This window comes from Lampetra fluviatilis, chromosome 2 (genome assembly GCF_964198595.1).
Source record: "Lampetra fluviatilis chromosome 2, kcLamFluv1.1, whole genome shotgun sequence".
Lineage (NCBI taxonomy): Eukaryota > Metazoa > Chordata > Hyperoartia > Petromyzontiformes > Petromyzontidae > Lampetra > Lampetra fluviatilis.
The window spans coordinates 34,708,704-34,852,882 of record NC_136276.1 but is presented as its reverse complement, the minus strand read 5'-3'; the positions used below and the strand labels follow the sequence as shown (position 1 = coordinate 34,852,882).

General features: G+C 48.9%; 2 protein-coding genes and 1 long non-coding RNA gene across 3 annotated transcripts in view; 1 reads left to right on the top strand and 2 right to left on the bottom strand.

The window, feature by feature from the left end:
- The window catches only part of LOC144946263 (delta-type opioid receptor-like), a 21,209-nt gene extending 15,523 nt beyond the window's left edge, over positions 1 to 5,686 (bottom strand). The window contains exons 1-2 of the mRNA XM_078875160.1: positions 4,968 to 5,686; positions 972 to 1,255 (exon numbers count right to left, since the gene is read on the bottom strand). Of these exons, the coding sequence (XP_078731286.1) occupies positions 972 to 1,234 (263 nt within the window). The 5' untranslated portion in view covers positions 1,235 to 1,255; positions 4,968 to 5,686. The remainder of the gene's footprint in view (positions 1 to 971; positions 1,256 to 4,967) is intronic.
- A 20,177-nt stretch (positions 5,687 to 25,863) lies between these two features.
- LOC144938544 (uncharacterized) lies at positions 25,864 to 34,553 on the top strand. Its single transcript, XR_013637855.1, has 3 exons — positions 25,864 to 25,974; positions 33,381 to 33,484; positions 34,362 to 34,553. It is a non-coding gene; the product is annotated as an uncharacterized LOC144938544 (long non-coding RNA).
- Positions 34,554 to 35,684: 1,131 nt separating this feature from the next.
- LOC144938537 (V-type proton ATPase subunit H-like) lies at positions 35,685 to 139,843 on the bottom strand. The gene is made up of 15 exons (XM_078866455.1): positions 139,633 to 139,843; positions 136,199 to 136,312; positions 126,687 to 126,786; positions 123,518 to 123,607; positions 122,152 to 122,265; positions 112,542 to 112,646; positions 108,345 to 108,395; positions 102,195 to 102,292; positions 97,739 to 97,931; positions 74,090 to 74,158; positions 72,278 to 72,387; positions 70,168 to 70,293; positions 62,083 to 62,184; positions 47,685 to 47,798; positions 35,685 to 35,884 (listed from the first exon to the last, which is right to left on the bottom strand). Exons 2-15 carry the CDS (start codon positions 136,294 to 136,296, stop codon positions 35,827 to 35,829), a joined length of 1,428 nt encoding a protein of 475 aa, XP_078722581.1. The 5' UTR covers positions 136,297 to 136,312; positions 139,633 to 139,843; the 3' UTR covers positions 35,685 to 35,826.
- Positions 139,844 to 144,179: the final 4,336 nt, after the last annotated feature.

Sequence of the window (144,179 nt, the reverse complement as noted above, 5' to 3'; positions counted from 1 at the left end):
ATGTCGTGGGGTGTCTCCGTACCAACATCCAGCGCCCGGGGATTCATGTTGTTTTCTCAATATAGAGCTGAGCCCCAGACAGCTCCGGCTGGTTGTCGGACACCCATCACACCCACTAGGTAGCAAGTAGGTAGGTTTTCAGTTTCAGTTTCATTTATTTGGTATAGCCCTGTGAGCCATTCGGCTCTTGAATCGGGTGCAACGGCAACAAACACAAAACAAAAACATGAACAAGAAAACATCTTAAAGTGAATATGTGACAACAGAAAAATCCAAGAAAAGACAGCAAAATATTGCAGAAAAAGCACCGTACACCATCGCTGCGTGCAAAAATCCCAGTGGGATTCAAGTCAAACAACAACAACAACCACAAGACAACTTAGATTAAGGCCGTCAGTCTAACTCCATACTACAACAAACAAACATGGCCAAACCAAAAAAAGTTTGCGAAATCACAAAGATAAAGCCATAAGCAATGTAACAGTGATCATAGGAACTGTGACCGAATTTTCACAATAAACTACATAAATAACATGTACCACCAAACCCTGCAGCCATAGCTGGCTGCATGAGTCACTCCACAACAGCAGGTAAGTATCTTTTTGGTTCTTTCGGTAAAGTCACGTAGAAAGGAAATAATAAAATAATACAAATAAAACATAATAAAATACATTTCTCACGACGTTTCGGGCACAACGCGTGTTTGAATGGACACTGTCTTTCCGACAGACCTGTTCTTCACCTGAGGACGGCTGCTTGCATTGTGGCCGAAACGTCGTGAGAATTGTATTTTATTATGTTTTATTTTTATTAGTTTATTATTTCCCTTCTACGCGACTTTACCGAAAGAACCAAGAAGATGAATCCCTGCAGTCACGAAAGCTTTAAATCGAAATTTAGCAGGTAAGCAAACAAGGCAGTAGGAGTTCGGTAGGTGCAGAGAGGTCGGGACTGCGGGCGGCGCTCCTTACCGCAGGATGACGAACATCACGAGCAGGTTACCCGACACGCCGAGCACGCACACGATCGAGTAGACGGTCGTGATGATGATGGGCATGGCGGAGAGCGGTTGCTGGATGGAGCTCGCGTTGGTCACGGAGAGGTTGAGGCCGATCCTCTCGGCCAGCCACACCGCGGCGTCCACGCAGCCCTGGCTGGCGTTGTTGTTGTTGTTGTTGCCGCCGAGGTGGACCGGGGAGTCATCGTCCATGGGCTGAACCTTGAACACCTCCATGGTCTCGCCCTAACACGCGTCCTAGAACACGTCGGGGTAAGGTAAAGGTACAGCCCCTGCAATCGCTCGCTCACACCACTGCTGGCGGCGTGGTCCCCAGCTCGAGAGAGTTCGAGGAGGGGAAATCCCCTCTGGGCGGGGGGGGCGTATTTTGACTAACTCTGCTGGCCACACATCTTGGGAGGGCCCACACTTTGCCCCACCGTACGCGTGAGCTGCCGATCGAGTCGCGGTTTATATTTATATATGCTGCTGCGAGGACGGATGGGGTGGGTGTGGGCGGGGTGGGGAGGGCTTTAAGAAATGTGCCCATTGTGTAAAATGCCGCACCGGGAGATAGAATCCAACCGGCGACGTTTGCAATTGCAAGTCTTCTTTTTTGGGGGTGGGGGGGGGGGTCTCTGACCCGGACAGACCCCGGCTGAAATTAAGCGCCCTGGGTCATAAATGACAAAGCACGAGTCCTTCAAGGAGACGTTTTCATTCGTCAATCTGCCAACTGCTCGTTTGGCTCGCTCACAAATGCAAACTTCCTAGGCACGCTGAACATGCGATGCGTTCTTGAAGTCGCCTCTTACTTTGACAAAACGTGCGCACGGAAGATGCCATCAAATTCGCACTCACGACGTGGAGCCAAACGCGAGGTCGTTCCCCCGCCTCCTCCTCCTCACCACCACCACGTGAACGTGTGCGGGCGTGGCTTTGTCATTTTATAGGGGTGGCTGAAAGTGCACGTAGCCTGGCACGAGCGCCTTGGCGACGTCACCGCCGCTTCGTGGCGAATGGAGGTTGTTGTTGTCGTAGTGCGAGCGTAGGTGTGGCTTGGCCGTCGGAGGTGCTCGCGAACAGCACTTGCTCCTACAGTCTGCTAAGGCGAAACGGGGGGCATCTTTATAGGTGTGGCTATGTGCGTGCAGGTGCGACTACGTGCGTGTTCCATTCCCACTCACGGCCAACACCAGCGACGCCGATCTGAACCGGTCCTGGGCCTCCCCTAGGTCGACTCAGCCTTAATTGAGTACCTGGTGCGGTGCGTAAACATCGCCACTGGTGAGACAACGGCGGCCGAGCGTGGTGCTGGCCACCCACCCCCTCGTGTTCCGTGCCGGTCTTCATCGGAGCTACTCGTTAGCAGCACTTGCCCCAACAGCTTGTTAAGGCTATACGCGGGATCTTTGTCTGTGTACCTGTGTTAGTACGTGTTGAAGGTCTTTGGAGGCATATCTCTACGTGCAAGGTGTGCCTTTAAATCAGTGTCGGCTCGCGGCGCCGATTTGTCCAGGCAAATTATGTCCCCTCGGGATTTCCAGTCTCAGGTGATAACGCGTGCGGATGCAGGCCTCGTTGATAAGACAGAGGCATCGTGTGATGGAGGTGGTGGTGGTGGTCGTTATGCCCCTCGTGCTGGGTCGGGCGGGGGGGGCTGTGTGCGTCTGTCTGCTGACGATGAAGCCACTTGCTCAGTGCATTCCAGTTTAGCTGTGGGTCTTCCTTGCGTTGCGCCTATGAGTGGGGAGCGGTAGTGTAGCGGTTAGCGCGCTTCGCCGAGAACCCGACGACCCGAGTTCGATTCCTGCTCACGGCCAACACCGGTGACGATTATCTGAACCGGTCCCTGGGCCTCCCCTAGGTCGACTCAGCCTCAAATGGATACCTTCTGCGATGTGTAAACATTACCACGAGGGGCCGGGTGTGGGGCTGGCTATGGGGGATCTTTGTCTTTATTTATGAATACATAGGTCTACGAGGATGTATGCGAGTCTATGGGTCTCTATGTTAATCTATGGGTCTCTATGTTATTATCTGGGTCTCTGTGTTAGTCTATGGGTACCTGTCTTAGTCGATGTGTCTCTGTGAATCTATGAGTAGCTGTGTTAGTCTATGGGTCTCTGTGTTAGTCTATGGGTCTCTGTGAATCTATGAGTAGCTGTGTTAGTCTATGGGTCTCTGTGTTAGTCTATGGGTATCTGTGTTAGTACAGTATATGGGTCTCTGTGAATATGTGGGTATCTATGTTAGTCTACGGGTCTCTGTGTTAGTCTATGGGTCTCTGTGAATCTATAGGTCTCTGTGTTAGTCTGTGGGTCTCTGTGTTAGTATATGGGTATCTGTGTCAGTATATGGGTATCTGTGAATCTGTGGGTATCTGTGTTAGTCTATGGGTCTCTGTGAATCTGTGGATACCTGTGTTAGTCTATGGGTCTCTGTGTTAGTCTGTGGGTCTCTGTGTTAGTCTATGGGCAGCTGTGTAAGTCTATAGGTCTCTGTGTGAATCTATGGGTCTCTGTGTTAGTCTGTGGGTCTCTGTGTTAGTATATGGGTATTTGTGTTAGTCTATGGGTCTCTGTGTTAGTCTATGGGTCTCTGTGTTAGTCTATGGGTATTTGTGAATATATGGGTCTCTGTGTTAGTCTGTGGGTTTCTGTGTTACTCTATGGATAATATGTGAATCTATGGGTCTCTGTGTTAGTCTATGGGTCTCTGTGAATCTATGGGTCTCTGTGTTAGTCTGTGCGTCTCTGTGTTAGTCTATGGGTCCCTGTGTTAGTCTATGGGTATCTGTGTTAGTCTCTGGATATCTGTGTTAGTCTGTAGGTCTCTTTGTTAGTATATGGGTCTCTGTGTTAGTCTATGGGTCTCTGTGTTAGTCTATGGGTCTCTGTGTTAGTCTCTGGGTCTCTGAGAAAACTATGCCACACATTCGAGTTGCAGTATCTTGATGAGCCCAGAAGCTGTTGCCGCGTCATCGACTCGAGCTACGCACCGCCGACTGCTGCACGGCATCTGCTGTCCGCACATGTATGTGCAGCGACGCCTGCACGAATGAGTTCACGTGTTGTCGCAGTTGTGTGTGTGCGTGCGTGCAGCGGTGAGTGTATCCGCGCGTGCGACAGAGTGCAACGGCGAGTCTAAGCCGTACGTGCAGCAGTGCGTGTATGGGGTTGTGCAGCGGTGTGCGCAACAGATGGTGCATTTGTGTGCAGCAGTGAGTGTAAGCTACGTTCAGCAGTGAGCGCATCTGGACGTGCAGCAGTGTGTCTGATTGTGCAGCAGCGAGTGCATATAGGCGTGCAGCAAGTGGGTGCAACAGTTGGTGCATCTGTGTGTTGTTCGACAGTATTTGTAAGCGCTACAGTGAGTGTAACTTACCTGCAGCAGTGAGTGTGTATGCGAGTGCATCAGTGCCTGTGTCTGAGTATGCGACACGGTGCAGCAGTATCTGTGGGAGCAGTAGTGCGCTCTCGTGCCCATGGGGATGTGTGTCAGTGTATGAGTGCAGCGGTTTGCGCGCCGCGCTACGAACCTGGCTACGCGGGTTTCATTCCCGCTCACGGCCAACACCATTGACGATTATCTGAACTGGGCCTCCCCTAGAGCGACTCAGCCTCAAATGAGTACCTGGTGTGATGTGTAAACATCGCCACGAGGGAGACAAAGTCGGCCGAGCGCGGTGTTGGCCACCCACTCCCTCGTGTGCCGTGCCAGCCTTCATAGGTGCTACTCCCTAAGAGCGCTTGCCCCAACAGTTTGTTAAGGCTATACCGGGGAACTTTGTCTTTGTGCGCAGCAGCAGTCAGCAGTGGTGCGTGTACTCGTGGGCGCCCAGGTAAGTGAATCTGTTCGTGCACCTCTGTGTGCAGCAGCAGCAGCAGCGAGTGAGTGTACGCGCGCGCGCACACACGCGCAGACGCACGGACGCAGCGTTCCTCATCTCCCCGGGAGGAGCACCCACCTCGATCGCTTCGCGCCGTGTCCTCTCCGCTGCTTGCAGCTCCGCGTCCACCGCCCGCCTCCCCCTCGCCCTGCAGATCGCGCCTGAGCGGCACCGACGCGCGCGCGCACGTGCCGTCTGCCGTGCTCGTCAATTCATGAGTACGACGATTGACTATTTACTACTGCAGCTGCTGCTGATGATGCTGCTGTGGCGTCAGCTACTCTCTTGCTCGACGATCGAGCAGAGAGTCGTTGAGAGGAGAGATCGGCGGTGGCGCCGTTCGGTGAGAAGCGAGCAGAGGCGAACGTCTCGATAACAACAAAAACAACAACAACATTAAGGCGACTCCACCGAAACCCGGTGCCGCGGTTTCAACCGAGAAATCCTTCGCTTTGACAGTTCGACTCGAGGACACGGTCCCTAAACGGCGCAGCGGTGTTCGCGTGTAGATAGCCCCCCTTTTCTCGCGCCCGACGAAGAAAGAAGGCGAGGGATGGCGGGATTGGGGGTACTATATGGGAGGCAGCGGGTCTCCCCTCTCCGTCCCTCCCTCCCTCTCTCCCCTCCTCCCTCCCCCACCCCCCATCGCTCTTCATTGGAAGCGCCCGCGCCGCGCAAAGAGCTCAACAACCAAAGACAAAGGTTCCCCCGTGTGGCCCTGGGGCAAGGGTGCTGTTCGCGAGCACCACCTATGAAGGCCGGCACGGCGCACGAGATGGTAGGGGTGGCCAACACCACGGTATCGACCGCCTTTGTCTCCCCAGTGCTAATGTTTACACTCCCATAACAGGTTCTCATATAAAGCTGAGTCGACCTAGGGGAGGCGGGAGGTCCGGGACTGGCTCAAATATTCTCTACAATTTTGGTCGTACGTGGGAATAAAACTCGAGTCGCTGAGTTGGTAACGGAGTGCGCTCACCACTGCGCCACCGCTCCCCACCACCACCCTCCCCACTCGCCCATCACGTGATTGACACCTGCACGACAGCGTGCCCTTAAATTAACGTCGTTAATTATTATTATTAGTCTTGCAGTCAGCGTTAATGCGAATTCGCTTCTCATATTAACGTGTGTACGAGTGTGCGTGCGTGACGACGCCCCACGTGCTAGCCGCATTCGGGGCCGCTGCTACTGCTGCTGCTGCACTGTGTTCTAGGTCGACTCAGCCTTGAAAGAGTACCTGTTGCGGTGTGTAAACATCGCCACTTAGGGAGACAAAGGCGGCCGGACGGGGTTCTGGTCACCCCCTCCACCACGTGTGCCGTGCCGCCTTCATAGGTGCTACTCGCTAACAGCTCTTGCCTCAATAGTCTGTTTAAGGCTATACGGAGGGTCTTTGTATTTGTGTGGTGTGGATGTGTGTGTGTAGTGTAACAGCCCCGGCTGGTGGACATACAGGCGCCGGTGAGGGCGTGCGAGGGGTGTAGGCGGAGGGAGGAGCTAGGGAAAGGCTCACGGAAGACCCCATCTGGAGGCCCCTAGAACCTTCTAGCGGGTTCGAGAAGGGAGCCGCGGGGGAAGGACAACCAACTAGAGACCCATTTCTAAAGACATTTCTCAAAGAAATGGGTCTCGATAGGAATATAAGTCTACGAACCTCCACGTAAGTTTATATCTTAAACTACCAACCACACGGGACTGCACGTGTGTCCCTGGGTGTCTATGTCCGTGGGTGTCTATGTGCAAAGCATGTGTCCGTGGTGTCGATGGGTGTATATGTGTCCGTGTGCGTTTGGTTCGTTTCAGCCGGAGTGGCCTCCGTTCCATGCGCTCCACGTCTTAATCGCGCGCAAGAAGGGCGACATTAATTATGATGAGGCGATAATCGCCGAGCTTAATGCACACAGCAAAGACAAAGATGCCCCGTATAGCCTTAACAGACTGTTAGGGCAAGTGCTGTTTGCGAGCACCTATGAAGGTCAGAACAACACACGAAGCGGGTTGGGTAGCCAGCGCCACGCCCGACCGCCTGGTACTCATTTGAGTCTGAGTAGACCTAGGGGATGGCCCAGGACCGGTTCATATATTCGTCATCCGATGTTCGCCGTGGACGGGACTCGAACTGGGCAGCGCAGCGCTAACCGAGACGTTGCTCTGCAACCGCTCACGATGAGCATTCTGCGGAGACAATTGTCCATTGGTGACTGGGTGGCCTGCCGCATGCCGATATGACGGGGCCATGCGGGCAGCCAGAGGGCTTCAACCATTACCGCGTCGTCGTCGTCGTCAGCAGCGCTAACGCGCCGCTTGCGTATTCACGCACGGCTCTGCCCGTGCGGTCGAATTATTCTCGCACATGTGGACGTGCCTGCAAGGTTAGTCAATTTCGATTTAAAGCTTTCGTGATGGCAGGGATTAATCTTCTTGGTTCTTTCGGTAAAGTCACGTAGAAGGGAGATAATGAAATAATAAAAATAAAACATAATAAAATAAGACATTATTTTATAATATATTACTTTATTATGTTTTATAAAATAATTAAAAAACATAATAAAATAATACATTATTTTATTATGTTTAATTTTTAATTATTTTATTATCTCCCTTCTACGTGACTTTACCGAAAGAACCAAGAAGAGGAAACACATCATTATTCCCGCGACATGAAATGCGCCATATAGCAGGGCACCTTATTTGCACAGCCATTTATTTACATATAATCGGATGTGCACGCGTACGCTAAATCCTGGTTTACATTTGTGCATGCGTGGTGTGTTTGTGAAGGGTGTTTAAATCAGAGGTACAGGCGCAGCGCTGAAATGTTTCTCACGCCACTGCTCGCGGAAGGGCTTCCAGGAGAGGGCGCTCTAGAGAGCAGCCGTCTGTCCCGCTGTACCGCGTTGGCCAGACGTCTCGCATGTGACAATAGCGGTGAGACGTCACACCGTGTCTGTGTGTGTGTGGTTTGGTAGCGCGGTGGTTTGCGAGCTGCGCCACGAACCCCGGCTAACCAGGTTCGATTCCCACTCACGGCCGACACCAGTGACGATTATGAGTATCTGGCGCGGTGTATAAAGATCGTCACTGGGGAGACAAAGGCAGGTGGTGCTGGCCACCCGACTTCTGTTCTGCCGTGCCGGCCTTCATAGGTGCTGCTACTCGCTAACGGCGCTTACCACAACAGCCTGTTAATGGGGGTCTTTGTATATGGGGGCAGCTTTGGCACAATGGTTAGCGCACTGTCCTATGACGCTGGCGACCTGGATCTTTTCCCCAGCCGTATCTAAGATCATTGGCGAGTGATAATTGAGTATCTCTATCGGTCCTGGGCCTCCCATTGGGAGACAAAGGCAGTCAAAAGTGGTTATAGCCACACGACCTCGGTCACGTGCTGAGCTGGCCTTAATAGGTGCTCGTTCACAGCGTGTGTCCCAGTAGCCTATAAACGGCTATACGGGGATCTTAGTCCTTTGCGAAGTATGTGAAGTCCCTCTACACGTTGAATTTAATTTGCCACAGCTATGAAAGGGTACTTACAATGTCCCATTAGCCCACGCAAATACCAATTTGGTTTTCTTAATGACTGTGTTGCCAAGCTGACGTGATGAAGGATGGCAACACTTCACATGCAGTGTTCTGGCTGATCACTAATGATATCTGCTCGGCGACGCAAGCGCCAACGAATGGCTCTGAGCAAGCGTCACCAACTGGGAGCATCGGAACATCGCGCGGCTAACTCCGACCCTGACGGACAATCGTGGGACCTGCGGTCTCAATTCTCGTAAGCATAAACCGCAGAGTAAGTCCATTGCCACCATTCGCTGACCGCATTCCACAGATGCTACTAGTGTCTATGCGAGTGTATGTTTTACGGTATGTATGCTGAACTTCTTTCGCGCCGTACGTAGCCAACGCAAAAAAAGTTAACAAATGGGTCTCTCTGTGTAAGTATATGAACCTCCACGCGAGTCGAAATCTTAAACGACAACCCACAGCATAACGGCCACTATGCCCGCTTCGATCATTCAGCATCACATATGCTCAACGTGAACATAAATGACGTCACGCGATTTTGGACGATTTTTGATCCCCCCCCCCCCCCTCCTAGTCACACGGCGTCACAAAAAGTCAGATTCCCCCCCCCTAAAATATGACGTCACAAAGCTCTGCCCCCCCCCCCAAATAAAACATGCTTCAAATCGCTTTCAACTATTGTCATTGTGGTGCGTATTTAATGTGGCGCTGCGCTCTGATATTGTAGGAGAAAACATTTACTAAAAAGTATATTTAATTAAGTAGAGCGTGTTGTCTACATTTATTTAAAGTTGCGAATTTTGATGTGACGTCACATTTCTCAAACCACTCCCCCCCCCCATTCGTCACACATCGTCACAAATGTCTGACCCCCCCCCCCAGGTGCGTGACGTCATTTATGGACGGCCCCTAAGAACGTTGCTGATCAACTCCCCACCGCACAAAAGAGAAAACCAAGATAGAAGTTGATGTCATCTGCTGTGAATCGTTAATTGAATGCAAATCTGGGCACGGCAGAGTAAACTGTTGATGGTTGCCTGGAAGTGGAGACGGCATGGGCGATATGGGTGCGTGTCCCTGTGATGTCAGGTTTGAAATGCTATATGTTTTGCATCATCTGGAAGGACTTCAAAAGTGTAAGGAGAAAAAAAAACTAAACATCGAAATCATAAATGTGGATAAAATCGATCCTAGAGATAGCAGAGATAGCAAATAAATGTATTTTCATTGCGCCCTGCCCCAAAGAACAGACCTTTCGGTACGCATGGGAACTGTCACCAAGCTCAATGTAGTTGCTATTTACTTTATTATTTACCAGTGCCAAGCCCCCTGACCTCTAAGCTCTTATTTAGAGACAACGTGGCCACACACGGTCGTGGCTTTTATCGTCATCACAGTGGGGAATTACAGTGGCAGCCAAAACTAATCTAAACGCACACATCTCAATGTGGAGCGCAAAACCGGAGGACCCAGAGAAAAGGGCACGCGACCACAAACATACAAAGAGAGAACACGCGGCCTCCGAATCTACAAGAGACATCGCAGGGGTAGAGATCGAACCCACGTCCCCCTGCGTACCAGGAAAGGAACATTTTATTTCCACCAGGGGCGCCTCATTAATCGTTACGAATAATCTCGAAATAATAATAATGATCCAGATTATTGGCGAAGCCATGATGCAACGAAAGAAAACAGAAGAGGCTTTGAGAACATGACCACAGGAGAGCCGGCTGCTGTTACTGATCACTGTGACAAATGCGGTTATAAAGCATGACGACAACAACAACAACAAAACCTGTGTTCAAAATAAGCCCGAAGGGATGATGGCAGGTCAAGAATAATGACGGAGTGGCAGCCGAGAACGAATGGAACGTGTCCGAGGAGACGTCATAGAAAACGAGGGAAGCCTTTTTTGCTCAGCAGTGAGAAGTTAGAGGCCTCACAACAGCGACGTCAACAGCAGCAGGCAGCAGCAGCAGGCAGCAGCAGCAGCAGGCAGCAGCAGGCAGCAGCAGCAGCAGGCAGCAGCAGGCAACAGCAGCAGCAGCAGGCAGCAGCAGGCAGCAGCAGGCAGCAGCAGGCAACAGCAGGCAGCAGCAGGCAATAGCAGGCAGCAGGCAGCAGCAGGCAGCAGCAGGCAGCAGCAGGCAGCAGGCAGCAGCAGGCAGCAGCAGCAGCAGGCAGCAGCAGGCAGCAGCAGCAGGCAGCAGCAGCAGCAGGCAGCAGCAGGCAGCAGCAGCAGCAGGCAGCAGCAGCAGCAGCAGCAGGCAGCAGCAGCAGCAGGCAGCAGCAGGCAGCAGCAGGCAGCAGCAGCAGGCAGCAGCAGGCAGCAGCAGCAGGCAGCAGCAGCAGCAGGCAGCAGCAGGCAGCAGCAGCAGGCAGCAGCAGGCAGCAGCAGGCAGCAGCAGCAGGCAGCAGCAGGCAGCAGCAGCAGGCAGCAGCAGGCAGCAGCAGGCAGCAGCAGCAGGCAGCAGCAGGCAGCAGCAGCAGCAGGCAGCAGCAGGCAGCAGCAGCAGCAGGCAGCAGCAGGCAGCAGCAGCAGCAGCAGGCAGCAGCAGGCAGCAGCAGCAGGCAGCAGCAGGCAGCAGCAGGCAGCAGCAGCAGGCAGCAGCAGGCAGCAGCAGCAGGCAGCAGCAGGCAGCAGCAGGCAGCAGCAGCAGGCAGCAGCAGGCAGCAGCAGCAGCAGGCAGCAGCAGGCAGCAGCAGCAGCAGGCAGCAGCAGGCAGCAGCAGCAGCAGGCAGCAGCAGGCAGCAGCAGGCAGCAGCAGGCAGCAGCAGCAGCAGGCAGCAGCAGCAGGCAGCAGCAGGCAGCAGCAGGCAGCAGCAGGCAGCAGGCAGCAGGCAGCAGGCAGCAGCAGCAGGCAACAGCAGCAGGCAGCAGGCAGCAGCAGGCAGCAGCAGGCAGCAGCAGGCAGCAGCAGCAGGCAACAGCAGCAGGCAGCAGCAGGCAGCAGCAGCAGGCAGCAGCAGGCAGCAGCAGCAGGCAGCAGCAGGCAGCAGCAGGCAACAGCAGCAGCAGCAGGCAGCAGCAGGCAGCAGCAGCAGGCAGCAGCAGGCAGCAGCAGGCAGCAGCAGCAGGCAACAGCAGGCAGCAGCAGCAGGCAACAGCAGCAGGCAGCAGCAGGCAGCAGCAGCAGGCAGCAGCAGGCAGCAGCAGGCAGCAGCAGCAGGCAGCAGCAGGCAGCAGCAGCAGGCAACAGCAGCAGGCAGCAGCAGGCAGCAGCAGCAGGCAGCAGCAGGCAGCAGCAGGCAGCAGGCAGCAGCAGGCAGCAGCAGGCAACAGCAGCAGCAGCAGGCAGCAGCAGCAGGCAGCAGCAGGCAGCAGCAGGCAGCAGGCAGCAGCAGCAGGCAGCAGGCAGCAGGCAGCAGCAGCAGCAGGCAGCAGCAGGCAGCAGCAGGCAGCAGCAGCAGGCAGCAGCAGGCAGCAGCAGCAGGCAGCAGCAGGCAGCAGCAGCAGCAGGCAGCAGCATCAGGCAGCAGCAGGCAGCAGGCCACGCCAGGGTACGAATGATGGAGCAAAAAACAGAGGTGGCTCTTTGTGGAATGTGCATCCCCATGACAAGGCCGGGAACATTTCTCCGTAGCCTCCCGAGCATCGAACAATGTACAAATAAAAGCACAGGATTCAACAACAATTTGTCCTTGTGCTGTTACCAAAAAAATGACGTTTTTTTTTATATCGTACCGGGGAACAAACGCGCTTTGTATTCTGTATGGACAGCACGGGGACAACGTGTGTTTTTAACATATTCTGATCGCTCCTTTACAATTTCACTACCACTGTTATTGCTTTAAACTCATTAAAATGCTCACGAATCAACGCGTGCTGTCTCCCCGGTCTGTATTTTCTTTTCAATTGCCACCAAAACATGAACTGATAGGTAATTTCTCGATGTCCTGGTATCATCCGAAATTAGACAACAGCGTCTAGACACTGTTGATGGTCTACAGCGGGACTGAGAATCAAACCCCCACACACTGACCAAGCCGATTACACCCATCAATACGTTTTCGTGAAGAGCAGGGGTGACTGCGTGTCGCAAGCAGTGCGCACAATAACGTACTGGTCAATGACACAGCTGGCATTATAATGCACGCTTCGCCGTTAAAATGAGACGTTGACACGCCGTGTTTTGCAAGAGAGAGAAAAATGGCACGCTCCTTCGGATGCGTCGGGTAAGGTTCCCCCGTGCCTCTTGCGACGACTCAGCTGCTGTGCGTTTGAACACGCGACGGTGTCTGTTTGATAGTGCGCAGAGAGGATTCTAGTCGGAGTTGATGTGAGTACCAGGCGCTGGTTGGTACGAGTTTAGTGCCAGGCGCTGGTTGATGTGAGTGCCAGGCGCTGGTGAGTCTGCGCGTCTGTAACATAGACGCGCTGTGGAGGCGAGGGTGAGGGTGGACCACACCCGTTTGTGAAACTCCCTCCTCACCCGTGGGCCTCGAGGTCACCATCTCCCATCTTACCAGGCTCTGGCAGTACAGCAAGTGGTCTGATGTCAATTCGTATGCGGATTAAGTGTTACCTGCCCCCCCCCACCCACCCACCCCCTTGCACGTATGGGCGTTCTCCAGTTATCGTGTTTTCTCCCACGTATAACAACAAAAAACTCATTGATGGAGTTTGGCAAAGACATTCGAATATAGGACTACAGAGCTCGGGTAATTGTTAGTAGCGTCGGCGCTGGCTGCCTTCACAAGTGCTTGTCTGCGGTTTTCCCGCGCCTCCGTGCCACATTTGCGTCGAGTGCGGTTCGCAGGCTAATCCTGTTCGTGTCGAGGTGCATCATTATCATCATTAACTGGTAAGGCCCTCTGACTAATGTAGCTCTTTTTCAGAAGCGACCTGGCCACAAATGATGGCTCAACAAAGTGGCTTATATCGTGTGGAAATGTATAGCAGTCAAACGCTCTAAACGCACGTTGATACTAAATGCAGAGGGAAAACCCGGAGGGCCCGGAGAAAAATCCACGCTACCTCTGCCAGAGCGAGAGAGAGAGAGACACGGAAAGTCCAAATATACAGCAGGCGTCAGGGTTGGGCTCGAACCCACGACCTCCTGGACACCAGGCGAAGTTGTTAACATCTCCTAGCCACCGTGATGATGATGAGAGAGAGAGAGACACGCAAACTCCAAATATACAGCAGCAGCAGGCGTCAGGGTTGGGCTCGAACCCACGGCCTCCTGTGTACCAGGCGGGGTCGTCTCACAGTGGAGCCCACGAACGCGATCCATTCGCCCCACGGCCTCCTGTGTACCAGGCGGGGTCGTCTCACAGTGGAGCCTACGAACGCGATCCATTCGCCCCACGACCTCATGTGTACCAGGCGGGGTCGTCTCACAGTGGAGCCCGCGAACGCGATCCATTCGCCCCACGACCTCATGTGTACCAGGCGGGGTCGTCTCACAGTGGAGCCCACGAACGCGATCCATTCGCCCCACGGCCTCCTGTGTACCAGGCGGGGTCGTCTCACAGTGGAGCCCACGAACGCGATCCATTCGCCCCACGGCCGCGTGTCAGCGAGCAGGAGAACCCGCCGTGCTCCGTGCCAGTGTTGAAATGCGGGGAACATCGCAAGCGGCTCTCTCCCTCTCTCGCTCTCTCGCTCGCTCGCTCACTCTCAGCCCGCTTTGAACATTGTCTCACGTGCTGATCGACGGTTGGCAGGGACAGATTTGATTCAGGCGCTTCCGTGTGCAGGGAAACTCGGAGGGAATTCAACGTTGTGATGATGCCACAGTGGGCCCGTGGTATGTGGATGGACGTGTATTTTTGGAACGTAAACATCCCGCGTTGGGAGTTCCTTTAAAAGAGAATGCACTGCCGTGTGTAAAGTACCCTGCAATATGACCCTCGAAGGAGAGTTAAGGCAAAGAGTGGAGACAATGTCGTGGGAATGGAGGCGCAGCGTTTAGCACGTTGCATTGTGAGTTCGATTCGCGGCCACGACTCACATCAGTGGCGAATGATATCTGATCTGTTCCGCAGTCGTTTTGCGAGAAAAACGCATTGGTGAGCGCTGTAACAGAACGATTTTAATCCGCAACAGAATGAATGATAAATTATGTTCATGTCCAGGGCAGCTAATGGTCGTGATTGGGCGAGCTAACCAACAAAAATGCCACAATGGGCTTTTTCACATCCACAAGTCGTGTGCGAGGAGTCATCATACCGATTTCTATTTTTAAAAATCGCCTCTGATCGATCACTGCTTGAATGTGTGTCTATGTGATCGAGCAGTGATCGAGCTTTGGATTCGTGCTGCTGCTGCTGCTGCTGAAAAGTCGGTATCGTTTCTGACGATTCCCCGTTCCGGTACAGTGGCTTATTTGGGCAATAATAACGCGTGGTCAAAATACTGTAACCGTCAAGTCCCAATCCCTCCATATACGGGCCTCAAAATGAAAGTCATAATGTATCATTCGACCGAGCCGTGCAACACACTAGGGGAGGTGATACAGATTGTCAACAGACTTGGCCGCTGGTGGCATCAACATCGAAGAGATCTTTATCCGGCAGAGAATTGGAAACATCATCATCATCATCATCAGCCGCGCTAGCTGACATATGTTGTTGCGCAACAGCTTGGGGAGATAGAATCTAACAATATTTTTCTCCTTGGTCTGTTTTCTGACAAGCATGTATGCGTGTGGTTGGTTCATGCCCAATATCATGCCCAGGTTGCTGTCACTGACACCCTATCTGGACGGTGTTAGTTTAGAGGATGTCACCCTCCCTGGGCAATCGCCTGTCCCCCACGGTTCTGACGATGTGATGGGATTGGGAAAGTCCATAAGGGTGCGAAGGTGCACACACACAGCCTCTCGCGATATCGCCGTTAGATTTTTGCATAAATAGTAGTGACTAATCCCATATCTGCATTTTGCATAAATATGCTAAATTCCTCTGTTGATATGCAAATTCATTTGTCAAGGCGCCCTTCCTCCTCTAACCCAGCTTAAATATACGCTGCCAAGCTTGGTGGTGTTCATTCAGACGCTGTCTTTCCGACAGACCTGTTCTTCACCTGAGGACGGCTGCTTGCGTTGTGGACGAAATGTCGTGAGAATTGTATTTTATTATGTTTTATTTTTATTATTTTATTATTTCCCTTCTACGTGACTTCACCGAAAAAACCAAGAAGACATAAATATTTGCTTTATCGCAATTAACGTTGCTATCAAACGACTTCAACTGGGCATGATATGCATCTGAATGGCGTCTTAATTTATCGTTACTTGTAGGAGAGAGTAATGAATAATTTTCCGCATGAGAAACTGTTATGTACTTTTTAAAAAAATGAAACAATATAACCTTGCATCGCCCTTTTTTCTAATTTACAGCCCTTCGTCAACCTTCTGCTGATTGAAGGCCTTCCCATTCCGTGTAAGTCATTGGGGGTTGTTTGACCATACTTCACCACGCGGGTTAGTGCGTGTTGGTGAAGGTGGAGTACGCTACAGGACCGGTTCAGACGTCACTCGCCGGTCACTGCTCCCCATCGACAAAATCGATGTTGATGCCACTGCACACAGACCACCGCCACTGCACCACCCCGATATATTCATGAATTTATTTGCCCTTTTTCCCTTTCAATTCTGCATATACCTCGCTGGTCTCGTCCAGGAGCATAAACCATCATCACGCCAACTTTGCTCATCCTCACAGCAGCGGCTCTTGGCTGGCCATCGAACAAAGGCGCGCTTTCAGATGCGCTTGTGTGGCCGTCTGGAACGCTCTTCCTTCCGATATTCCAAAGCCACTGGAGCTATACACTTCTTGATCTTGAAAACCAATTTATTTAGAACTGATTTTTGCGTCTAGTGTGTTGTCCCTTTCCCCCCGCACCTCCGATTCGCAAGCTTGACTACGTACGGTGCAAAATAAGTTCAACATACACACATACAAATTTACGAACCAATACACATCGTCATTCATGTATATAAATTGTTATGACCGGCTCTCTGTAAAAACATTTATCAGTTCGTTTAAGACGTGTCTTGCTCAATGTTGTATTTTTTAACAAGCTATGTAATTACAAAAAGGTGGGGAAGGAGGGGGAGGAGACGGGTGGGAGCGGAGGAGGATGGCGGGGGGAGTCGGGGAGGGGGGCAACCCACGGTGGGTTCGGACATCTGCCTACATCGTGACGTCATCTTCACCGGGGGCGGGGGGGGCTCTTAAAGGTGCCCTCCACATTGATGGAGATCCCTTTAAGAGTGAGGTCTAGCGGTACCACCTGTCCCAGACTCGGGGGAATTGGTGTGCGCTTGGCTGGCAAGAGTTGATTTGTGCCAAGGTCTGGTGAGCGGCGTTGCGTTGAACTCTATTTCAGGAGACTGCACAGTGTTGATGGACCCTGGTACCGGCTGAGAAATGCGCCTTTGAACAAAGTGGTTCGGTCCGTTGGAAAAGGTGGCGACCCTAGTTATGGGCCCAGGGTTGGCTTTCCACCACGACCATGATGAATTCTCAGTGGCTGACCTCGAGGCAATTAAATAAAGAATTGGAAATAGCTACGCTGGTGTGAGGATCAGATGAGGAATGAAGATGCGACGACAAAGACTGACTATGAGCACGGCGTACTGAGAAGGCTGATGAAGAATTGATTGAGGAAGGTGGCATATGCGGGACATCGCTTCAGAGGGTCACAGCTGCAGTGGAATAAATGGGGCCGCAAGGCCCCGGATCGCCGTGGTGGGAGTGAACATTTTAACCCGACTGCGTTCCGATAGGAATCAAGGATTCATTTTTTTTACTCATAGATAGACCCCTAGGCTAACACACAGACCTGCTCAGAGACCCACAGACACGCACAGGGACTCACAGACACGCACAGATACCCACATACGCGCACACAGACCCACAGACATGACCAGAGACTCACAGACACGCACAAGGGACCCACAAACACACACAGATATCCACAGACACGCACAGATACCCACAAACACACACAGAGATCCACAGACAGACACAGAGACCCACATACACACATATATACCCACACACACAATAAATATCAGTGTACGGTCCAGATCTAGTGCACAGCTGGAGACACAGAGAATGTGATTTCTGCAGGGAATACAGACGGGAAGGTGGGAGAAGAAGGAAACGGATCTGTTGGTGGGACAGTTTGCGGTAGATGGACGATGAAGTCCGTGGAATATTGAAGCGTCTCTCATGGACATCAACCGTCAGTTGCGAGGATGATGCGAGATAGACATGCAGTAGATATACCTCTCATTCTGCTACAAATTGGCCCCGTGTAAGCATAGGGAATTTCAGAACAGCAGGGCTTGGAAATATCCTCTGACTCTTGACTACGGGGGATATCTGAGGCTCTGATCTGTGACTGTAAGCCCCGGAGACTGAGAAAATGGCAATTCAAATCAGCATCTCGTACCAGGGATAGAGAAATTGATTTCTTTGTGTGGCCTTCAGAGAGATTGGTAACTGGCAGCTCTCCTGTGATCGTGATAATGGGGCTGGAAGAAGTTGCTTCATGACAATGACGCGTGTTACCAATGATGATTATGATTACTTGCCACACTGGTTCGAGTTGAGGTTTACTTGACAAGTCGAGATGATCGAGATACCACGGGATGTCTCATTTGCAAGCGTGACCTCGGTCAACAAAATGGGAAAAACTCAACAGAGCAACGAAGCAAAAAATACAATTAGAGCAAAGAATTATGATGGTAATGATGACGATGAATTGAGATGCACAAACGAGTCGTGGTATCCATAAAAGAGGCTTTTTTGGTCGCGAAAATACTGGTCGTGAGAAGCCTGCGTGTTAAACTGAGGAGTGATACGTGATGATGCTATCCCAACGATGATAGCGTGTGCCTGCGAGATGTTGCGATAATCACACGCATCGGCAGTGTCACTCACAGTGGCACTCACACATCGGCAGTGTCACTCACAGTGTCACTCACACATCGGCAGTGGCACTCACAGTGACACTCACACATCGCCAGTGTCACTCACACATCGCCAGTGTCACTCACGCATCGGCAGTGTCACTCACACATCGGCAGTGTCACTCACGCATCGGCAGTGCCACTCACACATCGGCAGTGTCACTCACGCATCGGCAGTGTCACTCACACATCGCCAGTGTCACTCACACATCGGCAGTGTCACTCACGCATCGGCAGTGTCACTCACACATCGCCAGTGTCACTCACAGTGTCACTCACACATCGCCAGTGTCACTCACACATCGGCAGTGTCACTCACAGTGTCACTCACACATCGGCAGTGTCACTCACAGTGTCACTCACACATCGGCAGTGTCACTCACAGTGTCACTCACACATCGCCAGTGTCACTCACAGTGTCACTCACACATCGCCAGTGTCACTCACACATCGGCAGTGTCACTCACAGTGTCACTCACACATCGGCAGTGTCACTCACAGTGACACTCACACATCGGCAGTGTCACTCACAGTGTCACTCACACATCGCCAGTGTCACTCACACATCGCCAGTGTCACTCACAGTGGCACTCACACATCGCCAGTGTCACTCACACATCGGCAGTGTGACTCACAGTGTCACTCACACATCGGCAGTGTCACTCACAGTGTCACTCACACATCGGCAGTGTCACTCACGCATCGGCAGTGTCACTCACACATCGGCAGTGTCACTCACAGTGTCACTCACACATCGCCAGTGTCACTCACGCATCGGCAGTGTCACTCACAGTGTCACTCACACATCGCCAGTGACACTCACACATCGGCAGTGTCACTCACACATCGCCAGTGTCACTCACGCATCGGCAGTGTCACTCACAGTGTCACTCACACATCGCCAGTGACACTCACGCATCGGCAGTGTCACTCACACATCGGCAGTGACACTCACAGTGGCACTCACACATCGGCAGTGTCACTCACACATCGCCAGTGTCACTCACAGTGGCACTCACACATCGGCAGTGTCACTCACACATCGGCAGTGTCACTCACAGTGTCACTCACACATCGCCAGTGACACTCACACATCGGCAGTGTCACTCACAGTGGCACTCACACATCGCCAGTGTCACTCACACATCGCCAGTGTCACTCACAGTGTCACTCACACATCGGCAGTGTCACTCACACATCGCCAGTGTCACTCACAGTGTCACTCACACATCGCGAGTGTCACTCACACATCGGCAGTGTCACTCACAGTGTCACTCACACATCGGCAGTGGCACTCACACATCGCCAGTGTCACTCACAGTGGCACTCACACATCGGCAGTGTCACTCACACATCGGCAGTGACACTCACAGTGTCACTCACACATCGGCAGTGTCACTCACACATCGCCAGTGTCACTCACAGTGTCACTCACACATCGCCAGTGTCACTCACACATCGGCAGTGTCACTCACAGTGTCACTCACACATCGGCAGTGGCACTCACACATCGCCAGTGTCACTCACAGTGGCACTCACACATCGGCAGTGTCACTCACACATCGGCAGTGACACTCACAGTGGCACTCACACATCGGCAGTGGCACTCACACATCGCCAGTGTCACTCACAGTGGCACTCACACATCGCCAGTGGCACTCACACATCGGCAGTGTCACTCACAGTGGCACTCACACATCGCCAGTGTCACTCACACATCGGCAGTGTCACTCACGCATCGTATATTTGTGAATTGCGCAACGCTGAATCGACTGCATTGATCAGTGTGATATCATTTGCGTACGGTAATCGAGCAGTGAATATCAAGAAATGCCATTCCATCCCCCACCTTTCAATACGGTAGCCACGTACGTTTTACGTTGCCCTAGTTTATCATAAGGGGCACGATCCAGCGCATTGTAATGTTATTTTTAAAAAAAATGCAGATTGAAGCGGTCCTTTTTTTTCTGCACAGTTAAGGGCCGCTGTAATGGAAATGATCTTGGCTTATCAAGTCCCCGCTGATAATTGCAAAGAGGCTGCAAGAGCACTTTAATTTCTCACATGTCGAGCCGCCGTAACCACGATGTGAGCTGCCTGGCTTCGTACCTTTTCGTAACATCGTGGGAGAAATGTGCAACATGTAATGCGTAGGTTTTCACGCTTGTGCCGTATTGCCTCTCGATTGTGTGTTCACGACGTTTTGCATACGCAGTGCGACTTGCACATCGTGTGGATATTAATATATACACACAGTGGTCAAATTGGAAATGTAGAAGTCCCGGTATGAAACCTATTTATCCTGCAGCTCACGTTAACTTATGCTTCCCTGGTGCGGCTATTTTACACGGGAGATTCGTGGTGCTGCGTGAGCACAGCAGGAACAACAACAGCAATAATAATAATAACAACAACAAAGACCAAAACATCGACATTGCTGGAGAACGAAAACTGCGTCCTTCAGGAGAGAGACCGGAAGGGGGGGGGGGGAAACACATGTATTTAGAGAAGATACACCGGTTAAAGGGATCACATTGTTCGCTCGTGAAAGTAAGTGGGCTTGAGCAAGGACACTCGAATCGACGGACGGTGACTCAGCGCTGCCGTGCGCCTGGAAATCTGCGCGCCTCTCTGGATGAGGTTTGGGCCCACGGCGCCTGCGACGGCCTTCAGGCACCACAGCCGCGTCGCCGAGTTGCGTGGAGATCTGCCAACACGTCATTTTACTCCCCCCGCGCTCATCGTGGCGGGTAAATAAATATCGTTCCATGGGTTTCCTTTTCCTAAATCGTAACATCTGTTGAAGCCACCAAATCTGTCATCTTCTCACCCGCCCTTTTGCACACTGCAATTTTTTTACGCGTTTTTTTTCCAAAATACAATTGATATTATCAGATCCTCGTCATCTGCCTCCGGCGTAGTTACACGACCGGGGAGACCTTTAACAACGTTCACTGAAACTACGCCTGCGTGCCAGTGTTTCCATTCTCTGTGTCCGTACGTTACGCGCATTTTCACCAATTCCTTTCAGTCTGGTTTTGTGCCGTCTGCTTTAAAAAAAATGCAGCTAATCGCTCTGCTCGTTCAGCTGCAGCGGTCCGACGAGATGGGACACATTTAGAGCAATTTGACAAATGTAGGATAATTTGGTCGGATAAAATCATAACAGGACCAACATTCCCCCTGCCTGGCGAATATCTACCAAACTCCCCCCCCCCTCGGCAAATCGAGATGCTCGTTATTCCTGTGGAGTAATTTTCACAGCAGCGGAACTTCGTGTGACTTTTTGTCGTACGTGCAAATGAATAATGTTGCAAACACAGTCATCGCAACCGAACTTGCCGGTGTCGGCTGCTTGCGCTCTCGTGCCCCCTGCACAACGCGGGGAATTGTCCGACGCGTGATTCAAGCTCCGTCCGATACATCGTAAAATTAGGGAGGGAGGGGGGGGGGGGCCGCGGGGAACAACCAAAAATAGTTGCGGCCGTGTTCTCCTGATTTAAAGGCGCACATTTCCCCCCGTATGTCTTGGTGGTGACGCTCAAAGATCCTCACGGATAGCTCCAAGAACCCATTGCTGTCTCCCGTTCAATACTAACCAGAGGCAAGCGTGCGCATGAGCTGATCTCATCCCTCTAAGTACTATTTGCGATTTGTCGATCAAGGGTTTCACAGTCATCAACATCTTTTTTTTTTGGCCTTCGTGCTTCCGATGTTTGGAGAGACACCCGCCTTAATTCTTGGTGTTCCAAAATTGTAGTGTTTTATTGGGCATCTTCATCGATTTTTCATACCTCCTCTGAGTTTCTCGTGGATTTTTGATAACTTTTCCCCTCCCACCCCCTATCGTCATCTTCATCATCAACAGCCATGGTCAACCCACTGCTGGATGAAGGTCTTCCTAAGGTTGCCACCATCTAACACGATCCCACTCAAATACATGTCGGGGGGGGGGGGGGGGGATGTGCAATGCACAACAGGGGGCCTCATGTTAGTAATTAAATTATCTTTTGGGATTTTTTTTTTTTGGGACAAAACTATCAATCACTGTGCTCCAATGCTTTATTAATGCTCGTGGCTGGAAATTAGAGCAACAATACATTTTCAGCCTTAATGGTCATGTTTAAAATATACATATGTATTGTTATATTGACACAATAAGGGGATGTATTTAGCTTCACTGATGAGCAGCGGAAAAATATTTTTTACTATTAACAAATTGTCAGCAACAAATATAATACCGGAAAAAAAACATGCACCGAAACACATTCTGTTGTCTCCTTTGATTCGCACGCTCAACAACTAATATCATCATCAGCCATGGTCAACGCACGGCTGGATAAAGTCTTTCCTGAGCCGCCACCGCCTCAGACGACCTCACAATGGTTATAATCCACCCAGCACACACACGAACCTCATCGTCTCGTTCTGGACCACAGTATACCACTCTCATGCTTTGATAATTGACATTATTCAGAAAATGTTTTTTTCAAGGGGGGGGGGAGGATTATTGCTAATTTACCACAGATTACAAGCTAAACAAATAGGTGAGCCTTGTTGATGAATAATATTATTCTTTTGTGAGCAATGTCACACGGTACGGTAATTCATAAATATAGGCATTAAATATTACAGTGAACTAAATTAGAGGCCAGCCAATTTATTTAAATCTGACAAAAACAATGGTTTGGAAGGCAACATTACTTTTAGGCATATCAATACATTATCTCTGTCAATAATTAATAACGCTTTGGTGGAATTCCGTGATGAATGTTTATGTTAATCTGCCCTCAAAGACAATAGGGGTCTCTGCGCATAACCATGACAGATGTCCGTACCGTTGGGGATACCATTTATTTAGCGGTGTAGTGTTTAAAGCCGTCACAAGCGAACCTATACAACTGACAGCATTAACCTTCCTGTAGACATCAGTGGCGTGTGATAGCCAGACACGCGAAGCCTCGTGACCTTTATTCACCCACGGCTGGAGGGAGCTCTACGGGTTATTTTGGCCTACTCTTCCTTAGATTGCCTCAGGAAAGAGGTGGGCGTACCACACAATTCACCCCACCACACGTCACCGCGAGATGTGGTGCACCCATTGCACGCTGCTGGCTTGAACTGCCAACCTCTGGGATTGCAAGTCTAGCATCTCTTCTTTTACCAGTGTGCTCACTCACGATCATGCATTGCGCATCCTCATTACATTGGACGAGTCACTCGGTCGCAAACGGTAACCATCTCCAAGGTATGAACGCATAAAACATGCACATTTATTTTGGGCTGAGCAAATAGCGCAGCTCTCCGACGTGCTTTGGGTTGTACTGCGCGTTGCTCGGCATGCTGTCTCTCCACGTGCAGTTGTTCTTCAGTGTCTGGGAGCGAAACGTCGGACATTGTGCCGAACAACATGCAGAAGATCGTGTAAACACACCGGAAAGCTGTACTTTGCAAACCGTGAAAACAAAGTGCAAACGTCGGATCGGTGCTTAATTTAATCCGCAATAGTCCTGAACGCGATAATGATCATTCATTTGATATTGCCACATCCACCGAGCTTTGTTTGAGTCCTACACCTGTTCATAGGATTTTAGGAATGTGGGGCACCGTTAGATATGATCATGGATAGGCGTATCTTGTAGTCGGCTGCTCGTGCATCATGATCATAATCCCTACTCCAAGCCAGCACAGCAGGCGTTAACGACAATATTGAGTGATGAATTAAGTCTTGAGTGGGAAGTATCTTATTTCAAGTAAGCACGATATGATATTTCAACAAATTTAATGCAGCGCTTTGGAGGAAAATGGGGAAGGAAATTTTTTATTAAAATTGACATCTCTGAGCCGAACAAAGTGGCCCATGAATGATGTGGCCCTGGATGTGTGTTTGGCAAACGTACGGCGTGGAAGAAGTTCAACATATAGACATACGAGGAGTCGGTTTAATCACACAGCATTTGCCTGGATTCGAAGCTGCGACCTCGGTAGTGCCAGTAAACACAACGAGCACTTCTAAAGACGTGAGTTTTCCTCTAATGTGGTGAGTTGATGGTTTCAACCCAGTCGTACCGTTAAATTAGGTTCTGCACTTACTTTGGTTAAATCTCACCTCTGAGAATTAAAATATAGTTTTGACTGCTCTCCAATGTAGAGTGGGTGGGAAAGTGCTGCCCTCTGCTGTGTGAGCCAGAGGTCACTCTATGTGATATCCACTTCAGTGGCCCATTCTCGAACACGAAAGGTCGCGCTGCTCTGCGAGATATCCGAATTGGACATTTCATCTCATGCCGTGACGCCAAAAGCGCAATTGGGATACAATTGTGGTAAAATGATAGCAAATATATACAGTAAAACCTTGGATTGCGAGCATAAATCGTTCCGGAAACGTGTTTGTAATCCAAAGCACTCGTATATCAAAGCACTCGTATATCAGTTGTGATCACGTGACGCTCAGCAGACAAAGTATATACGTACTACTCGTATTGCAAGACCTCGGTCGTTTATCAAATTAATATTTATTTAAAAAATTTGCTCGTCTTGCAAAACACTCGCAGACCAAGTTACTCGTAATCCAAGGTTTTACTGTATTTGTAAGTCGCATTTCACTGAGCTTGATTGCAAATGTAAAGAAGGGGTACCTGAGATGCTGGGTCCCATGAGCAGAATGACATCACAGAAGCGCGTGTTACTGTAACCTTCAGGGATCACAGCGGCCGTAGCCACTGCTGTAGAGTTTGACCTTTGATATATTTGTGTATTTTTAGAAGGGTAGGACGGGAGCTTCCGAGTGGCGTGCGGGAAGGCCGAGTTGGCGGAGGCTAAGATTGGAGGTGGGGGGGTTAATAGTAGCAGCTGAGTGGCGCTGGAGGTGATGGCCGGAGAGGGAACGCTATCGCTCAGGGACCCGGTGGCCTCACCGGTGCGTCGGCCGTGATGGCGAACGCCGCGCGACACCCTCCCTCTAGGGTGGGCAGAATCTCTCTGGTGGTGGAGCCCCTCGCGACAAACAAAACACCACACAGATCCACCCTCGCCACCCTCGCCACCCTGGTGGGTGATGGCAGCACGGAGGGCCTTGACGCCGACCCCCCGTAGAGGTTGTTGTCTCCAAAGCGGCGCCTGCCGACGGCCCCGTTGATTTGTGGGAATATCCAATTGTACGTCACGTTTTTGTGTGCGCGCGTGTGGTTTTTGTTGTTGTTGTTGTTCTAGGGTATGAAGCTTTTCAACATCGACGATTGTATGGGGGGGGGGGCACTGACGCTGCGTCATGGATAGTAGCCTAGTCGCCGTGTCCATCTCCCGGCGTGGCAGACGATGGTGCACGTTTCAAGTTACATTTATTAGGAATAGCCCTGTGAGCCATGCGGCTCTTGAGTCTTTTAAATCTCTCCCCCCTCCCACCGCACGCCCCCTCCCCCCCCCGCACCCCCCCCCCCTCCCGCCTCTGTCCACCCAGCGGTGTCGCGCGGCTTCACCGCGACCACTTCTTTGAGGACGTCTGGCCCGGCGTGAAACAGTTTGCCGACTTAGCTGGAGCTCCCTCGCGTGGGAAGTCACCCAGAGCAGTGGCGTGGACGCGCATTTCTCGTGCTGATCCTTCACCTATTTCAGCGCGACACGTGAGAAAAGTGAAGTCCACTGATCGGCCACTGTTAACATCAGCGCCGAGTGATGATATGAAACAGTTGTGCATCACGCCGCAGTTAACTCGGAAATACAAGGACATCTTTTTGCTGTGTGTAAACATCAGTACTCCGCCACCGTGCCGAGATGTTAACTACCGCGCAGGAGGTCGTGGGTTCTCCCCGTGGTCGCGTGGGGTTTTCCCCGGCTCGTCCGGGTTTTCCCTCCCCATTTAGAAACACGCGTTTAGAGTATTTTGCTGCTACACATATCCAAATGATTATAAGCCACTTCGTTGAGCTATCATTTTGGGCCAGGTCGCTTCTGAAAAAGAGCTATACAGCTCAGTGGACCTTACCTGGACGAATAAAAATTAACCCGTAAAAACAAAGTTTTTCACTATAAATCCTTTGTATGCGTGGCATCGGTTTTATTTTATTATTCATTTCTGTTTTTCTTGAGTAAGAGTTTCAGTTTTATCACATTGGTATTTTAAATTAAATATGAAAAAAAAAATCATAAAAAGTGGAAAATTTTGGATTTTTTTTCACGAAAATAAATTATCACGCACAACGAGTCTGTGTGCAAAATGTCAGCTCGATTGGATCACGGGAAGTGGGTTAAAAAACGACCGAAAGATTTGCACGGTCACAAGCAAGCAAGCAAGTGAACTCGCTAACACCAGTGGCGAGCGGTATCTGAAATAGTCCTAGGCCTCTTCCTCACCAACGCTCACTGACCAGCGTGGTGAAGTATGGTCAAACAACCCCCGAGACTGACATGGTGGTGTTGTGAGGTATACATTTTGCCCAGCAGTGGATTGACAAAGGCCCTGTAAAATTGCAATTTTAATTTCTATTCCACGATATAAAGTATTCTGCCTATATATATGCTATATATATATTGCTTTTTCTTCTTGTCCGATTGGACAAGTAAAACTTGGGATAACTTTTTGTACACCAAAAGCGCACGCACATTCAAAATTGACTCGTGAGTGCTCTTTGGTGGAATGGAAAGGAAACGACGGTGGATCGGAGCCCACCGAAGGCTCGAATGTCAAAGGCTGCAAAGGCGCAAAGGGGAACTGGGAAATGCGCTGCAAATACGAGCTGTTTTCCAGCGTCTCGCGTGCCGGTCATCGTGACGTGCCGATGGTGTTTCATCTCCCGTCGAAGCTCTCCTGCACGTACGACGGAACGTCGGACATCGTGCCGGACGACGCGTGGCGCCACCCGCGGACGTACGGTGGCGGACGCCGACCCCTACGCGGTCGCACTGCGGGCCAATTGTTTGTACGCTTGCACAAAAAATAATATTCCCTGGGCTAAAATATGCGGATAGATTAGCGTACTTAATGAACAGGCTATAAATGATGATAAATGTGTAGGCGTTGATAACCGAAATTAAACAGATAAATATTGGGTTATTGTTTATAGTATGATATTAATTAGTGTCACACGTATATCTTGTGATACTGAGTTGGTAGTTGTACATGGGCACGAATAACACAACCTCAACACGTTTAACAACAACACCGCCTGGCAAGGAGACCGGAACGCATCTAGCGAAGAGACGGAACGATGGAATCCGTTTTTGGTGCAGGTGCTCGGTGGATATTTTGCATCGCAAGGTGATTAAAGGTGACGACGGATTGGCGAAGCCTTCATGCAGCAGTGGATTGACCACGGCTGCTACTGCTGCTGTTTACGATGATTATGATTATGATAATCACGATGATTAATCACATTTTTTTTGTATTATAGGCGGCGTTTCGAGCAGTTGCTGTTTTATGTTTCATCTTAGGGCAATGTGGCTGACGAATGTGCGCTGAGACTTTGTAACGCGCAAGATCAACATGCAGCTGCAAGATTTAGCAGAGGCACAGAGGAGCTCTGCAATTCTGAATCTATCTTCAAAAAAATAAATGATGAAAGGGCGGTCGCCCATTGTGTACGGCCCCGTGAGTCTGACACGTGTTTTTGATTTTAGACAGGACGCGAATTGAACAAATCTTGAGTGGCGGTTGCGTTTACAAACGAAATGAACACAAACATGCTTAACCCGAATTTGTTTCATGCATCCAGACACTTGGAGCTCCACACGTGGTGCACGAACTCGTCACGTGGCAAATCGTGACGAGTAAAGGCGCAGGCCTGCAATTACGTTCACGCTTCCCGTCCTCGCGGCAGAAAGATCTTCACTTCGATTGAGCTCTGGAGAGGGCCCTCTGGTGGAGGGTATTTTGGCCTCCCCTTGCACGCTGGCCCAGAAGAAGTGGCAGCAACCACACTTCATCACACCACACGTGACCCGCCGATTTACTTGTGGTGAACACAGATTGCTGTGCCGCGCCGACGAGATGTTAATTACCTCGCCTGGTATGCAGGAGGTCGTGGGTTCGATCCCAACCCTGATTCGAAATGTGGAGGGAAAAACCGGAGAGCCCGGAGAAAAATACACACGGCAACGGGGAGAGAGACAAGCAAACTCCAAATATATAGCAGCAGGCGTCAGAGTTGGTGTCGAAGCCATGACCTCCTGTATACCAGGCGAGGTAGTTAACATCTCGCCACCGTGGCGCCCATTATTTCATCACCATTCAATTGTCAGCCACTGCCTCAATTGTCACTCCAGGTTGATGTATTCTGACAAGAAGAGTATTTTTTGTTTTCAAACTCTCAAAAAGTTGAACATTGTGATATTAATTTTTTTTCACACAGTTGCTAAGCACAGGCTCAAAGGCCCCAAGACGTCATACGGCCATGAACACAAAGCGCAATACGATGTCACACGTTTCTTGAATTGAGCAAGGGCATCATTTCAAGAGCTTTGCATGTTCGAAATTGCACATATCCAATGTTATGCATGCAGAGAAATTCACAGTCCAGCAAGGTAAGCGGGCTTGGGCAGGAAAGAGAGCCACAAGGGATGAGGGCCAACGGGTGAGATAGTCGACAGAATTACAGCTCAAGGAGGGAATTTCCCCGAGAGAATAATCCCTGTGTGTACAGAGCAATGAGATCAGCTCAGAAAGGCCTTGATCCAGTAGTGGATAGACTAATGACAATGATGAAGTATGCAGATAAGAAGTACGGTGAAGGCACTTTCAAACTTTAATATACAAAATATTACAACCACTTTTTAGTAATTTGCACCCATTGTTTTGACACATTTAGGTGACACTTACTCACTTCAGTTGAGCATCAACGGCTTAATAGTTCCTCCGTGGAAGAATTCTCAGTTCTGTGTCCTCTCCTGCGCCGTCACTCATCCGTAGGCATCCGCCTCGCCAGCGTGGTGGTGGTGGTGGCACGGGCGAGGCGACGTGGGACAAAACGCGACAGCGGGGAAATGCCTCGGGGAGAACGGGGAGAGGCGACTCCTCCGGGAATGGGGGGAAAGGTCATATTCCATTGATCCATCCTGTCGATCGTCGCTTTGATGCCTCGCCCGCTCGCGTTGGGTTTAAATGAAGTCACACTTATTGTTTTCACCCCGATGTAATCTTTCAGTAACAAGGCTTGTGCGCCTTGAAGGCGTGAGCGTTTCTTCTCCATCACGTTCCAACGACGAACGGCCACAGTCCAGTCGCCACACACACACAAATAAAATACCTCAAGCAGTGTATTCAGCGAGCGATAACGGCCGTGTCAAATAACACCCAACAGTTGCTGCGACGAAACACCTCGACTCTCGTTCGCCACTGATGTTCGCGGTGCGTGAGTGCAAATTCTAACCGAGGGCGAGGGCGGGATTCACTTCGGAATCCACCAACTTGATTCACAACCGGGACATCGATCAGTGGCCGCTACTCAATTCATTATCCGCGCAAAGGAAGACATCTTTAGCAGGATAATGCAGCGTGAGCCTCACCACGTGCTGCGGTGTCCCCCTCGTGGATAAGTGCTTTGTGTATAACGCAAGTGTCAACACGTGCGTCGTTTGTTCGTGTGTGACGTCCCTCCCTCAAACGCAGCCGACCAGGTGTTGTGGTTTTAACCTGCTGTGAAAGAAAGAGCTTCATAGCTCATCGGATTCATCCAGATACAGATTGTGATTGTGATGGAGGGCGAACCGCTCGCAATCGGAAGGTCGCGAGTTCAAATTCTGCTTGCGAGTTGGCTCGGTCATTCATGATGTCCAGGGTCGATAAAATCGGAATTACTTTGTTGGAAGTCAAGAGTGGTTGTCCTATTGTGTGGCCCCTTGCTATCGGACTTTGAAATTCCCACCACTGATTCAGGGCTGTAAACAGGGGATGAGCACCGCCTCGACACTCACTAGGGCGAGAAATCTCTGAATTTGTTTTATGTCCCTTCACCGTTCCACCATAACAATGGCAGGAGCCGTGGCTTTGTCCCCCTCTCGCCTCTTCTTTCTTCATTCTATGGATGACGAAAGCATAATTTAGTTGTTTTTTGGGTCATCTTGCCTTTACGCAATGAGCACTTCGTGTTCTGGCGGAATTCAACCACCGTGAGAGACGCGGGGCGTTGTTTTTCCCGGCAACATCTTGCGGGTCACTCGAAAAAAATGTCGAACCCAACTCGATTTTTGCGCCGTTCGGGAAGCCGTAACCTTGCGCGAAGGAGCAACATAGACATTCACCGCGGGCCGAAGCTGAACGCCCACACCAGGTCCTCGAACGGCGCGACACTAAAACATAAACAACTCCGTGCTGCGTGGCCGCTCCCTCGTTTGCGAGGGCATTGTGGGGGTCACAGGCTCGGCGAGGCGGCGTTGTGCGCGCTGATGATTTGAAGAGAGGTGGACCCGGTCTTTGCTGTCGCTCGCAGATCGACTTTGCCGAGGGTAGAGTTCAGCCGAGGGGCGGCAGCTAGATGGATTTGGTAAAAAAAAATTATGCTTAATCGGGGGGGGGGGGGGGGGGGGGGGCCTAGAGTTGGCGCTGGCTACATTTGCGGGGATGCCATTTTGAACAAAAAGAGGCAAGTGAAAGCTGCTGTCGATTTTAGTTCAAAATAACCTTCGAACCAATCTACGACCCCCCCCCCCCCCTCGGTCGCTCCGCATCTCGCTATTGCGTGAGTTTATTCAAGCGTAGCTCTCTCGCTCTCTCTATAATTTTATTTTCTAAAATATTACTCGCCGCCAATGTCAGACAAGCGTTGCACTACATCAAATCCAATTACTCACATCTCATGTTGGGCTTTTTTTCCATCAAAAACTTGGTCAAATGTTGTCAAATTGACCTTCCCCACCATGTAGTTATTCGTATACGCATTTGGAAATGTACGAAGAAAAAAAAAATTACTTTCTTAATGAAAAAAGTTTAAAAATACTCTTTGCCATTTCACCGACGACATGGACTTTTTGGCAAGCGCCGACGACTAGTGGTCAAGGCTGTCACTGTTTAATACCCCATCAGACGCCCAGTACCTTCACCCCCGACAGAGTTGAATACTTTTTTCGTAGGTACTCATTTTTCACGATGTAAAAAAAAAACACTTGGGTTTCCACTGCTGTATGCCAGAGGAAATAAAGATGAAGAATACGCCGGGAGCCGTGCATCAGTCGCTGTGACCGTTGCATAGACAGCTGAGTGACGTTCCAATTGTCGCGACCGACTGAAGTAATTTTATTTTTCAATCTCGATACGCGTAAGTGTGCGGAAATTGGTCTCCTCCGGCGATTGGATCGATGGTATTTATTCAGGACAACTGCTGACCATCAGCAGTTGAACGGTCGTGAAGACTTCCTGCTGTGGTCGTTGACGTCGGATTGACCTGCCGGTCTTGGCAGAGCTGCGACATTCAGCTACAGCCGGAGTGAAAAGGACTAATGTGCACACAGAGATTTGTCGCCTCGGTGGTGGCGCTCGCCCATGGGGCAGACATTACATTTGGTGCCCCCTTTCAATGCACAACGTCCTAAGCCAGTTCTCGATTTGAAGTTTTCGTGACTGCAAAGATTCATACTCTTTGGTTTTTTCGGTAAAGTCACGACGTTTCTGGACGCTTGTGTTGCGCCCGAAACGTCGTGATTTAATTTATTTTAATGTTAGCTCTTGCTCGCTTTGCTTTGTGTCTAGCGCGAGCAGCGCATTGCTTGATACCTCTCGTGGGTTTTTCAAAAAGTGTGGGCATATCTCAACAATCTCTGCACTTCTGTCTGGTCTCTGTGAAGTGTTTGTTGATATTTTGAGATAAAAAAAAATAAGCGGCTTCTATTTCCCCACTCAAAATTCACGTTTCTTATCTGAATTGTCCTTGAGACGACGTTGGCTACCTTGCCAACGTCAGTCGCGAGGAACCAGCCAGCATCCCTTCTGGCAACGATGTGTCCTTGCCCAAGCTTCGCAGTTTATCATTCTTCATAGTCAATGTGGTGACTCTAACTCGCAATCATTCTTTGATCCACCCGTTCTTATTTTCTGCCTCCCAGTATAATTTCCATAGCGTGCACCTCTCTTGGCGTGTTTGCTCGCATAAATGAAGACTGAACAAACAGACGAAAAGTAGAGATACGTTTCATTCACAGCACCTCACTTCATTTTCACATTTTCTGGAATCTCAAAGTTCAGTTTCAACTGGAATTCCCTTCGTAGGCTATTTGAAAAACAACATCGCAGACGCATCAACTTGCCCACGCATGATTCAGGCTGTTATGAGCCCTCGGTCTAAACGGCACGTGGGCAGCAGCAGATAACCCAGCGCCTCCACCAATGAGCAACGAATCAAGAGTGTCATTTGAGGTCACCCATTCATTTTGGGATTTAGCTGGTGGTGGTGGTGGCGGTGGTGGCATTGGTAGAGGCTACGGTTTAAGAGTTCAAGTGGCACAGTTAAGGAGCCAATGGAGAAGAAACATTACACCAACAACGAGCATTACAGATCACAATAGATGTTTGGGTTAGGACATGTAATGACCTAATTATCCAATGTATTTATCACGTGACCAAGTATTTAGCACGCCAATTATGATTGTTGAAGAGCGATTCTCGCGATAAAATTGATACACGTAAAACATTTTGCAATTTCCAGCTTGCCATACGGAAGAAAAATAGATACAACCAAGTGTAGCATTATAACTCTTGAAACTAAGTCAAACATGATCAGGACAAGACCTAGAAAGTAAAAAAAAAATCAACACAGGAAATCAGAAACAAACCGTGTCAACTGCCGCGGCTTCAAGAACACAAATTTGCTCAGATCATCAATTACGTGGCCTAGCCACGAAAGAAAAAAATATTATGACTGACAAACACTGGCAGGGAAAACGACGTACGCGCGTGCCGTCATTCCGACGCACGCTGACCTCCCTCCCCTCCCTCCGCCCCCTCCCGCCCCTCCCCTACTCTTCCCTCCCTCCCCTCCCCCCTCCGCCCCCTCCCTCCCCTCCCTTACCCTCCCTCCCCTCCCTCCCCTCCCTCCCTCGCCAGCGTGGTGGTGGCGGCACGGGCGAGGCGCGGTGAACGAAACGCGACAGCGGGGAAATGCCTCGGGGCGAACGGGGAGAGGCGACTCCTCCTGGAATGGAGGAAAGGTCATATTCCATTGATCCAACCTGTCGATCGTCGCTTTGATGCCTCGCCCGCTCGCGTTGGGTTTAAATTAAGTCACACTTATTGTTTTCACCCAGATGTAATCTTTCAATAACAAGACTTGTGCGCCTTGATGGATTTTCGATAAAAAAAAAAACATTTTTAATTTGGTACGCACGATAAAAAGAGGGCTTTTAGATCCATCAACCCGAATTTGTTTCTACCATTAGCGCTGTGCTCGATTGCTATCGATATATTTTAGTTTTGTACATGATACTGCATCGTGAATAGTCCACTGCAAAAAATCTGCTGCAGAGACTGATCTCAAGTTTACCTGCAATAGATTCAGCCTGAATGAACTACATCTGGTCATGTTTCGGAAGCTAAGCAGGTTCAAGGATGGTTTGTGCTTGGATGGATAACACAAGCAGTGGTGAGATGTAAACTTTACAGCTCATCGGATTCCTCCGGCATAAATATATATTTTGATTATGACCTACCTCGCCTGGCATACAGGAGGCTGTGAGTTCGATACTGACGCCTTTATACAGGGTGTTTGAAAAAGATGGACCCGATTTGTGAAATATACTGCTTTGAAATTGGGTACATCTTTTTCAAACACCCTGTATTTGGAGTGTGCGTGTTCTCCCCGTGGTCACGTGGGTTTTTCTCCGGGTCCCCTGGTTTTCGACTCCACATTTAGAATCAACATCGCGCGTTTAGAGTATTTGTCTGCTATAAATGTCCACACGATGAGCCACTTCGTTGAGCTATCATTTGTGACCAGGCGGCTTCTGAAACAGAGCAACATAGTTCAGTGGGCCTCACCTGGTAAAAAAAAAAAAAACAGTTGAGTTTAAATATTTTTTTGCATAACAGATGTTTGAGAAAAAAAAAAGATGTTTGAGACGTGAAGCCGGAAGCAAGCGTGACGACGGTCGACAACGCTGCGTCGCTGCGTCTCCCACACGCGCCTCGACTCGTTCACCGCGTGTGCCGTCGGCGGCACGGCACGGCTTACGCAGTGGAAAACCAACCTGGCACCTGCTGCCCCGCGACCACCGGGGATGGCTCGGCACGGCTCGGTTGTTGCAGTGGAGAAGAGTTGCAATCCCACATGGGTCTTGTGGGATCCGTGCATCGGTGACCCTGGTACCCTCGTCCTCTCCACTGGGACTCATTTGCATCTCGTTAGCCCTCGGGTCAAGCGCCAAGTTGCCCTGTCTCTCTCTCTCTCTCGTGTGCCCCTATTCTTACCCCCGCTCCGTACGCGTTTGCAAGCTGTCAATCATTTTTGTTTTCTTGCTTCCCTGTTTATTGTCCCTACGTGTTGCCCGCTGCTTTGCACAGCCTCATTGCTCACGCTCTGTTGTTATTGTTGTTGTTGTTGTTTTCGTCGTCTTCCCGCAAATTATTAAAAACTGATCATCGCAAACCGTTGACAATAATCACACGTCTTTATTTCCGACTGAGCTTCCGCAGGCGGAGGTTATATCCTGCACCGATTGAGGAAAGTGAACGTGAAGACATCCGCACGGGAAGTAACTCGTCACAGAGACCCGTAGACTCGAATGGCTATAGATATGCTGGTGCGGAGCAGAGGGAATAGTGGGAGACCGAGGATAAGATGGGAGGACAAGGTGGGATGAGGTATGAGGGCAGCGCACGTGACTCGAGATGGGGCACAGAATAGCAGCAGCTGAAGAAAGAAAATCCGAGCATCCAAGCCCATGATGCAATAATGGAGCTTCTAGCTTTGAAATGGGTGACTGTGGGACCTCATGTAAGTAATGGATCTCTATACAAGTCTATGGTGTAAATATATATGGGTCATGTAAGTGTATACGTGAGTCAAACGGATCTGTAAGTCTATCGATCTCTATATAAGGATAGTGGATGTGACTAAGAGAAGAGGCACAGAATAGCAGTACGGTACAAGGAGAGCCCATTCGACAATGGGACTCGTGGCTTCTAAGATGATGACCATTAAAGAGGTTGAAAGAAAGAAAAATCGACAGGGAAACCGACAGATACATTTACAGAGGCAACGATCTTCAATCTCGATATTTCACTCCACGAGTCAGAGGAGGTACTCGAACCGCCGTCACCAGGGCAGCAGTTTTGAAGGAGGACAGCCCCAGTCTCGTGCGGAGCTGCAGTGGTGGCGGTGGCAGCAACGGTGGTGGCGGTGACGGTCACGGTGGCGGCAACGGTGGTGGTTGGTGGTGGTGGTGGTGGCGGTGGTGGCGGTGGTGAGGGTAGTGGCGGTGGTGAGGGTGGTGGCGGTGGTGGCGGTGGTGAGGGTAGTGGCGGTGGTGGCGGTGGTGGCGGTGGTGGCGCTGTTCTAGCTCCGCGTGGGAACGGAGCCCTGCTGGCTCTGGAGTTGCTTTCCCAGGTACTCCCTGCAAGTGCAAAGAGCCAAAGGCGTGAGTCAACGGCGCAATTCACCCGAACTTGTCATCCACGCTGCTTTGCGCAGTCCTGTCCCTCTGATGCGATCAGTGTTGTGTGTCGTGAGACCAAGAGATCCGTGCGGAATTCTTGCAGGGCGTAGCGTCATTGTCTTTTCAGCCAAGTCTGCCATTATTTTGATTTAAAGCTTTCGTGACTGCAGGGATTCATATTCTTGGTTCTGTCGGTAAAGTCACGTAGAAGGGAAATAATAAAATAAAATAATATAAATATAAAACAATACAAATTCTCACGACGTTTCGACTGCAACACAAACAATCGTCATCAGGTGTGAAATCCACAGCAATAATTTTTTTAAAAAAAGTGGCGGTTTGTCCTGACGTCAGCACCAAGGACAGCGATTTGGCAGTTTGCCAGATGGACGAGTCCATCTATGTTCGGAAAAGAGGAGGGGGGAGCAGAAAATGGAATAGCCTCATGAACGAACCTCTTCATGGTAGCCAGATGGCTTGCAAAGAACCTCTGCCATTATTGGTCAGATGTCCCTTCGCCACGTACGTCGAGGCTGTGCCTCTTCTCTAGAACGGTCCGAGGAAGGAGATATCACATAACTGCTTCCGAGATCACCTCGTGTGACCCGTTATCCACACTCGGCGGTGGCACTTAACCACCCGTCCTGCTACAGCGATTAATGTCCGTGCCCTGACAGTCAACCCAATATTATTCTTATTAATTTTCAGAGCTGAAATGTAGCCACACTAAGTGCAAACCCCAAGTTAATGCGTTTTTTCTCTCTCTTTCTGTGTTCAGTAATTGGTGGCTGTGCTGAAGACGACGAAGGCGCCACACTTGAGAGCCCAGACTTCATCGCAGGCTCTTAGAGACACCACTCATATTCATTTAGCGTTTATTTAAAACATTTTTAAAACTTGACGGAAATATATTAGTCGCAGTGGCATTGCGGCAATTAGAGAAGAAGAAAAACTGCTGATTATAGCCGACGAAACTAAATACACTTGAATTTAGCAAAGATATCGATTCGAATCAGCGTGGGCTTTTATGCCGCATCATTAGAGAATTATAACATTGTTAAGTGATCAACCACAACAGAAAACTAGAACAAATAGATTACACGTTAATTTGGGACAGGATCAAAGAAGACATTTAGATAAAAGTAAGAACGCACTGCAGCATCGATCGTGAGTAATTATCCCATACAGATTATACTCGCGAGCCCATTGATTGTTTGTCTGACACAAATCTGGACACGGTACATAACAAAGACAAAGAGCCCCCGTACAGCTTACCCAGGCTGTTGGGGCAAGTGCTGTTAGCGTGCACCTATGAAAGCAGGCACGGTACACGAGGGGGTGGGTGGCCAGCACCGCGGCCGACCGCCTTTGTCTCCCTAGTGGCGATGTTTACACACCACACCAGGTACTCATTTAAGGCTCAGTTGACTTAGGGGAGGCCCAAGACCGGTTCAAATAATCGTCACTAGTTTTGGCCGTGAGCGAAAATCTTACTCGGGCCGCCGGGTTCTGAGCGTAGCGTAGCGCTAACCGCCACACTCTCGCTCTGCCGAACACTCGTACAGAAAATACAAAGATCCCCCATATAGCCTTAACAGACTATTGGGGGAAGTGCTGTTAGCAAGTAGCTATGAAGGCTGGAACGGCACACGACGGAGTGGGTAGCCAGCCCCACGTCCGACCGCCTTTGTCTGCCTAGTGGCAATGTTTACAGAACGCACTACGCACTCATTTGAGGCTGAATCTACCTTGGGGGTAGCCCAGAACAGGTTCAAATAATCGTCACCGGTGTTGGCCGTGAGCGAAAATCTAACTCGGGCCGCCGGGTTCGTAGCGATGCGCAGTGCTAACCGCTCCATCACCCTGCACGCACGCTCGCACGCAAAGCGTGCAAAGCGTGCGAGCGTTGAGTGTGACGACGATTTGACACCCGGCGATCGCCTCTCCTCCATGCGAGTCGCCGGCAATAGCCCAATGAAAGACGCTTCTCGACCGACTGCCACAAGTGTCCGGAACCGTCCAGATCACATCGGCTCCGAGGCCCGAGTTCACGAACGTGTTTACTAATCGCCGAGTTTTCTTTTTTCTCTCTCTCGATCGCACCGCGAATGAACACGGTGCGCGCTGCGTGATATTGTGCTGGCAAGCGGGGAACAAGCGTCAATTAAAACCTCGGCACGTTCATCAAAAACAGTGGAGCTCAATAGAAAACGTATCTATCTATAACACCATGATGATGTTTCAGCCGATTGCCGTTGATTTAACAGTGGCCTCTCGCTTGCGAATAAGATTGCTTTGGATCATTTCTGCTCCACGTGAGAGCAATTTGCATGTAGATTACGTCATTGCTATGGAGATTGCGCAGCGGCTGCTCCGGTGTTGTATAGCCCCGTCCATATGACAGAGACACGCGCGCGTGCGTTTGTGTGCGCGTGTGCGTGCGCGTACCTACATATGTATCGGCGCACTGTGAACGCTGATTTCTTATTTCGCGATATGCTGTGCGACATGATTGCAGGGGCAGCAGATCACTGTGGGCTTGCGGGCTTGTTGGGCCCTAATCATTGCTAACTTGCAACTGAGGCAGATCCAGAGAACAGCTGCCCAGGAAGACCCTGGGGAGAAGCACCCTGCTGCACCTTGCTGTGCATGCCCTCGCATATTGTCAATTAATTAAGATTCACAAATTAGTGGTGGTTTCTGTGGCCCACCAGCCGCTACTGCGTTGGTCAATACGGAATTTAAAAATAAATAAGCTGCTGACATTTTGATAGAACTGAACTCAAAAAGTTCTCAACATTTGTTTTAATCTCCTTTAATTGTTAAAGGGAAAACAACTTTGAGTGCTGTAAATAAAATTCAATGCAGAAAAGCGAAACGAAGAGGGAATAGTAATGATGCAATAGCACCCAGATCCTTCTTAAAAACTTTCGTGAATTTTTTCTTCAAACTTTATTCCGATGCTGCAATCGGCAGCACGTCACGAGGCGAACCATCCATTCGGGTCTCTTGCAGGGCAACGTAGCCCTTCTTGTAAGAGAATGGCCCACGGAAGCGGATATCACACAGCTACGTCCGAGAGCCCTTTCAGTGAGCTTAATCCTAACCGCACATGGGAAGATACAGATTGTTTTGCTGTGACAGTTTCACCTGCAGACGGAAGCTTGTGTTGCCTCCGAAACGTCGTGATTTTTTTTTTATTAATTTTAATTTCATTTTTTACCTACGTGACTTTACCGAAAGAACTAAGAGTAAGTTACTCTCTGTGCCGTGTGCTCTGGAAAGATTTGAAAAAGCTGTCAAGTAATAAAAGTTTACTCGATATTTATTTTATTACTTTCATGTTTTTGTTCAAGCTTCTAAATTATCCCGGTAGCTTCAAGTGGCACGCCCCGTGCTGCCGTGACCTTTTTGGGGGTTTATCAGAGACCCTTTGTACTGTTTCCCAAAGTCCTGGAAGCCAAAGCCTTTATAACCCCGTCCACCACAATGCCAGGCACACGCGCCTCGATGACATTTCGCTTATCAGAATGTAGCGAGGGCGCTCCGTTTTCTCACCTGGCGTCGTCCAAAGTGCAACAGCTTAGGCACGGAGTCACGAACGATAGGCACCATCCAGGGAAAAAAAATACTAGCATCAAACTGTATATATATATAAAGTAGAATTTATATTTGGCTCAAATGTCACACTGGCCCGTAGTTCACAAGCTAAATAATCCCATAGGGTGACTGCAGGAGGATAAAAGGGGCCTCTTTTTTTTGTTCAAAACAGCCATTTGGATCATTGTTGGCGCCCCACTTCTGTCACAGCAGGAGCTGACTCAGTGATGAAGCGAGCGCGATTTGAACTTCACCTGAGTTTTGCACAGAATGTTGATGAGTGTGAGTTTTAATAATCACCGTTTGAATGGGCGCTTGTTCCTTGAATGCCTTTTTGCCCTTTCTGGATATTCAAACAGCCCGTTTGCTCCACCAAACCGGCCACGCGGCTCGACAGCAGAGCGAGTGGCTCGCGGACAAAACGTTGCGCTTAAAAATCCTGGTCGGGAGTTTCGCTGAGCCCATCATCCCTCCGGGGTCGATAAAACTGGTACCATTTTGTGAGGAAGTCAACAGTGGTTGTCCGATGGACAGACTTGACCCCACTGTAGAATTGTGGAATGTCTACCACCGGCTCTGCAGGGCTGTAAACAGGTGAGCAGCAATGCTTCAATGTTCATTGATCAGGAAATCACTTTGGCTTTGCTCTACCACAAGCAACCGACGTCAACGGGAAGAACACCACAACCCCTGCCCCAATGCCACCGCATAACCACGTGTTCCTCATTTACAGGTACATGTGATAGATGAATAATAGCGATCTTGTTACCGGCTAATGCGAACTAGGCTTTAGATTACATGTTACATGTACACAGTGACACCGTCATTAAAAAAACGATTTCAGGGAACCAGCAAAATGTGAAGGTGAGATGTGGGGAAATATTGAATCGGTAGAAGAATAACTCTAAAAAGGTAAATGAGACACGTAATATTATCCGAAACAATTTGGATTAATACAGCATCTAAATGTGGCCGCATTTCAAGGGGCTGTATAGAAACAGCGAGAATAGTTATTTTCAAGACAGAGGCAGCCCATCACAGGTCTCAATGTGAGTCTATGGGCCTCTTATACAAGTCTACGAGTCTTCTTGGTTCTTTCGGTAAAGTCACGTAGGAGGAAAATAATAAAATAAGAAGATGAATCTCTGCAGCCACGAAAGCTTTAAATCGAAATTTAAGTCTACGAGTCTCCGTGCGAACCCACATCCTGACATGGGACCACGTGTCAGGATGGCTGTACAGAGACAGAGGACATGTTTGTTTTAGAGAGGGAGGCCGTCGGTCATAGGCAGAAAAGGGGAAAGTGTTGAGCCTGGGCTTGAACAAGGGCCAGGAAGTCGACAGCCGAAATGGCTGTTTGAAGGCAGTTTTAGACAATGAGGCAGCGGAGGAAAATTGGCAACCTCCCACTGATGTGAGACGGTAAGTCATTGGGAAAATGCACAAAGCTGGAATGGTGAGACAAAATTTAACCGCACTGTCTCATTCAAGAATCACATTAAAATTACAATTTAAGGGCGACTCATTTGTATAGTTTTAGTAATCATGCAACTGATGACCATGAAAATGAGATGTGTGTGCAGTAAAAGATGAAATGTCACCGACGTTATCGCGATCAATCACACGAAAGCCCAATTACTACATTCGCAATCATCATCATCATCATCGTTGACAGCGCTTCCACCGTCACAGCCGTGAATTATAATAATGAAACATCTCGCTTCTTAAACATTGAAACATAAACACTTGAGAGTCCAGCTGGAAATCACGCAAGTCCGCGGAAAGCTGACGAGCGTTGAGTCTGCAGCTCCCTTACCCTCAGCCCTCCGCGCTGCCGGCTCGCTGGCCCTGTTCAATTCCAGGCTCCAAGACCTTGCACCTATCCTCTTGCCTACGCCTGATTGCCTCTTCAATCTCTCCAAACTACACGTGCACAATGTTGCATTCGATAGGAAATCCCAGCCTCATTTATAAAGAAGTTGTTGATACTTAATTTGGAGCTTTCGTGACTGCAGGAATTACTCTTGGGTTCTTTCGGTAAAGTCAAGTATAAAGAAAAAATAACAAATTAAATAATAGCATATGACGTTTCGATTGCAACACAAGCAATCATCATCAGGTATAAATGAAAGAGAAAAACAAACCTAGTATGCTTAGAAATATAACGCAATACAGCACAGAGAGTCGGCTAACATAACAGTCAACACCCTACCTGGTTGATTACGTTCTTCCAGAGAATGCTAAGTTTGAGAGAGAGATAAAACACAGAACCGGAGACACATATACAGACATGTAAGCAGAGAGAGATAACACAGAGACACTTAGAATAAAGATAAGTTGTTGATAGTTCTTTCCTGTATGGTTTCTGTCAAAACTTCCATTCCCCCATGCGCCCATTAAGCATGTGATGTGCCAACGGATTAATGTTTCACTCGCTTAACTAGAAGGCCATGGACAGATTTATTATGTGATTCTGTTTATTTGTTGGTCATCATCATCGGTCATTCTCAATCCACTGTTGGATTAATGCCCCCCCCCCCCCCAAGCCGATGCCACCCCTCACGATCCTGCGACACACTAATCCAGCCGACACCAACGATCCCGTTGCTCCATCTCCCCGGTGGCCGACCCTCTCGGACGCGTTCCGTTCCTTGGCGGCCACTCCGTGATTATTTTAGACCATCGGCCATCGTTGACATGTGAAGAGATATTTTTTTCGAGCGGTCGTTTGCGTAAGGGTGGTTACTGAGAGAAATAGCACCTTCACCTTAATCTCCAGTATTCTATTTCATGTGGGAGCCTGGGTTACAATTGGATCAAAAGCCACGATTACCAAGGGCTGAACATCTTGTTTTGAAAACAAATAAAGGACATTGAACAAACCTTTGAAACTCGCCGCTCTTGGTGTTATATTTCTCTCAATAACAAAAATGAACGTTAAGCTTCCATTTCAGATAAATCGTCCTTGTCTTATTTATATAAACTAGCTGGGGGGGGGGGCGTTACCCAGACCCAAGGGATGAGGTAGTCCATGCATGAATATAGGTGCTATGTGTGTTGTGATCTGTGTGTAACAGTACGCAAAAATTATGCTATTTAACGTAATAATTCGAAAACTTAAACGAATATATAATCACTGCCTAATGGCCTGTTGTTATACAATATTTTTGGTATACACTCCATCTTCTTCTGAACAAATTGGGTCTTCAATCAATACGGTGGCATTTGATGTTGACGTAACTGTTGATAATGCCACGAATGATTTCCATGGGCAGTAGATAGCGTACAGTACAGTGTGCTGTATAGTGTGACATGTAATGTTGTTAGATACCCTCACCATGTAATATATCTGAGCTGCATACAGTAAATGGTGAGGGTATTTTGAGAAAATAATAAGTGTCTGTCGACAAAGAAAAGTCGCATGGGTGATAAATCGTAGAGAAATAAAAGAGACATTAATGAGGTGTCAACCGTTAATGTTGTGCAACGAAAGCACGTGTGTAGCAACATTGCGAATACTCAAACGCCTTTCCCCACAACACGGCGCAGATACGGTACGTGATAAAAACGGAGACATGTCGACTCAAATCGTATATTGACCAATTGCTGGACTCCAAAAAAAACACGGTGAATAAAACGGGCACTTTCTGCCAGTCCCCGATTGTAAATGTTGTTGTAGCCAACCAATAGGCCCGAAAGAAACGGCGTTACATTTTGGGGGGCGAGTACCGTGTGACACACACACACACGCACGAATCCACTAACTTTTATATATGGATGACAAGAAAGTCAACAGCGAGCCCAAATCACACCTTGCAGTGTCGCACTCGATCTTTACAAAGCCTTAGCCCGTGCCGGACAATTTGAGTGCCCCATTTCAGCCACTCACCAATTTTCTACCCATTAATCGTAGTCATAGCGATATCCTGCTGCTGTTCAAAAGAGTATCAACGCAAATGGTGGTCATCAGCCGTGAACAGCCCCTGCAGAGCCAGTGGTAGACACTCCACATTCCCATGGCGTAGATGAGTCCATCCATAGGGCTAGCACTATTTGATATCCTCATCAGGTGCTTCTCGTTTTATTGAGCCCCTAGAGAGCTGATGAGTTTCTGAGTCAACGTCCCAACCGGGATCTATTTACTCACAGCCTTCCGACTGCAAGCCGCTCGCCGTACCGTTGAGCCTTCTGGCCGGAACGCAATTGCAGAAGGTGTTGAGGGATGTTTTTTTTATACATCTCCCGAGTATTTTGAAATACAAAAACAAATGTTAAAAGTCACCGCTCATCCGCTCGTGCGTTGCCTTTCAACGTCAGAAATACCCGCGACGCCGTGCCGCCTGACAACGTCTTCATTGTTCGCGTCTCTCTCTCTCTATTTCCATGCCCCGTTGGCTGGGTGGCCTGTGCTCGTCTCTGCGCCGGCTCTAAGTGCACTCGTGACGCCCCAGGAGTGCGTTGTCTGCAGTGAAATAGGCTACGCAAAGTGGCCCGTAATTAATGGCCTACGCCGTCAAACAATCTCGCTGCTTTCGAGTTTGCTATTCGCGTTCCGTAAAATGCACCCAGGGACCTCATTTACCATAAATCACATCCGCAGTGAACGCCCGGAAAAATGACATTCGTGCTATTCGGTAAAGGTGTAGCCCTGCCATTGCTTGCTGCTCACACCACCGCTGGGCCCCACCACGATGACCGCCGTTCGCCACCAAGTGGCGGTGACGTCACCACGGCACCTGTGCCATGCTAGGTGCACTTTGAGGCCACGTGAGGTGTCAAAGGCCCACTGGAAGGTCACAGAACAGACACAGGTGCCATGGGTTGACTGACTGAGATGACTATCAGATGCACTAATTGTGCTCCCCACTGTGCCAACGTTCTGTGTTTATCTGCCCAAAGCTCTGCTCGTTGTTGTGAGCGTCGCTCTGCCTTCCGTTGTTGCTGGAGGGCGACTGCCTCCAACTCTCCCGTAGCGTCCTACACGCACCTCCTCCACAGAGGCCGATTTTGACACCGCCGGTACCAGTCATTGCCAATTCCAATCAACTCCACATCCTTCTGTACCACATCAGTCCATCTCTCCTTTAGCCCGTGTCGTGCCCGTTAAGCCCCATCTATCTGGCCAAATAGACGCTTCTTGGGCATGCGGTAGCTGGGAATACGGGCTATATGACCCAGCCAACGCAGCCAAATCTATCAAGGATCTGTGAGCCTCTCACACAATCCAGTCTGGTTAAATGCCTCCACTACCATCACCTCGAGATGAGAGCCCCTCAGAAATGTATTTGGACCACTCTTGCACGCGTGCCAGACATCTCCGAAGAGGTGTGGAGCGCCCACACTTTACCCCACCACGTGGGGCCTGCCAATCGGTGTTATTTTATTTATTGCCCGCGACGTCTCTATCCACACTGCTGGGCGCACAAATGCCAGGGGCATTTGAGAAGCTCGCACCGTCGTCGTTTCAACGGCTGCGCCGGGAGATGGAGTCGAGGCGGCAACCTCTGCATTGCAAGTCCGGCGCGCTGATAGCCGGTACGCCCATGGTTTGACATTGGCTCAAGATACAACGGAGAGAGAGAGACGGCGATTAAATTCGATACTTTCGCTTCAGTGCAAATCACGGACGGCTTTGCATATATTATAACAGGCAATTTCATGTTGCATTTAATACGGCAAAAGCTGCATCGTCCTATGTGAATAATAAGCACAAAAGTTACCTGGCTACATAAATTAACATGATGAAATTGGTTTCATTTCAACCCGACAGTAATGGGAGCAAGACACGTGTTTTAAAATTGCATTTGCGTGGACACCTCCTTTTGACCTCGTGTTCTATTAATCCAGAATGTGAATGGCAGATACGAATTATATAACATTTCCAGGATAGGTTATTTGAAATAGTAATTAGATTATCAATGTCCGTATATTCCCGACTGTCTCCAAATGCATTTTTCTCATTTTAATTCACCATTTATACCGACAATCCAGCGACCTATCGTTCTATCGCCGACCTCTCCACCCTCTCCAAGCTCCGAGAACAGCCTTTCTCTTCACTCAGCTCAAAGCACACGCTACCGCCACTCCAAACCCCCGCTCCCTCCAGTCCGCACCTTCCGTCAGACCTCCCCACTGCCGCTGGGACCCCACCGAGGCTCCGCGTCGATGTTCACTCCACTGTGGCCCTCGGCTTGAATCGTCGACCTCGGTTTCTCTGCAGGCTTCCACGCCGTGAACTGGGGCCCCCTGGAATCTCACTTTGATCATCAGTGGCCCAGCCTAACAGTGGCCCAGCCTAACAGTGGCCCAGCCTAACAGTGGCCCAGCCTAACAGTGGCCCAGCCTAACAGTGGCCCAGCCTAACAGTGGCCCAGCCTAACAGTGGCCCAGCCTAACAGTGGCCCAGCCTAACAGTGGCCCAGCCTAACAGTGGCCCAGCCTAACAGTGGCCCAGCATAACAGTGGCTTGCAATCCGACCTCTTCGGGTTTCTCAGTCAGAGTGGGGCAAACAAGCTCCAGTGCGGAATCCTTCAGGGTGTCTTTCCCAGGCCACCTGCTCTTCACGAACTTCACATCTCCCATTGCCCGGCTCGATTGACATCTCCCGTGTCAAATGACATTCTTCCGCAAATGACATCCTACGATTCATGTCTGTTGATTCAACCCATGCCTCTGGATTTGAGTCTCTCAGAGTGCACCGGCCGCTTCAACAGCAGTGGTTCTGGGTCCACAAAACCCTCCTTGAAAGCTTCCGAATCGAAGCCATCCTGGTCGATGCTAGGCTCCGTCTCACCGCGTCCACGCTCACCTTCTAGTGGATTAATCGCTGGCTCCACTATGCAATTCTAACTTATCCTTCGACGGCCACACCAACCACATCGTCAGATTTGACAGCTGCAACGTCAGGATCCTCATGCATTTATGTCCACTCGTGACCACCGAAATCGTCAAATCCCTTGTCTTGCAGCATAGCCGGGTCTTGCCTGCACTGTCCTAACTCCGTCCCGGTTTTCTATCTTCTTCGAACTACCTCAGGACACTCCAAACGCTTGAAAAACCATCTCGCCGGCGTCGTTCCCGGCGCCTGCCATCCTCGGTCAGGTTCCCTCACCTCCCTCACCTCCCTCCACTGGCTTCCCATCGCCAGCAGCGTCAGCTACAAGATCGCCCGCCTGCCCGCCCGCCTGTTGAACTTCTCTCGCACCGCACGTAGCCAACCGGGGGCCGTCCACCGCATCTGTCTGCGCGCGTCACCTTGCACCACCGCTCGCGGTGGAGCTCTCCACAGGAGCGCGACTCGCAGCCTCTTCTCTACATCGAGGAGCGACGGCCGTCACTGCCCGGCTCCGTTTCTCCGTGACCGCACCGACCCCCCCCCCCCCCCGCCATCTGCAACGCAGCCATCGCCCCTCTGCTGCTGCTACGCATGCAGCAGCAGCGGCGGCAGCGGCGTTTAATCTCCAGAGGCACGTAAAGGCCCCACCTCTGTCACCACTATCCAAGCGACACTGAGCTTGGATTCCACGCCTCGCAATCATGGTATGTCTATCGTCTGTGAATTAATGTGCGCATTATAAAATTGCGTTGCTGTTGATGTTGTTATTGAAGGGAAACAGTAGGGGCAGTCGCCCGAGTTCAACTCCCCAGCCATGGTCAACATCAGCGGCAGGTGACGTCTGACAGATGCGGGCGACGTTGCCAAAGGTCATTTTCAAGGACGCGCGACGACCTTGACCCCGAACACCCATCAGCCGGCGGCCAGGGGACAGCTCCAACGCCACACGGCAGTGCACGAGCGGCTTATTGCAGAAGTTCCCAATGCAGGGGGCCTTCCCCGGTTATTACTGTGGCTGTACAAACGGTAAGATGACACTACGCGCCGCCTGCTTCGCTCACGCGCGCGGACGTTGCAAGATCCCCTGACGTCATTCGCAAGTGGGGGCCATCGAGTGCCGGCCTCTGGGTCCACATCTGCCCGATTTGAAAAATCACACGGCAAATCGCTCAATTGTGACTGTGGCACAGCAATCATCACCCCCTCCTGTGAAACTTCCGCAGACTGTCTCAGGGAACCAAGGCGTCCTCCTTCGTGATAGCCTTGGCCGAGGAGAATGGAGGGGTTCGGGGGAAGGGGAAGTGTGCGTTGCAGCGACGTACCAGTTATGCACCATGAACTTCTGCACGGCGAGCAGGGCGTTGTAGCGTACGTCCGTGTCCACGTGATGCATGAGGGTCATCACGAGCTGCTTGCAGCCCAGCTGCTCAATGATCCTGCTCGCCACACGCGCAAGACAAAGATCCCCCCTCGTGGGCTTTAACAGGCTGTCGGAACGAGTGCCCTTAGCTAGCACCTATTTAGGACGGCATGGCACACGAGGGGGTGGGTGGCCGGCACCACACCCAGCCGCCTAGGGGAGACGCAGGACCGGTTCAGATAATCGTCACTGGTGTTGGCCGTGAGCGGGAATCAAACTCAGGTCGACAGGTTAATAGCGCAGCGCGACAACCGCTACACTTCCGCTCCCCCATATTCACACACATGCACGTGCACACACACGCACGTGTATACTGGACATCTGTGAAAAATATCTTCATAGCTCATCGGATTTCTCCAGGATAAATAAAGATCACGATTGTAGTTCTGGCACAAGCGTGAAATTTAAGATGGGTACAGCATCGTTTCTCTCGCGTAAGTCCAAAGTTCTGCAGTGCGATCTCAGAGAAATCACGTCCATGTGGCAGCTTTCTGAGCTCCGTCGCGGACCTAAAACCTCATTTGTTTAATGGAGGGATTTGGTGATGAAATTGGGGTCGTTTGAATCGCTGCGATGATGGATGCAGTGGCAGCAGCAATCGTTAAATGTGTTTGTTAAACAGATTAAATTCCAGGTGTGAATGCCGGTGCGTTTTTTATGGAGAACGGTCAATAAAAAAATCCCTGGTGGCAGTGGTAAAATATCTCTAAAGAGAAGGATTGAGATTGAAACAAAGCTGTTGAAGGCGCAGGCGTGGAGTTGCCTGCTCGCACCACGGCTGGAGGAAAGGGCCTCCGCTCTAAGAGAGCACCTCTAGGTCCTGGCCAGACGTCTTAAAAGAGATGAGACGTACCCACACTTTACCCCACCACACGTGACCTGCCGATAGACTATACTACCGTTGATGCAGCTGGGTGGACAGAGGCGCTGGTGGAGGGGCGGATAGGGGGGTCAAATTGAAGAAGCGCGCTCTGCCGCACCAGGAAATTGATTCGAACAGGCGATCTCTGGAATGCAAGGCCAGTGTGGTAACCGTAACGCCAGCGTGGCAGCATCACAGAACAGGAGTGACGCGGCTGAAGGAGAGAGAGAGAACCACAGCAGAAGTGTGTTGGGCCCCATCGTCGTTCATGAGCTGACAGGCGGGATAGACGACGACGACGACGATGATGATGCAATAGGTGGGCAAGTCTCTACAGCTCACGAGAGGCCCAGATTCTTGGCAGGGCCAGGACGCTCATGAGAAGCACCCACGGCGGGTAAGAGTGGGCACACATTCGTGTTGGATGTCGCGCCGGCGATGAGATGTTTCACTTTGCCCCAGGTCGGAGACTAAAATTACATTCGTCGTGAGCTCATTTATTTCGAGTTCAGCAGATACGCTGAAATGTCCGGTATCTCTGACGTACAGACGTGTAGAAGTGGACAACGAGAGAACGAGTGGACTACATGGGAATGAGCGGTGGCTTGCCGCTCCTGCTGACTAAATATGTTTTTAAATATCTTTTTAAATATATATTTTAAATATTTATATATTAACGCCAACAACGGTGTTAATGCGGCAATGGCGCTTTGAGGGGGGTATTTGTGCCAGAATGGCGCCACGCGTTTTACCAAAAAAAAAATGTGACTTAACTTGAATCACAGACCGAAGTGATCGAACCCCACCCGCGCACCCACCCCCTACCCACCCACTCCAATTACACGACTCGTCATCAACGCTACCCGCTTTCCCGATCACAAATGCATTCTCCACGAACTGAAAGTCCAGCATTTTCTATTGCCAGGGATAAACCGCGAGTTGGAGAGACGCTGCGTAAACTAAACGATGATACAATTTTTATTTAATTTTACCAGGTAAAGCCCACTGAGCTATACAGCTCTTTTTCAGAAGCGACCTGGCCACAAATGATAGCTCAACGAAGTGGCTTATCACGTGGAAATCTATAGCAGCCAAATACTCTAAACGCGTGATGTTCATTCTCAACGTGGAGGAGGGAAAAATTGGAGCACCCGGAGAAAAATCCACGCGATCACGGGGAGAACATTGCAAATTCCAAATATACAGACGTTAGGGTCAGGATCGAACCCACGAGGTAGTTAACATCTCACCAGCGTGGCGATATGGGTTTTCAAACGCCTTTTCGAATCGTCTACGCTGCATCTCGGAAGATAAGCGGGGTTGAGCCTGGTTAGCGCATGGATGGGTGACCACCACCCAGGGCTTGCCAGGTGTTGTAGGCGTGGCCGCTAGGTGGCGGTGCTGAGTGTTGCCACCTTGCAGAGGCAGCGTGCTGGGTTCTCTCTCTGGGTATTCTGACTTCTTCCCGCATGCAATCAAACGTTCGTTGATCTCGGTATTGGGCAAAAGTTCAAATAATGAACCATCCAAAAACAAAAATCTTGAGACACATTGAGGCTTTCCTGGGTAATTAATTGCAATTAGGAAATAACACTTACTACCCACGAACAATAAATACATTTGTTACACAGTATTATTAATGTAGTGGATTATTAACTTTGCTTTTGTGTCCTGGTAACAAAAGCAAAGTTTGTGGGGGAAATAATAGCTATTTTCTGTGCTTTTGAGGCATACGAAATTAGAAAATAACACTTACTACCCAGGAACAAAAATGTTTTTTTGTTACACAGTGAATTATGGGTCATTATGCATTTTGCTCGTGTGTGCCTCACAGTAATACAATTTTAAACATGATCACTGCCCGTAACGGTGAGAGTAAACTGATTTTTCTCGTGACAGCCCGTGAAAGTAATTTCCCACATCCCAGCGGGTAATTTATTTCAGACGAGCAATTCCTATTCTAGTGGATCTATAGTCAATGTTTTATTAACAAAAAATGGGTCACGTGTCACATTTATTTCAATACAGATCAAGACCCAGATAGTCCACCCAATTGAGTTGGATTCATCTCCATCTAGATCAGCTGCTGGTGTGTGCGTGTGGTTGGGACTCATCATCATAATCAGCCATCGTCAATCCACTGCTGGATGAAGGCCTCACCCCAGCCGCCGCCACTTCTCACGATCCCGCGATGTAACGATCCAACGAGCTCCTACGCTACGAGCTGATTTTGTAGCTACATCTCCCCCGGCTGCACCCGCGGAGGTTGCGTCCCATGCACTGCCTGCCACTCCCTTCATCATTTCTTGGCCAACGCTCTCACCCCTCGCCTAGCCCGACGCCTACGTCCGTCCGATTCACGCCCCCCCTTCCCCCCGGTGCAGCTGCACTGCCTGCACACTCGACAGTTGCGGGCTACCGCTTCGTACGTTCAGCTCACCCAGACTCTGCGGGATGTCTCTCCACAAGACACTGCGTGTGCGTCCTTGATGACTCGGCGATTGGAAAGCTCGTTTCTGAAATCTACCCCCCCCCCGCCACCACCCCCCACCACCCCACCACATTTTCAAATAAGTCGACGGTTGCAAGAGTGAGATGTTCTTGATTCAGCAAAGTGCTTAGAAATGATGGGTCGTATTATTATTATTACTCAGTGTGTCTAAAATGAGCTTTGAAAATGTCATGTACATTGTCCATGCCATCGTTCCCACTTTTTTCATTGTGCTGAAAAGTAATTGTATTCTCAGCCTCCATTGCTTGAAACTGCTGAATATATCCAGCTGAGATATCTCCCTTGAAAATAAATCATTTTTCACGACTCATTAAGTGAAATGCTTTAAATAAGCACAAAAGTAAAAAAAACACACGTACATGGTATTTTCTCTTTCTTTATAATGGTTCTTCTGGTATTAAATAAAGAAACAGAAACGTCAGTGAATACTAATGTACACAATTGAAGATGGCTTAGAGTGGTTTATCAAAAAGCAGAGAAGGGAAAGAGTTCAAATACAATTTCTATTTTTCCAATGCATTCATTCGGAGAAGTGTGGGGCCGAGTGGTGGCAGATGCAGACCAATACACAGACCATTGCATCTCATCCAGCAGTGGATTAGTAAATGGCTGTAAGATATTATTATTGAACTAGCGAGGCGGCTCTGCTCTAAATCGAGTGGCTTGAAATTACGAGTTAGATAAAATGAGTGTCACCTTGTCATAAAGTCAACAGTGGTTGTCCTTTGGATGTACGGGGCCCTTCCATAGGAATGCGGAGTTTCCACTGCTGGCTCAGCGCTGTAAACCAATTTCTCACTTGAGCAATAAATAAGTTTGGCTTTCTATTTTTACAATTTTCAGAAGTGCTCACAACATTTTGGCCACCGAATCCCATAAGATGATATATCTGCTCGACGGTTTTCAACATTTCAAAAGTTGACAGTGATAAACATTGGTTGTTTGAACTACTGGCTGGAAAAGCAATAATCTTCACATCAAGTCACAATCGTTCCGCACAATCACCTGCGCCATGCCGTACGTGTCTATGGAGGTGCCCAGGCAAGTTTATGTCCATTGATCGTTTAATGCTTTGCTCAGAGATGTGAGGCCCATAAACGTTCAACTCAATTTAACAAATAGCCACCCAGAAGACACAGCCCTTAAGCACACTGAAACATGAGCGCAAGCTGCCACCTGCCTTCACTCACTCGACCGAGTAGCAGATGTAGCGCAATATATCACAGCCACCACGTCGTTATCGCGTTTCGTAGCAGCAGTGGTTGGCCCTGTGGTTAGCGCCTGGCGATCTGAGTTGGTTTCCCAAACACGGCTACAGTGGCGAGATGTTAACTACCTTGCCTGGTATACATGAGATCGTGGGTTCGATCCCGACTCTGACGCCTGTGTATTTGGAGTTTGCATGGATTTTCTCTAGGTCCCCCGTTTTTTCCCCCCTCCACATTTAGAATCAACATTCGGTTAGAGCCATTTGCTTGCTCTAAATGTCCACGTGATGGTGAGCTAATGTGTTGAGCTATCATTTGTGATAACCAATGCGCTTCTGAAAAATATTTATACAGCTCGGTGGGCCTTACCTGGTTGAATTAAAAAAAATAGTAAATCGTTCACATTGGTGGTGATCACACCCCCACTACACTGACCACCACGGTGAAGTATGGTAAAACAAGCCCCCACGACAGACGTAAGCGTCGAGAGGTCCGCTGTGTGGATCCTGTGGCCGCAGTCACGTAAACACCAAACACCAAGTCAGCATTAAAATAAAACATCCCCTGCAGCGTAAGTCAGCTCTGGGCAGAATACTTCCAGACTGAGCATAGTCCAGTTAAAAATGCAGCCAATAGAAGCATGAAATGGATACATCGGGTGAATTGTACTGATGTGTAAACAGTGAAGAATGTACATGAAACTGTGACCCCCATTGGCTGTGAGCACTGCAGCGCTGCACTCGGATGCGCGCTGCATTCGGAAACGTTGCGGCTTCAGCGCTCGCTCACGTGGGGCAGGTGGAGCACCATATTCTTAGGTTTTTTCGGTAAAGTCACGTAGGTAAAAAATTAAAATTAATAAAAGTAAAATAAAAATGAAATAAAAATCACGACGTTTCGGAGTCAACACAAGCTTCCGTCTTCAGGTGGAACCGTCACAGCACGATAGCTGTATCTCCTCCTGCCTCCACACCTGCCCCCCCCCCCAACACAGCCCGCAGGGCTAAATGCATTGATCGACCCGAAGCGATGCCTCGTCCAGCAGTGATCAATGAAACGATGAAAGTGGCATTCTGAATCTTGTAACACAGAAGCGGCAGCTTCAAAGGTCTTCATCGAGCCCTTTGTCAACGTGTTTGTTTATCTTTTGTAAGACAATAATTATATGTTTTTATTAGTGTTGTAAGATAGCCTTGCTTGCCTTGTTTTAATGCTCTCCATTAATAATTCGTGCTGGTATGGGCAATTGTTTGTAGCCTGCAGTAAACTCTGCGCAGTGATCATGCCCAATGATGGTGTAGAGGAGGTGTAAATCTGGATTAGATATCAATACTTATTGTGTTGTACTGCAAAGCCCAAAACGAATGTTACCGTCAAACAATGAAAGGAAAACATTTATCGTCACAGTTTGCAGCCCATTGGCAATTTGCTGCTGCGTGAAGGCCTCTCAATGCAATTTGGTCAGGGAATTTCGTTTGACCATACTTCACCCTAAGCTGGGTCTGAGACGAGGCTCAAAAGAAATCCGTCTCTGGTGTGGACCAATCAGTTTCAAGAACAATGCATATATTATCAGTGTGTTTTTTTTGCATTTTGACTGCCAGTATTGTGGTTAATGCACACATGATTCCTTGTAAAGAGGTTTAAGTTTTGTTGCCAGAAAAAAACGGGAAACCCCTTTTATTATACTTTGGTACTGGCAAAGGAGGTCTAATGATGTAGATCAGGTCAGCAGGTTGATAGCGCAGTGCGCTAACCGTTGCGCCACCACTCCATCATATTAATAACTGTATCACTGTCGATGATTTACCCAGGCAAGCCGAATGAGTGATTGGCATAGGAGAAGAAACGAGTGCCCTAAGAAGACTCACTTCTGTTTTTTTCTCACCAGATGATGATTGCTTGTGTTGCAGTCGAAACGTCGTGAGCATTTTATTGTTTTTTATTTTTATTATTTTTGATTGTTTCCCTGACTTTACCGAAAGAATCAAGAATACGACTCACTACTCATACTAAGGGATAATATCAGCGCACAGATCGAACCAATCCACAGGCTCAATCCGGCCATCGGACCAAATCTGTGGACTGCACCCATTGCTGCACCCATTGCTGCACCCATTGCTGCACCCATTGCTGTAGTGCCATCGACCGGGACTGTCCAGCCTTGGCAGCTCAAGTGCCACCAACAACTTGTTTTGCCACTCATCACCTCGATCGTATTCCTGATCGTGCTGCATAATTATTTGTAACTATGATATTTATATTTGCTCAAGTCGTAAGGAGTGTGTGTTGGTCAGAAAAACAAATATCAGGTAACAAAAAATTAAGTAAAATATCGTTTTCTCTTCGCGTTTCGGCTGAAAAACCTTTGACCAACAGTAACCAACGAGTTTACATCACTTTCACGTCTCGCCCGCAGTAAATATTTTACTCAAACAAGGGCGACACAGTGGCGAGCTGTTAACTACCTCGCCTGGTACACAGGAGGTCGTGGCTTTGATCCCGACCCTTACGCCTGTATATTTAGAGTCTGCATGTCTCTCTCCACGTGGTCATGTGAGGTTTTCTCTGGGTTTTCCCTCCACATTTATAAACAACATTCGTTTTGAATATTTGGCTGCTATAAATTTCTACATGATGATAAGCCACGTTTGTTGAGCTGCCATTTGTGGCCAGGTCGCTTATGAAATAGAGCTACATAGCTCAGTGAGCCTTACCCGGTAAAATACCAAAAGAAAAGTTTCTATTTCGATTTAAAACTTTCGTGACTGCAGGGATTCATCTTCTTGGTTCTTTCGGTAAAGTCACGTAGAAAGGAAATAATAAAATAATAATATTAAATAAAACATAATAAAATAAAATTTTAGGATGTTTTATTTGTATTATTTAATTATTTATAATAATATTAAATAAAACATCATAAAATAAAATGTTATTATGTTTTATTTTTATTATTTTATTATTTCCCTTCTACGTGACTTTACCGAAAGAACCAAGAAGATGAAAAGTTTCTAGTTTAATTAATGCCGCTCCTCCCCAACTCTCGCTTTATCCCTGGCAATTGTAAATCTTATACTTTCAATTAGCGGAGAATGCATTTTCGGGGAAACGGTGACATAAAACTAGTTAATTACGGGTAGTAAGAGTAGACGTTGGTGCGTCTTTATGCCTTTCCCCCACCCACTCTCCCAAAAAAACATAAAGTCAGTTCAATCCCCTTGCATCAACAACGTAGCAAGACGTGCTTACCCCCGGTCACTGTAAACAGATTTTTCCACTTGGAAATCTCGGTTCCTCTGCTGCAGCCGTGCGTGGGTGCGCACGCGCGGACCCCTGGCAAGCAGTCGTCGCCTCTCCGCCTGTCACCTTAACCCAGACGCAGAGTCAGGGCCCACTCAATTTGCTGATTTTTTTTTTATGTACAACTTTACTCAAAACGGCCTTGGCGAGAGTGTTGCGACGGTTGAAACAAAGCACTCCGCTGTGTTCAATTAACCCGAGTGAATGTTGAGCGTGTCGTCGTGGTCTTCGTGGTCGTGGTGGTGGTGGTGGGGTGTTTTATTTTTTCGCCCGCACAAAAATTCACGATTTCATGTCGGTCGGCCTTCCCTTGGCCATGCCAAGCCGACGGCTCTGGCAGGCGGGGAACAAAAGTGCGTTGCTATCTATGTGTGTGTGCATGCTATGTGTGTGCATGCTATGTGTGTTGTGTGCATGCTATGTGTGTGCATGCTATGTATGTGTGTGTGCACGCTGTGTGTGTATGTGCATGCTATGTATGTGTACGTGAGGATGTCTCCTTTGGACGCTATGCCGATAGCTAAACAGTCGTTTTATTATTATTATTCCGCCTTTTAAAATTCCGCGAGAAAACTTAACCGATTTGTTTATGCATTTGGAAATTTTGATTGTGAAGAAATAATGAGCAATTATTTAACCACCGCTTTCGTAATTATAAATGAAAAGCAGCGTGCTTGTTATCTCAAGTTTTTTAAATGCCCATTTATTTTTAAGTTTAGCTTTTCATGCACTATTATTCGTGCCGATAATCGTATCCTCTTATATTTCAATACGATTCCACAATTACAAATTTTCATTAACATTTAAAATAACTAAAGATATTCGATGATGATGATGATGATCATAGTAAGAATTGATGGTCATTTTATCAATCCACTTCTGGATGCATGGCCTCTCCATGAATTGTCGATCATGTGGGAGATGTTTAACCATACTTCACCATTCTGGTCAAGCAGGGCAAAGATGTTGTCCGCTACCGGTTCAGATATCACTCGCCAATAATGTTAGCCGTGACCAGGAAAAAAACGTAGACCAATGCACCCGAGCAGCCGTGATGCTGGCAGGATAGCAGAGCGAACTTGGAGGATTCATAAATCAAGGTCAATGTCAATGACCTAAGCCATCAGCTGTGAGTTGTCCAGCTGCACCATTAACGCATCCAAAACAGATACATTTTGTTTCATTTGGAAGCAAAATAATTCATCTTCTTGGTTCTTTCCGTAAAGTCACGTAGAATGGAAATAATAAAATAATAAAAATAAAACGTAATAAAATAATTCTCACGACTTTTCGGCCACAACGCAAGCAGCCGTCCTCAGGTGAAGAATAGGTCTGTCGAGAAGACAGAGTCTGAATGACTCTGTCTTCACCTGAGGACGGCTGCTTGCGTTGTGGCCGAAACGTCGTGAGAATTATTTTATTATGTTTTATTTTTATTATTTTATTATTTCCATTCTACGTGACTTTACCGAAAGAACCAAGAAGATGAATCCCTGCAGTCACGAAAGCTTTAAATCGAAATAAAAGCAAAATAATTGTGCACTGGCGCGTGACACTTTCTGTAAAGCTCATTTAAAAACGAAAAAGTGCGTTCGCGTTGCTGTCTGCTTTGTTGTTGTTGTTGTTTACAATGCGTTTCGCCACGAGACGATGCCAACGGTGCAGAAGCGGGGTCAACGTCGCCGTGCGGAAGTAAACAAGAGTCGATCGACGACGGTGTCGGGCTCCCGGGGAAAAGGTCTCGAACTGTTTCAAACAAAACGCCGAAAAAAAAACCCTCTACGCCTCGAATGTTTTAATGGCAATAAAATGCAGAGCTGGTCAGCAGAAATAATTGCCTCATTGAACGCAATGCAAAGAGAGGCTAAATAAAAAAAAATCCCACGTCTAACGAACGTTCTGATAAATGCAAAAATTGGCTTGCATCCGGCAGAAATGTGACAGAACTTGCGAGCACGAATCGATGGCCGTTTGCAATAAAGAAATGTCTTGCAGCCCGATCAGACTCGTCAGTGTATAGACGTATAATGAGGCAATTCTAGAATTTGCGATAAGCGCAGCATTAGCAAGTGCATCTCCTGCAGACGCTGCTTTGTAAACTGCCCTCCGCAACGTCCGGCATTATATCAGCACAGAACAAAGATCAGCAAACGCCTCCAGACCCCGACCACGTGACCCTTCATCTGGGAGTAGCGGCTCTCAGGTCCTCATCATCCCCTTGCAGGCGACGTGATGGTTGCCAGTGCGACACTCCCGCAATTACCCAATTATATTAATGCACGGCGTCGGGGAAAAGCCACAATTTTATGCAAGTCAAAGAAAAAAGGCTTGCGTGTAAACGACCGTTAATCATTTCAACTGCAGTCACTCCAAAAGCTTTCACCAGACAATTGTCTGGTTATGACGATGCCGTGCATTTGGGAGCTGATGCCACTTGCTGGCGGAAGGTGCCTCCATTATAGAGAACTGTCGACAGACCCCTTCATTATTATCCATGGGCAGATTGCCCGTAGGTATGCACTGCACATTTTGTAATATGTTTCCACTTTCCTCTGTCTTGTGCCATACCTCTTAGACGTTTTTTTGGACCAATCTTCCATGCAGGTCAGACGTTTTGGAAGTGGTAGCAGTGCCCACACTTGACTCCACCAGCCAGCAACTTGCAGAACCGATGACCTGCAGTGTAGCCTGAACTAAAAACAATATATTTTACCAGATAATGCCCACTGAGCTGTATAGTTGTTTTTCAGAAGCGACCTGGCCACAATGATAGCTCAACAAAGTGGCTTATCACGTGCACATGTTTCCCAGCCAAATACTCGAAAAGCATCATTTTAAATGTGGAGGGATCGAACCCACAGCCTCCTGTACGCCAGGTGAAGTCGTGAACATGGCGCCCCGTTTATACTGCTGGGTGAACAGAGTACAGTGTGGAGATTGAAGACACTTTTGGCAAGAAAATAATCCTGTGGCCTCACGTAAACGCCGAACATGTGAATAAAATAATATATCCATTTTAGTTTACGCATTTACACATATACGATTCGGAAGTGTTTGGAATAAGCTTTTTGGTGAAATGTTTGAGAGTAGAGTGAGACAGTAGACATGACTTTCGGATCAACAGCCCGAGCATTTGAACGTAGCATAGAACGCACGCAAAGAGAAAACAGGGAAGCATAATCACGCGATAATAGAGGTTTATTATTTATTAGATCGCATGAATATAAATGTGTCGTTAAACTTGCCATCACCCGACACAGCTAATAAGTAAGGTTTGTGATGTAAACAAAACATGCCAATTCGTTACGAGTTCAGCACACCGGTGTGTTGGAGAGTAACCCCACAACATTTACAATTCGAGTAGCGTGATGTTTCGCCGGTAATTACAACCAGCATCATCAGGCGATAGCCGGAGTTGTAGAAAAATCCTCCTCCTGTTTCGGTCTTAAATAGAGGTGGGGATCAATGTGATGTCGTCACTTGTGGGCCAATCAAGTGGGAAAACCAGAGGGGGAAAGGGGGTTAATGAATGCATATAAATTAAAATGGATATCCATTACCGGTTGGTAATGGATATCCATAGCGTAATCAACTAAATCATGCATTTGTTAAGTATTCTGTAACGCTTTATCCTCAGACGTATTCAATTAGCAATGGCAACTTCACCGTACAAATCTCACGATTTGATCAAAGGGAAATTATTTGATAAATGTGGCCGTCTTTTTTACGGGGTAAGTTCCTAACAGCGTCACAGAATTTTCTTTAACATTTCATTTATATTGATTCATCTTTACACGTGTTATAGTGATCACATGTAACAGACATATATAGATAATGTGTGAATGCTTAACTGGAGAGCATTGAAAAACACAAAGCCCATGTAGTGCTTGTGCTTGGGAAGTAGTTTGGCGACTGCTTATAAGGTTGTATGTGCCCATGAGATGAGGTTGACAAAAAGTTACATTTGGCCAACACTGCCCAACAGCTGTGAAACGTATTGAGTCAAGAGTAAGCACAATAGTTGTCTCGGACAAAAACGTGGATTCTAAGCAGAATACCGAAAACAGTAAGATAACAAAAGGAGCAAAAACAACGATCGTCCACTTGTACACGTTCCAGCGATAAGCGGGGAAACGTTTTTGGGACACGCGATTGAGGTGAGAGGGCTTGGCAAGTGTGTGCATGACCGGTAAATTGAGGGCGAGAGATCGAGCGCGAGACGGACAAGTGAGTGTCTGGACAACACGACGAGGGGGTTCGTGTCACGTGGACAGGCGAGGTGCAGCGTGTTACACGGAACAAGGGACAGGAAGAGGTGGAGATCCGAGACTGGCCACCCTCATCTCAGCTATCCTAGCCATCTCAGCCATCTCAGTCATCTCAGTCATCTCAGCCATCGCAGCCATTGCATCCATCCCAGCTATTCCAGCCATCCTAGGCACTATCCCAGCCATCCCAGGTACCAACCAATCCATCTCAGCCATCTGGGCCACCTCAGCCATTCTGAGCCGTCACTGTCCCCGATTGCCCCGTGGGTCGCGATCCGCATTAACGAAACATCGCGGCGTCATCGTCCGTCACGAGCGAAATGCCACCACGGCATGAGCTTCCTCTGCAGCGCACGCAATACGTGGCACCGTGCTTTAGACACTCCCGGCCGCCAATCTGATAATTCGTTGCCAGGAGTCTATGTGCTAAAGCAATTATCTCAATACGAGGTTGCTTAATATTGTATGTAAACCAAACGAATGAAAAGCAGCATGTTTTTTTTTTAACTGGCGTTACACCAAATTCTCCCTTCGTACGAGGTGAGGCGGTGATTTATTGAAAGCACACACCATTGAGTGGAAAAAATACTTGAGGTTTATTTTTTATTTTTCTCCAAACAAGTAGGAGGACATGTTTTTAATATACAGCATATATCTTTTCCAAGCGAAAAAAAAATAACCCACTGCCGCTCATTTATAATTTAAGACTTAATAACCCCATCGTTCAGTGATGTCACACAGCACCCTGCTGCTTGCTAAGGAGGGGAATCAAAACGAGGAGGTCGAATGGCGGCAACAGCAGCAGCAGCAGCGCATGACCCGGCAGCCGCCGCTGTGAGATGAAGCTTCCCGCACAATAGACTCCTCCTCGCCTGTGCGGCGAAGACGGAGGGCGGCCATATCGCGTTTGGTGGGGTGGTAAAATCCTGAGCTCCCCCCATCTATAACACTATTAAACCATTTTTTTTATTTTACTAGGTACAGCCCACTGCACACTGAGCTGTATAGCCCTTTCCAGAAGTGACCTGGCCACAAATGGCAACTCAATAAAGTGGCTCATCACAGGTAACTTTAAAGAAGTCAAATACTCTAAACGCAAGTGCATTCTAAATGTGGAGTGCAAAAAACGGAGGACCTGGAGAAAAATCCACTCTGCCACGGAGAGAACATGCAAACTCTAAATATAGCACCGTCAGGATTGGAATCGAACTCACGACCTTCTGTATACCAGGTGAGGTAGTTAACAAATCGCCACCGTGGCACCCCCATGGATTCCCATGGTCAAGTCAAAAGGTGTTGGTATGATATTTAACACCGCTGGGTGGTTTACCTTCAAAGTTCACCTACTTGGCGAACGCCCATCATCGTAAAACATACGCCCGTGCACATCTGCTTCGGTTGAGTGAATCAGCAAACGCTCAGAGGCCCGCCTGCAACCACTAGAGGGGCTACACTTGTAAGGATATTAAGGATATCCTATGAGCGCTTATAGAACAATTAAGCAATGGGCGTCACTATCGCCTTTCCTCAAATGCACAGGGCGGGATGGGGGAGCGAGAGCTCGAACAGAATACGCGATAGACAACAGCAGATCGCCTCGTTACTCCTTCTGTTGTGCATTCAACATTTGTTTGAAGTTTATTTTGTTACGTTTACCGAGGTTTTCGTTCGCCCCCATTTGGCGGCGACGCGGCCCTGGCGGCGGCGTTCGCCGTTTGTTGCAGAGGCTCGTGGTTTGAATTCGGCAGGCCATGCTGGTTATTAGTGTGGTGCGCGTGCATTCGCCGTAAAACGCTCCCCGCGCCAGTCTGCCACACGGTAAAGATCCGCCGGCGTCATTCGAAAACGAGCAGGCCATTGTGTGCCGGGCGTCACGGTCCAAATCTGCCAAATTCGATAAAAAATGGCACCGCAAATTACTCAATTGGGATTGTGCGCAGCGTCGTGGCCCCTACTGTGAAATCACTGCAGGCTACGACGATGAATCGCAGCGCCTTTGTTGATAGCCTTGCGCTATAAGAATGGCGCGGATACAAAATGTACCAAATTGTTATTATTTGAAACATCCATTCGGAGTGAGGTGGGACATGGCTGCGGGGGTGTGGAAGGCAAGGATTAGTGGGTATGTTATTGGCGCCGCGAGCACTCACTTCTTGCCGCGGGGGTGATGTCGCACGTACTCCCCGATGTCGTGCGCCGCCACGCTCAGCACCTGCGGATCGTCGGAAGCCTGGAGGAGGTGGTTCAAAATCCTGCGGCGCCCGACGCGAAGAAAAAAAAACGAAACAGGAGACACGAGTGACGCCGAAGCCAGGCAATCGTCGGTGTCAGCTGTACAGCCGCCGTGGGGGGCCCTGGGTGTTGGGGGTACCGATGGGTGGCATGGGTACTGATGGTGCCGTGAGTGTTGTGGGTGCCGTGGGTGTTATGGGTGATGTGGGTGTTATGGATGATGTGGGTGATGTGGGTGCCGTGGGTGTTATGGGTGATGTGGATATCCAGACACCCTCAGAATGTTTGCATATGGCTCACCCAGAAACTATTTAGACAAGAATCTATGGGGTTTTACGTCTGTGATTTGATCCCTTCCACAAAGTGACATAAATACTCGGTATGCTGATGAACGGTGGTGGTGCTGGTCCAATGAAGGCATTGAGTGTTGCTTATATTTGGGCCGAGTCCTCTGCTTCTTCCCAAATTATGAACTCCAAGTGAGATGACACAATAGATGTAGGTAAGAGATAGCGATGAAGCAAAATAAGAGAAATGCAAGCCAAGTGAGATGAAAGCTGCAGACAAGATAGAGACGAGAGAGATGAATTAGTGTTAATGTCATTGACTTCTTACGTTTATTAGGACCTGAATTTGAGCTGATATTTGGTTAATCCCGGTGCCGAGTCAGGCGGCAGCAGTGGGTGGAAGACGGGGGGCCTTGTGGCGGTCGCCCCAACTGTCACGTGCTTTCGTGTTACCTTAAACGTTGACAAAAGCAGTCACCTATGGTGAAATGGACATCGTCAATTCTCAACCAGATGTGATGAGTAGAGGAGCCGGCAGTCGCGTAGATTTAACGTGGCCATCGTTCTCCTCTTATCCGTGAAGAAGTGGAGGCCCAACTTTGCGGATCCCGCCCGTGAGCTACCCGACAGCCACCGGGAAAACCCGTTCGCTAAGCAGCGGCAAGATTTCCCCGGCTTCCATGGGATCTGTGAGCTCCATGTCGGGGCTACGCCGGCAGTGATGGTGTCCCACGTGGCCTAAAAGTCATCACCTGTCCAGTGTTTAGATCAAGGTCGACAAGAAACTGATCTTTATTTTTATTGCCGCGGGCCGCGCAAAACCACTCTCCGGGTCAAATCAACCAGACGAATGGTCTTGCCGGCTCGGAAACGCATAAACACGTGTGTCATGGGACACATTAGAAACGCCCCAGCGCACCAGCACGCCGTGGTACATTGACGTTACTATACAGTGCATGTTACATTTTATGAGATATATATATAAACTCCATATCGTTTGCCTTAGCTCATTATTATTGCACAAACCACTGGTGCATATTTTCGCTATTGCGCTGTGCGGCTCTGCGATTTCGGGTTTCTACCACGAGTTTGCTCCAGGGGCTGGGAGCTTCTTCAGCAATTCAGTTCAGATCCTGAATAGCAATAATTTAGAATGTGTACCGTGTGCAGATGTTGTTCACTTTCAGACGGGGAAGAAAGAGAGAGAAAGATTTAGAAGCGCTGGAAGGCAGCTAGAACCAGCACCCAACAATTGCCCAAGCTCCGTGGTCCTATATGTACGTATATACTTTTTTATTGTTTTTATTTCAACTCAACACGAGCCTGATTTAAAGCTCTGGTCACCGAACGAAGGGGGGGGGGGGACAGAAATTCCTCGAAAAGCAGCCCGAGTTCGACGCGACAGCACCCCAATCAAGGGGGCAAACTGGCCCCTGTGATCCGACATGGAACGCGGTGTCCGGGCATCACGCGGAACGACGCGTGGCACAACACGAGCACACAATCGGAGAGCTTTCGTGCGGGTAATGCTGTTTTTTGTTCAGTGTTGCGGCCATCTTCTCGCTGAAACCGCACGGCTGTGATTCTGTCCACACTGCTCACCAGCAGCTCCCCCGGCTGCCCCACCGGGGGGACTCGAGACTCATCGACTCTTTGAATGTATCAACAGGATAGGATAGTATTCTTTGGTTCTTTCGGTAAAGTCACGTATAAAGATAAAATAATAAATTAAATAATACGTGTTCTCTCTCTGTGTGTGTCTTTGTGATGTCTGTCTACTTGTATGTCTGTCTATAGTTTTCTGGTTAGATTTCTGTTGCTATTTCTTTTATACCTGATGAAGATTGCTTGTGTTGCAATCGAAACGTCGTAGTATGCTATTATTTAATTTATTATTTTATCTTTATACGTCACTTTACCGAAAGAACCAAAGAATAATTCCTGCAGTCACGAAAGCTCCGAAATTGAGAAGGATAGGATAGGCAGACAACACGTCGCCTCCAGACATCTGTCTCTACGCATGAAACAACAACAACAACAACAATCGAAGTATTATTTACCCAACCCATTATTCCCCACGAAGTCTGGGAATGAATAATTGCAGCAGAATTGATTTAGCCCAAGCCTCTTAAACTATATCAGTGATCAGCACTGAACGCTTTTTTAAAGGCACAAAAGCGTGAGTTACGTCGATTGTGGCCATGCAATCCGAACTATGGACCACGCAGTAAACCGCTGTGATCTAAGCTCCTTCGACAGAGTTGGAGGAACCGCAAAACATACACGAAATCTCTCCCGAAGCCCTCTTGTGGCTAGCAGAGCTTTGCATCTAGCTCCGAAACGTATTGGTGCCATACGCAGGAATAAAATTCCAAGGGGCATGAACGTAAGGGCCTTTCTAATTGCAATTATTTAATCCCTTTTGTTAATCCATACTTCACCACGCTGGTCAGTATGAGGAGGGGGGGGGGGGGCGGGCAGGGGTGCAGGACCGGTTCAGATATCACCCCTGATGTTACCCGTTACCTGGAACCGAAACTCAGGTTGCCAGATTTGAAGCTTTCGTGACTGCAAGGAATCATCTTCTTAGGTTTTTTCGGTAAAGTCACGTAGAAAGTAAAATAAAATAAAAACAAAAATCACGACGTTTCGGAGGCAACACTAATCTGGCTGTGACGGTCCCACCTGATGACGGAGACTTGTGTTGCCTCCGAAACGTCGTGATTTTTGTTTTTATTTTATTTTACTTTCTACGTGACTTTACCGAAAAAACCTAAGAAGATCAGGTTGCCAGGTTCATTTTCACCACACAGTGCGTAAACCACTGGAGATAACGAATTACACTTCCAGAACCACCCTGTTCGGCGCGCAATAATCTACGTACGTATGTTGAACCTCTTTAGCACCATACTCTTAGGTTTTTTCGGTAAAGTCACGTAGGTAAAAAAAATAATAATTAAAGTTAAATAAAAATTACGACGTTTCGGAGTTTTTTTTATTTTTTACCTACGTGACTTTACCGAAAAAACCTAAGAGTATGAATCCTTGCAGTCACGAAAGCTTCAAATCTAGAACTCTGTAGCACCGTAAAGATGCCAACCGTGCAGACGGACATTTCCACGTTTGTCAAAGACTCGCCGAAGAACCCAACATCAGACGCCGCGGCCAGGTGTTCAGCTTAAGCGAGTGAACGTGGACGAGTTCCCGTCTGCTGAAACGAAAGGCACTTTAATCCCGTCGTACGCAGACACCTACGACTTTCAAACGAGCCGAGGAGCGGCGATGCGAAACGCCACGCGCCAAACCGTCACCGGCCACAGCACGGGTCAAAATGTTAATACACACGAAGGTATGCGCCGTCCCGGGTTCCGTAATAGTAATGTGTAGGCCGAATGCAAATATCGGCTGACAAGTCTGTTCCAGATTATACCCGGGGTCACGTTCCATTACCGAGTCGGTTTGCTGCCTTTTTTGTAATTAATTAACAACACAGAAATAAATGACAACCGTTTCGGGAGAGATATAAATGCGTGTGTGTGTCCATCTCGATGAGCGACGTATGACGTTTCGCATTACTGCCGGGGTCGACTATGCTTACTTGAGGTCGTTAGCGACGATGTCGCCACAGGAATACAAATGTGATTGCTCGTTAAGATGAAAAGCTCCCGAGGTCGGCGGGTAGGTAATATTTTTATGGCGTTATTAAAGGAATGTTATAATGCTGTAGAAGGGTGCGTTTTAGCAAAGCACATTTTTTAAATGTTTAACATTGGAAACGGGGATGTACTATATATGTAAATGCGTGCAAACCACTTTTGCTCGTGCTCATTATACGTACGGTCACGTTATTACCCCTCATCGCTCTCGCCGTGTGTTTCTTTCACTTCAACTAGCAATTCGTAACAAAATGACATTCTCACCTTTTTTTACTGGGTGCTGTCTTTACAGCGGCAATTTGTTCTTAATTAAAGTGGCATTAATTAGGTGGTTTCAGTGTTTGACGATTAGAAACTACACATAAAGTTATAAATTGAAACCTTTGCAGCGCCTCTGGGCATCGTAAAACTTTAAAAGGGGAGACTGGAATAATTACACAGTGAAATAAACACTTTGGAGAAATACTTTTTTTGGGGCCGAAATTATTTAGCGCGGGCGATTAATGGCGCGACACCCCTTTAAGAAAGTGCCACTCCCAGGTTTTATTTCAACGATATTCTGAAGTTTATGTTTCACACAATAATGCCGCTACCACCTTCAAATCACATTACATGGAACTCTTTATTGCTGGCTTAATTAAAACAAATTGATCTGGTCTGCCTTTTTTTTTGCTCCTCGCGGTACACTTGGGCGGCGGGGGGGAGGCGTTTGCTCGTTTGTCCAAGGCAAGGCAGGTGGCTTGACGAGCAAATTGACCAAGGGAGTAAAAGGTGCAGTCCTGCAACTGCTTGCAGGCGCCACTGCTGGTGCATGTACGTGTCTATGTAGGTTGAACTGTGCCCCCTGCTATGGGGGCACATTGGCACAGTAGGGGGTACAGCTGGGTGCATCTAACATTCGTCTCAGTCAGCCAACCCATGACACCTGAGTCTGTCCCGAGACCTCCTCCTCCTGTTAGCGAGCCTTCGACACTTCACGTGGCCTCAAAGTGCGCCTGGCCTGGCACAGGTGCCGTGGAAAAAGGACAATAAACTAAACACAAAAAGCAGTTCTAGACAAACGAAAAAAAATACAGAGCCTCCAACAGATGGAGCACTAGACAGCCCTTCTAGAGCTCATTGTCGGCCTATTCTTCTGCGCCGGCCACACTTTTGCCCCCATCGCCCGCGACCTGCCAATCGACTCGCTCCATCGGGTTGTTCAGAGGCAGCGGGGTATCAAGAAACTGGCGTCGCCGTTCCAACTGCCGGCAAAATTCTCGATTGCAAGTCCAGTGTGCTAGCCGTTAATAGCACAACAGCGTCGCACGAGATTGTTAAATAGATTTCTTTAAAATCCATTCTGCTGCTCTATTTGTAAGTGAGCATTTGTGTGTACGTGTGTACTCATGCGTGTGTGTGCGTGGGGGAACCGGTAGCGTAGCGTTTAGCACACGACGCTACGAGCCTGGCATCCTGAGTTTTTGCTTCCTGGCCACGGCTGACATCAGTGACGACTGTGAGTCCCGGTTTTGGACATTCTCTTGGTCGACTCAACCTTAAATGAGTACCTGACTGGGTGTGGTGCAGCCTACAGCCTGCAGCACCACCTCGTGCTCCGTGCCGGCTTTCACAGACGCTTGCGAACAGCACTTGCACCAGGACAGTGATACTTTGAAATGTACCGATTTTCAATGAGAAAACGTGCGCATTTGTGTCTTTCGTTCACATAAAGTCCTGGTCACAAAAGCAACGTTTGTGGGGAATAATATCCATTTTTTTTTTAATACTTTTTAGGCATTAGCAATGAAAAATACCCGGAAAAAAATGGTGTTACATAGTGATAAATTAAAGCCGCATAAATGATCATCACTGGGAGTGCACCGCCCGCAGTGCACATGAATATGCATTATTTACCACTCGTAAGAGGAAATGCATTTTAATAATCACCATTAATTGCTCAACCACCATTGATTAATGCCAGTTAATTACGTGTTTTGTCACACACACATTGTATAAATAAATGAATACCAATTAACAGCCTTTTTCATATAATTTTTTACCGTAATTCTCCACTTTGGGCAGTGAGATTGTATGAAGTTGGGGACCGGTTCAGCTTGGGACATCACTCTGAGCCATGGCAGGGAATCAAACGCAGGTCACCGCGGTTCATAGCACAATGCTCTAGCCACTGCAACCACTCCTCCCTCCAACTATTGTTGACAGGGGATATCGCACAAACGGCTCTCCCCCATAATGACATCTTGATATTCAGGTAGATAACACACCTGTCAACCCCTTATCAGTGCCCTACCTTATTACAGGGCAATTCAGACCTTATTGGTCACCCCGTGCCCTTATAAATCTCAACGTTCATCCTACAAAGTCCCATCACAAGCGAGAAACACAAACAAATAGACAAAGAATAATGTTGCCCCTATTGAAACGGCTGTACGCCGTATGGACCTGAAAACTCCATTTCCCTGCACAAGAATACGGGTGAACCGTATGGGTTGACATGTACGAGATAACTAACTTATAATGTTCACGTAAACATTATGGCTTGATAGTAAAGATAAAGGTACAGCACTGCAATGTCTTGTCCATGCCACTGCTGTTGGAAGGACCTCCACTTTAGAAAGCTCAAAGGAGCCTTTCTATAAGGTATTTGGCCTATTCTTCCACACTGGTCAGATAGACCAGATTAAGTAGTCAATCGTTTCAATGTTGGGGTCAATCGTTTCAATGATCATTCCAATGATTGACCCGCAATGTGACGAACACATTGACATGGGCAATATACTTTCGCCTACACGCAGAAATTCAGTTTATAACTTTGTTTTCAGGAAAGGCTTACGCTGCTCGTAACCTGCTTACTCTAATTTCAAGTGCTTGGTGCAGCAGTCCCTGTTATTGCCTTCGATATCTCAAAAGTCTGGCAGCAATCTATTTTATCAACTAATCCACGCGTAATCTTCCATAAACTATATATAGATATATTTTTTGTTATGAAACTAATTGTTTTACTCGAGCATGTTTTGCTTGGGGACAAAAAAATGAAAAGAGCATCGCTTAAACACTACCTAAGCCTGTTACCAAGAAGCAGCAGCTGCCCGTTCAGAAAGTTTGAAACTGTTCTTCGAGTTTTAATGATCGCCAGCAACACACGCACACGCACGCACAGACACAAAACCACGCACGGACTTGCTTAAAGGTGGCAGCTTGCCACTCAAGATTCAAGTTTGTTATTTTTGTGGTGCCGTCTCCTGCTCTTATTCGTTTGCCTGTTAATCTGGAGGCACGGCGAGTTTAAAGAAAACCGCTTGACAGTTACCGGATGTTTGCCGACTGGGTTGAAGAATGCATCTCAGTCAATAGACACACAGAGAAAGAGAGAGAGTCACGGTGTCGAGGTACAGATGCATAGCACGAGAGGAGGAGGAAGAGGGGGGGGGGGGAGATGGGGGGGGGGGGGTCTTGAGCAGCGTGTAAATATTAACACGTTAGAACGACACTCTCCGCAAGTTGGCTTGTACACGAAAAGCGTCCAAGTTGAGAGGAGAGGCACAATCCCAGAAGCCTGACACATAATTTTCCACATGCACATCGAGTGCAAACCTCGGGAACAGGAAGACAGCCGCGATGGCCTTGCACAATTAGGATACATGTATTCCTGCCGTTAAAGTTTCTGGCACGAAAACATTCGCAAAGAGCAGCAGCACAATTGTGTGTGCGGTGCCGGGCACCTGGCATACTGTGCTCAAATAAATCGGGAATGAAGCCAGCTAATTGGCCCAACTAAAACCGTCCCCCGCAGCGCATATGGCCAAGTGCGCACAGCTATTACCCCACACACAGCGCCCCCGTGCCAACTGGGCAGACAGCTGGCATTCAATTGCTTGGAGCACCTGACTAAATCACTAACATTAAGCTGGCAGCAAAACAAAAAGGACTCGGACTACACAACACGGCCATCGCAAGAGGCAATCTTCTGCCCCATTACCACCTTCGCCCGTCACGAGGCACAAACGCAGGGGAGGGTGTGGGGGGGGGCGAGGCTCCAGCTCGTCCCGTCACTCACTTGAGCAGCTCGTAATTCTTCTCGTTGAGCCGAGCGGCGTTTTCGCGCCAGAACTTCTCCGACTTGTGCACGGGGCTCCACTCCAGCCGGCCTGCCTTCAGCTCCGCCGAGTACTCGTCGAACGAGCTGCCAAAACAAAAACGAGGGCGGAGGTAAGGGAGTGGGGGCCCTACGGCTGCTTGATCGTGCCACTGCTGCTGGTGGGAGGGCCTCCAGAAGAGCCGTGTGGACCGTCGGCCCACCATTGCACGCTAGGCCGGGCGTTCTTCGGCCAAGGAGGACAAAATAGCCACACTTTTACCCCCACCGCACGTGTCCTTGCGGTGTCACTATTAATGCTGCTGTTTTGGACAGAGGTGATGGCAGGTGGCGGCGGGGAGGGGCAGGAGGCAATTTAATAAATATGCCCAATGTTTAAAATTCCACACCGGGAGATTGAATCGAACCGTCGACCTCCAATTGTACCAACCATCCATCTTTAGTCGCTCGAATGACACCAACCACCGTTTTCTCTGAGTCTGTTTCATACGAAAGATCATTTAAAACATTTCATGAATCTGCTGCTGGATGAAGACCTCGCGATATCGTGTCGGTCGGTGAAGGGGGGCAGTTTGCGCAGGACCGGTTCAGATGGCGCTCGTCACCGATATTAGCCGTGACCGAGCGTCGAGCTCAGATCGCCGGGTTCGTTAGCCAATGTGCCACCATGCCATCCCGTTAGTTACGTTTCGAGATAATACGATTATAATTTGTTCGTGTCTAACCCTGACTCTGAAAAGTGTTACCCGCAAGCGCAAATATTCCAACACAAAATATTAGTATTATTAGCCTCTTTCACCGTTGGAACACTCGTATTGACCAACACCACCGCCAGCACTCTAAGCCCGTGAACGGGTCTGGAATGATATAATTCATGAGCTGCGTTGCCATCAAACTATTCCTCCCAGTAGTAGTAGGTTTTTACCCTTTCAACTGGTACAAAAACTGACGCCTTTATACAAGGCATCATGTTTGCAATAACCACAACACAAGCAGTCAAAATGCAAGCAAAGATAAACAACTCTGATAATGATAATTATATGCACTGTCCTTGAAGTTGATTGGTCCACACCCAAGACAGCTTTCCTTAGAGCCTAGTCTCCATTGGTGTTGGACCAATCAACTTCAAGGACATTGCATATCATTATCATCATCAGAGTTGTTTCTCTTTGTTTGCATTTTGACTGCTTGTGTTGTGGTTATTGCAAACATGATGCCTTGAATAAAGGTGTCAGTTTTTGTACCAGTTGAAAGGGTTAAAACCTACGACTATATTTTGCCACTGGTAAAGGAGATGTCTCATAGTGGATTCCTCCCAGTGTAAGTTACACCAGAAGAGAGAGGGGTGTCGGGGGAGGGCTTTCGTTTTCGAGCCAAACAACAACGGCGTCCCTGGGCGAAGAAAAGCCCTCCTGCGAGCGGAGTCGTCGTGATGCCATCTCGAACCGACGCCCCAGTGGGACGTGGACGGTGCGTACGGGGGGGGGGGTCATGAAACACTGTGATAGATTTGTCCGCGCGAGTCTCTGTGTCAGTGTCACGAAGAGAGCGTCTGGGTTCGCCAGATAACTCGGCGACAGAACAAAGGTGCTTCGTAAAACATTTATGGAAGTTGCACTTCACCTCCCCTTCCGTATTAAACACAATCTGGACGCTCCTCAAAGTAATTTAACAAAAGATAATTGCACGAAAACACGCTGGCAAGATTGGACAAGCGTCCCAGTGGCACTGAGACACCAGGACAGCGTTCTAGTGAAGTATTATTTTTTTTAATTTTGCTGGTAACAAGTGCAGTCAGTGAGCTCCAGAGCGACAATATTCACAAAAATGTGAATGTGCTCTTTAAATTGAGAGAGCAGAGATAATTGCGCTATTAAGTGCCATCAGTTTCCTTGTTTTTATTTTATTGACTGCACAAGCTTTTTTATTTTTTGCACGGTTGCAATCTTTACGATCTCAATATTGAAAACCGTAAAATATTATCATCTCCATCTCCGATGTGAAAGCGTTTTCATTCCATCTCCTGCCCGAGGGTGTCTGTCTCTCTCTCGCTCTCGCTCCGTTTTCCCACCTCAAGTCGTGCACGCTCTCTCCGAGCTTCTCCAGCATGAACTTGATGTCCTCTACCACGTCCTCGTCCTCAAACTTCTGCTGTTCCAGGTTTTCCAGCTGCTTGAGCACCTGGTGAACGGTTCGAGCACGGCCAACGTTGGTGGTGAAAGTCGACTTGGGGAAAATATAACAACAACAACGACAACAGCAACCGTCATTCGCCACTAAGTGGCGGTGACGTCCCCACGGCGCTTGTGCCAGGCTATGTGCACATTAAGGCCACGTGAAGTGTCGAACGTCCGCTGGCAGGAGGTCACGGGACAGACCCAGGTGCTATGGGTTGCCTGACTGAGATGACTGGCTGATGCACCACCTGTGCCCCCTACTGTGCGAACTTGCTGTGCTCCGCTCGTTGTTGTGAGCGTCGCTCCTCTGCCCTCCGTTGTTGCTGGAGGGCGACTGCCTCCCACTGCCCAGTAGCGTCCTTCAGGAGCCGCCTTCATAGAGGCCGATCTTGACACCGCTGGCACCAGTCCACTCAGCTCCACATCCTCCTGTACCACATCACTCCATCTCTTCTCTAGCCCGTGCCGCGCCTGTTTAGCCCCCTCTAACCGGCCGAACAAAAGCTGTTTAGGCAGGCGGTGGCTGGGCATTCGGGCTACATGACCCAGCCAAAATACGCATGCACGCACACACACAACACTGCACACGCACACGAGTAGACAGCCAATATTCGCAAAAGTAATTAATTAAAACGGATTCTCAGTCTCACAAAACACACGTCGAAAATGCACGTTTAACAACGTTTTTAAAATGTGTGCAAATAGCATGCGGATGCCCTCTTTATGTTGACTTATCTTGGGTGCAGTGAACTAGGAGCTTGGAGAACCGGCCAAGAAAATGACAACAGCAAGATTCCAACTGCGTCTGAATTTGTGCTCTGCGTGGCGATAACGAGAATTGGGAGTCTTTCTTTTGTTTTAAATTCTTCGACATTTGATGTCTAAGAGCTCCTCAGCCAGACGAGAGATGCAGCCAACCCACACACAAGCACAATTAGCAAAAACGACAACAACAAAAAACACTCAACACGTTCGCCAATAACACTATGTGTGTGTCTTCTTGGTTCTTTCGGTAAAGTCACGTAGAAGGGAAATAATAAAGTAATAAAAATACAACATAATAAAAATATAATAAAATAAAATAATAATAAAATATTAGAAAATATTTATTTTTATTATTTTCTCATTTCCCTTCTACGTGACTTTACCGAAAGAACCAAGAAGATTAATCCCTGCAGTCACGAAAGCTTTAAATCGAAACTATGTGTGTGGCCTAGAAAGGATAAAAATACGTAATCGGCGACATTTCGGGCAAGGAGCCTACCTCACAGCGGATAAATGGAGAGGCAGGAGAGACAGTTTGAATGCGAGTCGGGGACTCTACTATGCACGACGGGGGTGCAGGATGGTAATTAAATGTCAGAAACGTTTCCGTGGCAGGACACTTCCCCCCCCCCCCCCACCGATGGAAGACCCCCACAGAGAGGGCACCAACGAGCACCCCCCCCCCCCCCACACGTGGACACGGCCAAGCACCGACAGTGCCCCCCTCCCCCCGCCTACCCCCGCCCCTCCTCCCCCCAAACAAACCATCGACGCGTTGTACCGGGCCTGTGCGTTTCACAGCAATAAAAACAAAGTTACAACAGGAACAATATAAAACAAAAATGTCGAACAAAGTTTCGACCCTCGATGAAGGTGAGACGGTGGGACGTCTCGGGCAGCAATGGGGGGGGGGGGGGGGTCGGGGTCGGAACTGGACGCACCTTGCACTGGATCATGGTGAGGGCGAACTCGTGGCGTGTCTCCTTTTCCACCGCCTGCGACAGCATGTTCTGTAGAGACACAAACGCCAGGGAATCACCGGTCGCGTCCACGTGCCGCCAAGTTTGTCCTCCTCACTCCCGCCGCCCGGTCCAAGCCTCGGTCTCAACCGAGCAGTGTTAATGTTTGTTTAATTCTCGATTGAAAATGCACTGGTTTAGAACTTCCGCTTTGCGTGTTTTTAGTTGCTTGTCCTTCCCTGCACCTCCGAGTAGCGTGGTTGGCTACGCACGGTGCGAAAGAGGTTCAACATACCACCATTGGAACCTCCTTTGCCAGAAGCAAAATATGATAATTGTTTTTTTACCATTTTATCTGGCAACAAAACTGACACCTTTTTTACACGGAGTCATGTTTGCATTGGCCACAATACCTGCGGTTGGAATGCAAAAAAAGCTATTGTGGTCAATGCAAACATGACTCCTTGTAAAAAAAAAGTGTCAATTTTGTTGCCAGATAAAAGGGTAAAAAAAACAATTATCAGGTTCAAAATACTTCAGATAGAATTGGGAAGGCCACAGTTGGTCAATCGACAGGTGGCATGTGGCGGGGTAAAGTGCGTGTGATCCCGCCTCTTCCAAGACGTCTGGCCAGCGTGGCGAGTGGGCCCCATGTACTGGAGAGATGATGTCTAAGAGCTCAATTTAATGGATGCGCTTCCATCACCAGTGGAGTCGATGAGCAATTGCAGGGCTGCGCCTTTAACCCTTGCAGCTAACTGCCATTGGCGCGGTGCGAAATGCATCAACATTCGCGGGGCAATGTTTTTTTGCTTCCCTGCACGTCGTTGTGAAATCATCAGCAGCGGTTGCTCCTTGAAATAGCGGGCAGTGCAATCAGGCTAAGTAGGTCACTCAGAGCGCTGAGACGGGTAAGTGGGATTGGCCAGCAGGGATGGTCTCCGATGGTCAAGGATAATGACCGAGTGGCAGCCAAGGAATGAGATCGCGACCGACAGGAGGTCCAATGGAGCGATTAATTCAGCTCTTGTGCAAAGGTGTTGGGCGGATTATAACATTGGAGTGAGAGGCGGCAGTGGCTTTGGGATGCCTTCATGGCTGATGATAATGACGGTAACAATTAGAATGACTATTGGAAGACCACGTTACAATAATTCACGTTTTAGAGCTACTGTGTTGTTGTTATTTAGTTGCTGGGCGTATCATTAAAATGTTTAACTCCACTCAAAATCCAACTACATGAAGGAAAACTTTTTGTTAATGTTCCGTTATATGACAAATATCGCTTTATATATGCATGGTGTTTTGAATGCTTAATATAAAGCAATGGCTAATTACGTTAATTAGATAGCAGCATATAGCTCATTAGCTGTAATGTATCCTGCAAAAAGTATCTACAAAAACGTTTGCAAAAAAAGCAGGATCACTAAGACTTTAACTTTTAAATTCATATTTGTAGGAGCAAATTCAATTAAGCATTTAATGATAAACATGCCATCATGCAACGCGCAATAATAAAATCATCATCAGCCATGGTCAATCCACTTCTGATGAAAGCCTTCCAAAACCGCCAGCATCTCTCTCTCATAAAAAAAAATTAACGCGTGTAGATTAACCATGGAGCAAGAGTTAAATGTTTTCTCCGAGGCGTCACTAAACACTGGACCTTAAAAAATATATTAAAAGACATTACTCATCAGTAATGCAGAAAATAAAACACATTTTCAGAATTAGTCCGCTATGACCAACAAGCACTTATCATTTATTAAATCTATGAATAATGAAGATTAGATACGACCACGTAGAATTGTCGTGGTTGTGCTCTCCGGCTCTCCAATATACTTTCGGGGTGCTGTTTGGCACGATGCCCGACGTTTCACTGCTTGTACCGGGAGCTCCTTGAGGAAATGAAATGAACAACCTCCCAGCAGCGAGCAGAACGGAACGTCGGACACGTGGTACGGCCTGAGAGCGCATCGCAGAGTCTATAACGCGATTCAGAGCTCGCCGGTGAGTTATCTCCGCAGTTGCATATGCATCTCTTGCGACCGTCGCATTCTCTGAGTGAAAAACAGGGCATTATGGATGGGAACCATTAACTTCGGCCAAACCGTTTTGTGATTGGTAGTTTGCGTTGTACATTTATCAGCGCACTTGAGAGAGAGCCGGTCGATTTCCTTTCTCCGTGCCCCGATTTCATTTGGTCCGCAATCATCAACAAGCGGTGATAAATTCGAGGCGGACACAGGAGCCGTATTTGTTGGCAAAGGGAAGATGGGACCGGGCAAGGCTACAACGCTGGCGGGCGTGGGCAGCGTGGTCGAAAAATCCACGGTCATTTGGCAAGCTTTCGGTAAAAAAAAAACGCGGCACTGGAGGATGTTTTCGGTGGCTCGTGCCCAGGTGCGCCTTGCCAAGATCCCCAGGCAAGCGTTCAAAGGGGTTCAACGCCGCTGAAATAGCTCACTCTCAGAATGAATGGCAGCCCGATGATGGGGTTGTGTAAAAACAAAAGATAATTGATCATTTGTGTGCAGAGACAGGTTTGTGCTCATCTGTTTCGTTATTTATATTCTCCACAATGACATTAATGAATATTTTTGAGTTACGTATTATATAATGCTCCATGCAACTGGCGAAGCCATATCTTAAAGAGAGGGTCCTTGCCTATGACATCTCGCGGTTCGCCCGCAATGATTTAAGCAAGCCAGACTCTGCTGATGAGACACTGCACGTCGAAACCGGTGCAGAGTTTCTCGTGCCGAATCAATGCTTGCTGGCATTCACCTTCGGAAGGCTGTGGGACCCGATGGGTCGTGTACAGGACACTTTTACTTTTTTTCGCGTGCAGAGACAGACGTTAATATTTGTATCCTTCACAACGACGGCGCTAATTATTATTTTTGTTTAGGGGGGGGGCATATATATATACACCCAGCGGGGGGCACGACATAACCTATCATCTCATAGAGTCCCTGGCACATAATACTATGCTACACAGTGGCAGTGGGGTTCGCAAAATGCCGATTTACTACTAATAAACCCCAATGATCCGATCGAAATTAGGGATTTCGATCGGATCATTGGGGGGGCACGTGCCCCCCCCCCCACACACCTGTGGGCAAGCCTGCACAGTCCTTTGTCGATGTGTAACGCCTCCAGTGGCTGCAGGCGAGCGTGTAAAGTGTTTAAGTGTTCGTTAATCGTTACTGAAGCAGACGGGACGTGGGCACAATGAGGTTTTTTGTTATGATTATGGGCGTCTGCCGAACGAGCGATCATTGAAGACAACCCGCCGCTGCTAATAAAAATCATACCAACATGTTTGGGGCCGTCCATAAATGACGTCACGCGATTTTGGACTATTTTTGAACCCCCCCCCCTCGTCACACGGCGTCACAAATAGTCAGACCCCCCCTCAAATATGACGTCACAAAGCTCTGCCCCCCCCCCCCAAAAATAAAACATGCTTCAAATCGCTTTAAACTATTGTCATTGTAGTGCGTAATTAATGTGGCGCTGCACTCTGATGTTGTAGGAGAAAACATTTATCAAAAGTTGCGCATTTTGATGTGACGTCACATTTCTCACCCCCCCCCCCTCCTCGTCACACATCGTCACAAATGTCTGACCCCCCCCCCTAGGTGCGTGACGTCATTTATGGACAGCCCCTTTTGACTTCGGGGGGGGGGGTCTGAGTGGAGGGGGGCAGTCCGCTGCCCCCCCCCCCTCGCGACACTACAGGGGAGCCACAAAGAAAGGTCATTAGGATACTCCTGGGCAGTTTCTACAAATGTAGGCGACCTGATGGCAAGGGTCAACGGTTTCAAGACGTTAACAAATGCACGTGTAGTTTAACACGTATCAGCCATAATATAGGGGACGAGGGGTTGGGTTAGATCGCGTAAATATAAATGTGTCGTTAAAAATCTGGCTGTCCGCTTGATGATGCTAGTTTTAATTACTGGCGAAACGTACTCAGATTGTAAATGTTGTGGCTTGGCTCTCCAGCACACTGCTGTACTAGAGACGAATTGGCACGTTCTGTTTACGTGACAAACCTTACTAGTTGGCTGTGTCGGGTGGTGGCGGTTTTAACGACACATTTACATATTTACGCGAACTAACCCAAAAAAACTCGTATCATTAATGCATATGTGTAATGAACTCAACACATTCGTCAATAACACTGTGGCTGTAAAAGAAAAAAAAATATCATAGGCAACGTTCCGGTCAATGGCACTTCTTCATAGCACGCAAACAGAGAGGCCACACACACAAAGATATAGAGAAAGTTAGAAGATTTGGAGAGAGCACTGCGCACACCACAGAGCCTGGTGAGAATTACGTTCGAAAATATTTTCTGATGACTAATTAAAAAAAAATTCAATTGCCATACGAATAGGTAGCTTAATAAGAGCACGTGAGCAACAGATTTGATCCGTTTCGAAATCAACTCATGAACATTCAAAGTGAACTTCAGCAAAACGTCGCTGTCGCATTGCGTCGTGCCGCGTGCGCCAAACATCGAAGCCGCATCAGCAAGTCATTCGATGAATATTGCACGCGTTGTTATTTTGAAGACACACATTCATACTTATCTGTCGGGTTTTTTTTTTTAAACAAACGTAGCCAGGAATTGTGGGACACACGCATCCGTTGCAATAACGCCGTTGCGAGTGCGCGTGGACATGAATGCGTAGGTGGGTGGTTAGGTAGGTAAGTAGGGTAAAACATACCACGCTAATCTCTTTGGTTCTTTCGGTAAAGTCACGTAGGTATTAAATAAAATAAATCAGGAGATTTCGGGCACAACACAAGCGTTCGTCATCAGGTGAGACAGGGATTTACCGAAAGAACAAAAGAGTATGGATTCCTGCAGTCACGAAAGCTTCAAATCAACACCACGCTAACTTAATAATTTCTTACCTTTTTAAAAAATGTATTAATCTGCACTGTTCATTTATTTTTCCCTGTTATGTCTGTCACGGAAACGGCGTCTGGTTTGTATTAATGAAACCCGACTTAAGTGCTTCTTGGCTCACAGGATACTTCAAAATAAACTAAAACTGAACTGAAGCTGAACTTGGGACATTGGCAACGTCTGACTGCATCTCCACACGACACGACACTGACGGCACACTGATCATCATCCCTCGCCTGATTGCCCCCGGAGATGGAGGAGGAGGGAATAAAACAATGACCCCATTCTCTTCGAGGGCAGCATTCCAGTACCTCCCTTGGCTTGACTCGCCACTTGTATTCAACAAACAAACAAAGATCCCCCGTATAGCTTTCATAGACTGTTGGGAAAAGTGCTGTGAGCGAGCAACCTATGAAGGCCGCAACAGCACACGAGCGAGTGGGTGACCAGCAGTACACCCAGCCGACTGTCTCACTACTAATGGAGATGTTTACACACCGCACCAGGTACCCATTTGAGGCTGAGTCGACCTAGGACCGGTACAGATATTCGTCACCCATGTTGGCCGTGAGCGGGAATCGAACTCGGGACGCCGAGTTCGTAGAGTAGTGCGCTAACCACTACACCACCGCTCCCCAAAGACAAAGACGGTGGTGTAGCGGTTAGCGCTACGAACCTGGTCACCCGGGTTCGATTCCCGCTCACGGCCACCACCAGTGACGATTATCTGAACCGGTCCTGGGCCTCCCCTAGGTCGACTCAGCCTCCAATGAGTACCTGGTGTGATGTGTAAACATCGCCACCGGGGAGACAAAGGCGGCCGGGCGTGGTGCTGGCCACCCACCCCCTCGTGTGCCGTGCCGGCCTTCATAGGTGCTCGCTAACAGCACTTGCCCCCACAGTCTGCTGACACCACTCCCCACACGCACACCCACCACGCGAACCGCATGGTTTGACTTCAAAGTGCTTAAAAGTTTGCAAACAAATCTCAGAGACTGCCAGAGTCCCACCCCCCCCCCCCACGGGATGCTTTGACCGTCAGGATCTGTCTAACAAAACGTTACGTAACTGTGACCACACTTTAAAAGTCTTTAAAACAGGCCGTGAAAATATATATACATTTGTATTCACAGTAGCCCACGAACCACTAATTGCGTACATTTAATATAATCACACCACGGGTCAAGCTCCGCATTGTCCGTGCTGAGAAGGGGGGGGGGGGTGCCATTGCTCTCGTCTCACCACGCAGCAGCAAACGAGCAGCAGCGCCAATGCTGATGAGACTCGTTCACGTCCTCACATTATAAATATGCAGGCCCGTCCATTGCGGGGTGCGGAGCCCGGGGCAAATCCCCCCCCCCCAACGCCTTCAAACAAACCCCGTATTACATCTGAAGCGCAGAGACCCACAAAGCGCGAGGCCCAGGGCGGTCGCCCCGATTCGCCATAGCGAAGGGACGGCTCTGTAAATAATCATCTATAAAAATTAAGTGTTAGGCTTCTCACCGACATCTAAAAAGGAGACCACATTGCCAAAATACTTTAATTTCTCCACTGGCTACTAATCAAATCCCGGATTAATTTCAAATATCATTTTAATAAGGAATCACTTTAAAATAAATATTTGTAAGTCCGAAGTGGATTCACCCCTGCATACTAATATCCTCTCATCTCATCCTACCTCCCTCCACACACTCTCCTGCCTCTCCCATCTCATCCCACTCTACTCCCCTTCATCCACTCTCCAATTCATAAATCGAAGCTTTCTGTGGAAGCCCTCAGTCCACCTTCGCTCAGTGGGAGATCACTCATTCTCCCCAAATGTCCCCCGACATACTGAAACTCACATCCCACGGCCCATCCGTGCTGTAGACTCCCTACCCCTGTTCAATTACCTTACTTTTTAAATCCTTTATATTAAGTTCGCGTGCTTGCTTGCTTGCTTGCGTGCTTGCTTAGGACCGTGCAAATCTATCGGTCGTTTTTTAACCCACTTCCCGTGATCCAATCGAGCTGACATTTTCCACACAGACTCGTTGTGCCAGACAATTATTGTTCGTGAAAAAAAATTCCCAAAATTTTACACTTTTTAGGCAAAAAAAATGTATTTTACATATATTCAAATAGAACGCATTCATGGCTTTGGCTGAACGTCAGAGTGTAAGAGCCCAGAGCGTAACCCCTCCAAAGGCCGTGGCGGAGTAGCGCAGTTGGTAGCGCCCTCGCTTCCCATGCCAAAGGTCGCGGGATCGATCCCCGCGTCCTCCACAGGCGAATATATTTTTAAATCCTTTATATTAAGTTCGCTTGCTTGCTTAGGACCGTGCAAATCTTTCGCTCGTTTTTTACCCCACTTCCCGTGATCCAATCGAGCTGACATTTTCCATAAAGACTCGTTGTGTGTGACAATTAATTTTCGTGAAAAAAAATCCAAAATTTTACACTGTTTAGGGAAAACAAATTAAATATTTAATTACCAATTGCTTAATGGTGGCAGACAATCATCTGACGCATAGGTGGCAGCCATCTCAAGCCAGAGGACGAGAGGACTCTAGCCGCCACGCATATAAAGGATTTATAGTGAAAAACTTTGTTTTTACGGGTTTACTTGTTCACTGCCTATGATTGTCTGCCTCTCTCTCTCTTTTTAAAAATAAATATTTCCACTCTTTCTGCACATGGTCTCGGTATGCGGTTAGAGGCCGCTATGTAAATCCGTATCGTGTTGAGAGCCCCAGACTAAAAAAATTATAATAAAAAATGTGTTTAGTTAATAATACAAAAAAACATAACAATTCAACACGCTACATTGGTCTGGGACTGGCTCTGCTCTTTGCAACCTCTTTTCGTGAGCCAGGGGCTCGGGGCCTGCTGCGGAATGTCAGGTGAGTGCACCGGGGGATTCTGAGGATATCTAATGCAAATATTGCCCAAATCAGTACGGCACACACACCCACACCCACACTGGGGAGCTGGCTATTCATCTCGCGCAGTGCGCACCTCTGACAAGCGCGCAAGGGTAGATGCAAGGGGTCGCAGCCTCCTTCTGTTGTCGGGGAAATCCAGTGCGATGGCTCAAGACCTCGCGGCGCCGCGTGGCAACGACGCCATTTTGATTCTCAATTGTTGTTGCTGCTAATAAAGTCACATTCTTGAGACGCGGGATTTTTTTTGTTTACGGTAAATTGAGAAACAAAATCCCCGGGCACAATCAGGTGATGTCTATGTCCCCCCCCTCCCCCCACACCGTCCTGTCTTGTTGAGCACCACGGAGGTTGTCAATAATTCACAGCCAGCACCATTTGCAAAATGGATGCCCTTACTCCACGTGGGAACCAAACAAGAATCATGCGCAATGCGTAAATGTGAAACTAAGATATTTATAATGGCAAGGTGGAAAGGTCGGGAATGCTACAATAAATAGCAACGACTATACGTATTCATTGTAATCAGCAGCAGCAGCTACCATGGTCAATCTACTGCTGGATGAATACCTACACAAGCTGTCACCAGCTGTCGTAATACTGTGATGCAACGACAATCCACCAAGCAACAATCTGGTGTAATATAAAAATGTAAATACGAAAATTGAGTTTACACATGTAGAACAGCGATGATTTGCAAAATTTCATCGCGTTTTTATTTTCCCTTCTATAAATCTACATTTAAATCAGTTTGGCAGGCCACTGCTAGGCGGAAGGCCTTGTTACGTAATGCCAGTCATGGGGGTTGATTGACCAAACTTCACTACTTTGGTCCTTGTGGATTGGTAAACGATGGAGGGCTCCAGATATCACTCGCCACCGATATTAGCCCTGCCCCGGGTCCACGGTGCAGACGCGTCAACCATAGTGCCACCGTTCCATCTTCTTCTTTCTTTTGAATTCCATCTCGCAAAATCAGTACCGAAAAATATATATTTCAGAGTGACTTCCAACTCCAACGACCATCGAGCGGCTGGAGAGCTCCTCTCCTGTTTGGCGCCCGTTGTGGCTAATCCGCAATTCAACAGCGGGGTTCAACCACTGTTTGACTTTCCCCGCAAATTGGTACTCAATTCATCACCCTCCCCACACACACCACGATTTGAACGCTTGCGAACCTTCCCGATGGCGAGCCGCTCAGCTCTACCTCCAAGGCACTCGTCCGGAATTCAACAATCAAAAGACAATTTTTGTTTTTACAATGACACCACGTGTGCTGCTCAGCGGCTGGAGAACGGCGCTAGGAGACGTTTGTTTTCTGCGGACCTCTTGCTTCGAGCTCGAGTCCCGACTGCGATTTGAAGCGAAGATGCGGCGTCGGCTTGTTTTGGAATGATGCGGCGAGTCGCACCGCCCCGCTACAAACCTGCGTTGATGTCCATCAGGGTAAGAATTCTCTTCGGAAATTGAGACGACCCGCCACTCACCTATTGAAGATCACCACTATAACTTTACGTGCCAGAATTGATCAGGATTTATTGCGCTCACCCCCGTAGACCTTTGAATGACTAAATGAACGATCGAATTTTTGAGCTGCAGGGATGACAGATCTAATCATCGACACAGAAAGCTACGAATTTTTATTGTTATAGACATATCTGCCTGCACAAGGGTCATATTCATCATCATCATGAACATGATGATGATTGAGATGAAGGCTTCCTCAAGCCCTTGCCATCTCTCACATATAGAAATAATATTACGAAGTGTATTAATCTCAGCGGTAATATTTTAATCTGTAATATTGTTTATAGGTCTGCAGACAATCGGAGTAGATCCATTGTAGGATATAACACAATGCTTGCTTGATAATGAAGCCACGCTGTAGAAAACAGAGCAAAGCTTTTAGACTATCTTTTTCCTTTTTTACGATATTACATTGACAGTGGCACCACAAAGGACAAATAAGAAAAACTGAAAGAAAAAAACAGTCAATAACGTCGGTTTCAAATATATATATAGTACAAAATATATCGATAATAGGCAATGTTTTGGGCTATGGCGCTTCGGCTATGAAGAGCCCTTGCCTAGATTGTCACCCATTTATATATACATTTTATAGGGCAATGTTATTGACAACGCTGTTTGAGATTTTCTAAGGATACGATATTTTTTTTTATCGTGTACAATTTGAAACGAAGCGCTCACGAGCGGCCATTGATCGTCAGTGTTGGTCGCACTTTTGTCGTTGCGATCGCCAACGGAGGCGCCCCTTGGGGACAATCCCGCATTTCTGCAAAGACCTGTGGCTTCGAGCAGGCAACGTGGACGTCTGAGCCTTCGAACGATGCGCAGAAAGCAACAAAATATAGACAAGGGTGGGGCGTGGGGAGGGGTTGTCGACTTGTGGTGACGTGGCCACGTGGCAGCGCAGATCTCCGTGGTTCGAGCCCACCGGCCGCCCTCGTTAATACTGCGGGTGTATTAACCCCTACCTACCCCCCCCCCCCCCCCCCCAAAAAAAAGATGCGTGCCCGCCTGCTTCGCAAAAGGAACGTTACAAAATACCGTGACGTTACTCGAAACGGAGGAGGCCGCATACGCTGGTGTCACGATCGAAATTTTGCCAGAATAAAAAAAACTGCCCCGGAGTTAAACTGCTTCATTTGTAGAGATATCAACATATGAGTGGCGAGTCACGTCCGAACTGACCGATTATAGCGGTCTGTGACACATCGAGCCTCCTTGAGAGCCTTGCGCGATAGCATTAGTGGGAGCAAATTATATATTGGACAAGGAAGGACAATTGTTTGATATAACCTCTCAATAATTCACCTTCGTAGGCCCTCTTGGTTAATTGTCATTGACCCCCTCGGCTAATTGGTCCCACAGCATCAACTCTGCCCCATGTATCTGCTCTGGATCCCATCAGGAGTGTTGGGTTTTTCTTTTTACTGTGGGTCTCCAAAAACGAATCGAAAACGTATTTCATCCATCAGATGGCAGATTGTTTAATTACCTTTCTTGTATAACACACGGATGACAGAAAAATGAAAAACAAAGAAACAGATGGGAGGCATCGTAGACAGAGACCTGGCACAATGAGATTCACGAAAAACAGCGGCAGAGAAGGCGGCGAAAGATCGTGAAGAGGTGGTGGGAACTCGTGTCAACAGCACGTGTCGAAAATCACAAAAATGCCTGATGTTGATGCACGATCGGATCCTGGTCGCATCAGAATAAACCCAGCGAGTGTCCGAGCAGCGTGATTAATGCACAGAGCAAGCCTGAGCCACACTCGACGCGACCATTCACAGCACACACGCACACACTCGCGCGCACACGCGCACACACGCACACACACACACGCACACACACACACGCACACACACGCACACACGCACGCACACACACATGCACACACGTGCACTCGGCGGTTTCTTGAATCACGCCCGACACCGAATCACGCCGTGTATCGGAGGAGCTGCGTACGAGTCCGCGGTTGTGTCGCATGCCTCTCTCCGATGTGTCCGCGGTGTGCGGCGTGTGTTGTGTTCTCGTTGTGCTGCGTGTGTTGTGCTCTTGTTGTGCTGCGCGTGTCGTTCGGCCCGGTGTCTGACGTCTCGTGCCACATGCGGGGGAGCTTCAGTTAAATTCCGTTCCCGAAAAAGTCCCCAGCACTTGCAGCGAAGCATCGGACATCGTGCCGAACGACACACGGTGCAATCCTAAATCACGTATGAGGGCTGCGTAAGACCTTGTACACAAGCCTCGACACGTGGTACCCAATGCTTGAGTCTAAGTATTTACTTAAGAGCGACCCTATATTGCTCTAAGAAAGGACGTCCGGTTGATAGGGGTGTAAAGGATGCGCGGGACATCCTGACACACAAACACCACACAACCACGGGTTAAGGGTCAGGGGTCACGCGAGTACTGCCATGCACGACACGCAATCCGATGATTGAGTGGAGGACACTCCGATCGGATTGGTGCGGGGAAGGATTGGCGGAAAAACGGGGACGGAGTTGGAGAGTTCGAGGCTTTGGATGATGAGTAGAAGTGTGGTGTGAGTTGGTGACGAGAATCAAGACCCTTCTTTGACCAGCTCAAGTGTCCTCTTCGCGGGGTTGGAGTGGAATGCCGCACTAAGAGGAACATTCTAGCATTTTCATCATAATCATTATCAGCCACGATCAATCCATTGCTGGATGAGGCCTCCCTCACACCGTTGCCATCCCCTTACGATTCCGCAGTGTAGCGATCCGCCGAGCAGCTGCGTGCGAGCCTGTTCATGGAAATAAAACTAGAAACTAATAAGACAAAAATCTTTGCCGCAAAACGGAGAGGAGCCAATTCAATGTAGATGGTTTTGTATTGCGGCGACATCCTGTTGGAGCGTAGAAGGAATGGGTTCACTCGTACGCGTGACAACCGCGAACGCGGGAACAATTGCTGACACACGAGCGGGCCTGGATGTGTTTTAACAGAAATCGATGGACTGTGGGCAGATTAAAGCTGCCAGGTGGAGGCGAGAATTGATTATGAAATAGTAGGAGAGGAGAGAGACCTGACACCACAGGGAGAATACGCAACAGCTGCCAGATTGTATTCAGGAGAAGCGCTTATGGATTTTGAGGCAGCAAGCAAGCAATGAGCAACCATTGTGTGAGCCGATCACGTGGCTAAAGGGTAACTGTGCGCCTAACTACGGCACGCGTTTTAGATCGATAAATACAGTATCTACTAAAGCGTTTTAGTAGAGACTAAAGCGTTTACTACTAAAGCATTTTTTGTATGTACTAAAATGTTTTAGTAGATACTAAAGCGTTTTAGTAGATACTAACGGGTTTCCTGCTAAAGCTTTGAGAATCTACTAAAACGTTTTAGTAGATACTAAGGGGTTTTAGTAGAGACTAAAGCGTTTACTACTAAAGTGTTTTAGTATATATTAAAGCGTTTTAGTATATACTAAAGCGTTTTAGTAGCTAAAGCATCTACTAAAGCGTTTTAGATCCAGAAATAAAGTATCTCCTAAAGCATTATAGTATCTACTAAAGCGTTTTAGTATCTACTAAAGCGTTTAAGTATCTACTAAAGCGTTTTAGTTTCTACTAAAGCGTTTAGTATCTACTAAAGGGTATCTATTGAAGCATTTTAGATCGATAAATAAAGTATCTACTAAAGCATCCTCACTCTTTTTGTAATCTATTTCCAATTCGTGCCGACATGTTTTTCAAAGTACGCGGTCTTTAAACCTCAATGTTATCCCAATTAAATGTAGTAGGCTTTCGCAATATTATCCATAATGGAGATATTTTGGGTTGGATCGCATACATGCAAATGTGCCATTAAACTCGCCACAACTCGACTCAGCCAATTAGTAAGGTTTGTCACGTGAACAAAACATTCCGATTCAAGACCGAAGCAGGAGGAGGATTTCTCCACAATTTTGGCTGTCGCCGGATGAGGCTGGTTGCAATTACTGGTGGAACGTCACCACCACTCGAATTGTAAATGTTGCACTCGAAATGAAGGACGTGGGCAGGTGCTCCAAATCGAGGGCAAGCACATTCATTTATTGTGGTTAATATTAATCTTGTGAAGAACAGCACCGTCACTCTGTAAAATGCAACAGCACGTGTTACACGCAGCAATTCTTCCGAGTCGCCATTAACCACGTGGCTGGTTTACACGTGCGGTTATTCTTTAACCCTGTCAGCCACCTACAGGCCCGACTCAGTCATCACATGCTGCTGTACACACATGCATTGATGCACTGCACAGCACATCAGGACTTTCACAGAACCACACTTTACTCCCTTGCTGCACAAGGACATTTTTAAAAGAGTGATCCATTCCTAATGTGCCACATTGTGGGTATACTCTCACACCGGTGTGTGGAACGAGTAACGAATTGGCATGTTTTGTTCACGTGACAAACCTTACTAGCTGGCTCTGTGGCAGGTGGTGGTGCCGGGTTTAATGACACATTCATATTTACGCGATCTAACCAGAACACTATCCTTTATTTTGGGTTATCCAAATTGTGGCTATTGGCGTGGCTCCATGACGCGAAGCACCCGCTCAGAGTTCTCGCCGAGCAGTGGGGCTCTTCACGTGAGAGAACGGCCCATGGAAGTGGATATTACAGAGCTTCCTCCGAGATGCCTTCCCATGACCTCTGGTCCACACGGTAGCGGGCAGCAATTTCCCACCTGTTTTTTTCGCTCAGATTATTATTATTATAAATTTTCATGAGTCACGTGAATATTTTTTTGTCAATTCTCAAAGCCAAATTAAGTGGAACACCACCGTCCACATGTGAGAACCCAGTTCGTTCAGAACCAGTGGCCTAGATTTGAAGCTAGGATCTCAGCGGTGCTAGCTGCGAAGTCTGAATATGGCACGGCAGCTGTGACTCTCTCCTACTCCAACGGACAATTAAGGACAGCTTACAGCGGGGAACTGTGGATCGAAAAGATATTCACTCGACTACTCTTGAAGCCATCCATTGGTGCACTCACCGATCGAAACGTGAGTATATGAATGTCACTGAATGACTCCCTACCATACGAAAGAAGAGTGGTTATTTAAGTCTAATCAGTGTCTTTGAGTCTATGGGTCTTTACATTAGTCGTCAGTTCTCGATTAAATTCGTTGGTGTCTATGTAAGTCTATGAACCTCCACGTGAGTCTACGCGTCACAAACCACGTGGTAACGCCACGGGCCGCTTACGTAATTTTGCCGGCAGCATTTACGGTCATTTCACCGGGCTACTCCTGAAGCCGCACACGGGCACACCTCACCGACCTCCACGCGAGCACGTAAACGTCGCCGATCGTCTCCCCGGCGTGTGGGACACGAGGAGGTGCTCGGATCTGAATGAGAAATGTTGCGCACGCTGTTTACCGTTTAATACATTTCCATGACGAAGATCCCCAGCAGAGCTCACCAAGCTGTGAGCCATGCCTCGCCCCCTGGGTAGATGATTTGGGCATTATAGAAATAAATTAGCTACACAACAGCATTCGCTGAGATTTCGTTATCACACAGATTGAATGCATGTAAACAAAACTAATTTGGCCGGTAAAAGTTGCAAGTTTCGTGTTGTTTTGACCAGCACTTGCATAAAAAAATTTGCTTAATTAATGAGCGTACTAAGCTCGTTGTAACCTGTGACATTACAAATGTGACATCCTGTAAAGTTCTTTACGCCGTCGGTAAATGAAAGCGTGCGGATTGGAGATTCGGGTTGGTTTTCTCGGCGTGTGAATCAATGCTGCCGGTCCCACACTGCTCCCATGAGATCACCAATCACTGCACGCGAATCACCGCACCAGAATCACCGCACTACAGTCACCGCACCCGACTGAGACCTTCACAGCCGAGGGACGCGGCACAACATGCGGAGAATGTCACACAGCCCGTGGCAGGTATTCGCTGATTAATAAATAAGTAAATAAATAAGTAAACAAGTGATCAAATAATAATAATCATAAATAATAATAATAAAATAATATCCCAATAAAAAAATACTAAATATATACTAATAACAATAATAAAATAATTATATAATAACAATAATAATAACATAGGATGTGACATGCCTGAGCGGTAGCGCATTTGCCAGCTGTTGCAGGGGTTTGTGGCCCAAGCCCAGTGTCCGCTCTTGTTTACACCGCCGGCGTGTTGGCCAAAACTGACCACTCAGCGGAACCGTGACGAGTGGCTCGCGATTGGAAGATTGCGAGTTCCAATCCTGGTTGGATGTTGACTCAAACCGTCATTATTCTACGGGGGGTGGATACAAATCAGATAACTTCATGAGGAAGTTCACAGTTGTTATTCTTTGGATGGACAAGGAAGGGCAATTGTTTGATATAAGCTCGCAATAATTCACTTTCGTAGGCCCTCTTGGTTAATTGACATTCACCCCCTCGGCTAATTGGTCCCACAGCTTCAACTCTGCCCCCATGCATCTGCTCTGGATCCCATCAGGAGTGTTGGGTTTTTTTTTTACTGTGGGTCTCCAAAAATGAATCGAAAACTTATTTCATCCATCAGATGGCAGACTGTTTAATTACCTTTCTTGTATGACACACGGATGACAGAACATTGAAAAACAGAGAAGCAGATGGGGAGGCATCTTAGATAGAGACCTGGCTCAATGAGATTCACGAAAAACAGCGGCAGAGAAGGCGGCGAAAGATCGGGAAGAGGTGGTGGGAACTCGTGTCAACAGCACGTGTCGACAATCACAAAGATGCCTGATGTTGATAACGACGACGACGACGACTATGCACGATCGGATCCTGGTAGTATCATAATAAACCCTGCGAGTGTCCGAGCAGCGTGATTAATGCATAGAACAAGCCTGAGCCACACTCAACGCGACCGTTCACAGCACACGCACACACGCGCACTCGCACACACGCACACTCGCGTTGAGGCGCGTTTTTTTTTACCAAAAGATATTCACTGTCTGCTACGCGGTGGATGTCAGAGATCCCGTGGTGTTATGTGAAGAGAAAAATTTGGCCACGTCTGCTGGCGATGGTACACATTTTCCAAACTTTTTTTTTTAAATACCTGCCAATTATTTAATTGGGTAAACCCGCATGGCACCATCTGTCAGACGCAATGCCTTCGTGGTAGCCGTGCAATGTAAGAATGGCACGAATACCACATATACAACAATATCGTTCGTTTCAATTACTGTGTGTAATTATCACGGCAATATCCAGCTGGTTGTCAATCCAATGCTGGATGAAGACCGCCGTGTCGGTCATGGCGATTGACTGTACTTCACCAGATTGGGAAGCGTGGGATGGTGAAGGCGAGGGCTCAGAACTGGATCAGATAACACTCACCACTGATGTTACTCAGGTTAGCCGTGCCCGCGAATTGAACTCAGGTGGCTGGGCTCATAGCGCAGTGCACTCTAACCACTGAGTCACTGCCCCCTTTGGGTTACGTCCCAAGATCCCAGATGAATGAAGTTCAAAGTCTCCCATGTTCCTTGCGAGCACTGCCTCATTTCACCATGCCCATCCTGTGCTCGCTGAGCTGCATTGCGTTATGGTTGCCGAACGAATACATTGTACGGTCGCACTCGTTACACAAATGAAGCACAATACATCGCTGATGTCGTCAAAGAGCGTAAACCATCACGCGAACTCCGCTCATCCTAGCAGCAGCGGCTTATAGTTAACCATTGAACGAAGACGGTCACTGCATCGCGCACTTTCAGATTCGCTTCTGCGGCCGTCTGGAACGCTCTTCCTTCCAATATTAGGAAGCCACTGGAGCTATGCACTTTCAAATCATCTAGATTGGAAACTCATTTATTGAGAACTGCTTTTTGTGTTTGGTTTGTTGTCCTTCACCCGCACCTCCGATTCGCACGGTTGGCTACGTACAGTGCGAATGAAGTTCAACACACAGTACATACATACACCACATCAACCAATATAGCGAGCTAACGTTGTGGGTACTGGTTCTTATTCAGTCCTTTTTCAATGGCCATTCTCCACAACATTATCCGACGTATAATTTCCTCTTGTAAATCAGGTTCCATTTTCATCATCATCATCAGCCACTGCTGGATGAAGGCATCACCCAAGCCGTCGCCATCCCTCACAATCCATTCTTGTGAATTTGGTCCATTGTGTGGTTTTGTTTCTGACCGCATTTCCGAACAATGTCGCGGCAGGCAGTCTGCGCCAATTTGAAACGTTCTTCTTTCACCACTTCGGTGCGAGCTCAATCATTGGTGATTCGTGCTTGTGGCACCATCGCCGTCGCAGTTCCTTCAACTATAATTTATAATTTTTCATTTTGCTCAAAGAGGCCACATGCGGACTTCGTTACTCAAAGGTGGTGCTTGGAAATCTCAGAGCGCGATCATACCACGGCGTGTCCGTTTCACATATCCCATTGTGTGGAGGAGCACATAGCGGGGATTCGTGAATTGACCCTGTTAATCCATGACATTGGGCTTAGGCATGATGATGATGATGATGAAGACGATAATGCTACAGCGCGACCTAACATTAATTGAGCAGAAAAATGAGAGCACACACATTAATGAGTTACCCTTAGCAATACAATTTCCACATTATTGCTTGACAACAGGGGGAAACACTCCTGGCCTCATACGTGCATCGATGCTGGGCAGCAAAAACTGCTTTGGCTTACCGCGTTGTAGTAATCACACCAATGATCATCCGTAGGCTGCCTGTGTACAGATGGTATTTCCGAAAATACGAACCTTCATATGCGCTTGACCTACATCCTGCAAAGTTTATATATATACGTAGCTGGCGGTCAAATGTCATCGGAAATTTACGGGGATCAGGTGGATAACCGTCACTCCGGATTTTTGACTGCCTGCGAAAGGCGGTCAACATCGGGGATCGGCGCAATCCCAGCCATCGCTGCGCGCTGGGATTTGACGGAGCCAAAGGGGCGATCGCTCGCGTGACAAGCGATCAAGGCGCCGTACGGCAGGTACAGCAGGTACAGCAGGTCCAGGGGTCGCGCAACACACGGAGCCACGTGAGGCTCAACCAGTGGAAGCGGCGAAATCAACGCCACGCTCACAAAATCAACGCTCAGGTTGTGGCTGCTTGGCCTATCAGCTGCGCCTGGCTTTCATGAAAGGTAAAGAGTTGAAGCCATGCAAATGTCTTGCTTACGCCACTACTGGTCGATGAGCCTCCACTAGAGGGGAGCTCTAGACTGCCCCCCCCCCCACCCTCCAGAGGGTATTTTGGGCCACTTCGTCACGCTCGTGGCACATCTTGGATGCAGCGGAGTGTACCCACACTGCACTGGTAAAACAAAGCAAGGGCGATGCATATATTATCAAAGCACATTTAGTTTGCATGTTTCACCACATGTATGTGCGGTTAGTGCAGACTCGATGCCTAGTTATAGGTGTCTATGTGGTGCGTTCACATCTAAAAAACCTACGGTGTTTATGCCAGAAATGGTAAAGCCTTTTTTTTTTCATCTTGATTCAGTACCGACAAAAAGGGTCCCATAGACACATATATATGTTTCCTTTAGGGCAGCGTTATTGACGAATATATCGAGTGTTTGTGAAAAGCCGCGTGAAGCTTAATAGAGTATCAGCGGGGAAGGTGAGCAGAACACAACAGAACGCCGCTCAGAACAAATCATTACCCAAGTTGCGGCCGCTTGACTTTTCAGCCTTTTGGTCATCAGCAGCTGTGCCTGGCCTCCTTGCCACGAGCCGCAAACCACGCACAGTGGTGGTGGCATTTGGGAGGGGGAAACGAATTTCACGGTATACCCTGTTGGGGCGTAAATAAAGTTTTGGACTGGCACTTGCCACAAGGAACGCAAATCGATAGGCTATCAAATTGTGGATTTCAGGGTAAGATTTCATGGTCAGACTGAAAACTCCTGTGATCCTCGCAGAGGCTTTTGGTTCACCATCGAACAAAGACGGTCACCACATCGCGCACTTTCAGATGCGTTTCTGTGGCCGTCTGGAACGCTCTTCCTTCTGATATTAGGAAGCCGCTGGGAGCTATGCACTTTCAAATCTAGATAGAAAACTCATTTCTTGAGAACTGCCTTTTGTTTTTCGTTTGTTATCCTTCCCCCCGCACCTCGGACTAGCACGGTTGGCTACGTATGGTGCGAAAGAAGTTCAACGTACGTACAAAGAGGCCACGTGTCAGCAGTAACACGGCCAAGGCGTTGACTCGTGCACACGCGGCGGGGTATTCGCCCCCAGCTCTGCGCTATGTATTTTGAACATTGACACTGGAGGAATCCGATTTTTCACAGACGCGGAGCGAGCGGACGCAACGAAATGTTTCTCGCGCAGGTCAACACGGCCGACTCGTCGGGCAGTGCTCACGAATGCAATTTAAAACTGCCATTACCCGCGGCAGCAATTATTAAGACCGATGATGAATCATCGTCTCTAACCGAGCGAGGCGTTCCCACCAGTGCCCAAGCTGCCCTCCATTCTGCTGGAGATGATTACGTAACACTGTGTCAACGTTCATGCAGCATTAATGTGTAACAACAATAATACATAACCGCGACATTATGGCGATTCTAAATCCACCAACGGATGAAGGTGTCCACCCATGGCATGTCGGTCTCATGGGGTTTTTAAAAAAATTGACCATACTTCACCACGCCGGTTCAGCGTGGGTTTGTGTAGAGGGGAAGGCCAAGGTCTGATACCACTCGCCCAGAACTCATAGCCCGGGCAGGGAATTGAACTCGAGTCACCAGCGCACGCCACTCCCTGCCACGCGAATGCGCGCGTGCTGATCGCGTGAAACGACCGCGGATTGCACACGCGCGTGTCAGTGCTGCGTGTTCTACGCAAATCACGTGAGGGCGATAGTTCGGGTTTTGACGGCACCGTCACACTTCACCAAAAGCATGGCATGACGCTATAATGGATTGTAATGTGCAATCAATGTAATGGGGTGCTCAATAACAGCCACTAGTCAAAGAGTAAAGATGTTAGTGCAAGATAATTGTACATCTATTTAAGTTCCTGTTTACTTTTTGACAAATGATTAAGAGCCGGGATGAGAATGGTCGTTAAAATGGCAAGATGCTGAACTGTGCCCCGACTTCAAATGCCTACATTAAAAAAAAATTTTTTATATATATATCGCAGGGTCAACTGAAAATGTTTCTACTTGTGATCATCATCCTCATCATCATCATGAACTGCTGCCAGCAGCCATGGTCAATCCGCTGCGAGATTAAAACCTCTGAAGCCTCCGCCTGTCTCCGTGACAGCGACGTCACTTCTCTTCTCTGCTTAATCCCTCGCACCGCTCCTCTTGGGAATTCGCTCTCCATCGTATCTTGTCCCCCCTACCCCCCATCCCAAGCTTTTGCAACTTAAGCTCTTGAATCTCACGACATGAACTATAGTGCTGAAAAATAAGAATAGGTTTTACCCTTTCTGCCAATAAAACGGGAGGTGTTCAAACGTTCAAACACCAAATATGTACCTTTTTGCAAGGATTCAAGTCTGCATTAGCCACCACGTACTTGTGGTGAACATGCAAACAAACGTGTTCTGATAATAATCTCAGCATTGTGTCTGAAACTGATTGGCCTACACCAGAGACAGGAGCCTTCTTCATGGCCTCGTCTCACCAGAGAACGCCAAAAGGCTACCTCGACAGTGCTGTTTGTTGCTGCCCACTTGACGTTTTGAGCCATTGGGACCGGCGCTCAGAGATCGCGTTAAAAAAGAGACATACGATGAAGACGATGATGATGATAAGATACATGGACGGGTGCATCATTCATTCAAGCTGGAAGCACTCACCTAAACCTCTCATACATTATTTACACACGCGGTAAATACCTTACTTACGATAGCAATAAAACTCCAGATGTAGGATGCTTGGCTGTGAAGTTCAAGAGCAATACCTTCACCGGTGAATTAGATATTTATTTTAGATGCTTGTAAAAATGCACTAAAGCCGTCAGAATATTTATTTAAACTACAGTGCGTTTTATAACCAAGAAACGACTGCCCCATGCTTCAATCCCACGTGGCCAGGAGTTCGTCTGTAGAATTATTACTTACCAAACACATTTAATAAAACAAAGTAGAAAAAAAAAATCAATCGTCTTATACAGTGCAACATTGATTTACTGCGGCAATTTCTTGTTTGTTTCTCCGAGGGCTCATCAGAGATTGCTGCAACTGACCCCACAGACCACGAATATATAAACATCATGCCCCGTAATTGTGCTCTCTTGCCTGAAAATGGCCCCTGTGCACGTGGCGGGGGCAGGAGGAGTCAGGAGGGAGGAGAGGCCTTGATGAGCACTGATGCCACCGGACCTCGCTTCAAATTGCTCTGGGAGCAACTTCTTGCAACTTCTTGCTCCCCGATGAGCTCCCGCGAGCCACATCGAAGCGACCAATTCCCACCCCCCGACCCCTTGCCTTTTGAAGACGCGAACCCGTGCGCATTTTTTGCGCAAACACCAGCGGTGACCCTCGCCTGCGCGGAGAGGATGCATGCCCAGCACGGAATTTATTTATTTTTTTGTGCTTCGTAGAAACCAGCATTCGAATCTGCTCCGTCTGTACTGTTGGGGCAGTCAGCAGGTGCGCAGCGGTGTTCACAATTGTAATTCCAAAGTGTTAAAGCAAAAAAACAAACCCTAGTAATTATTATTTTTGATAAGCGGCGAACGTCAAAATAGCCGACAATGATTTGTGATGCGGCATTACAAATAATTGTGCGTGTGCTGTTCTTATTAACATGGGGGTCACAAAACGTACGGTTTTACGTTATTCATGAAGCACCGTCCCGTAATCACGTGCATTGCGGCTCTCTGAATATTTCGTTGTTTTACCAAATTCGAAGAAAACGCCTCTCCTTGTGTTACTTTAATTGCTGACCGCTGCCCGAAACCCTTCCGCCTCTGCCCACCCAGCTGAATAAATCAACGGGTACCGCGCTTCTTCTTCTTGGTTCTTTCGGTAAAGTCACGTAGAATGGAAATAATAAAATAATAAAAATAAAACATAATAAAATAATTCTCACGACGTTTCGGCCACAACGCAAGCAGCCGAAACGTCGTGAGAATTATTTTATTATGTTTTATTTTTATAATTTTATTATTTCCATTCTACGTGACTTTACCGAAAGAACCAAGAAGATGAATCCCTGCAGTCACGACAGCTTTAAATCGAAATTTAAGGGTACCGCGCTGTTCGTCAAAACGGTAGGCCGTGCGAGGCGGGGTAAAGTGTGCAATAAATACAGGTCCTCTTCCGAGACGTCTGGCCATGCGTGGAAAGTGCGCGCAATATCTTCCAGAGAGGCCCGACCGAGTTATCTCTCTCTAGCGGAGAAGCTGCTGCCAGCACAGGCGGTCGGAGAAAAACATTTGCGGTGCCGGACCTTTGAACGAATTTCAGCAGCGGTGCGATGGACACGCGTTCGTGTGCCGTCAACCTTCCACGTTCGACCGAGGCGACGCCGAATCTGGGTCCGTCTTCGGTTGACGTGTAAAGCCCTTCGGCTGTGCCGCACCCAATTACTGGCACACCTGACAGCACTGCTGAGCACTCCAAAACACCGCCGCCTGCAACTCAACACTCGCTGAGGCTGCATCCTGAAATCCTCACGCGTGCTGCCACAGCTCGAATGCGCCTCCCACGTGAGAACGTCTGGCATGAAATCAAACAACAAGGACATCTATTTTACTGCTAGCACATGCAGGGTTCTAATCACGTGTTCTTTTTGTCGGACACAGCCAACATCAGTGGCCAGTGACACAACTTGGTTGAACCTCCAGGTTCACTCAGCCCCCCCCCCAAGATCGTACCTGGCGTGGCGTGCGCACAAAAGCATCCCTCGTCCACAATGCAGGACGTAATAGGCGCTCGCTAACGGCACCTCTGCTCTGACCGTACATGCAGCCTACACAAGGGGATCTACGCCTCTGTCCCCCATATATAAGGCAAAGACCCCCCCCCATACAGCCTTAACTGACTTTCGGTGCAAGTGCTGTTTTATATACACACACACAGAATGACGGCAACAACAACATCATTAGCTATTCGCCACTGAGTGATGGTAACAATCCCGCAGTGCCCGTGCCACGCCTCGGTGCGCTTCGAAGCCACGTGCAGCGCACAACCAAATCTGACCGTCGATCATCAGGCGGGGAGAGTGCGCGCGCTCCTCCTTGAGGAGGGGGGGGGGGGGAGGGGGGTGGTTCGACGACTCCGCACGTACCCGGAAGGCGGCGAGCACGATGCGTGTGACCTTCTCCTTGACCGACTCGTTGAGGACGTCGGCCAGCGCCGGCACGGGGCTGTTGTTGCGCAGCAGCTCGCACACCTGCGGGCTGAACGCCAGCAGCCACAGGCAGAAGCTCATCTGGTACTGCAGCTGCACGCCGCACCTGTTGTGCAGCACCGCCATGATGCTGCCGGAGAGTGCAAGGGGGGAGGGGGGAGACGTCGGGTGAGCGTGGGGGCAGGAGCGAGGAGAGGGCAGGAGCGAGGAGAGGGCAGGAGCGAGGAGAGGGCAGGTGAGCGTGGGGGAGGAGGGCAGGTGGACTTGAGGGAGGAGGGCAGGTGAGCTTGCGGGAGGGAGAAGGGCAGGTGAGTGGAGGGAGGGAGAAGGGCAGGTGAGTGTGGGGGGAGGGAGAAGGGCAGGTGAGCATGGGGGGAGGGAGGAGGGCAGGTGAGCATGGGGGGAGGGAGGAGGGCAGGTGAGTGTGGGGGGAGGGAGAAGGGCAGGTGAGTGTGGGGGGAGGGAGAAGGGCAATTGAGTGTGGGGGGAGGGAGGAGGGCAGTTGAGCGTGGGGGAGGGAGAAGGGCAGGGGAGCATGGGGGGAGAGAGAAGGGCAGGTGAGTGAGGGGGGAGGGAGGAGAGGGCAGGTGAGCATGGGGGAGGAGGAAGGGCAGGTGCGTGTGGGGGGATGGAGAAGAGCAGGTGAGCGTGGGGGGAGGGAGGAGAGGGCAGGTGAGCATGGGGGAGGAGGAGAGGGCAGGTGAGCATGGGGGAGGAGGAGAGGGCAGGTGAGCATCGGGGAGGGAGGAGAATCAGGTGAGCGTGGGGGGAGGGAGGAGAGGGCAGGTGAGCATGGGGGAGGAGGAGAGGGCAGGTGAGCATCGGGGAGGGAGGAGAATCAGGTGAGCGTGGGGGGAGGGAGGAGAGGGCAGGTGAGCATGGGGGAGGAGGAGAGGGCAGGTGAGCATCGGGGAGGGAGGAGAATCAGGTGAGCGTGGGGGGAGGGAGGAGAGGGCAGGTGAGCATGGGGGAGGGAGGAGAGTCAGGTGAGCGTGGGGGGAGAGAGGAGGGTCGGTGAGTGTGGGGGGGGAGGGATGGCTTGAAACTACGCCCAGCATCTTCAGGACAAGATCCAGAAATTCAAAATGAAATCCAGTCTCCTGTCCCGAAAATGTTCGGTGCAGTTTCAAGCCAAACATCGATAATTATCTAAATTTGACTGTGAGAATTGCTCAACTCACCGGTGAACTAAAACAATCATAATAATTAGCGCGTTTAACGCGTGTACACTACGTGGCAATTACATTTGTTTGGCTATGTTGGGTAGTGGAGGGTTCTTATGACATTACGTTGCTTAACCCAAACATATATTATGAATCATAACATTGTCTCTGCAAACCCTAAGTGATGTGAAATGCAGAGCAGTCGTTTGTACGGAGAATCCGTCATCGTCATTATCATCGTCAATGTCATCATCATCGTCAATGTCATCATCATGATTGGCATTCTCACCATCATCACCATCATCACCATCATCCCCATCATCACCATCATCACCATCATCATCGCCACTGGGCCATTCTCTATCTCATACCGAATAGAGGTTTCTTCAGGGTGACACCGTTCCCTGCAAGTCTATGCATGTGAAAGCTCCCAACATAAAGCGCTCAAATCCTCATGCAGATTTTGCGAATGGACCTGAGAGCCAAGGGCCAGGAACTGCCGATACTTGATCACAAACTTGAAAAATAAATCTCTCTCTCTCACGTATTTTTTAAATCCTCTATATTAAGTTCGCTTGCTTGCTTGCTTGCGTGCTTGCTTGCTTGCTTACGACCGTGCAAATCTTTCGGTCGTTTTTTAACCCACTTCCCGTGATCCAATCGAGCTGACATTTTCCACACAGACTCGTTGTGCGAGACAATTAATGTTCTTGAAAAAAAATTCCCAAAATTTTACACTTTTTAGGCAAAAAAAATTATTTTACATATATTCAAATAGAACTCATTCATGGCTTTGGCTGAACGTCACAGTGTAAGAGCCCAGAGCGTAACCCCTCCACAGGCCGTGGCGGAGTAGCGCAGTTGGTAGCGCCCTCGCTTCCCATGCCAAAGGTCGCGGGATCGATCCCCGCGTCCTCCACAGGCGAATATATTTTTAAATCCTTTATATTAAGTTCGCTGCCACGCATATAAAGGATTTATAGTGAAAAACTTTGTTTTTACGGGTTATACTTATTTCTTCATCCGAAAATTGTCCAACCAAACAGGTGACAGAAGACTGGAACACCTCTGACAGCTGTCAATCACAGCAGCAGTCGCACAATTTTGTGAGTCAAAATCGAGTCGTGGCGAGGCTTTCACCCTGGCGCAGGACAGTGGTGTCGGGATTGTGCACGAAACGCAAGTCCCTCTACTGGCCGCTTCTTTTGAGAAATAATGAAAAGGAAGAAGAAACAAATAAAGGGATTAAAAGAAATTTCAATGCACGGGGAAGTTTAATGGGGCACGGCTCCGATTTACGACGGGAACATGTCACTGGGGACTCGTGAACATCATGCACAGCAGATGCCAGAGGTGGGACAAAGTCATTGTTATGCAAGTCCAAGTCGAGTCGCAAGTCATCAAATTCATGACTCGAGTCTGACTCGAGTCCAAGTCACATGACTCGAGTCCAAGTCACATGACTCGAGTCCACACCTCTGGCAGATGCTCACGAGCCGTTTGCATTCCGAGGAGCTCGTTGTGGCTTGGCCGCTCGTTAACGACGATGTCCTCACGCTAATGATAAATGCTCGCGATTTTTTACGCGCCCTACTGGTTTTTTCTCCTTCTCCGAACCCGAATGACAGATACGACAGCACGGCCTTGAGGCAACTGTGGAGCTCCGCTGTGCGGCTGCACGAACCAGGGGGACGTCTCAGATCCGGCGGTATCGCGATCACGCCGACTCGAACAGATTTGTGATTAAAGTGGCCTCCGGGTGAAACATTTGCACTAATATATTTACGTATTTATATTTTTTTAGGTGCTACTTTTTGTTATTTTATTTGAGGGGAAAATTAACGGGACTGTCTGGAAGTTGAGCAAGTATTAGTAAGAGGCATCAACTTCGTAGCCACAGCCCCGATCTAGCAGAGGGAGGGAAAGAAGCGATTCTCAAGCGCAGAGGAATGAAAATCATCGGTCGTGACGAGCTCTTGAGCGAGACGCATTGGCAATGCTCCATGCAATGCTCGCTCTCTCCCCATGACTCTTCTGTCACGACTACCATGGTTACTGTTGCCATGGAACTCACTCATCGATTCCTCGACCCCCCCATGCTGAGGAGTCGGTTCTGATCGACACCAGGCCGTTTCACCTCATTCACTCTGTGTTCAACCACCACCAACACTGCAGGGCACAATGACTCACCCCACACACCCACTCACCCACTCACCCACCCACCCACTCACTTACCCACCCACTCACTTACCCACCCACTCACCCACCCACTCACCCACCCACTTGCCCACTCACCCACCCACCCACACACTCACTCATCCACTCACTTATCCACCCACCCACCCACCCACTCACTCACCCACTCACTTATCCACCCACTCACCCACCCATCCACTCACCCACCCATTCACTTACCCACCCACTCACCCACCCACCCACACACTAACCCACTCATTTACCCACCTACTCACCCACCCACCCACTCACTCACCACATTTCTAGCCTTCTCCCTCGCACTGCTCCCCTTTTGGAATTCCTCCAATCGTTTCTTTTCCAAAAGCCCCCATAAAATCGCTCGCTTCAAGCAACGTATTAAGTTTTGAGAGCTGAGCTGGTAACCTGAGGATGCCGGGCGTAATCTCCAGAGACGTGACACCCACGAGCACGCTGGGACATCGCTCTCTGACAACAACAACAACAGCAGCAACAGCAACACCCGGTGGTGCTGCTGAGACGGTAATATATGTGGCACGTTTGAGTCACATTTATTAATGGGCTGTGTCGGGTGGAGGAAGGTTTACGACACATTTTTTTCCCAAGACTTAAACCCAAACGCCCAATTATGGACCATAACTCCGATCTATTATACCGTCAATCGTGCTTATCGTTTTTGGTCGCTTAGAATTTGAGGCTTTTGGACCTGCGCTCAGAAACTGTGATTTACAAAAAAAATTGTCCACTGCAGTTTCAAATAATGTTACTAAATTATATTCGTCTGCGTCTTCATTCGGACTCTTCCATAGGCAGCCGTACTTTTGTCTCGTGGTTTTCAGCCACACGTAGTCATCGTTGTAAGTACGTACGTTGAACTTCTCTTGCACCGTACATAGCCAACACGTGCTATTCGTTGAATAAATAAAATATTTTTTTGAAATAAACTTCGTCGAAGAAAACATCTCCGTCGGTGATTTCGCGAGCGGAGGAAATTGACGGCGTCCGCCGCTCCGTACCAGCTGATGCCGTCCTCCTGCACCCACGCGAAGCGGTATTCCCCCGTGCGGAGGATGAGCTGCAGGCAGGACGCGGCGCTCTGGAAGTAGTGCAGCGCCTGCGGGAAGGGGGAGCGCCTCGGGGTCAGAGAGCGGACATGATGCCGTGTAGCGAAAACGACACAGTATCATGCACGCGTGTTGACCTTCTTTCGCACCGTGCGTTGCCAACCGTGCTAATTGGAGGTGCGGGAGAGGGACCTTCGATTAGCACGGTTGGCTATGAACAGTGGAAAAGAAGTTCAACATACATAGAAGCACTAAATGCAGTTCTAAAGACATTACCGGTTATCGTGCGATCAGTTAGTTTCCCGCCACTTTGTAATTTTAAACAGTTGGGATCACACTTAGCAACATCGCCGCCGACTGTGAAACTACTGCAGACTGTGTCTGTCAAATATAGCGTCTTCTTGATCGCCTTGCTGACCCGCTTCTACTGGACATCTGTGAAAAAGAGCTTCATAGCTCATCAGATTCCTCCAGGATAAATAATGATTTTGATTCCGTTTCAAACGGTGTAAATACGAAATGTACTAACTCATTAAATGTACTTCGCATGCGTATCGTCTTGAAACAATACAAACGAGGGAGGAAAACACGAGAGACAAACAAGAACCGGATCTTGGGATCAAGTCGCGACCACAAATTTCGCCACATTTTCATCAAACCGCTGGAGGCCCGAAGTCTTACCGATCCCCAAAACGGCCGGACGCAGGAGAACGGTTACATCTTAAAATTAAAAGCTTAAAGCCACGAATCGAAACAACAACAACAGTCTCAGCGCCGAGTCTGTGTAACATGTTGCCGTCGTCGTTGGCTAAGCTCGTGCACGAGCGAAGCTGCACGACTAGACTGGTGCGACGGACGCACACAGGCCGCAGAGAATTTATTCGGTCGCAAGGCCCCCCTCCCCCCCCCCCGTGTCCTTCCCTCCTCACCTCCGATTACCACGCTTGGCTACGCACGCTGCGATAGAAGTTCAACGTGCGTGCGTGCGTTCGTTCGTGAGCTGGGCGACACAAGCGCTTCCAATGGGCGGCCCATTTTGGCCACTTTCGTCGGCGTCTGATTTTGTTTCCGTTCCGCTAAATCTGACATCCGTCTGCGTCGATCGGGCACTTTTTTCAGTTTCACACAAACGCGCGTCGCAATTGTTTGCGATACGCGCTTGCGCGCGTGAGTGCGTGCACACGCGTGTCCACTTGTAAAGATTTTAACGATTTACCAGGCAATCTAATTAGGTAAATAAAAGTCTGTGCTTCTGCCATTACTCTTTAGCTTTACGAGAAGTGCACTTAAAGCTGCCACAGGTAATTAGAGCTGCAGAATTGACTACTGAAGTAATCAATTAACTTGCCCATTATCGCTTGTCAATCGACTGCCGGATGAGGGCCTTCCATGTTCGTACGTACGTTGAACTTCTTTTGCACCATACGTAGCCAACCTCCCATGCAGTGTCACCCGTAATGGCTTTTTTTGACCATACTTCACCACGCTGACCAATGTGGGTTGGTGAAGGGGAGAGCCCAGGTCTGGCTCGCAAATCGCTTCCCCGCTCAATATTAGCGGTGGCTGGGAAGTAAACTCCGGTCATTTGGCTCAGCCAGCAGCGAACGGACAAAATGGAATTGCCAAAAGACGAATCGTCGCGTTGCAAGACAGCGAGAGATGACGACGGCGTGGGGAGGCGTCTACCCAGCAGTGGGTAAATCATGGCCGAGGATGATTGATGATGACGATGAATATGATATCGTGAAGCAGGTGCCAAAATACGTTTCCGAGAAAATAGATGATTTCTCGCGGAGAACACACGAGATGCATGGGAGCCAGCCCCGGCTCATGCCGAGACGAGTGAGCGCAGCGTCTCGCGCACCTGACGTGCGTGCGGGCAGCCCGTCATTGGTGTGGCGGTGTCGCTCCGTCTTCACGTCGCGTAAATAATTAGCGAGCCACGATCTGAACGCGCGGCCCAACTGTGGTAACGAACTCCGAACCGAACGCGCCGACCGGCCAGAGACGATGCTCAACGTTTTCCATGCTCTAATTGTAACTTTTATTTTTTAATTGCCACTCGTGAACATGCATTCACGCACAATGAATGTGTGGAAGGCCGGGATGTTTAGGTGTGATTTTATGTTTCTCCTTCTGCGTTTTGTAACCAAGGGGTGCCCATTAATGTCACACAAACTGTCGCTCGCGTCCACCCCGCTGTGTTTATCACGACAACATTGCGGAGCTGTTCACTGGCCACGCGACGCTGCCACGGTGTAAATGGTTAATACATTGGACAGCAGAGGTCATCGGTTCAATCTCATCTTCTGGCGTGGCAGCTGAAGCAATGAAACAAATTTCTTACCCCCGTCCCCCCGTCCCCCATTGCCTCTGTCCGTCCAGCAGTAAAAAAAAAATGGTTACATCTTTTTTACTGCTGTGAGTCGATTGGCAGGTCACTCGTGGTGGGGTAAACTGTGAGTAATGCCACATCTTCCTAGACGCCGAGAAGTCGGTCAAAGTCACTGCAGAGGCGGGGGTCTCTCGGGTGGAGGCTCTTCCACCAGCAGTGGCACGAGCAGGACATTGCAGGGCTGCACCTTTGCCTTTCTTCTTACCTTTACCAATGGCCATGCAGTCATTCGAGCCAGCATAATAATTAAACGCGCGCTACAAATGACGAGCGCAGTAGGTTTCATAGGAGCGGAGTAGTAGATCAGTAATTAGCACGCGGCACCATGAACCCCGTGACCTGAGTTCATCCCCCAGTCACGGCTAGCATCAGTGGCGAGTGATATCCAAACGAGTCCTGCCCCTCCCCTCCACCCTCCTTTGCATTGACCAGTGTGGTGAAGTATGGTCCAATAACCTGTACGATCGAGGCCTCCATCCAGCGGGGGAATCACAAACCGCCGTAAATGTACTAATATATTCTTTGGTTCTTTCGGTAAATTCACGTAGATAGAAAAATGATAATTAAGTTAATTAAAAATAATAAATAAAAACCACGACGTTTCGATCGCAATCATAATTATTATTCTTTTCTATCTACGTGACTTTACCGAAAGAAACAAAGAATATGAAAATTTTAAGTCAAAATGTACTATTATACTTGTTGGTTCATTCGGTAAAGTCACGTAGGTATAAAATGAAATCAATTACGACGTTTCGGGCGCAACACAAGCGTCCGTCATCAGGTGGCATTTTAACGAGCATGGTTTCGCGGCCACCACAGATTGTATTTACGCGATAAAACCCCACCGGGAAAAAAATCAATTGGAGAAGGTTCGCAGAGCTTGGGGGGGGGGGGAACGATGAGGTGGAATTCCAAAGGGTAGCAGTGCCAGAGAAGAATTCAGCGAGTGTGGTGGGTGGGTGGGTGAATGGGTTGCTGTGACCTACAGTGTGGTGGTTGAACACACGATAAGCCACTTTGTTGAGCTATCCTTTGTGGAAATCCCTGTGCACTCACATCACGGCAGAATCCATAAGGGGGTGTAACTCTTACGATTAAAAACAACTTCATGTTGCCAAGCGGGTGTGTGTATATAGGTATCATTGGGGAGCAATGGCACGGTGGTTAGTGCTCCGTGCTATGAGCCTGGCGACTTGAGTTTGATTCCCACTCATCACCAACAACAGCGGTGAAGATTTGAACCGGTCCTGGGCTTCTGCTAGGTCGACTCATTCGCAAATGAGTGCCTGGTACGGTGTGCAAACATCAGCACTGGGGAGACAAAGGCGGCCGGGCGTGATGCTGGCCACCCACCCCCTTGAGTGCCGTGCTGGCCTTCATAGGTGCTCGCGAATAGCATTCGCCCCAATATTCTGCTAAGGCTATAGGCGGATATTTGTCTTACCAAGCTGACACGGCTGTCTTTGCCTCTTTAATAATGTATGGCACCTTCATGGACGCTTGTATTTTAATACGAGTTCCATTTTAAAGTGGGTTTTTGTGGGTTTATTGTTTGGTCTTATTGGGTTTTTGAGATTATTATGTTATACCGTCATACTTTTCACAGGTTCGACAATTCGCGAGCGCCAAAATTAGACATCCGCTTCTAACGCATCACCCCAGTGTCTGAGATGCACCACCAACGGCCCAGTGTCTGAAATGCACCACCAACGACCCAGTGTCTGAGATGCACCACCAACGACCCAGTGTCTGAGATGCACCACCAACGGCCCAGTGTCTGAGATGCACCACCAAACGGCCCAGTGTCTGAGATGCACCACCAACGACCCAGTGTCTGAAATGCACCACCAACGACCCAGTGTCTGAAATGCACCACCAACGACCCAGTGTCTGAGATGCACCACCAAACGGCCCAGTGTCTGAGATGCACCACCAACGGCCCAGTGTCTGAGATGCACCACCAACGGCCCAGTGTCTGAGATGCACCACCAACGACCCAGTGTCTGAGATGCACCACCAACGGCCCAGTGTCTGAGATGCACCACCAAACGGCCCAGTGTCTGAGATGCACCACCAACGACCCAGTGTCTGAAATGCACCACCAACGACCCAGTGTCTGAAATGCACCACCAACGACCCAGTGTCTGAGATGCACCACCAACGGCCCAGTGTCTGAGATGCACCACCAACGGCCCAGTGTCTGAGATGCACCACCAAACGGCCCAGTGTCTGAGATGCACCACCAACGACCCAGTGTCTGAAATGCACCACCAACGACCCAGTGTCTGAAATGCACCACCAACGACCCAGTGTCTGAGATGCACCACCAAACGGCCCAGTGTCTGAGATGCACCACCAACGGCCCAGTGTCTGAGATGCACCACCAACGGCCCAGTGTCTGAGATGCACCACCAACGACCCAGTGTCTGAGATGCACCACCAACGGCCCAGTGTCTGAAATGCACCACCAACGACCCAGTGTCTGAAATGCACCACCAACGACCCAGTGTCTGAAATGCACCACCAACGACCCAGTGTCTGAGATGCACCACCAACGGCCCAGTGTCTGAGATGCACCACCAACGGCCCAGTGTCTGAGATGCACCACCAAACGGCCCAGTGTCTGAGATGCACCACCAACGGCCCAGTGTCTGAGATGCACCACCAAACGGCCCAGTGTCTGAGATGCACCACCAACGACCCAGTGTCTGAAATGCACCACCAACGACCCAGTGTCTGAAATGCACCACCAACGACCCAGTGTCTGAGATGCACCACCAAACGGCCCAGTGTCTGAGATGCACCACCAACGGCCCAGTGTCTGAGATGCACCACCAACGGCCCAGTGTCTGAGATGCACCACCAACGACCCAGTGTCTGAGATGCACCACCAACGGCCCAGTGTCTGAAATGCACCACCAACGACCCAGTGTCTGAAATGCACCACCAACGACCCAGTGTCTGAAATGCACCACCAACGACCCAGTGTCTGAGATGCACCACCAACGGCCCAGTGTCTGAGATGCACCACCAACGGCCCAGTGTCTGAGATGCACCACCAAACGGCCCAGTGTCTGAGATGCACCACCAACGGCCCGATAGACAGGGCCCACGACCGCCACGTGCATCATGGGGGTGTCCGCTCCGTTTCGCTCCGTGTGGGTCAAGGAGTGAGGAAGAAGGTGTCGCAGAACGTGGAGCGATCTCTTTTGGGCATCGTACCGGACACCAGCACGGTACGGTGCACGCCGATATAACACATCGGAGGAGCCGTACGACCCAACCAACGCAGTGGAATTCTTTTGCCCGAGATTTGACTTTCGGGCAAGGGGGGGAAATTGTATTATTTTTTTTCTTTTATTGTTTAATGGCGTTTGCTCAGATTGCGTGATATAAAAATAGCGGTACGTGAGAAAGGTAAAACAAAAACAGACGTTTCTCCTAATGTTCTCGTGGACACACGGTTGTATATACCATCGATTGGAATTTCCGCAAGGAATTGCTTCAGACTTCTACCATCGCTGGCGGTATAATGTGCATTTAATCTCCGCGCACCCCACAACCTCCAGCGCGCGCGGACTACACGAACAGCCGAGCAATGAGGTGCAGTCACAGCCCCCGCAGAGCCGAGTAGCCCCCACCCGCGACCCGACCCCCCCCCCGCCCCCCCGAAGGTCCCACGGCCCCCGTGGCCCAACCCGTACCTCGCTGTTGCCTCCGCCGCCCACTCCATCCCCGACCGCCGCTCGGAGCTTCTGCAGCAGCCACAGCCACAGCCGCCGTTCAAAGAATGGGGGAGAGGTGGGGGAAGAAGATGCAACGGCATCAGCGCAAAAACGACCAACCATGAAAAAAAAAGCACATCTACGTACGCGTTTGTGGTTGCACGGCTCTCCGTTGTTGTTGTGGAGTTGTGGTCATGTGTTCGTTCGGGGCTCGACGTCCGACGTTTCGCTCGGCGTGCAGTCGCCAGGGCAACGGCGGTGGTGCTGGCGTGGTTGACATGATGCCCTGGTGCTGGCGTGGTTGGCATGATGCCCTGGTGCTGGCGTGGTTGCCAGGGCAACGGTGGTGCTGGCGTGGTTGGCATGATGCCCTGGATCAAGGAATTAAATGGGGGGCACTCTGGCCCCTATGGCCTCAATGGGCCCCGGTGCAGTTGCACCGCCTGCACAGTCGGCAGCTCCTACACTGAAGCGAGGCATTTCGAGGGCGACGGTGTTTGCGTTAATTGCGTGAACTTCCGCACGACGAGCCTGCCTGTCCGGCCCTGTTAAATCGGCACCGTCGATTGCTGATGCGTCAGGTGGCTCAGGTGGGTCAGTCGAGTGGGCCAGTCGAGTGAGATGAATCCCATTGAATTGGGGCAGAGTTGGGCACACGTTTCTCCCATGAAGGCCACCACATCAAATTAATATTATTTTAGAATTCGAATAATGCCATGGTGTAATGTAAGGATCATTTTTGATTGAAAATTTATTTATTTAGAACTGCTTTTTGTGTCTAGTTTGTGGTCCTTCCCCTGCAGCTCTGATTAGCATGGTTGGCTGTGTACGGTGCGAAAGAAGTTCAACATACAAACATTGAAATCTAGATGTCGTCAGCTCTTTCTCACGGTGTGCCCAATGAAACCATGATTCAAGCTCCTTAATTCCACCACCCCACCATGAACTCTATCCACCCAGCAGAATAAATGGGTACAGCACAGCAGTAAAATCTATTGCCGGGTTACGCTGGTGGGATGAAGTGTGTGTATTCCCACCTCTTCCAAGACATTTGGCCAGTGTGGAAAATTTGGCCAAATACCATCAAGAGGGGATCTATAGAACTGCCTCTAATAGAGGCCCTTTCTGGCAGCAGTCACACGGGAAAGAATGTGCAGGGCTGTGGCTTCACCACGTTCGCATAGCGGAGGAGACAGAGTGATCTGCTTACATTAGGGCTGAGTTGGGCAATTGCCTTCGTACGAGATGGCATCCAGTCTAATGGATGGTTCTGCTGGAGGCTACTGGTCATGAGCCTGAGACTATAGGACACGGTGTTGTGTCGGCCTCCATGGATAATCCACCAATTACAAGTGAACTCCCAGCAGTGGAGTTCAATTCCACGAGGCTGTATGTCAGGAAAAAAAAACAATCCGACAGCGCCACTAAAGGGCAAAGCAATTTCAGTAGCTGATCAATGTGGGTCCTCGTGACTTGTTAAGGGCAGGTTGTGGGCCTGGCGAAGGGAGGGTAGCAAAGACGAAAAATACCCGGCGATGGAATCTGTGCCTACATTACTACATGTTATTGTTATTTTTTTAAAAAAAACAACACTGATAATGTAAATTATCTATCCTGGCCATCCTCACTTAGACTCAACACTCTGTTTCCGGATGGCCCTGCATTGGTGCATTGGGACGTCTAGCCAATGCCTGGACCAATACAATTAACGAGGAACTATCTCGCGTGTTTCCAGGCTGCACCGTTCACAACGATGTTGCGGCATTTCGGTCGCTGAAGACGCTCCCGGCAAGTTGGAGAGGAAATGCCGCTCACCGTGTGAAGCGTTGAAGCCGCGAACACCTCCGCATGCACTAATAATGGGTGCTTGAAATGAAAGTGCCTGGAGAAAAACCCCCCACATATACGAGGGGGTGGCATTCAACAACTGCCCTTTGTTGGCCACCTCACAGCCCCGGTGGTGAACCCATTCCAACTGCTGGGTGGACAGAGGCAGGGCTACATTTAATAACCCTGCACCATCGTTGTGGCATCCCATTAAGTGGAGTAACACACTTTGATCGTCGGTTAAGCATACACGAGGGGACACGCAACACACGGCAGCCTCAATCGAAATGCACAATCCGTCTGCTGCACCCCAGGGATGGCACAGACACCAAGAGAACTGGTTAGGATCTGACAGAGAGAGACAGCCTCCAGGGAGCTGAATATTTTAAACACACAGCCACCGAGGGATTACGCCAAACCTTATTTCAAACTATACTCGGTGTCACTTAATCCTCCATATGTCATTGTACATGGGTATGACACATATGGTCAGTTCCGCAATTTCACGTGCTTATTTTTAGACACTTTCAAGATGTGAGTAATCATTGGTGTAATTGTAAAGCGGATTTCAACTTGAGCAGAGTAAATCACCAGTTGGGACTGCAATTCAGATCGAAATAATCTGCATATAAGAGTCTAAAAACGTGGTGACGGTCGCTACATTATACATCAGCACTATAATAGCCTCTGCTGAATCAGTGTAATTACCCTGCCTGCGATGTCTTTGTCAGAAACGTGGACGATGACAAAGATAATTAACTGAAGCTGAAAAGTACACAGAGGAATGGGAAGGTGTGTGCTTGGAACTCTGCCGAGAGACGCGTGGATTGGAGAACATCCCCAAGATAGACACATCAAGTTGACTGAAACATTTTAAGAATCACGTTGACTGTTAACATGCCGGACGCGTCATGGCCACAAGAAATTACGGCCAGCGCTGAAACGAGCACCAATGTCTAGGCCTGATTTTTTTCCTGTTTTGAGGTGACCTAAATATTGGAAACAAATCTTTTGTGCACAGACACGCACACGTTAAGGCCCCAGCGTCGTCATCGTCATCATTGTCGCGTCTATACATAGACTTTTTAATGCACATGTTTCTATATAGCATCAATCATAAGTAATGATGTTGTTACAATCATTCAAAAGTCAAAATTTGGCTGGATAGATTAATTACATTTATGCACATTGTTACATTACTTCCCATGATTAAGTTTGATGTTTGCAAAATCGCTCTTATAACCTGCTCTCGTCCCCGTTATTTTTCATTAAAACATTTGAATTCCAGAAATGGCGGAGCCAGGATTTTCAGGTATGGGGGACAACCCCTCCAGCAATGAAAAATGAAAGGAGTTGTTCGTAAGTAAGGAGTTGTGAGTAAGTAAGGACTTGTCCCTTGCTTTTTATTCGACGCGTGTGCGGCGATGGCGCGGCCATCGATCGAGGGTCAAATTCGAACCGCGTTGTGTGATCGGCATCGCGCTCGCTGAAGGTGAATGCCTTCAGGGAAGTCGTGTACTGGATACGCAACTGCGCACAATTCTGAGTCACTTATAACCGCTTTGCCGTTACTTATTGACAATTATGGACTCAGACTATTGTCCTATCATCTCATAGAGTCCCTGGCACTTAATAATATGCTACACAGTGGCAGTGGGGGTCGCAAAATGACGATTTTTGGTCGGATCATTGGGGGGGCACGTGCCACCCCCACCCCCTCCTCCCACTGGCTCCGCCAGTGAATTCCAGTATATTTTGGTATATTTTGCATAAAACACTGACATTGTGAGTGTTTACCAGTCAAACAAGATGAAAACCATCGTCTGGTCTACCTTGCGGACACTGCTGTACCGTGATCTCCTTTGCGCTCTCTGTGTACGGTGCTGTAAAGTCCCCGCTTCTTTTTGCGAGAGAGCAAACGGTGTGAGAGGGCACTTTTGCTCTGGGGTGCTTCTGGCCACGTGGGTGTTCGTGGGGAGCGGTGGTGTAGCGGTTAACGCGCTGCATTATGAACCCGGCGACCCGAGTTCGATTCCGGCTCACGGCCAACACCAGTGACGATTATCTGAACCGGTCCTGGGCCTCTCCTAGGTCGACTCAGCCTCAAATGAGTACCTGGTGCGATGTGTAAACATCGCCACTGGGGAGACAAAGGCGGACGGGCGTGGTGTTGGTCACCCACCCCCTCGTGTGCTGTGCTGGCCTTCATTGGTGCTCGCTAACAGCACTTGCCCCTACAGTCTGTTAAGGCTATACAGGGGATCTTTGTCTCTTTGTCTTTGTTCGAGGAACCAGTGTGGCCCGTGATCTGTGCGCGCTTCCCTGGCGTGCGACAGAGGCGCTCGGTACCTGAACGCTCAGGTGGGTCTTGAGCCAGGTGAGGTAGAAGCCGAGGTCGCTCCCCTGCAGCAGCTCCCGGCTCATGATGGCCAGGCGAGCCACGACGCGCGCAGCCTGCCCACGCGCAACAAAGACAGGGAAATGTAAAAAGGTGGAAGGTAAAAATGGTTTTATTTTCAATCGTTGGGGCGTCTCAGGGCGCTTTGCACGCCAGAAGCGACCTACATTTTCACCGCATCTCAAACTTTGAAAGGGCACCTCCGGAAGCAGCTGACCCTGCGCGACCCAAGATGACTCGGAGCCTGACCAGCAAACGGGGCATTGATCTGTCAATGTGATGCCGATGATTGCCAAGGGTAATCCAAATTGAGTCATTTGCAGTGTCATTTTTTTTTATTTGAGGAAGAGCACAAATTTGACAAATTTAATTCAGGGCTCTGGCAACACAACGCTCTACTCATTTAGAATTACATCTTTCACGTCCACTGTGAAGCGGACGTCGCGTATTTTTACAGTTCAGACACACTGCAGTAATCACCAGGGCGGCCTGCCTGATTCGAACCGCAAACCTCTGTAAACAAGCAGCATACGCGCTACCGCCATCCGAGATCTGCAGGCTGTTGGGGCAGGTGCCGTTCGCAAGCGCCTAGGGTGGATACCAACAGCACCACACACGGCTGCCTTTGTCTGCCAGGTACCGATGTGTATACACCACACCTAGGGGAGGCCCAGGACTAGTTGAGCCACCCACTCCACCACCCACTCGACCGCTGAGCCACTCAATCGATCGCTGAGTCACTCACTACCGTTGAGCCACTCACTCGACCGCTGAGCCACTCAATCGACCGTTGAGCCGCCCACTCGACCGCTGAGCCGACAACGTTTACTGATCATGATTCCTAGAAACCGCTGTTGGGAAAAAAAACATTCCTGGTAACATACTTCCTTGCGTACACTGGGCTTGAGACTCAAGGGTCTTCCCAGTGTGGACTCGGCGTGCCGGAGATGCAGGTGGCCTCGCGCTCGATTTACAAATCACAGCGTTCGTGCTCATTGTTCCGCTGCAAAGGCCACGAGGATAATTCGTTCAATTTAAAGCCAATTGCATCGTGGCATGTTAGCTCAACCAATTTTATTTTACGTGTGGACAACTGAGTAAAGCTAGCATAGGAACGAGTTATTTGTTGACACTGCTCCGGTGGCAGTGGTGCACAGGCGCAATTTACAAACAAGATCAACTCAACAAATTCTTCAACAGCACTGCATTAAAATTAAAATATATTATCTGCGACAATGCAGGCAATAGTCCTTCTGAATGGCAAATAAACAGGGGACCGAGAGACAGGGTTCATCAGGGTTGGAGACTGCAGCCGACGCGTTCCTGAAATGTACGAAAACGCGATCAGGGAAAACAATTTCCCCAACAAGAAATCATGTGAAAGGTGAGGGGTGGAGGTGCGAGGGGTCGAGTTATTGGGGTGTGGAAGAATTCCAATCAACGCTCAAGAAAGTAGCTCGTCGTCGACTGCTCAGAAACCACGTTAAAACGTTACAATGGTTCGCCTAATAACGTAATAACGATGCGCGTTCATTGCTTTGCGTGAAAAGTGGTCCCCAAGAGAAGCAGCGTGTGAACGCCACGCGTTAAGCGAGGACTAACTGTAGCAGCTATTGCGTATTCACAACTTTTGGAACTGCTCTTTGTGTTTTAGTTTGTTGTCATTCCCCCCCCCCCCACACACACACCTGCGATTAGCACGGTTGGCTACGTACGGTGCGAAAGAAGTTCAAGGTGCATACATGATACTTATTTTATAATGTTGCCGGCACAGTGAACTGTGGGAAGGTTTGTTTCTAACTGGTCGACATCACTGAGGCAGAGAGAGAGAGATCCGACCCATCGGTATCACTTCCGTTATTGTTCATCGCCACCATCTTCATCATCAATCACGCAGCCTCAGTCGTCTCATTACCGCCATGATCTGCTTGTTTAAATGGTGACAAATCTTTCGCTCGCTCAGCCAAAGCCATTTGGGTGCTATTTTGTAAAATCAACAGCGCGCATCTCTAGGTATAATGGATGCCTTCCGCTGCGTTGAATAACGTCGTGCTTTGGGATCGCGTTGTGTTATTCACAGCTACACCCCAACAGCCTTCTCACTGAACACACATTAATTACAATTTGGGATGGAAATTAAACATCAATTCATGCCGAATAATTCACAAGAGTATCGTGAAGTTAAACAGACCAGTCCAGTGACTCCACGCCCCTCCTCGGCCTGATGGCAGTACAGTTTCTCAACATTATTTTGAAATTTAGCCTCTCATTGACCTTTGCCTTCACACAAATAAACCAACACAGCGATCGATAGCACTGCCTTAAATAAAAAAAAAATATCCAACAGGCGGCATTGTTTGGCAGTGGGCCCTCTTCGTGGATAGAGGCCAGATCGACGGCGGGGGTAATTAGAACCGGGGACTTCGCTTAACGCTTTAAATTAATATATTTTTCATGTTTACTGATGACCAGTTATTAAATAGGCCTATGTATAATTCACAATTAATAGCTGATGAATAACGCACTAACCCTTCTGTAATTAAAACGTATTACGAAATAAAATAAATTGTATTAAAAGTACAATTTTAATAGGTTGTTGACACATTGCATTATGGGAAGAGATTCGTTCTCGTGAGGCCAAATTACAACGGACTTAGAAATTCATTCTTAGGCCCAATTAGCATTTCAAAGGGACGGGTTGACCTGCCTTATATCCCTGGAGCTGAGATTCCTGAGAAATCAAATGTGAGGAGGTACGTATATATGAAACTAAATCGTATGAACGGACTCTGAAAAAGGATAAGGGTTGTCTAGCGCTCGATAATAAAGATATGTCTGAAGTGAAGGCGTCCATTCAGTCCCACCGACTGAGCGGTTCTCAGTTTTCTGGTCTCATTCACCCCAGGAGTCGAGACGAGGCCACGCACAGACGCCACGGAAGCCGTGGGCTCCCCGCTGTCGAGGAGACGAGCTGCTGGTCTGTGGACTCAACGTCTGCACGGCGAGCTGACCCAAGATTTTAATTCAAATCCCTCGCCGAGACATTTATCAATTTTCTCCAATGTCGTGGGAGGCCACAGCGTCCGCACGCGATGTGATGTGCCAGGTCGGTCGAGGTGCTTGTCGACCTACGACGGTGCGTCACAGATGATTTTCTGCGCTGTTGTTACGCTCGTGTTGGCGGATGTGTTTAGTGGGTTGCTTCTTTTGTGCTTGTGCACCACTGCCAATTGCAGCAGCAGCAGCTTCACAAAATAATGTATTTGCTCTCACCACACCCCCACACGCAGAATCATTAGTTCTCCTTGGAAAATCCGATGAGCTCTGAAGCTTTTATTCACAGATGTCACGTAGGGGCGGGTCAGAACGGTACGCCCCTCCACAAAGTGGAGGTTGTCCTATGGTTTGCCTCGACCCCACCATGGGAATGTGGAGTTGCCCCCACCGTCGTAGAACTGAAACACGGGGAATGAGTACCGTCTCAATGGTCATTTGATCAGAAAATAACTTTGATCTTTTAAATTGCAACAACAACACAATAACTACATTGCACACAAACTCCTGGCCGCGCTGCTGTGGCCCATCGCGTGGTGATCGCCATGCGGTCACGTGTTCGGAGCTCATTGCAAAATGTTTACAAACAGGTTAAAGTCCAAACGAGGTCGTGCTGGCTAACACCTGCTTCCATCTGGTTCACAGCGACGTTAACGATCCGGTTGACGTCGCATGGCCATTGGGCCGGCATCAAGGATCTAACTTTTTGTAAACGTGAAGCACGAACTGCAAGTTGCAGCAAAATCACCCCCCCCCCCCATCAATATAACCATGCAGATGATGTCCGTGAAACATACTTGCTCAAAGAATGGTGCAAGAACCAAATGTGCCCTTCGGTACACGGGCACACGGAGTGTAGGTCTGTTTGACGTTAACGTGTTGTGACATCTAAGAGAGTGATCCGGGACTCTGCGGGTTGCTGCAGCGCTGCGTCTCGTGTTTGTAAGGGGGCGGCAACCAGCCGACCCTGGCTGCTTTTGCGTGACAACAATCACCGGCACCACGGCACTCTCAGCACCACGCCGCTGGTGCAAATGATTTTGTAAGCCATTCAACACGAGTCCCACTGACCGTGCAGGTTACATGGTGCTGAGATGATCCATCAGTGTTTGGAGTCATGCTGCCCACACCGATGGGGGTAAGATGTAATCATTGGCAAAATAATTCAGAGGTCGTTCTTATTGATGTGTCTTCCAGTGTTGTGCGTGTGTTTCTTGCCACCCTTAGTAGATTCAACGTTCGGTAACATCGACTGCCCAAGCTCAGCATTAATACCAATTAGAAGTTCAATTATAATTCGTAAATAATGTATGACCCCTTCTCATATATACTGCTGTATAAAGGCCCATTCCCAAACTACTCAAAAACAAAATAATGTTTTTATTTTATTTTATAAAGTCTGGCCCACTGAGCTATATAGCTCTTTTTGAGACGCGACCTGGTCACAAATGATAGCTCAACGAATTGCTTATCGCGTGCAAATTTAAAGCAGCCATATACTATAAACGCATGTTTCTAAATGTGGAGGTAAATACCGGAGGACCCGGAGAAAAATCCAGGCGATCACAGGGAGAACATGCGACCTCCAAGTATACAGCAGGCGTCAGGGTCAAGGTCGAACCAACGACCTCCTCCATACCAGGCGAAGTAGTTAACATCTTGCCACCGTGGGGCCCCACTCCCCCTCCAAAAAAAATTCAGTAATTGGGATATTTCCCAGCATACTTCACCATGCTGATCAGTGTGGGAGGGTACGCAGGGGGTGGCTCAAAACTAAATCGACGTCACTCACGAGCGAGCAACGTGGCCGGGAATCGAACTCTGGTTACTGAGTTCATCGCACAGAGCGCAAACCTTCCTGAAGACGAGTAGCGAGACTCTGTGAAGCTTTCCTGGGTAAACAAGTGCAATAGTAATCATTCATAATAACCACTGTGCCACTACTGCACCCCAAATCATAATCATCGTCGTCATAATCCAGGCTCTATCCACTACTGGATGAAGGCCATCCCCAGCCGTCGCAATCCCTCATGGTCTCGCGCAGCAAAACGAATCCCATCTGGCCACTTAGAGATGTTTATTTGTGGCATAGAGCTTTCTGCTATTATATGTAAAAAAAAAAAACATTCATTAATGAATGGGCTTTTTTATTGCACATACAGAGATGCACTAAGTGAAATAAAATAGCTCGGATATTACACATCAACATTTAAGGGGGTACGCACGCATCTATAATCAATGTTTGCTACTGCTCTTAGTGCGTTTACAAGCCTAGTAAACAAATAACGAACGGGCTGCATGTGCGAGCATGAGCGCATTAAATAACCGTGGCCCTCGGTGGGAATGGCGTTTCCATTAATGCAGCAGAAATCCTGGTGGAACCACTTAAATCAGCGCCGTGCCAATGCGCGGCATAACTAACGTCTTCAAACGAAGAACATTACATTCACGTCAAAGGCGACTCGAACCCAAAATTATGCCAGGGGGCTACGGCAGCAGCAGCAGCAGCGAGAGTCGGGAACAGGAAGCAGATAATTTTCACGGCTGTGCTATGGAACCAGAACTTATGGGGACTCTGGCCGGATCAAAGCAGCATTTGTGTGGACGAGGTTCAATCATGGGGGTCCTCTCGGCGTAAAAAATAACAAACAAACTGCGCCCCGAGATGTCGCGCGCGTTATGGACGCGGCATGGACGCAATTCGTGAAAGGGCGTCTGGGCCTTCACGTAGAGGGAATTTGAGACATCCCATCGAAAGGGCACTTGGTCTACTTTTCAACAATAGTCAGACTACTCGGAGGTTGGTGAGTCGACCCACCCTCTACCCCGATCGCCCATGAGCTAACCGTGTCGAACCCAGAATCAGAATATTTATTTATACTGGAGGAGGAATCCAATGAGCTTGTAATCTCTTTGCCACAGATGTCCAGTCGAGGCATGGGGTCAGAACGTTACAAGAACAAAACATGAACACGCGATAGGAGTGCGAAATATAGCAAAAGGTAAGCAAATCACAAAAACATATGTATGCGAATAAAGCACATTTTTAACCAATTTTACTGCTGGGTGGACAGAGGCGATGAGGTTTGGGGGGTTTAAGAAAGTTGCACCGTAGTTGTTTCAACGGGCGAACCGGGAACTACGCGTGCTCAACAAAGCAAGTGGGTCAACACAGGAGGTTGCAGAAATTATGGCAATTAATTATTTTGACAAGAGGGGTGAGTGGGGAGGTGGTGGGCGATGCTGGTTTTGTAATTTGCGCGTGAAATTCGCTGCCAGGTAGGAGAGAGCGCGCTGGGGTGGATGGGGGGGGGTGCTCAGGCTCCAAGCCGCTCTCCTCCGACTCGCCCGATGCGATCCGCGCACCGCTGCGCGGCGTCAATTCGCCGCTTCAATAAACATCCTCCGCTCGCTCAAAGCGCATCCCTGCTCTCCCACACAGGTTCCTTGCGGTAAGGCCAAGTCGTCGGGTAGGACGTTGATGATCGTGCCGACGCAGGGATTTCTGTAACGCTTCCCAATGCGTGTTTGTCCTAGGAACTGTTAATTTTCTTTTTTTTGATCACATTATTTTTTTAATCATAAATGTGCATCGTTTTTTCTGCAACGTTGATGTCTTTGGTTTGTGTTGCAGCTGCTTCTGTGCTGGCCCGACGCGATCATCCATGTAACAAATCAAATAATCTCAAACTCTATTTAAAAATGTTGACTTTCGTGACTACAGGAATTCATCTTCTTGGTTCTTTCGGTAAAGTCACGTGACTTTACCGAAAGAACCAAGAAGATAAAGTTAATTAAAATAATGTTTTTTTAAAGGTACAAAGGTGCAGCCTAGAAATATGTGGCTCACGCCACTGCTGGAAGGAGAGGGCCTCCACCAGAGGGAGCTCTCGAGAGCCCATCTAAGAGGGGATTTGACCGACTCTTCCACCGGATAGATGTCTTGGAAGGAAGAGGTGTGAGGACGAACACCGCGCTAATCAATGGGCAATAACAGTGTCACTCTGCGAGCCGCACATATCACGTGATGTCCATCGCCGCCTTGTCCACCAAAGACGACCCCTTTCAACGTTGGTTTTACCTGCAAGTTTCTGGGCTACCCTCTCAACAAATTGGTCTGTTTACTCTCGGGTAAGCTGCTAATAGCAAACACAACTTCATCTTTAAAAACAGAACAAGAAACATTGACACGAGGTCATCTTTGCCAAGAGCATTATCGCATCCCCGCCGTTACAGACAGAGCTGGGCTGGGTGCGCAAGACAGCAGGCGGTACCCGGACCGCACGGGGCTCTCCGCTCCGAGCTGAGCTATTGGTGGCGCGCACACCGAGTGCACTTCCCAAAAACGCATTTAGAAATGTTACATCTGCGGGGCAGAGCTAATTCTGTTTGTTTATGTGCCGCTTGTTTGCCGGTGACATTTGGAAGAGAGGGTTGCGGGAGGGAGGGACGCGTGGGGGGCAGGAGCCGTGCGGGTGATGAAGGTAGTCCATAAATCCTGGCCACATTCTGGTGGTTGGGCAACGGGTACTCGACTGACAGATGGAAAAGGGTAATGGATTCCTGTAGCAAGGGCGACCTCCAGCCGGATGTCCACACACACACGCGCGGGGCACCGTCGTTTTAATCTCTTCGACAAATAAACGGCACATTTACGGAATATCGCCGGTTATTTTTTTGCCTCCGCAAAACGAACGGCCGGGGGTAGCCAACGAAAACAATTTGCGCGCACTTTGATGCCGTGAGATTAGCGCGCCGTGTTTACCGTGAATATTTACATTTCCTTCACGGTCGTCATCGGCCACGATCAATACGCTGCTGGATGAAGGGCCTCTCCAAGCCGTCGCTGCCTGGAGATTGTGATTTTTATTTTTCAAACCCAGGAACAATGTGTTCCCGTGAGAGGGAAGGACACATTTACATTTTGCTTGGCCGGCCTTCTTCACAACACGCGAAGAGGACATGGCCGTCCATCCGAAACATAACAGCCTCGCCTTCACCCAGGCCACCTCGTCCATAGTGTAGCAGCCAGCACTATTCTCTGTATTATAACACGCGGTATAAAACGTGAAATGGCTGAAAACATCTTGAAATAAAAACCCAATGAACAAAAGTCGTTCGACCCAGTGTGGCTTTCTTGGATAAATACATTATTATTATTATTGTCGTTGTAAAAGGGTGCTCAGCTTCAGTGCAGCTCTTTACAAACCCCTGGGGCTGTGCGGTGGAAATTTTGTTCGATCGATCTTTTGTTGCGAAGTGGAGGACGTATGAAAGCCGCCACGATGTTGTTCGCTGCCAGAAGGCGAGTGCATGCAAACCAGCAACAATCACACGCTGCGCACACGTCGCTGAATCATTAACTCGGTGTTAACAGACCGTCAGGGAGCTGATCAGGAACATAATGGTCTTAACGAGGTCGCCAATGACTGTATAATTAAAATGTGAATAAATTCTAGCTCTGAGAAATCAAAATATCGGGTTTTAGTGGGAGGAAAAAAATACAAAATTTGAATCAAATCACCACACCAAACTCAGTTGCTTTTGTACCCACGATCATTTTCCTTTGACAATTAAAAATGTTCTGCCGTGCAGTTTTGGAGCGTTTCACTCGATGAATTATTGAAAGGTTCCAGCGCGCAAAATAAAAAAAAAACGAAATTAGTTTTTAAACCAGAGCTGTGACGTGTAATTATAAAAATGCATCACGCACCGCTGCATGTGTTGACGTCACAGTGTGCTTACACGTGCTAGGCCTCTCGTGCCAAGTGGACACCGACCCCCCCCACCCCCCTCTAAACGAGTTCCCCCACAACGCTACAAAGTAAACAGCACGTTGATTCATCAGTTCTCATGCGGGCGCTTACCCACGCAAAACCATTGCGATTTAATTTGAATTGAGAATCAAAGGGGATGTGATTGTCCATATCAGGTTGCCTCTTTCAAGTCATTCAATTAGCTTCGTAACGAAAATAAAATATCCTTCATTGCTGCCAACTTTATAGCCGCCCGTCTTTATCGCTCCACCACTCCCTTTGCTTCTTTGTTTACTTCCACACAAACAACCCCCACTTTACGACCTTCCACAGCCACAAATATATCGCCATTACGATGATATGGCTACATTAGAAAATGTGATTGCAGTGCGGTGAAGCTGAGGGGTTGAGAGACAAAACTAACGATGGAAGTGGATACCGATGTGATACGAACCAGCCGACCCGAGTTCGATTCCCACTCACAGCCATGAAGACCAGTGACCATTATCCGAACCGGTGCTGGGCCTCCCCTAGGTCTACTCAGCCTCAAATGAGTGCCTGGGTGCAGTATGTAAACATCGCCACTAGGGAGACAAAGGCGGCCGGGCGTCGTGCTGGCCACCCACCCGCTCTTGCGCCGTGCCGGCCTTCATAGGTGCTCGCTAACAGCACTTGCCCCAACAGTCTTGTTACAGGCTATATGGGTGGGGGGGGGGTCTTTGTGTGTATGCGTGTGTGGCACTGCTCATACCAGGTGCATGGTGAGGATGTCCTGGCGGTTGAGCATGGGCATGAAGAGCACCCACTGGCTCCTGTGGTTCCTCCGCGTGAACACGGAGAAGATCTGCGCGTGCTCTCCGTTCTCCTGCACGAGAAACGCGATTCATCTGCGTGAGTTGGACCGCACGTGAACAGTTTCTCTCGCATCGTTCCTGCAAGAAAATCCCGGGGGCACGCGGAGCGAAACGTCGGACGCCGTGGCCAAGAACGCGAGCTACGCTGCGGCAAGACCCCGAAACCCTGCGCTCTAGAATCAGATGTCATTAGGTTTAAAAAAAAAGAAAACGACTCGATAAATAAAGCAACTATTTTTTGGAAACAAAACGCGAGGCCGCTACAGCCCGTCGAGCAACTCGCAAGTCGGGGAGTCAACAGTCGCGGAGAACCGTCCCGACGCAACTGAGAAAATAATGAAATTTTAAAATGGACGATGTTTGGCGCGGAAATGAATTCCTTCACTGAAGGCCACTTAACGTTGAACCGTGGTGGGTGACAGGCGGGAGTGGGAATCCCAAAGCACAAGGGCTTCACAGCTCCGTGACCCTTGGCCACCTCCCCTGACCTCCACGACCCGCGCTTTGGGTTCACGACGACGGCGGAGACAGAAAAGCAGGGAAAGCCATTGGAGGGGGGAGGCTGTGGGAGCAGGGGAGGCTAAGAGGCAATGCATCCGGCCGGCCTGCGTGAGGCTCAGTGTGCCACAACATGATGAGTTTGCGTGAAAGGTGAAGGTGCAGCACTTTACACTTCAAGCTAAGATGCCGGGCGTCACGCGGCCTTCTAAAATTATCGTTCACGCCACCGCTAGCGGACATGCTTCCACCAAAGGGCGCTCCAGGGAGCTCTCCACACCCACCGCCAGTTATTAACCAGGGCGGCCATGGGGCTCGAACCGCGAACGTCTGCGACCTGAGGCGAACGCGCTACCGCACGGCTGTGTCGTTATGCCTATTTACCAAGGAAAGCTTCACTGAGTCCCACGACTCGTTTTCAGGAGAATCCTGCCACATTTTTTTTCGCAGTAGGAGGCAATGTTGCCCAGCGCAATTCTCACAGAGTAATTCGCAAGGCAATGTTTCAGCATTGCTAACCTTGGCCAACGCCAGCTACATTGTGAGGTTGTCTTTTTCTTTTAAGCTATGGGAGGAAACCCGGGAACCCGGAGGAAACCAATGGAAACAAAAAAATGAGTTTCGGACAAACAAACTGCACGCAGAAGGGCACACGAGTCTGGGTTTCGAACCTCGGCCCCTTCTAGCTGGGAGGGCACAGCCAATCACAAGCGAGATAATCCGGAGAGCGCGGCCACGTGGGAAAGTTGGCTGTGCACGCGTCACCTGCAGCAGGTCTTCGATCAGCACGAGGACGAACTGCACGACGCTCTCCTTCACGATGCGCGTCACCAGGTGCAGGAGCGTCTGGGCGCACTGCGGAGAGAGAGAGAGAGACACAGAGAGACAGAGACAGAGAGAGAGAGAGAGACAGAACGAGAGTGAGCGAGAGCGTGAGCGAGAGGGAGGGGGGGTTACATAAAGCAAAGTAAAAAAAAAATGTAAAAAAAAATTTACGCAATGATGAACGAAGCAAAGTGCCGACTACACCGATCATCTTCTTGTTTCCACTGATCGTAGAACATTTCTTTTTTTAAAGAGAAAGAGATAGAACGAGAGAGAGCATGAGAGTGAGCGAGAGAGTGAGCGAGACGGGGGTTACATAAAGCAAAGTTTTAAAAAATATATATATACGAAATGATGAACGAAGCAAAGTGCCGACTACACCGAGCATCTTCTTATTTCCACTGATCGTAAAAAAAAAGAGAGAGACAGGGAGAGCGACTCTATTCTCGATTCTCGCCATATTGCGCGCGCAAGCAAGTCGGCCCTAATTACAGCGTCTTCGCGGCCGCCGTCTATTGACATTTAGAGAAAAAAAAATTAAGCTGCCAAATCGAAGCTGCGCTAGCTAAAACTTTGAATGAGTCATTGCGCACGACGGCAATGAGCGCTTGACGGGAACGCCATTAATAATGCATCGTTTAAGCAAATGTTTCCCCGACATAGTGAGCGCTGTACTGTGCAATTAAAAAAAACACGAAGTCAAGGTAAAGGTGCAGCCCTGCAATTGCTTTGTTACGCCACTGCTGGTGGAAGAGCCTCATGTCGAGGGAGCTCTAGAGAGCCTCCTTCTCTCGAGTACTTTGTCCTCCTCCTCCACGCTGGCCAGACGTCTTGGAAGGGGGTGCGAGTACCCACACGTTACCCCGCCACACGCGCCCTACTTATGGACGGACCGACAGTGCTGTAGGGCAGGGGTCCACAACCCACGGGCCACGTGGGTTGTGGACCCCTGCCCGGTCCGTGGCCTGTTAGGAACCGGGCCGCGCAGCAGCAGGAGGTGAGAGCGGTGAGTCCGCGCGTGACCCGCCCCCATTATTGTATTATTCACCACTTCCGTCCGCGCCTCTCTCCCGCACTGTGCACTCGTCTCAGTCACAGTGTTGGTAAGCCCACAAGCTCGAGCCCCTAGTAGCCACAATGAGTAAAAAAACAAACGTCGCCGGAGAGCTTCTTTGAAAGGGGGAAAGACCCAATGATGACCCCCCCCCCTCCCCCGGTCCGTGAAAAATGTATCTTCCACGAAACCGGTCACTGGTGCCAAAAAGGTTTGGGGACGGCTGCTGTAGGGCATTTACACTTCTGGGTGGTGGGGGAGGTTTAGAAAACTCGCGCCGTTGTTCCAACTGCCGCACCGGGAGATCGAATTGAAGCGGGGACCTCTGGGTTGCGAGTCCGCTGCGCTCGCTGCTAAGGCAGCATTTCATGGGACATCCCAACAATGTAAATTCTTCTTCTTGGTTCTTTCGGTAAAGTCACGTGACTTTACCGAAAGAACCAAGAAGATGAATCCCTGCAGTCACGAAAGCTTTAAATCGAAATTTAATGTAAATTATGTTAGCTTGTCCGAAATTCAACAAGCAATGCGTTTCGGGATCACACAGGCCAACAAAACAACGACAAGAAGCCAAGCTGATAGGACATCAGAAGGGGCGCCAGGAGCATCGTGCGGAACTTCATCGCTCAGAAAGTTTTTCGGCTGTGATAGCTGTGAGCAGAGTCAGTCCCGGAGGCAAAACGATTCCCCTGGCAAGCCGCTCGGAGCTCGCGATGTTTGCGATTCGCCCGCGGACTCCGCGATGTCCCGCGAAGGCATCCCTGGTCGGAGCAGCCTGACTCCAAATCCGCACGGCGACGCGAATGGGATAATGAAACAAATATAAAGAACCTCTGCGGTTTTATGAAAGATCGATTGTAGCTCCGTTGGTTTGGTTTTAAATGAAAAGCAATCCGCATGTCCATTGGACATGACCATCCGCCCATCCCTGCCAGCCAGCCAGCACAACTTTTTAATCTTATTTTAATCTTAATATATAGAGCCCCGTCTCTTTCTCTCTACATTGTGCTGTTATATCCCAATTAAAAATTTTGCTGATGATACTGAAAAAGAATGGTAGCTGTAAATGCCCCAGAAGAGGTACACCTTGAGTTACAATTTCATCTTGATCTTATTCAGTGTCAGCTTATTTCCCCTGAAAATTATTTCTGAATGCAAATAATGATTTTCTCCAACAAGAAAAATCCTGTCACGTTTCCGACCCAGGTTATGTGTCGAGATAATCAACAAATCGAACAAGTGGAGGAGTACAGATACTTTGGGTTTCATCATCAACTATAAATTGAAGTTTAACTCCCATTTTAATGATTAAATCGCAAAGAAGATTAATGTTAACAATAGCTTCCTATACCGACGTAAAAACAGCATACCGTCTATGCTACGTTTAGATATTGTAAGAGCAAGCATATTTGCAACTTTTTATAACCACGATGTTGTCTATCAGTTCGCTTCTGCGTTTGCATTAAATGAGCTAAACTCACTCTACCATTCGGCTCATCACTGTGCACTGGATGCTCCCGACAGATCCCACCATTGTGACCTTTCCAGTGTCTCGGTTCGAACTCGAACTCCCTCTCTGCCCGTAGAAACATGCACTGGGCTCTGTTTATTATAACGCTTCTCTTGGCTAACTCCGCTAAATATTTGATGGATCTATTGACCCCAAAAGGAAATAAACAAAGTCTTAGAAAGCTCCCCCTGTGACCTCTTAAAAATCCCGAGGCTTTGAGACGGTCGTGAAAACAACTGACGAGAGAAGCGAGAGACGGAGCCTCGCTCCGGAGCAGAGACCGAGCGGAGGGGGGGGGAGCAGCAGACGGAGTCGAGAGGCCTCAGCGGCGAGACGGCGTCGCGCAGTTCCGAGACCACGACCGCTCAGAGCCAACCAAGAGAAGTGGAAGTCAATTTTGGGAGGCCTTTGTACGCATGGACGTCGAACTTCTTTCGCACCGTACGTGGCCAAGGCCAACAAACTAAACGTCGCCTTTGCCCAGCAGTTAGACGTTACGGGCCCGACGGCATCTCGCGCTGCCGATGTTTGTGTGTGCGAGGTACCTGCGTGCCCTCGATTTCCGCGATGCGGCGCCGCTGCTCGGCCCCAGCCGAGGTAAACCGCTGGATGAACTCGAAATCGTCAGCGGCGATGAGCTGGCTCCTGCGGACACGCAAAGAGGCGCACGCTGGTGACTCGTCCCTCCGCCCGAACAGGAGACAAGCGGCTGTGCGGCCAGGGTTAACTCGCCTGCTATGCCGGGGGAGCGTGGGTTCGATCCCGACCCTGACGCCTGCTGCTGTTTATTTGGAGTTTGCGTGTTTCGCCTCGTGGTCGCGTGGATTTTCCCCTCCGCATTGAAAATCAACGTGCGTTTGGAGTATTTGGATGCTATCAATTTCCAAGCGATAAGGCGCTTCGTTGAGCTATCATTTATGGCCAGGTCGCTTCTGAAAAGAGATATATTGCTCAGTGGGCCTTATCTGGTAAAATATAAATAGTTTAGTACTGGCCACACCGCTCTCCGCATCCCGATCCCATCGCTCTCCGCGTCTTCCTTCTTGGCCAAATGGCAGCTGGATTCCTGCTGCTGCTGCTTCAGTAATTTGCGAATGTTTGCAGAGAGAATTACAATGCAAAACACTCTATTGTTGTGGGTAAACTGCGCATGGAAACATGCCAAGGGTATGTCCACCGATGAGATGGAGCGATTAAAGCAGTTCGTGCCCCGATGCTAGGTGGGTTTGTCACAAAGCACAATGGATGGGGGAGGCCATCATCCAGCAGTGGATTGGCCATGGCCGATGATGATGATTATGATGATCGAATCATTGAAATAAAACATGTCACACAACAAATCCTGCGAGTTGGTTCACGGATAAAACAACAATTGGGGTGGAGTGGTGGCACAGTGCTTAGGGCCTGATCACGTGGGTTCGAGTCGGCTAACTCTCTGCTGCGACTGTTTCTGAATAATTCCTCCACGCCCGTTTGCCAACCCGCACTGATCAGCGTGGTGAAGTATGGTCAGACAACACGGCAAGACTGACACAGCATGATGAGGCCTTCATCCAGCAGTGGATTGTATAAAGGGATGCAAAACGATATTTTTAGTTTTTATGTCCCAGCATTACCAAAATAATGTAAGTTAAAGACAGCACAAACTCTGTTCTGGGTCTCCACGTATAAGCAGAAACCCGTGTTTGACTCCACGAGCCTGTTGATCGATAACTACCCAGCGCCCAGCGACAGATAATTTGTTTTCAACAAGTAAACTGTTGACAGGATTCTACCTTCGAGGTACTCATCAGCAGTGTCCATGGGAATGTTAAACCAATGCTGCCGGGTTAACGGATGTTATTGGCAATTTAAGAGCACTCTTATGTAAACGTTACGGACTCAGTTGTACGCGAGAAAAATGTAGTTCTGTGAGATAATATCGGACAGACTCAATCGGAGGAAAATGATGGAGGGAAGAGTAGGGGGGGGGGGTGAGGACATCAGCTGTTGGAATGAACATCCTCCTTGTCAAGAGGCTCTTGCTGTCCAAGACCGAGTGTGGAGATGAGTTGAGGGAATACGGAAGCACTCGACTGCGTTTAAAGCCCCACGCTGTTTGAAAATAAATAATACATTCCAGCCATTCTCGATGCACCAATGGGATGAGCGCTTCCACATGCACGTGTTTGTATGCTGAACTTCTTTCGCACCGTACGTAGCCAACAAACTAAAGACAAAAAGCAGTTTGAAATAAATGAGTTTGCAATTTAGACGATTTTAAAGTGCCATAGCTCCAGTGGCTTCCTAACATCGTAAGGAAGAGCGTTCCAGACGGCCGCAGAAGCGCATCTGAGAGCGCGCGATGCGGTGACCGCCTTTGTTCAATGACATGTCGTGTCAGTCATGCGGGGCGGGGGGGCGGGTAGTTTGACCATACTTCACCAAACTGATTGGTAGAAGGGAGGGGGGTGTGCAGGACTGGCTCTGATGTCAGCTGTATGTTGATAAACAACATAAACACAGATTACCTGCTTATGATTTAGATTCGTATACTCGCCATCAACCACGATCCCACGTGACACATTTTGTATGGCATTATATTATCGTTCCAACCGTTTTATGACATCACAAAATGTTACGTACATGAAGTGATGAAAAATAAGAAGAGGGTTTACCCTTTCGAGCAATAAAACAGCAGGTGTTAAGATGTTAAAACACCAAATGGATATATTTTGCAAGGCATCAAGTCTGCATTAACAACATGTGCTTGCGGCAAAGCATGCAAACACACACGCTCTGATGACATGTACACGTTATATATAATATCTACGATATATATGTTGTTTTTTTAAACGAATTGGCCTACACCCATGAGGTGGCAGTCTAACAAGGTTTTAATTACCCAACATACCCAATTAGGTTAAACCACAAAGTAGCATTGCCTAACGACTGGCAGACTACACCCGTACAAGAAACAAAGCGCCTTCGTGACAGCCACATGGAGTAAACAATATCGAAATGACTGAAGGTCATTATTGTTTTCCATGACGTGTGAAAGAATGGCCAGTTGATTGCGGTGCGGCTGCCGAGAATCCACGCGTCGTGCCCGCAGTGGATGTGGCGTGCGCATCCGAAGGGCTCAACACCAACGGCCGTTTGCAATCGTTCGTCGCGACGGCGAAAATGGGGCCCACTTTTAAACGATGGGGCAAAATTATTTTTGACATGCCAATCAATGTTCTCCGGTGGATTACTGTGACGGCTCTCCCGGCGCCTCTGCCTTTACTCCGTCCGGGGAATCGTAAGGAGCGATCGAGGCGGAGGAGGGGCGGCGCGAATAACGACGAACACAACGGCAGCCCACGACTCTCCGTTGGTCCGAGGCTACAATTGCCGCGGCTTACGGGGACGTTTGCTTTCGGCTCCGAGAATGTAATGATACGAGAAAGCGATTGGGTACGGAGAGAGGTACAATCCCATTACGGTAATCATGCCAATGCCTGGGCCAGTGGCTAACATCAGGTTAAGTGTAGCGGACAGGGCACTGTCCGCCCACACTGAAAATAGCGCGTGCAGATTACGTCTTGAGAGCTTAGCGACCGCGGCGCATTCCGAGCCGAGGAAGCGATTGCAGAGGCAGCAGCAGCAGCAGCCATGGTCATTCCACTGCTGGATGAAGGCCTCGACACGCCGTTGCCCCCCCCCCTCTTCCCTCACGGCTCTGCGGCGTAGCAATCCACCCCAGCAAACCGTGCGTGGGGCACATGGAAATGCTCCAAACCGGAGTGAAGAATCGAAATGAACCTGAGAATGAAACAAGAGTCGCAATATCTCATCGCTTTAAACGAGCGATAAGCTAATGGAATGCGACTCATCTGACAAATTCGACATTAAATTTCGATTTAAAGCTTTCGTGACTGCAGGGATTCATCTTCTTGGTTCTTTCGGTAAAGTCACGTAGAAGGGAAGTAATAAAATAATTAAAATAATAAAAAATAAAACATAATAAAATAATATGTTTTCTTTGTATTACTTTATTACTTCCCTTCTACGTGACTTTACCGAAAGAACCAAGAAGATAAATTCCACATTCCCATGTCGTCTGCGAGTTCTCATGAGCGGACAGCCCACGGATGATGTTCGTGCAAGAGTGGCCACCCATTGCGTTAATCTACAACGGCGTGATGGACTGAGTCGATTATCCCCGACTGGAAATAAAAACTCGCAACTTCTTGAATGTGTGTCGAAAGCTCTCAAGACTTTGTTGTAGCTGGCGAGGCCCCGTGAAGTTAAGCATCTCTGGTACAATGACGACCAGAGGGCCCACGGCGGTCACTTAGTGGTGGTAGTTACGGAGCATCCATTACAGGGAGTAAATGTTCAAAGTAACCAAGAGCAAAATGACACATTATTTACACGACATCCACGCCGGAACATACTGCGAATAGGTTAAACAACAAATAAATAGTGCTTAAATACAAATTTTTATCAAAACAATGTCAGAAAATCCTGTCACAGACGTTTGTAAATAAACCATATGTCCAGCCTCAGACATAACGGAGCTTGGTTTATAGCATGAGCTCATAAAAAAAAACATGAGCTCAAACTTCCGTCACAAGACAGGCACGCCACATTTAAAAGGGAATGCATCTTATCTTCTCTGGCCAGACTACAATGTATCAGAATATGAAAGCATGCCGTGGGGTACCCGGCATACCGCTGTGCGGACGGAGGCTGGCCACGTGTGGTGAGCTGCAGCGTGGGGACAAACCGCCTCATCCACGATCTGTGGCCAGTGTGGAAGAGTAGGCCAAATACCCTCTAAGAAGATGGGATCCTTTAGAGCTCCCGCTAGCAGTGGTGTGAGCAGGCAATTGCAGGGCTGCACCTTTACCTTTGTAAAATAATCTGAAATGTCCCCCCTCCCCCACATCACCCGCAGTAAAACTGGGGCTCTTATCAATTCCAACCTCAATCGTTTAAAGCAGACACGAAATCATACGCACTTCTCATTCCGTTGAATGTTCCCTTGGACTGAACTGCAATGCACACAGCTCACTCTTCGAGCGAGCACATTGCACGCGCACTCAGAGTTTGTTCACTGTTCCATACCATTGCCCGCAAGAGTGATTTCACACTGGTGGTCTCCATCACTTCTCGTGGTCAGGGAAATATCCCGGCAAGATGCCATTTGGGACTCGGGGCTTCTTTCACCTCAACCTTTTGATGAAGCAGCGAGAGCACCATCGGCATTCGTGATGACTTGCACCGGCTGCCAATTAAACCAAGGATTGATTACAAGCTGTGCACGTCCGTAGACACGAGCACGCACACCGGTCCGCTTGCACGCACTCTGATGGGCGTGCACACGGCACACTGCACGCTCAATCGCCGCAATCCTCCGTTCGGCGGCTCACGGCGACGCTGATCGTTCCGCACACATCGGACGGCGAGATTCGGACCTCGCGACTTCGCGGTCAGCAGTCCATCGGCCTGGGACGCACCTGCCCACTTACTCACCTACCCACTCACTCACCTACTCACTCACTCATCTACCCACTCACTCACCTACCCACTCACTCACCTACCCACTCACTCACTCATCTACCCACTCACTCATCTACTCACCCATCCACTTACCTACTCAACAGTCCATCGGCCTGGGATGCACCTGCCCACTCACTCACCTACCCACTCACTCACCTACCCACTCACTCATATACCCACTCACTCATCTACTCACCCATCCATTTACCTACTCAACAGTCCATCGGCCTGGGACGCACCTGCCCACTCACTCACCTACCCACTCACTCACCTACCCACTCACTCATCTATCTACTCACTCACCTACCCACTCACTCACCTACCCACTCACTCACTCATCTACCCACTCACTCACCTACTCACTCACTCATCTACCCACTCACTCACCTACCCACTCACTCACCTACCCACTCACTCACTCATCTACCCACTCACTCATCTACTCACCCATCCACTTACCTACTCAACAGTCCATCGGCCTGGGACGCACCTGCCCACTCACTCACCTACCCACTCACTCACCTACTCACTCACTCATCTACCCACTCACTCATCTACTCACCCATCCACTTACCTACTCAACAGTCCATCGGCCTGGGACGCACCTGCCCACTTACTCACCTACCCACTCACTCACCTACCCACTCATTCACCTACCCACTCACTCACCTACCCATTCACTCACCTACCCACTCACTCACCTACCCACTCACTCACCTACCCACTCACTCACCTACCCACTCACTCACCTACCCACTCACTCACCTACCCACTCACTCAACTACTCACCCATCCACTTACCTACTAAGTGTGGTCTGGAACTCTCCTTCCCACTCACTCACCTACTCACCCACCCATTCACATACTGAGTGGTCCATTGGCCTAGAACTCAATGTTCGAGACACTTTATAAACATTTAACCAGTTCAGTCGACAATGCAAGATGGAGCTGTTTAATAGAGCTTACAATGTGTGAATATTGCGCACTCGTGATAGCCTAGGTTATAATAGTTGCATATTTTCTAAATGTAATTACTTTCATAAGCAAATCAGGGTACCAAGAGGCTCGTTAAAAAAAATGGGCGCATCAAATATCAGCTCAAATTAAAATCCTAACGAACATCATAACGATAACAAGAATTAATATATTTGTTTGCCCATAAAAGCCTCTCTGCATCTCAAGACACTTTTTCAGGAGGGTCTTGCCAAGGTTTTGCAGTGGGGGGCAACGATTTACATCTGTTTGCCAATGTTTTTAATTTGGCAAAGTTTTGACCATGAGACACGGCCTACTCCTGTGAAAATAACATCACGGGACCTTTAACGGTCCACTATGAAGCAGACGGGATGAATATGTATGGTCAAAGCACCTGCTGCCATTGACCGCAGCAAGATACTTAATATTTGTTTAAAACATCTCATTCATCTCGCTCACATCTATCTTGTCTGCATCTTTCTTCTCATTATCTATCCATGTTTGTCGACTTCTGTTATCTCACCGCATCTCTATCTCTTGTCTATACCCCTTATATAAGGTGTCACTATTGATTTTATAAATTGAATGGGAGGGTTTCGAAAATAACTTTTCTTCAAAGGCACCTTAATTGGACAGCGACAGTCACCGCTGAGAAAGCGAACTGAATGGCCTTTTTAGAAGTTCACAAAATCCGTGCCCTCTTGCGCCAATCCGAATTGTCCTCCCGCAGACTTCCCAGACTCATTTGCAGCCCCCACCCTTGCAGCCAAGCACCCTGTGGAATCGTGACAAAGGATAGACCATCAACGACACCGCCGAGACTCGGGATAAAAATGTTGTTCGCAACTCTTTTGTAAAGTTTGGATCGAGCGAGTCGGCTCCGGCACAAAGCCTGACATTCACAGCGCATTCTCTAACACTTCACAGCGATGAAAAGAGATCGCATTATAATTTCACGTGATCAATGAGTCACATTACCAGCAAAATAAAAAAAAATGATCGTGCACTCTCTCTTTGTTTTGTTTCTTTTTCTGGGTGTTTTTTTTTAAATAATTTTTATTCCCGATGAGGTGTCGATGCTATTGTGATGAGACGAGAAGTCGATTCTGAACGCTCGTGGTGCAGTGCATCACTCCCCGTGCACATTTAGATTTAAAGCTTTCGTGACTGCAGGGATTCATATTCTCGGTTCTTTCTTGCTGTGGTTTTCACACCTGATGACGATCGATTGTGTTGCAGTCGAAACTTCGTGATCATTTTATTGTTTGATATTTTTTTTATTTTATTATTTCCCTTCTACGTGACTTTACCGAAAGAACCAAGAATATCACTCCCCGTGCGTTAGAGAACGGTGCACATGAGGAGGTCACACAGAACTACATCTCATGTTCCTACGCGTGGCCCCTTATTCACACATGATGAGGCGTGCTTTACTACACACCTGCAACAGAGGAAGGTGTCATCACGTGGGAGTCAAACAGACACTTGTTTATTATTAGAGCTGACCTTAAGCCAAATTAAGTGAACATTTTATTTAATTTCAAGATGTTTTTTAAATCAGAAGTCCAGGGATTATTGACTGCGCTGAGACCATCATATATGCTACACCGCAGAGAACACCGTTTAATCACAGGCAGCTGAAATCCAGATTTGAATCCAGAATTCCTCAAGCGGTAGTTCAGCGCCCTAACACCTGAGTAAGCCCTTGGCCACCTTAATGCATGCCAGCTGTGTCGCCTTTGAAAATGAGCTTCTTAGCTCAATGGACTTAACTCAGTGGGAAATAAACTTCTGATTTTGATGTCTCGGCATGTAACGATGCACCTCCCCCGCCCGAGTGAATTGCAATCCGATTCAAGGATCAGCTACGTTTTGTCTCGTTTCTACCATCTCATAAGTAGCGTTTCTCAATTTTAATTTCTAATTGTCGAGTTTTGTTCTCTCCTCGTGAAACTAAGTGTAGCATAAGCATATTATTGGGATACAAATCACAACTATTGTGAAACAATCGATTCTTAACATGCACAATGATGCGCGTGTATCCTGAGTATTAGAATCAATTTTTGACGGATGAATAATTGCATTGTGACTTTTCCGAGTGATTTATAGTCACATCAGCCAGGGGGTTGCTGCTATGCACGTGATCTGTAATCCCAGCACTCTGGAGGCGAGGGTTGGTGAATCAACGCACATACTTTGTGAAACTCCCTTCACGTGGCTGTTTCTTTACATATTCTTAGGTTTTTTTCGGTAAAGTCACGTAGGTAAAAAATTAAAATTAATAATTACCAGGTTTAGTTTTTTCTCTTTTCACACTTTTGTTATGTAGGCTAGGCGTAGTCACAAACCGCACCTCTCCATAACAAAGGCTCAGTTTTTTGTTATGCAGTCTATTCTTAGTCTTAAGCCTCACCTTACCATATTAACAAAAAGTGTGCCGTATTTGGCCCTTCCCCTCTTCAACCATTATATATACGGAGTGGTAGCTCTTGTAATCTCTCATTTACTTGATACAGCTGTCGTGGCTGTGACGGTTCCACCTGAAGACGGAAGCTTGCGTTGCCTCCGAAACGTCGTGATTTTTTATTTTTATTTTATTTTACTTTTATTAATTTAAATTTTAATTTTTTACCTACGTGACTTTACCGAAAAAACCTAAGAATATGAATCCTTGCAGTCACGAAAGCTTCAAATCTGTTTCTTTACACTTGAACCTCCAGCAATGGGTAACGGGGTCCAGGGAGACGCGACCAGGAGATGCGGGGCACGTTGAGAAGAATAATTGGCCACACCTCACACACACACACACCGCAGCGGGGTGGGTGGGGGGCCGTGGGCTGGGGGGGACAAGCTTAGAGCTTGGCACACTTGAAGGCGTGTGTAATAAACTTCACCACGCTGTTCAGTGCACGTTGGTGAAGGCGAGGAGCATACATGTCAGAGCAGAGTACAGTCCAACAGTCAATTTCTATGCACTGCCTCTGCTGTCCAATACCAGTGACACAACAACAACACAACAACACCAGTGACACAATAACAACACAACAATGGCAGTGACACAATAACAACACAACAATGGCAGTAACACAATAACAACACAACAATACCAGTGACACAATAACAACACAACAATGGAAGTGACACAATAACAACACAACAACACCAGTGACACAATAACAACACAACAATGGCAGTTACACAATAACAATACAACAATGGCAGTGACACAATAACAACACAACAATACCAGTGACACAATAACAACACAACAATGGCAGTGACACAATAACAACACAACAACACCAGTGACACAATAACAGCACAACAATGGCAGTGACACAATAACGACACAACAACACCAGTGACACAATAACAACACAACAACACCAGTGACACAATAACAGCACAACAACGCCAGTGACACAATAACGACACAACACCAGTGACACAATAACGACACAACAATGATCGTGATACAATGCACAAATGTGCGTGGCCATGGCCCCGGCAGACGCGCGTGTCATCGGTGTGTGTGCGACGTTGCCGCACTCACTGCAGGTAGGGCTGCCAGTTGATCTTGCTTGCGCGGATCTCTGCCATCTTGGAGAAGAGGTTGGCAGAGGCAAAGTCCGACGTTTCGGTGAGGTCCATCTCGCCGAGCACACAGCTGCACACACAGCGGAGAGAGCATCAGTAACAGGTGGTGCTGCTAGCAGGGTGCGCAGGCGGTGCAGCTGCACAGGGGCCAACCCACAGGCCGGGGATGGATCCTGGCTATGGTTAACCCCAACCCCAGATTGTGCAGATGCTCCGATAGCGATTGTTGTGGGTGCTGCTGCTGCTGCTCGACGCGTCTCCTCTGCGCCGTTGTTTGCAGTAAACACGCGGAGCGCGCGGTCGCACGCCCGGGTCGCTGTTTGGTCCGTTCCGGTTTGAGAACCAAATCTGGGACGGTTCGGCCCCACCACAGGTGCCAACGCGCTGTGCGTCGTGGCCGCGGTTGCCGCCTCTGAAGCCACGGGGACCAGGGCACGTCGCTGGAGGAAGAAGATCCCGCAATGCGGGGAGAGGGGAGCACCGCATTGGCGAACACCACCCTGGGACTCGCACGTGGACAGCTGCCTCGATGAAAGGACAATCGTGGAAAACAAGGACACGTGGCTGCCCTAGACGCGGGTTGCCTGCTATACGTGCGGTCTGTAAGATGGTGCTCCAGCTGGGATAGTCTCACTGACTACACTCGAAGATGTGGTGGGGGGGAAATAAGGCCAGAGGTTTTACCCTTTCTGGCGATAAAACAGCAGGCGTTAAGATGTTCAAACACCAGAAGCTTTTGCAAGGCATCAAGTCTGGATTATCCACACGTGCTTGTGGCAAACACATGCACACAAACACGCTCTCGTGATGCATGCGTTGTCCGAGATGTAGGTTCATAAGTCACTTTAACACGTAGGCTTTCACGACCAATATTATTCATAATAAAGGTTTTTGGGTTAGATCGCGTAAGTAAAAATGTGTCGTAACCCTCCACCACCTGACACAGCCAATTAGTAAGGGATTTGTCACGTAAACAAAACGCCAACCCACCTGTGTGTTGGAGAGAAATCCACAACATTTACAATTTGAGTAGTACGACGTTTCGCTGGTAACTATAAGTTAAATGCACTTATAGCCTTCACTTTTTACGGTCCATAATTATTAATGTGACATTACTTTACAGTCAGGTCTGCCATCTGGTGAGGTTTTTACCAAGGAGTGTGCTATCGTTGAGGCCGCTGTCCTGGGGAAATCTGCAACATGTTCCCAGGACGTTAAAAGTCCCATATTTTGTCAGTTACGCAACTACAGAATTACGCATTTGGCATGCACGTTAATCCCTCGTCTGGTATCGTAGGATGTTCTCCCTCCCATGATTTGTCTCGATATAGTGGTGGCAATCCCCTAGTCCAGGCACCGGGCAAGAGAGAAGAGTCTCACGTTGTGTTCCTCGCAAGGGGCCTGTGCCAACCGTGCGCATTGCCAAGTACCTCCGTCAAATTGTGTTCGCAGCACACAAGCGATGATTTGTCGAGCCGGTGGGTAGTGCCTGAAGATGAAGAACGGTCATTTGTCCAACATGTTTAATGCAAGGCAACCCGCGTTGCTTATGCCTGCTGTCGACGTGAGCTTCTGGGTCAACTAAGAATGTCATTTTATCAGCTGCACAAGGCAGGAGCAATGTGGAAAGAAATCAGTCCTCGTGCAAATGCAATTCTGCAACAAAGCGGATGTAGATTGATGCCCCGGTTCTCGACTCACAGTAGCGAGATCACACAGCGACATAGCCCCCGACTGTAAAACTACTGCATAGGGACAGCTGCCACTGGGGGTGCTCTAGGCGAGACCACACAGCAACATCGCCCCCTATTGTGAAACTACTGCAGACTGTCTGTGAAACGCAACAGCGCCTTCACGATAGTTTTGTACGTAAGAATGGCGAGAATATCAAATGTGTTAATCGTTTGATTTGAATGAATGTCTTCATGAGCAAGGAGTTGGAAAAGTTGGGTTTAATAATAAAAGTAGAATTTTGGGTGGTCACATATGGAGAAAAATAAAAACACCAAGGGATACCCCAAATGGTTGTTTTGACGAGTATTATGTTAACTATAACATTCAGCATTGTACTTGGAAGAAAATTATTTATTAGCATGCTCATTGAGGCTGCTCGATGAATACTTCCCCATCTTAATACTGCCAACTTTATACCAAAATATATATATTTCTAATTAATGACAGGCCTGTGCTAAGCCACTGCTGGTTGAAGGCCTTCGCACACCGTGTTAGTCTTGGGGGTTGTTTCACCATATTTCACCACACTTGGTCCATTGCGGGTTCATGGAGAGGGGCCAGGAATAATTTCGATATCACGCACCCCTTATGATAGCCATGGCCGGGAATCAAACTCAGATAACTGGCCTACTATAGCACATTGCGTTAACCACTGTACACTCGTCCGCCCCACCCTGCATTTTAAATATGGTCAATGATTAGCAATGCTCTTTCCACTGCTAGATGAAAACATCCCCGATTTTATCACCACAACATTTAATCCAAAACATGTTTGGGTCTGTCTACTAACATTTTACAAATATAAAAAAACATTGCAGTATATCTCGATTGCAATGCTGCTTTTGCTGCTTTGTTGATCAATTACTATTTACAATTAACCACTCAAAGAGCCGTTACCGACTTCAAGTGTTCAGTGTCCGCAAGCCATCTACAGATGAAAATTAACCCCAAACGGAGCCATTGAAGAACCAGAATGGAATTAAAATGGAGACGAAGAGGAGCAAGTGGAACTGCGTTGGCTGAAGAGTAACTTATTTTGCCGCAGAACACATTTTCCCCACGCAATGTTTTATCACAACTGAAGACAAACTGCCAATAATCTCCACCAAACCGCAAACCCATTTGTCTTCGTTCCTCATGCCAGCGAATTTCTTTTCCATTATGGTCCATTTCAACCTTTTCCATGAACCCTTAAGGTTGCAATTCTCCAGTCGGTACCCTAATTGCCAGTGCTGAGAAATAGCAAAAGCCATTAGGGCTGATGTCAAGCCACGTGCAATCTCGCCAAGAGTCACAAGAAGTGACATGCATTACCACACGATGCACGTGTATTACAAAAGTATATCCCAGGCCGTGTGATCAGCGTGGAATAGGAGGCCCAAATTCAGGGCTGCACCTTGAGTACAAAAGTCATGTAAATATGAGGTTGATTTGAAACCTATTGCTTGGGTTGCAAACATGTACTCGAATAAGCGTTGCTATGTCGAACAACTTAATTTAGTGTTGGTGCCACATATTAATTTCCAAAAAATTCAACAACAACAACAAATAGACATTGACATCAATGCCCAGACAGCATCAAAGACCCACGCATGGCCTCGAGTCGCAGAGCGATCGGTCGACCTCCACAACGCCGCGCCGAGAGATGGTCCTCACCGTATCAACCGGCGTCACGCACCCACGAATTCCCGGGGGGGAAATAATCAGCCGAAGCAGAAGCAGCTGTCGCCGCCGAGCTGAATCGTGGAAGACGGACGATGACTTCGACTCAAGCAAGTCACGAGCGAAGTGACCGCGGCGTGATGGGCACGGGACGCGCACCTGGCCCCGTCGCGCGCCCTTGAGAACCGACAATTTCTCGTTTTGATGCGAGCGGCCCTTAACAGCGTCGGCAGAAGGTCGGGCTTGTTTGTGGATGGGTGTCAGGTGTTGTTGGATGCCGGGTGCGAGCGAGGCGTGCGTTGTGGTGCAGCCCAGTCTGCACAGGTGAAAACCGGCGGAGGCTGCCCTGGTGGCGACCGTCACGACTCAACGCACCTTGCCAGAGCGGCTCCGTCCAGTCGGGGCGGATTCGTCACCGTCGTCAACACGGCACAAATAAATGCCGGCACGAACACGGGGTTCCGGTGTTTTGCGCGGCTGATAAGTACACGGTACCGTCGCAGGAACAGTGTGGGTGCTCCCACATTTTCTAAGACGTCTGGCTGGCGTGGAAGAGTAGGCCAAATACCCCCCCAGAGGGGATCTCCAGGGCTCTCTCTAGCAGCAGCAGCAGCAGCAGCTCTTCTGCCGGCTGGTGGAGTATATACGCGATTGCAGGGCTGCACATTTACCTGTGAGATGAGTCAGTGAGCATGTAATTCAAATGCAGGGGTGATGTATTAATACTATACTCCACTGATTGCTAACGATCCTGGTTACTTTGTTCTCAACAGGTAGTTGAACATTGTGAAAGCAGCGGCTCCCGCATCTTGTTGCAGAAGTCCGTGGTTCGAATCCAGCGGCCGCCCTGGTGAATACTGCAGGGGTGAATTAACCCGTAAAATCACCACGTGCCATCTGCTCCACGGTGTGCATTAAAGATCCCCTGGCATCACTCGCAAGAGAATGCCATCGCGTGCCGGCGTCGTGGTCCAGCTTCGCCAAATTTTGAAAATTACACCGCTAATTACCGCAACTGGGGTTACGCGTGACAATGATTTGCTCCTGCGAAAACTTGTCAGGACCCTCCTGCAAAAGAGTCGTGAGACTCAGTGAGGCCTTCCTGAGTAAACAAGCGCGATACCAAGAATACAACATAATTCGATCTCTGAGAAATGTGTGCGTGCGTTGCCGCACAGGAAAGAGGTTTACAAAACTGTGTCGCAAATTCTGTGACGCAGGTTCAATCAAGCACGTAAAATAAAAACGGTGTGGACTGCTGGGAGGCATGCAGACCTGCAGAGAATTTGAATTGACAGTGTTTTCCCTTTGTCTCTCCACTATTTCGAGGGGGTTATCTACAAACGGATCAATGACCATATTCCCAGAGTATCCAGGTCGCATGAGATGTGAAAGACCATTCGTGGTCTCCTGCTCAAACGCCTGAGGTGGTGCTCATCTCCTGTCCCACATTCCTGAGCTGGTGGTGGATACGCTACGTTACTGTAATAAAGGATGGTCTATCTAACAGACAACCACGGTGATTTCCCCACATTTGTTCAGGTACATGTGTAATGTAGTAACTCGGCGGGAGACGACTTCACGGGTAACACACTCTTTATTTTATCAAACTCGTTTACAGGTGACTAACACCTACTTTGTATCTCGGGTGACAAACACCCACTTAGCTACTTGGCGACTAACGCCCACTGAGCTACTCAGATGACCAACATCCACTTAGTATCTCGGGTGACAAACACCCACTTAGCTACTCGGCGACTAACGCCACTGAGCTACTCGGATGACCAACATCCACTTAGCGACTAACGCCCACTGAGCTACTCGGATGACCAACATCCACTTAGCTACTCGGCGACTAACGCCACTGAGCTACTCGGGACACTCCCTGCCCGGGGTATCCGTCTCGACTGTGGGTCCCCAGCCCGACCCACGGGGGCGTCGGACCCCGGGTCCCACAGCCTCGCCTCCGAGCCACACAGGGCCCCGGTCCCCACAAGGACGGCGGGACTAGGGGTCTCGGGGCACTAGGTCTTCAGCTCCGTCTTCGGGTCTTCAACTGGGTAACTCTCCCCGAGTGCTCTCGCGCGTCCCCCTTTATACCCCACCTGCGGACGTCGCTGCGAGCACCCACTTATTCGACCAATCGCTGGGCGCTGGCTACGATCCTCTTTTCCCACATCTCATCGTGCCTCACCACCCACGCCGCGCCGCCCCGTCATCTGTCACTCCCGGCGCGCGCGTCCACACCACGCCCACAACGCGTGCCCAACCCCGCACCCCGCGCCGCCCCGTGATCCATCACTGTCACAGTCGGCGCACGTCAATACCACCACTACATCACCCCCTACCACATAGCTCGCAGCCGACCCGGCTGCTATAAAAATATACAAACCGCCCTGTGTGCCCCGTAACACAACACAACAACAAGAACAACAACTAACATAACAACACAACACGACGCGAACACTACCATCCGCAACCCTCAACCAATGCCACCGCGACAATAGAACAATATATACAAACCGGCGAGTGACAATAGCAATGTGTATGCAAAAAGGAAAATAAATGGAAAAATCTTTTTTTTTTTCTTTCGACTCGTGCAGTGTCCCCTTCTTTTTCCGAGCGTCCCTACAACGGGACATTACCCCGGCAGAGGGGAACACCGGGCGAGCTCGGTGTAGAGAAAAAAAAAAGTCTTCATGAAAATTGTTGAGCCCTAGCCCGAGTCCGCCTTGCCGGTCCGTCGTACGGCACCAGACGCGGTTGAACGTCCGGTGGTGCCGGCGGTTCAGGAAGACATCGGCCAGGCATCGAGGACCCGTGCGTGCCCCGGGGTTCAGGCTCTCGACGGTCAGCAGCCGTCAAGCCCGAGGCACCTGGGGGTGGGTCAGGTGGAGACACGTGAGGATCAGCCTGCGACACCTCCCTCCCCGAGTCGACGGTCACATCACACGCCCGGTCGTCACGGCACAGAACGGTGTCACACGGTGCCGCATAGGGCTTCAGTCGGGAGGGGTGCACGTACCAACGGCGTTTCCCCCATTTAATCTGTATACTCTGGGGTCGTGCAACCCGCACAATTTCCACCGGTCCCCTCCAAGGTCTCAACAACTTGGGGGACGTAGCCAACGGTGCATGTGGACAATGCAGCCAGGCCTTATCGCCTGGTTTCCAATCATGCGTATGCACCCTCCGCTCATGCAATTTCTCGTTCGCAATTTGCCGCGACCGCGAATTCAACCTTGCCGCCTCCCGCGCTTCAGTCAATTTGGCGATATTAAATTTGATGTGGTCTGCCAATTTAGATTTTGCACGTGGCTGGGAAATCCCCAGTTGGACGTCCATGGCCGGATCGGCCTCCCGCCCATACATAAGAAAAAATGGGGAAAACCCCGTCGCCGCATGAGGGGCCATTCAATAGGCCGCAAGTACCCCCGGCACCTGTAAGTCCCAATCAACCTGATCGTCGCAGACCTGTTGGCACAACATAGACGTAATCGTCCTGTTCAGACGCTCAACCATCCCGTCAGTCTGCGGGTGGTAGGGGGAAGTACGCACTTTCTTTGTACCCAACAGGTCGCACACCTCGCGCAACAAAACGCTCGAAAAATTCTTTCCTTGATCCGTCAGCAAGCGTTCGGGGGCGCCCTTGTCCAAAACATAACCCTGGACAAAGGCGTCCGCCACCGCCGCAGCCGACTGGTTGGCGAGCGGCCATGCCATAGGCCATCGGGTGAAGTATTCCACGCCAACCAGCAGGAACCTATTTCCCCTTGGTGTAGCCGGAAAGGGCCCCAAGATGTCCAACGCTACCAATTCGTTTATACGCGAAACCTGAATGGATTGCAGCGGTGGATTAGCTGCCAATGGTGGCGGTTTCCTTTTGGCGCACCCTACGCATCCCTTAAGAATATTCGCCACGTCGTTACCCATCCCCGGCCAATAATAGTCCCGCTGGATTAGGGCGAGCGTTTTGTGAAAACCCAGATGCATGAGCCGTTCATGAGCTGCCAGAACAACCCTACCCCGCATAGCAACAGGCACAACGAGCACGTGACGCCGGGACATGTTGTCCCACTTCATCAAAAGGCCCTGTCTGCACACCCAGGAACCGACCCGCGCCTCCCCTACCTCGGGAGCGCCAACCTTCCGACGTAGCGTAAGTAGGGAGCTGTCGGACATCTGGAGGTGGCCCCACTCAATGAGGGGCAACGACAACAGCGAATCCCTCCCCGTGGGGGCGTCCTCTCCCGGGGTGTCAGTGGCGGCGAGCGCAACTCCCGGGGTGCCGGCGACCGGGGGTTTGCACCGCGCCGATCCCAACAAACATGTGCAGTCCGTGCACGGAGGCAACCGCGACAAGGCGTCCGCATTTGAGTGTCGCAACTCCTTGCGGTAAATCGTCGTGAATTGGTAGTCTTGAAGGACCTCCAACCATCGGGACAATTGGCCCGATGGCTGTGCCACGCGCATAGCGTATTGTAGAGCCGCATGGTCCGTACGGACCGTAAAATGACGGCCGTAAAGATACGGCCTGAATT

Bases quoted from the DNA above. Each gene is read 5' to 3' on its own strand.
- LOC144938537 (XM_078866455.1), bottom strand. From the start codon at position 136,296: ATGGACCTCACCGAAACGTCGGACTTTGCCTCTGCCAACCTCTTCTCC. The intron at 62,185-70,167 runs GTGAGTGACGGG...CGGGCGCCGCAG, and splicing joins AAGAATTACGAGCTGCTCAA to GATTTTGAACCACCTCCTCC. The intron at 35,885-47,684 runs GTACGTCGCTGC...TTGCACTTGCAG, and splicing joins AAGTTCATGGTGCATAACTG to GGAGTACCTGGGAAAGCAAC.